The sequence below is a fragment of the Alligator mississippiensis genome, chromosome 9 (assembly GCF_030867095.1).
Source record: "Alligator mississippiensis isolate rAllMis1 chromosome 9, rAllMis1, whole genome shotgun sequence".
NCBI lineage: Eukaryota > Metazoa > Chordata > Crocodylia > Alligatoridae > Alligator > Alligator mississippiensis.
This window is the reverse complement of record NC_081832.1, coordinates 7,389,951-7,511,846: the sequence shown is the minus strand read 5'-3', so window position 1 is coordinate 7,511,846 and position 121,896 is coordinate 7,389,951. Positions and strand designations below refer to the sequence as shown.

Sequence of the window (121,896 nt, the reverse complement as noted above, 5' to 3'; positions counted from 1 at the left end):
TAGCTCAGAGTTGGATATTTATTGACAAAATTCTTCAGAAGGAAGTAAGGACCTCTAAGGCAGGGTTATTTTATGAATGATTCCCTATATTAATAATTTTTTTGGCAATCTAGAAAATGTTTAACTTCATTTCCCTAAAAAGCTACTGACAGTACTACAGCCACAATGTACAGTTTACCTGGGTTTTGTTTCAGAAGAAGAGAACATCCTTGTTACTGAGTAAATCCATAATCCATTGAGAAGTGTCTATAAAGACTTTTCCCCTAAGGTTTATAGAACATATGGCAATACAATGTAACTGAAATGAAAAGGAAAGCTATCCATCTACACATACAGGAAATGTCAGCACGCCTACAGATTTTGTGTTATTAAGTAAAAAATAGTCTTAAACTTGTACCAAGATGTACACACCTTTTGTTAATGCCTGTTTTGTCAAGATGAAAGAAAAGACCCAAAAGTGTGTGTCATGGAAAGTTTAATACATATTTGCAAAATAAGGTAAAAACACGTACGTTTTACAAATTATTTTAGTTTACAACAAACTTCTACTGAAAGCTAATAGCAGGGTTAAATAGGATGTGGCTTCCAGAAATGCCTTTCTGATCTCCTTTTAATGTGCTAAAATAATTTGCAGTCATATTCTGCACCTGACTAGGAGTCATGACATAAACATGACCTTTTCATTTCAATTGGGAATGACCACTTTTCTACATCCGTGAATAAATACATCTTTTTAAAATGATCCTTTATTATTAAACATCCTTTGCATCTTATGTGGAGATCCTTTAAAAATAGCACTTCTTTAAAAATCCAAAATTTATATATTACATCTTACTATGGTAATCAAAAGAAACCTCAAATGCTTGTAACAGAATAGAGTTTATCTACATAAAATTACAATCTTTAAAGAAAAAAAGAGATTTTTTAGCAGTGGTTTGCTTCCACTGAATATGATTGTCAAACTTCACATTACTGAGAACTAATCTGAATATAACAACATATTTTTAAAGTATTTAAATTTGACATTAGAATTTTCTTCCTTCTGACAAAAACAGGGTCTGCAATCCTCTGCGAACATTAAATAGCTCCTCTTCTTGCTGTGGTAGAAACATATTATATTATATTTATCAATACTTTAAAGAAAACTTTTAAAAAAGTATCACAATATCCAGATCCAAATCTCGCAACATGTATGCATTGCTTTTCCTATTTGTTCTAATATGAGCCATAATAAAACTCTACATAAGCAGAGAACTACAGGAATACATTTATTTACATCATTTAATGAATTCTAAGTAAAAATTAATAAAAGCATATGGTTTAAGATATTTTAATAATATTTGTAATTATTTTCATTTTATTTCAAACAAACAATAACAGAATATTAAAAATTGCAGCTTCAACTTAAGAAGTCAATGTGCAAACAGTTAAGTTCCTTTAGTAAAATGCAAAGAGTAAATAATTAGCAATCGGTACAAAATAGCTTCATTTACCATTTCCTTAAGGAGCTTCTCTTGAAGACCTTTCATGTCTTCTTTCATTAGATGCATCTATAAAATATATATAGGTATCTATACCATTTGTTTATTTTTCCATCAAGACTGACAGCAGATTTTCAGAGACATTTATGTATTTGATTTTAGTTTAAGATCAGACTTATCGCCGATAGACTTGTTAATGGTAAAATAGGTACAAGAAAAGTTGTCCACATTCTACAGCACAAGCAATTCTGTTATTTATTTTGGATATAAAATAGAGGTATTAAGATATAACATATATACCTTAATATATATATATGTTAAGGAGTACTTGTGACATTGAACATTTATCAAAAGTATCTAGGGACCTTAATAGTAGAGTGGAGGTAAAGACTTTTCCTATAAGGAATATCTACATCAGGAACTCAAGACCAACATCTGGGGATAGAAAAAATAAGCAAGAAAACAAAAACCAGAACAGGGAAACTGTCATACCTCAGAAGTTAAGATATTTTCCTCATACTCAACACTTTGGTAGATATTCTTCTCAAATGAAGTTTTAAGAATCTGAATCCTAATAAAGTAAGAAGTGAATTAAACATCTTAGCTAAATATGAAGAGTCCACACCAATCATAAATACATCCTTTTTTAAAATTCTCATGCAGTACTTAATAAGCATTCTTATTTCTGTTGTTATTGTAATTTCCCAGTGGAACTAGGGGGAAAACCCAGGAGGATAACAAAAATGCTAGTATATTGCAGGTATACAGAACTCTTCATCCACTCATTTCACTATTCTTTACACACGTGAGCAAGACTTTTGTCCCTGTTTTATTTGGCCCAAAACATACCGTAAGCAAATAGTAAAGTGACGGATCAAATCCAAGTCTCATACCAATAAAAATAAAATTTACTAACCTCTTTTGCTCATTTCTCCTGTATACACTAAAAGTATTTGTTTGCTTTTTCCAAAAACTCTAAAATGAAATATAAAAAAATAACTGAACTAAGACATCGGTTAGCACAATGCAGGTTTATTTTTAATAGTAATTTTCAGTGTCAAAATAAGCTAGAATGACAGATTTAGAATGGGCAGGCATTCTGCCATAGCCCATGTGATAGAGTCATAGAGAAGCAGAGCCAGAAGGGACCTTGAGGTGTCATTTAGTCAAAACCTCTGCCTGAGGCAGGATCATCCCTATGCAATGATCTAGCTGGTCCTGCTTTGAGCAAGGGGTTGGACTAGATGACCTGAGGTTCCTTCCAACCATAGTTTTCAATTATTCTAAACCAACCTATCCAAATCTACTGTCTAAACTCTTAGCAAAACTACAGTCAACCCTGATACAACACAAGACAACACCCTCGATTATCCTCAGGTGTTTAAAAAAAAAAATTAAGGCTCAGTGGGGCAAGGTCCGATATTTAAAGAGCTCATTCTAATTCAAGCAGCAAATTTAACATCTACTTTCCAGAAATTAAAGTATCACGTGTCTTTTCTACAATAATCAGACACTGCAAATATTTAAGTGTGGTTAAAATGAGACCAAACTGGTTTTCTTGTTAGCTTTAAACTCAATTTAAAAACTTGTCTCTGGAGTAAAGACCTAGTTCATTAATCCACTCCATGTTAAGAATGGGAAGGCCAAAACATGACCTTTAAATTAAATCTATTAGCTGACCCACCAAGTCCAATAGGTTAATGTACCATTTTGATACTAGGCAAAAATTCAGGTCTGAGTTAAATGAAGACCACTGAGGCCAGGTGATTTACCTTAGGATACATCGCATCAATGCAAAGAAGCAGAAAATCTGTAATGGGGACTGAGAAATTCTAAGGGCATAGGGATGGCCAGGACCAAGAAGATTCAAGTCAAATTATCTTAAATATAATTCTTAATTTCTTTTAATTTAAAGTTAAGTCCCAGAGAGATTTAGAGTTCATTTTTAGTTGTTTGTTTTTTTTAAGAGCTAGTTGCAAAACACACCTTTGAGCAAGAAGTGATCATCCACAATTAAAGGAGAAAATGTCAATTCTTTTTAAAATAGCTTTTTAATGAAATTCTTTAAATACAAACCAAAAATTCTTTCTCCATATTTTTCAAAGAGTGGGAATCTTTTTCGAAACTCTCCAGCTCCTCCATGATAGCGACATGAAATTTGTCCAGCTGTTTGATCCTATCAAAACAGAAATAAACTATAAATAAAAACAACCTGTAAATACAAATAGATTTTGTAAAATAAGTAACCTGCTACAGACCTGCATTCATGCAGCTCGTAAGTCATTGTTGTCAAATGCTGCTGGGCAGTTTTTAATGATTGCTTGTTAAAATGGTCCATTCTTCTTGAGCGGCTCTACAAGGATGTGTTTTAAGGTTACTTACAGTCTCTACTTATTTTCAAGTTAATTTTCACTTCAATGAGAAGTGAGAAAAAAATTATAAAATGCAAGCAGTCATAATTAATTAGCAATGAGACTACAGGTTACAATGGACAAATGTTTTAATTTTGAATTAAGATATGCAGTGTGAACAAATATGGACACTGCACATGTAGGATATTGTTTGTGAATGTAGTTACCTGTTTTGCAACTGCATATGTATTTCTTTGGTTTAACAATTATCCATTTGCATCAACTTAGGTACTTCATTTTAATCAGCCTGGTTGACAGAATCCTACACTCTAAATATTTTACTGAATGAAAAAAAATAAGCTTATACTTCAGGAGATGGAATATAAAATCCATCTGAGTGGCTGGCCTACAATCATACAGATAATTTACTTTCACCAAAAGCTCAACTAATCTCCATGTGCTGTGCTGCAGCACCTAAAGGTTTAAACACAGTAAAGTGTACGCTGCTGCAGAAGGTTGAAAGCTCACCTGCATAATGATCACTGCTTGGTCTGCTTACTTAGAAACACCAGCAACAAGTTATCTTTTCTACTGAACTGATTACTGATGAATTAGCCTTCTGTAGTGCCAAAATCTGCAATCTGCCAGGCCTTATGAGACCTGAAAGACTGGATATATTCTGTTAAAAACCTTCATCCATCAACTCTTGAAATTTGGCACTTGGCAGGAAAATCTTACTTTACAGCATCAATGAACAGCACAGCTCTTGCTTACAAACTATCAAATTATGGAACACATACTTTGCTTTTGTCAGAGGCAGAGGTGGTAAGCAAAACTTACGTTTAAGTTATATTTAACACTTTCCTTTGTAAGATCCTGTTTAATTGTTCATAATTTCGCCAAATTTCAATTGTTTGGGTTGAAATTTTCCAAACAGAGTGCCCAGCAAGAATTCTCCTCCCATTTTTGAGTGCAGTGTCAGGGAAAATGCATTTCTTAACACTGGCCAACAACTTGAATAATTTGTATCGCCCATATACTTTGGAGCAGTGACCTGAGATTTGGTTAGGATGGTCACCCTGATGTTAGGGATAAACTACAGACTGCTGAACACTGCTGTTAGCACCTGCTCAGATTAAATTTATTAGAGGCTGGTAGCTAAATTCTTCAAATACCTGGCCTCCACAGAAAGCCCAGGGCCAAGCAGATTCTTTTTCCTACAGTTGCATGTCAGGGCTGCTGAGCCCCTGACAGTAGAGCAGGTAGACTGTCCTTTTTTTCTGATACTTCTCTTGCCTGTGGCCTAGGCTCTGTAGAGAAGGAAGCGATCTGACTCGACTAAAAAGGGGAGTGATTGGAGTGAGGGAATAATTAGAAATGAAAAAAGAGCATACGGACAAGCTAAATAACAAGAACTGGGGAGACCCAGGTATAGGCTGGAAGGAAATAGGTTACAGGACAGACAGAGAAAGGTCTGTAATATGTCAGAACATGCTCCCCTGCAGAATTAGGAGTGGAACTCAGGATTCTGCAGCTCAGCATTTCTCTGCTGACAATAAATATCTGTGTAAACCACCGGCTAAATGTGCCTTAGCCTCTTTTTCTGGCTGCATATTACCACTACACTCTTAGCTCATTGAATTAAAATATATATCATAATGAATATGGAAGTTATATGAAGTTTGCATAGGCAGCCTTAACTGTAGCATTTCCCAACTCATAACTTTGTAACCACTACATTCTTTTAATCTAGTCTTTCTACATAAAACTTTATATAAGGCAGTTCTGCTAATGGTGTCGCTACCTAAACTTAGAGTATCTATATATACATGTGTGAAAACTGGCTTACCTGAATTTTCCGAGTAAATTCTTTATGGAGCTTCTGATATATCCCTACGCTTGAACACCCAGGTTCCCAGGCCTCACCATCCGTAGTAAACAAGTCATTTATAGATACAGTAGATATGCTTTCAGTCACTGAAAAACATTAAAGATTAATCTGCCATGATTCAGAAGTTAGTATGCCACATTACAGAAGTAGAACTATAAAAAGATATCTACCGATCCTGCTTTATTTTATTACCCCCTTTCTGCTTTTTTAATTTGGTATTGGTCTACTTTTTAGACATGAAATATTTTTCATATTATTTATCAGAGATTATAAAACTTCAGTTGTTAAATATGGTACTTAGATATGCCTAATTCCTGGAACATCTCAAGTGGCCTTTCAAGTATGTGTGTACTTAACAGAAGGCGTTGTTCAGGGGCTTCAGATATTTAACCCTATTTTAAATATCAATATAATATTACATCAACACTTGAAAAAGATGTACATGTAAAATGTTGGCTAGTGTAAGACTTTTCAAAAATTTGTCCCAAAACATGATATTAACATGATATTAAAAAATTTGGCATGTCCTAAATGCTTCAAGTTGCAAAACTAGACCATAAAAATTGGTGGATGTCTTGGGAGACAACATTTTATGTCAAAAGGATTTTAGTGGCATGAAGACTTCAGGATATGGCCCAAACACACATGAATTTGCACAGTACGTTAATACCAAAGGATATGAAAAATCTTTAAAATATACCAGTAAGCATAATCAGACATTTTTTTCCATTTGAGAGATGTGACTGCATCTTGCATGAAATCTGACCTTTGTTCTACAGTATAACAGCAACATCTGGTAACTTCAGGTAAAAAATGAACACAATCCTTGCTAGTCAGTAGGGCTGTGTGAAGCTTCGGTTGCTGATTTGGCCCGATTCGGTGACCGAATCTCCGAATCGAATCAGGAGACCCTTTAATCTCTCCGAATTGAATTGGAACCCTCCAAATCGATTGTGAAAGATACAATGATTCAGACACAGACACAGCTTTAAATGTTTTTTCTACATACCTCAAGGTACCAGGCAGCTTGTGAACGCTGAGATGGTGGGGTGGATGGAGCATCCCACGGGAGTGCGGGGGCGGGTCCCCAACACGCTCGGTGATGGACCCAGAAGTGGACCAGAAGCACTTCCAGTTCACTTCCAGGTCTGCCATGAAGCATGTGGGGGACCCTGCCCCCGCCCAGGCAACTGGTGCCTCCTGGAGCTGGGGGGGGTTAGGGTTAGCTCTGAATCAGCATTGAATCTTCAAATTTGGATTTGGACGAATCGAATCAGGACAGTGAACCAAATCAATGAATCGAATCACTGCCCCCTGATTTGGGCTGAATCCGAATCGAACACAGCCTGTTTCGCGCACCCTTACCAGTCAGTGTGTTATCTGCAGCACACTTTTTTCCCTACACTGGAAAAGGAATGTGTCCTTGAAGACTGCATTAAGAGTTCACTTGGTAGAATCAAACAGGCAAAAAGTGCCATGAGCCGATGTTTGGAACGTGCTCGTCTCTAACTTTAATTCTCTTTGATTCCTCCTGCTGAAGACCATGATCCAGCTCTCTCTCCTATTAATTTGGCCTCTTCTTCAGGGGAGGTGAAAGAAGGTAAGAAGAAGAAAAGAAAATGGAAAACATGGAAAAAACAGAGAACATACAGAAAAGGAGAAGCAAGGTAGTTTCATTAACTGAAGTTGACAGAATTCATGGTAAAGATGAACATTAGGGGTACAGTGATGTACCCCTAATGTTCTTTGGTATGAGACTCATTAACAGTGCAGCCCCCTGTAAGAAAAGCTGTGTCCTTGGGCTTGATCACAAGCACTCCCAAAACTAACTCTACTTTTTTCAGTAAGATCTGCAGTTACTGTGCACACCTTTCTTGCCAGGTCACCAGTGCACTACTATACTGATGTACATTGTGAAGTCTTAAGTTTTCTGTTGTTTGTTCTCCTTCCGTTTAGTCCTCCTCTCTAAGTCCAGCCTTGACTCACACCAAGGAACTGGTTGTGGAAAAGCATACACACAGGAATGAGAGACAGTTATTAATCTTTTGATTCTACTGAACCTGAATTTTTGGTCTCCTTGCTTTGCAATAGAGCAGAAAACAGTCAGCGAGAACTTGTTCCCATTTTATTAACTGAAGAAACTGTGTCAGAAAACACTTTATTCAACTCTTAACCTGATAATTTAAGTATACAAAATATAAAGAGCCAACATTCAATTTGAGAAAAATATTGGGTTTAAAGCCTTACTTCTGTGAAAATATTTTTACTGACGAGAAAAATTATGCTTTCTCACTCATCTGAAAGATAAGCAGCATACAGTATTTCTTGAATATTTATGTTACTAGGTCAGGAAAGAAAATGTTCCTGAGCACTTTCCATTGGTATCTCAGAAAAAAACAGCTGAGTCTGTTTTCTTACATATCTGCAATAAATTGAGCTTATGAAAAGATCCTGTGGATTTAATCTAGAGTTGCAATATGATCTTTATTAATATGTTTCTGGTTTATACTTCTTGTATGATGATATTTAAAGGTCAACTTGAGCTCTTGCTAACCTCTACTACTGGCAATATCTTCATCTGCTTTGAATAATTTTTTAGGGAGTAACTTTATTTTTCTCTTTCGTTTTTCATCCTCTTCTTTCCTCATTTCCATCATTTCATCAGAATCACTTTCTATGTCACTGCAATACATTCGTTTGAGATTTGAATGTATGGAAGGTCCTGTAAGCATGACAAAAGCGCATTCTATCTTAAGTTACTTAGAAAGAGGCACAGAGTAATTTATTTTCTGTATGATTTTGTGTGGAGCAATGAGATTCTGACAGATTTTTCTAATCACTAAAAAGAGTATATTCCCACATTCTGGGAGTATGTGCCTTTGCTCTACCACTTCCAGAATCATAATGGAATCTGAGTATTGCATTTGCCAATGGTCATGTGCTACCATCAAACATTTATAACTATGCAAATAAGGGTCATATAGCCCAATTGCTTTCATTATCTTTATGCTTATATACCAATGATATTGCCATAAAGACAACACCAAAGAAGCAGAAAAGTACATAGTTAGTGAGAACCTTCTGGAAAATGACCATTAAAAGGTGCTCATGTCTCTACTAGGGATTATTTCTGCAGATGCTTTGCTCCTGTAAGACTAACAAGCAGCACAAACCTCTACAGTAGGACTGGATATTTGATTAAATAAAGGCTGAGGGACTAGTTTCATATTATGAGCACTAGATTTAGCTCTTAAATGAAGTGGTAACAAAGTACAGTGGATGCAAGTCTCAAAAGTCTACGCTTGCTAGTGGATCCATGGTTATAATAAAACACTTCCTTCCAACCCTATTGGGGCAACAGTGTTCCTTGCTAATAAATTAACGTTCATATAATCTAGTCCTGGAATCCTGGGAGTGCTACTAAATCCCCCCTCCTCCTTTTAGTTGAAGGTCAGCTATTAACCTGACAACCTATGCAGGCAAAGGGATGCTTAAACTCATTGCTAATTGGTCCTTCTACAGTATAAGTAAATAAGCATTACATCCAACAGGAATGCCTTGTCAATAACAAAGATATACTAATTTTAGGAAAGTAATTAATTGGGTACAAATGAGAAAACAAATCAAGAGGTGGAGGTTGTGAAGAGTCAGGCCATATTTATGTATTTAAGAAAATATTTTCATCGCCTGTTTACAATTATTAAGATGAGTGCTTTTTCATAAATGAAGTTTACATACCAGATTCATGTATGTGACCTACAGGGTCTTTACGCCATGACTGTTCTCTGTCTCCACTAGAAGTGGTTAACTGAGATAGAGATAAGGATTCCTAAAAGAAAAATAATCATTTTACCTGTAAGACAGGGAGCCTATTTAGATCTTCAACATCTTCTTGAATTTCAAGAATTTCCATTTCAATTTTTTTTTTAAATAAGAAATATGAAAATATGAAGTAACAATAAATAACTTAGTTTGTGTATACAAGTTTTATACAAGTACCCTGACTTATAGGGGAAAATTTTAATGCTTACTTACCAATATATGTATTAGTAGCTATACTAAGTAGTAGCATATTAAGGCTACAATGATAAGAAACCACTTTCTATTTTAAAAACTTTTTCATGCAGAAGCAAAAGAATTTTTCCGTCTGTGAAAATTGATTTTTATTTTATAAAAATATCAAGATCAAAAACCAAAAGGAAAGAGATACTACATATTCTTCATGAAGACAGGAATTAAAAGGTCTTGGTACAAAATTCTTTCCTAGCTGTCTATGAAATCTATGAAATTTCTAACTTAATTACATCCCAAACATTTTAAAGAAAGGAAAATAAAATTTGCAGGCACTATTACAGGTAAACAATAGCTTCTAATGTTGATATCGTAAAGCAACAGATAGACATTATTTCCTAATGTCTTGATTACATGTAAAAATAAACAAAACATACAAAACCACAGCTTTTCAAAAGGGATAGATGACAGATACCATACCTCTCTTTTACTTTGCATGATATTTTTGGTGAGATCTTTCATTTCTTCAATGGCAAGTTTGCCAGAAAGGTAATTTTCAAGCTGGATTGCTTCATTAATATTGCTCAGTTCTACATCAGGTACGGAAACCTCTATGACTTTTCTACTTGTGACAGTTTTGTCTATGGTTACTGCAGTCAGGCTGGGCTGAACATTAATATATAATAAATCATTATTGAAAAAAAGGCATTTCAGTTTAAACAATAAATAATTATATCTCATATACACCTCTCTTCAGCAGTTCATATTGGCTTGCTCTAGCATCTCATTGTTCAGCATGCTAGCTGTTGTGAATCCCAGGCCTAGTTATCTAAATCCACTGCAGAGAAAAAACTTAAGCTTGACCTGGATTTGTAAATTCCACTCTGGAGCCTAAAGTTCCTTTGTATATTTTGGGATTAAAGCTCTTCATCACATTTTACTATGCATATATTCAGAAGACAGCTGAAGGCAGCCTTAAATTTTGTTTGGGACTTACACATGATGTTATTATTTATATCAGTAAGTTCTGATTAACTTCTCCAAAAAGTGAATGTTCTTAATTAGACCAGCTTGGTTCACTGTTTGATTAAACATGTCCCCTAATCAGGACACTGATTAAAAATGGACAACACAAGTGTATTAATTGTAAATCATAACTTTTAAATTCTTACCAAAGAGACTGGACTTAAACCTGGTGAAAAATTTTCATTTTCAAACATGGACTTTCTCACAGTATTTTCAGGAGACTGGTTTAGAGAAGTATGTTGATCATTCTTTTTTGTTGCATGCAGCATATTAATAGACATTAATTTCACAGTGTCTAAAGAGTCCTTTTCTGGTGTTGGGTCCTGAAGAGATGATGTTGATCTTTCCATTGAAATGTGCTCTTGGATGAGTGCCTCCTCTGACAGTTTCTCAGCACCTAGAGCAGGGGTTTTCAACCTTTTTTAATAAGTGTATCCCTGGCGGCCAGACGTGGAGCTGGGGGGGAAGGGGTGGCGTGCAGCTGGATGTGGAGTGGTGGGGGAAGGGGACGGCCGCAAGCAGAGCAGCGACAGCGTGGTGTGGTCCGTAGTCCTGGCAGTTGCCATGTGCAAGGTCCCTCCCCCCAGCGTCCAACCGGCTGGGCAGCGTCTGTGTGGCCTGCAGAGGGGCACCGCTGCCCTCCCCTGCTGCTCTGTCCCCATCCCACACACTCTGTCCCCACCCACCTGTGCTTACCCCCTAGGGTCTTTCTAAGTACCCCCAGGGGTACTTGTACCCCTGATTGACAACCCCTGACCTAGAGAATAAAACACTTAATTGAGGGTATTGAGTAGCCTGGGCAGGAGGCAGTAGAGCAGGGGTAGGCAACCCCTAGCACATGTGCCAGAGTGTGGCATACAAAGGTGTTTTGCTTCGCACGCACACCTCAGGGAAGGGGCCAGCGCTGCACTGCCACAACAAGGATCGGACCCTGCACAGTTCCCCTACCACCCGCCCCTGGCATGCCAACATTTTACAAGTCAAGGTTGCAGGTGTTTTTGGCACTCTGTGCAAAAACACTGCCAACCTCCACAGTAGTCTCACTTGAAAAGTGATTACAGAATAACTCTACAGGGTCTGATCTGGAAGGCAGCTACAAGGAACAGTGGAAGATGAGTACGTGAACAGAAGTCCAGATTGCAACCCTACAAATCTCAGAATAAGAATATTAATAAACAGCCTGCCCTCCCTTCTAAAGAGAACAGGACTTTTAGAGGACAAAGACCAAAATGACCACGTGGTCTCTACTAGGTGGATTTTAGCAATCCTGAAATCAGCTCAGTGACTCCTAAAGGGTACTGTAATCAACCCTGTAATCTAAGAGTTTTGGCTCACTCTAAAGATCTACCAAAACAAATACTTATGACTCAAATGGGCAGACAGGATGTCAAAAAAGGATTAAACTGAAAATCTAACAGGTTGCTGATATGCAATGGGACAAAATTATTTAGGCTTACTTATGAAATCTAAAAAGTAGTATATTTGAGCAGTTTCCTGTAAAAGGACAGAAAGAAGCTCTGTCTCAAGTCAAGAGGTGATTGAAAGGAACTTTGGAGTGGTAGGAACATTGGGTCTGAAAATGCTAAAAGCAAACGTATGACTAACACACACTTCTCACTGTTTCAATAGATGCTGGACTTTCAGTTGCTGGCACTGGTAATCCTTTTTTTTTTCTTTGTCTTGCAAGATCTTTTGATTTATTTTTGATAATCTGTTGTTTTCTTGTTACTTCCTTTTCTGAATGTGTAGAGCCAGTGGTCTTCTTTTGCTTGACTGTTTTGTTTTGTCCATTTTCATGTTCTTTCTAGAGGTAAAAAAATCTATATAAGGATTACATTTCAACACACTGGGTGCGTCTACATGTGCAGCAGACTGAGCAGTTGTTACTGTGCAGTCATTTAGTACTTGCTTAACCAAGGTTACTGTGCAGTCCCAATACCACACTGCTATTTTTAGCAACTACTGCACAGTGGCAACAAGCTACAGAGATGTAGCATCTCGTGTAGATGCACCCACTGGGAGCATGCACATGTGCTTTACCGTGGAGTTGACTAATTAGCTCTGCAGTAAAGTGTCACAGTCCACACGTGCGCCAGTATTAGGGCATAGTAAATTAATTTACTTCACCATACGATAGTACTGCTGGGGACAGGGAGGGCTGGGGCACAAGGGTGCTAAAGTGCCTAGCCACATGGCTGCACACTCTCAGCACCCTCATGCCCCAGCCAGGCCCTCCACAACCCAACACCACCACCTAGGGCCTAGGGTTGACACTTTGTGCCCCTGCAAGTCAGGGATGCTCCGCCCTGGTTCAAAGTGCAGCTGTCCCAGGCACATGTGTAGATGCTGCATCCGGGAGCAGTGAATTCCAGTTCAAACTGCTTTGAAGTTTATTGTGTCACTTACTGAATACCTATGCATACTGACAGGTGTTATAAATCTATAACACAATACAACACAACCATGCAGGCAGATATTGTGGGCCCTAATCTGCAAGTCTGCTCAGTGCCTTCTTTCTGGTTACTAAGTGGAAGTGTAAACCAAGGCTGCTTACAAACATGGGGGAAAAAAATCCAAAACACAGCGCTTTACTTTCAACTCAGAGCGCCCCCATGCCAAGTACAATGTGTGCCTAGAAGACAAATTGTGTCAGTTTGAGCCAGCTCGCCCAGCATCTGTATAGCTCATGCACTTCAGCAGGGCTTTGTGGTGCTTTTATCTAATAGCTGATTGACTGAATTGCCAAAAAGCCCTGCTGAACCTGAGTAAGCTATACAGGGAGCCAGGTCGAACTGACAGGATTTGTCTTCCAGTAAAGTGTTGGCTTTTTGTTTTTCCCATGTTTGTCAGCACCTCAAAAGTCTGTTGAAGTGAGATAGTGAAGAAAAGGCAGGGCATGATTTCAAGAGCAGCTGAGAACCCACAATTCTATCTGCTGTCTAAGGAAAGCATGGAGGCTTCCAAAAATTAATCTCAGAGAATCTAAATTAGGCAACTCAGCATTTGGAACATCTTTAAAATCAGAGGTTTGTTTTTTTTTAATTCAAGGTACCAAGCCTTAATAGGTCTTTAGGAGAACAATAGTGCAGTTTACCTGCATTTTTAGTTTAACAGGGTACTCTAAAGCTTCCTCTTCACTCTCTGACTCTGAATTTGAGAGATCTTTGTAACTTTTTTTGGATAATGCTGCTCTTCGAGGCCTTTCTGGTTTGACCGTTTGTTTTATACTCTCATTAGTCTTTGTACTTGTTTTTTTACAAGCAGGTACCTTCGGAAAAAAATAAAATCGTCAACTTTACAATCACATGCAACTACAAGAAGTATGGGTAGGGTAGCAAGGTAAAACACTTTACATACTAGGAACAAACCACTGAAAAATAAAATGACTGGAAAGTAAAAATATCTTTGCTGCATGTCAAAGATAAATTACATTATTTGTAATGCGGCTCAACTGACTTTAGCATACTAAGACCTGGGATGAATACAGCAAGTAATATTTAATGTTAGTCTAACCCTGGCTCAGACAAGACTTGGCAGGTTAATAAGCCAACAGTTAATTCCAATGATTAAAGACTGTTTTCCTCATTCTCCTGGTGAGAGGACCAGCATATATTCACAATTTTGTACAAGCTAAAAATAGTGCAGCTATCCAGTGAAACAGATGAAAATGCCCGTAGTGGTAAGTGAAGGTTAACAGACTTCTGGTAGGTGTTTTGAGAAATATAAAAGAGGAGACTAGAAAAGCAGCAGAAGTCTCCAGTGTATGGCAACTCTTAGCTAGTGTTATCAGGGAGTAAGACCTACCATATCTGACATTTTAATTGGCTCTACTGCTAAAACAGCTTAAACCACATTTTAAAAATAATTTTGAAATAACTTTGTAGAAGTTTCAGCAAATTAATAGAGATAATTAAAAAAATATTTAGCCCAGTTAAGAAGTACATAATGAAACACATATTTCAATGTGTATTAATTCAAGTTGCATTTTTACCTTTTTGTTCTTTGTTTTTTCCTCTTTAAAGATATCCATCAGATCTGCAGCTTCAGGGACTACTTCTGCTGTTAAAACAAAAAAGTTGAAAAAACTACCATAATATCTGCAATTCTAACCAACTACATTGGTTTGAAGAAGGTATCGTATTCATCTATCGATTTATTTATTCCGTAAATTGTCTATAGCTTATTTTGATAGTAATAAGATTTTTTTAAAGTTTTTTTTCTGGTCCAAATTAAGCACTTTTCAAAAATCACTTTCATAAAGGCATAGGCCTAACAAATGCGAAATGTTTTGGAAGTTAAGAGAAGAATATGATTGATATATATTGAAATATAACATACATTATCTATGGCAAATATAATTAAATTTTTGCAAATTCATTATAATGCAAGGTCATTCCGCAAACCTGTACATCAAATAGTTTCTTACTTGTTTCTACCCTTTTTGGTTTCTTTAGGTTCTGATTTCTACTATAGTCTGTTAGCTGAGGTTTATGCTTTCTACTGGACTCTTGTAGCCAACTAACGTCTGTCTTGCTGTCATCACCTCTGTATTCTGTGTCTGTGTCACTGAACAGATGCTTCTTGTTTTGATTATTTCTAGCCTATGATAAAGAAGTGTTTAGAAGTAATTTGTGTCTTTTATTTATAATATAATTCTTACTTAAATAATACTGGTACCTTTGAAAGGGGGAAATAGGCAATTTGAACTAAAAGCCAAAGTCTTAGAGTTTTCAGAATCCTTTGTATTTATTTATGGTTATTTAAAATGTTAATTTTTGGTCTCTGCAATCAATTTTCCCGGAGTTTAAAGAACTTACTTTTTTCCCTTCTTTTTTCTCAATGACAGTTTTTTTTTCATCAGGATTCCTAAAAGAGAATTAAAGTTGAAAATACCTGACTAGATTGTTTACACCTTACTACTAATGGTATATAAGTGTGTGGGAGAGGAATCAATGCACACATTCCAGATATCATAATTTTGGCAAGTCTAGAGACCTCCTTCTCCTTTAGAGCTAATATACTAGCTTCCAAGTTTTAAGCAATAAGGCACCCAATAAATAGTCTGTTTTCTTGGGGAGTGATCACAACTAATGAAAGGACAGTACAAAACTGCCATTAGGCTGTCTCCCAACAGAGTGTCTTATGAGGAAAAAACAAAGCAATCTTCATAAAGAAAAACAACATGCACTAACCTAGATAACCTGATTAAAACAGAAAAGCTATAGGCAAATTTGCCAAAAGCAAAGGAGTAAAAGTAACATGTAACCTAGAAAGCATTAGATCTGCTTTACCTACTGAAGAAAAAGAAAAGAAAAGAAAAGAAAAGAAAAATAATGAAGTTATTTCCTGGGGAAGCAAAACTACAAGATGGTTTTCCTCACTATATCTGGAGCATTTGCATATGCCATGTGGACTTGCATAGAGGAAGGCTGATGGAAGCAAATTAAAATATTCATTATGAGCATCTCTAAGAGAGAGTGCTCATAATGAATATTTTCTTATTATTTTTCTCTATTGCATTTCCCAGACATGAAAAACAATGTAATATGCTTACAGTTTTTTTGTCGGGTTTGTATTAGCTTTCAGTTTGGTGACGTGTACTTTTTGGATCTAAAAAGGTAAAACAAACAAATGAGAAAAAATACCAATGTATATTCATATTTTATACGTTAGTAATTCAGACACAGAACAAGTATATGCCTTTTTACCCAGATATTCTAGCTTTCAATTAAGTTAAAACAGTTAACTTTATACCTTAGAAATTTTCAAATCATTGTCTCGGATTTTCAAAGGTATTTATTTGCATCAGGACATATACTCAGGCATACTTGAAAATCTTCCATTTAAATCTTTAGCTGTCTAAACATCCTTAAAAATCAGGGGCTTTGGAATGCAAGTCTCACAGATTTTCAAAACATCTAAAATCCATTTAGAAACTGTGGTTTGGCTTCCAAAATCACTTAGGTACTCATGAAAACTTTACTGTATACCTATTACATTCTAGAATTTGGTTTTACAATTATAAAATCAAAGAAATAAAAAAACTTTTGTTAAACAGAACAATGCACTAACAAGAGCAGCTGTCTCAACCACATTTTTAACAGGAAACTTATCTTCTTTCTTTTTTTAGTTGATTAACTGGAACAAGAAGGATCTGCTATACTGTCCTTTAAATAAGATCTTTGTTTTAAAATTATTTAAAAATGATTCTTCTAATAATTTTTATAATGGCAGATCAGCAGAAGATCCTACTGAGTATCCAGGGGTCAATAAAACCCACACAAAAAAACCCCCAGGGCAGTGCGCCTTTGCAGCGTGGAGAATACCTAACTGTGCAGTATGTGGCGCTGCACACATTTGTAGCGCCACATACTGCACGGCCATCCTCGTCTGGACGTATCCAAAGTGTTTATCTTATTCTGGGTCATGTTGTAATTTTCAAATAGAAATACAATTTTCTATTAACAGAGTTCCTTTGTATTCTGTTCTTTTAATCCTAATTATAGTTGTAACCTTACTCCAAGCTTTATTGTAGGTTCATCAAATCCACTTGTGTTGAAATTGTAGACATCATCCCTGTTATAAGATTAAAAATAACAAAAACCTTTGGTGAACTGATGAATATTCAAGGCTAGATAACTGACATTTCCAAACAGAAGTACCAAATACTTACACATATCCTGCACTTATATTAAGAGTAGTAGCAGTTTTCAGGTTTCTATAACTTCTATTCTGAACTATTTCCTGTGAAGAAAATAAGAGTTATGTGGAGTTTATTTAGTCATCAGTAAAAAGCATGTTCTTCAGTATAAACATGGGCAATAAATCAGTTAACTAAGGGTATGACAAATGTAACATTTGTATTGCTATATTAGTCCTTTCTAGCAATACAGAAGTCAAGTGAACAGATGTGCATGCCCCCTGTAGCACTACAAAAACACTGCTGGATGAAACAGCAACTTCTCTGTGGACCTAAATGTGGACAGTGAACTGTAGTGCAAGGGGGGCAGAAAGAGTGCCTTTGGATCCACCATATCCCATAGCGCCCTACTTTTCACCCTCCACTTCTAAGGGGAAGGAAGGAGGAGTGGGGTGGACAGATAATGAGCACTGCGCCTGGGCACTCAGCTGTCAGAATTGGAGAGCAGAGCTCTCCAAAAGGCTCTCTGCCTCTAGCCTCCTGATTCTGCCAGAGGGCTGTGGAGCAGATCTGGAGCCCCAGGAGCTTCTTGTCAGCCCTGCAGGACTATGGGATATTTCAAGTATTAAAAGTGCAATGAAAAACAAGATTTTGTTATACTTTAGTACAATGTATCAATTTTTGAGATAAAGTTTTCAGGTACTTCAACAAAATACATACCTTATTGGCACTGAATCCAGACTTATTTAATGACCTAAAAAAAATCATAAAATGTATTGCAAAAACATATTCAGTATACCACTAACATAAAAAAAGAAAGACTTGGTAGCATGAAGAAATATTTGCTAATAAAGTGTGATATGGTTATTAATATTTGCTAAAACAGAATCAGAATTAACATGTGGCCAAGTTAGCATGTGTAACACAACAAAAATATATTTTAAAATTTCAGCACTTTATAAAATGGATTTTGCAAACAAACTGCACAAGTATAAATCAATTCCAATCCCCCTCAATTTTTTTCAGGATTATTCCATATCATTCAGCAAGGCAGAAAGGTTACATTTTCAAAATTTTCTAAGTGACTTCCAAGCATATGTAGTAAAATTTTCAGAATTGCACAACAGCTATATTTGGATATCTAAAAGGTACAGTGTAGGGCCAAGTGGGATTTTTGGGTGCACCTAGGAGCGTAACACTAAGATAGATGTATCCTTGTATCAATCATTCAGAAAACATGACAGACGTGGCTGATCACCCAGGTATTATGACAGCTGAATCATTTTAACTTTACCTAGTTATTTTTTTCCAGCCAGCTAACATCAAAATTATAGAGAAGAGAAAAAAATATAAACAAAAATATTAACAGCAATAAAACAGGGTAAGATAGCATCAGCTAAGAGAATACGGAGGTTGTTCTGTCTCACTGCCACAGATGGTAAAAAAGAAATAAGTAGCTATTAGGGATGGTCTACACTTATGACCTCAGGAGTGGAAGCACAAGAATGTGCAAGATGTGTATGCCGCTCTAATGGTCACAGCTGGTTAAAAGATTTTGATCTTTTATGTAAGGGGAATATGTACAGCAAGCGTGGAATCCACATGTATACGTGTCTGAAGAAGAATCACTGGTCATATTTTCTGATTCCACCGAATCCCCTTTAATGTGGATGTAGCTTCTAGTATTTGTCTATTTTTGCATGGCAGAACTGAATCAATATCAAGTAGCACAGGACACAAACTGAACCACCTGCAAACTTACGAGTAAGTCATAACTAAGACATACACAAAACGAAGCAAGAAATGGGGTTTCTTATGATGATCTCTTTTATTGAACCAACTTCATAGTTGGGATAGAGTTAGACAAGCTTTCAAATGCAAGACTTTCTTCAATTATGATGTCTTGCATTCAAAAGCTTGTCTAACTATGCAGTTGGTCCAATAAAAGAAATCACTCTAAGAAATCCTTGCCTCTCACATAATTTCTGAACCATCATGGCTCTAACACTGCTCTTACACTACAAAAAGAAAAACCTGATTCACATCATACCTGTTGTTACCTAAAGATTCTGTTACTTTTCTTGCACATTTACTGTCATTCTTTTTTTTGTATCTGTCACTAATTTTATTTATTAGTGATTCTGCTGCTTCAGCCGTTTCTTTGGATTTTGCTTTCTGTAACAAAAAACTTTATTTATAACATTTTAACTTTGTCCAGATGCCTGCTTCATAGAAAGGTCGAGCTCCAGTTGTAGTACGGGACTTTATTCAGGAAGCCCAGACTCCTATAGATCCCAGAAATTCACTAAGCTTGAAGGTATTTTTTCCCATTAAGTATGTTCAACAGGTATATTACTTGGGCAATGTAAGAACATTTCTAAAGGAAATTCTCAGAGAAATTTTCCAACTACAGCTTTTCATGCAGGAGGTATGAATCTGAACACCTTTATCAGTAGGACAGATAACAGTAATTAGCACTTGCTTACTAGTGTTTGCCGGATATGACCCTCAGTTATTTTATATTAATTTTTATCAACCAAAAAAGACCTAAACTCACATTAAGGGCAAGATTTTAAATCCTTTCACCTGGCCAAATTTTGATCCCATTTCTAAATATTTCAGAAAGAAATTTGTTTTAAATGGGACATTATGGTATAAGGTAACATTTACAAGTGCACTAAGTTCCAAGCATATACATACAAAAGAATAAGATCTGAGAACATGCAAACCCCTTTATTATTCTGCATGATTACAAGCCGAGTGGTGAGCAAATAAGTAGAATTAAAAATATGTCATAAAGCAAATACTGACATAATGAATATGTAACATAGAAAGGAAACTAAAACTTCCCTGTCTCCAAGGCAGATGAACCAAGATAAAACTCTTACCTTCTCAGAGCTTTTGCAATTTGAAGTCCCTTTTTTATCTCTGTACTCCATTAAATTAACATTCATCAAAGATTTTTCAGCCATTCTTGTTGGATGAATTGATTTAAAAGGTGTTATTTCAGGTATACTACGAGTATCTGTTGCCTCTGTACATAGTATTTTCTGTTCCAAATGCTTAGGGGTGGTTAGTGATTGCCCAGTTTGCATTCTGCAGTATTCCTCTTTCATTTTATTAGCTTCACTTTTTTGCTTCTTTTCTATATTTCTACTCTGACATTTTGGAGATGTACTTTCAAAAATTGAACAGAAAGCTCTTTGTTTGGAAGCTCTTTCACTAAGAATAGAAACTAATGCAAATAAAAAAAGAAAATTAAAAACACGTGGGAAAAATTGAGTACAAAAATAATTTGCTTTGAATAAATATTTATCAAGCTTCACCTTGATGGGATGCATATCCTGCTGATGTATTTGTTTTCTGTTTGTCACAGCTTGTTATAATGCTCTCAGGCACAGAACATGCCCTTTTTTTCCAGGTTTTATTTTCATCAGAAGAAATTTCCAAAATACCAGGCAATCTACAAAAATAATTCTACTGTATTAAAACTGAAATACAGAAATTGGGTATTTATAAGCAACTGTAATAAACATATGTCAGAAAAATATTTTCTAAATAATAACACTACTAATTAAGACGTTAAATTTTATAACAAAATGGAATTTATCATTACATAAAAAGGAAGATACGGTAAAAAGGAAAATCATCACATTAAACTAACAATTAAATATAGTGACAGTCTATTTTATTTCAATTTTAAAAATTCAAAGACTATGATTAGACTTGCTTGTGGCTGAGTCTCGATGCATGTTTAGGAGAGTCAAAGACGGGACATTTTTATTATTATTTGCTACAGGGATCACAAATACTAATAAAGAACGCATGAACAATGTGTTCTTTAATTGAAATTACTAGATCTTGCTAAAAATTCCTGATTTATTAGCTCATTCCTTTTCATGACTATTAAAACACAGAAGATTTAATTGGTAAACATGTTTTTAAAATCCAGTCTGGAAATGGTTTGGTTGAATGAATGTTTCTAAAAGTTGCATTGCAGGAATAAAACAAACCCAAAAAGTGTAATAAATGGCTAAGCCTTTAGCTAATAGTTCCAAAATACTGCTAAATAATTCAGGAAGAACTAGATATCTAAATTTTCTGTAATTCACTACAAGCACTTGTCAAATCACAATACAGGAATCTAATCAGTATATTTATGGATGTACTTACAGGTAATGTTCTTAAAACTAGTCATAAGAGATACCTTAACAGTTGTCATGTCATACTTACAGAGATTTATCATTTCTCTCTAGTGGTTGGGAATCAGGAACAATATCTAATAGTTCATCTAAATAAAACATTAATTTAGTATTAAAAATTAATTTTGCCACTTTCATAACAATATGAAAATAGAACAGTTTAAAAACAGTACTGAAAATTTGCCAAAGTACTCACCTAACATTTGTTTTTGGCTAGTCTTACTGTCTGTCTCACTTTGCATCATTTTCAAAACTTCTTCAGCTGATATTTGCTATAGACAAAGTAAGAAATTACAAAAATATATTGGCACGGAAAAATATGTTTTGTTCCTTATTAAAAAACATTTTCAAATAAAATATAAATCTTCTCATTTTATATGTTTTAAAAAGGTTTTCAAATCATCTTGCCTCATTTCTTATTCTTGACTTGCAATTAATTTGTGTTTCACAAAATGCATTGCCCAGTACACCGCCCTGCCTTCCCTAAAATTATTGAATTGTGTCTTTTAAGTAAAAAAGTAAGTTTTACAGATAATGAACTACTTTTGATAAATCTGTACTATGTCTTAAGAGTCACAAACTTCTTAGGTGCAGCTGTACATGGAAAAATGTTTTGGAATCCTACAATAAATACCATTTCAATGTATTCACTGTGCTTTAAATTACATATCAGATATGCTTAACCTGCAAGTAAAGGATGACTTCCAATCTTCCAGCCCCACAAAGTCAGCCAAGTGCTGACAGTCAAATTGCACTCTTCTCATCTTACATCTTAATAGTAGTAACGATTTTTCAAGGAAATGTGTATACCTGTGGAATCCACTGTATTCAGATTAATTATCCAGTGACACCTGTATGCCTTCAGTGAAGGCCTGATTCCAAGTTCAATTAAGTCAACAAGAGTGCTTAAAAGGATTTTTGAACAGGCCTTGGGTCTGCAAAGCTGTGTCTAGATGACGATATTATTTTTTAAATATATTTTGTAGTGTGTTTTAAAAAAAATAAATTTGAGAAATTAAATGTCTGATTTTGAAACAGCTGGATAAATAATAACAGGTATCAAATGGGCTAAATAAAACAGGCCTGTTTATAAAAAACAGGATTTCTATGAAGCTGATCATACATCTCCTTTTGATGTACCCACATATTTATGTTTAAAGTGCTCACAACATTGGAACATGTGTAAAAAAGTTGTCTAACAGCTTCTTTATAAAAATTGTTTAGTGGTGTATTTTGATGGCAATCCTGAGATAAAAGACAGGAATATTTAGTATTCCTTTGAATATGCATACTAAAATGTAATCTTTTCAATGATGTTTATAAATGTCAGCAATATTTTAGTGATTTACAAGTATCCTTTTGGTGCAAGAAAGCTAAAGAAAGCTAAGTCACTACTAATATACCGTACTGGAGTTTGAGAATGGAATGAATAAAAAACAAAAATATTGCCCAGGAGACATGATTAGATTTAGTCAATCCCATGGAATGAGTGAGTCTAAAGTTTATAGGAATCCTCCTCAATTTCAGCTGGATAAAATGTAATCTGTAACACAAAATGAGGCAGCAAAATGATTTAGAAAGAAAGTAATATGGACCTGCAAGGCTAGATTTGGTCCAACACTGGTATGGACTAAACGCTGTTATGAAAATAATCCAAAAATCTTTTCTATATAGTGAAGAACTGACTATGCACATACTTTCTAAAATAGATTTTAGCAAGAGCATAAAAATATAGGTTAGTTACTTTTTCTGCAGAATTATTCCTTTTAAGAGATTCAGACACAGAAGACATACATGCTCCAGCAGGCTCTAGAATTAAATTCTTTATTCCACCCTCAGTTAAAGAACTATTAGTTCTTTCAGAAGAATTCATCATTTGCAAAGGTAGTTTAAATCGACCCTTTCGTGGAGTTGCTGTAAACAAACCAGAGGTTTGTTAGAATGATCTTTGTCTATTAACATGATTGCGCCATCCACTGCATTAGTATAGCTAGAGGGTGTTGCATAACACCTCCCCTTTATAAAGTTTTAAACAAATGTCACCTAATTCCAGTAACAAATAAACATTTCTTTCAAACAATTTCACTGATTTTAATGAAGTTACAATGGAGAATAAGGAACAACAGGAGATTCTGTACACTAAATAAGGCATGGTTTCTTTGTGAAAAAATAGTACATGAACATTAAATTAATGATTATGCCATAATGCTTATGCACAGGAAAGAGTCATAGAAAATTAGGGTTGGAAGGGACCTCAGGAGGTCATCTAGTCCAAGCCCTTGCTCAAAGCAGTACCATCTCCAACTTATCTGATCCTAGCCAAGGTTTGTCTAGCTAGGTGTTCTTAAAAAAAAGGCAGAAGAGAATCATTTGAAGAATCCAGTTGTAACTTTAGTTTTAGAATCTCTTCTTGTGAAAGTTCTCAACTTTCAAAAATACTCTTTTAAAAAACGTTTTATGTTTATATGTAGCAGTTAGGATACCTGTGCTTTGGAGAGAGTTTCTTCTATCACCACTGAGCTCTTACTGGCTTTTCTCTTACAGGTCTCTTATGTAAAAAGGAGAAAGACCAAGCAGTGCCAACTGTTGTAGTGGATTGCCAGGAGGCATGTGAACTCTACCAGGGGCCAACTAAGAATTATTTGTGAAAGATTCTTTCATACCTCCTGCCCTACTGATTTATTCTTTTGAAGCCAGTACCAGAAGCACTGGCCTGCCTCCCAGTTCCCAGGAGGGCTGAGCTCCTTGCATCATTATCTAAGAGGACAGTCAGATCATTACAAAAGAAACTCATGGCCAAGCTGCTAGACAAGAAGTGAGGTTAAGCACCTCTCAAAGCTGGTGATGGACCATGTCAATCAAACAAGAGTGAAAACATGGTTAACAACTGTACAAATGGAGAAAAGCAAGTTTCACCAGGATTACTGTTGAGGGCACTGAGCATGCTGATTATTATGTGCTTAAGCAAATGCTACTTAGTTACATCAGAGATTCCTCAAAATAGTACGCATCTCAGAGAAGGTGAAAAAAATTCTTGGAATTTTCACATCCATATCTCTAAAGGTCCTTGATAGGTCAAGTTTGAGAGGGTGCACAGAAATTTAAGAAATTAAACATCTGATGAAGAGATACCACAAGTAACATTTTCGTCTCAATTCCAGTTTCATTATAGCTTTTGTCTGATTGTAATGAGCATAAGAAAAGTTTGGCATAAAAAAATGTAAAAACTATACATACTGCCCCAAATAAAGCAGTCTAAGTAAGTTATTTTTAAAAATCAATTAATATTTTGAACCTTGAAAATAAGCATGAACTTACAGGTACTGACAAATACCAATGGGCTCCTATCAGGCAAGCTACCAGTTCTTGGGACAACCACTGTCGCTTCGGACACTTTTCTCTTACTAGGTGTGATGATCTTGACATGCATAAAAAACCCCAATTCATTAGCACAGTTTAAGACACAAATATATTTAACACACACACGCACACAATTTAACATGTATGTGATTGCTGAAAAATCAGTTTTTTTAAATATCAAGCCCAATATCCTGGTTCTTCATGCTAATAGCAATGTAAAAGGTGTATTTCCTACAGGAGATACTGCATTTTCTAGGAGTTGTAATGTGGCATGCTAATTACATAGTCATTAAAACTAGACACTTTTAACTGAGATCATGATTTGATAAAGTTTCAATGTTGATAAGAGAGTAATTGACCCTTATTAATCTAATAAGGGCCAAATATTCTTCTCTGTATACTCCAATAACTGGGATGACTACAAAGAATTGCACAGGGATCAAACTACATCCAGTTAAGTTCTGAAGTAGACATCTGAAATTCGCTACACCTGAAATACTGAGGCTAAAAATCAACTGTGTAATTCAACAGATTTGTGTAAACAAAAGTTCTCCAATCCTCTGCTCCTCTCATGACTCTTCTAAGAGTATCATTTACACATAAGAAGATCCACATGGAGCTGTTATCTGAACATGCAGGGGATATAGACCTTCTTTACAAATATCTCAGATCCTCATACTTAGCTGTAGTCTGTGTGCGTGGATGTGCATTTACACACATGAAACACCTGTCTTTAATAAGAAATGTTAATACTGAAGCTCATTAACAGCTTAAAAATGGTTAAAAGAAACACTAGAACTCCACTGATCATAATATATACAAACATAAATAACAAAATATTCTGAAGTCACCTCTCAAAGACGCACTGGCCTCAGAAAACAAGAACTCAGAAAAACAAGTTATATAACTTAGGGACAACTAGCATCAGAACCATAACTGGTACAAGAACACTCACTGCAGTATAACTACAATGAAATTAATTCCCTACTATAAAGCACAATCAAGTATTACACTTTACTTTTATTTCTGATGTACTGTTTTTAGTTATGATAAGTTGAATTACCTTGGATTGAATATGTTCGCAGTTGTCTTGCTTAGTATTTTTATTCATATTTTTCTGTGCGTCATAACGTTGCTGCTTTATGGACTTATTGGATTTATTTTCTATTTCTGACTTTCCTTTTATGCAAGGTGACAACTGACTTTCTGGTACAAGAACCTATTCAGTATTTTGGGAAAAATAACATCTTATGTAAGCTTAATGTGTATTACCTTAAAATACAGTATTAGAAAATAAGAGTCATTGATCACAGTGGTGACTCTCTTGATTTTAGTTTTTCAAATGCATGAAGCACGTGGTTTGCAGGAAAAAGGGTGTGTTTAATTAATTTAAATGCAACACTAAACATCTTAGTGTCAGCAAACATCATTCTTTACAATACAATATATTTGATTGTACAATAAATCTATACCTTCTTACAATGCTCATCTGCCCACTTGCAATATGAGTATGTGGAAAGTGGTACATGCAGTTGGATGGAAAGAATACAAGGATGTGATCTCTGGACTACATTTGCCTCCTAATTTTTTCAAAATTTTCTAGTAGTGGTATAGATCTATTGGTAGCAGAGCAGCTGAGATGTTTTTGTAAACACGGCACTAGTGCCTGCCAGTACATTAACCACCATATTCATTTTGACCAGCTATTGAACAGTAAGGCAACACAGTGCCTAAAATTCCTGCAACCCACTGGAGCCTTGCCTATCTACTTCATAGTGCAGTCACTAACGGGGAATTCAGTAGAGGGGGTAAAACTGATGGCTCTTATTCAGAGAAGCACTTAAATACGAAAGCAACTAAATACCATATGAAATAATGAAGATGCTTTCCAGGACCATGGCCAGTGTTATTAAAGACAGTGAATTTCAGTGGCCTAGCGGCACTAGATTTTGTTTGAAAAACTTCCTGATTTGCATACTGCTGTACCTTTTTGAAAAAAAAAGACCTCTTTCAAATGCGTTTGCGTGTATATGTTAGTTATGGGATTTTAGTTCTGTAAACAAGGAGAAATATTTTATCTTCAATGATTTACTAATTGTCTTAAGAGATGTTTTCTTCTTGTGATACTTTATCATAAAAGACGAGAAGTACTAAAAGACCAGAAGTAGTATAAGCCATAGAAAAATGTCAACCTATCAGGGGAAAAAAATCATATTAAATAACTTGGTGCTTGGTTCCTCAGTGACTATAGCAGCTGGCTGTCACATTTTGCAATCCTGTAACATCTCCTAACAAGCATCATTTGATAATCTGCCCAATCAAAATACTTTCCATATCATAACTGAAAAATGTACCTGTGATCCACTTTCATCAAAAATGATGTGCACTGATGTTTTGGCAACTGATATAGCTTGCTTCCTAGTAAACCCCTACAAAATAGAAAGAATTGCCAATTTAAAATATATGCTTGCTCATCTCACAGTTCTTCTACATGAAATGCAAACAAATATTTATTGCATAATCTCCAACTACAGAGTACAGGAAATTCCATGCAGAAGAAATGAAAGGTTGCATTATATAAATGTATTTAGAATCTTTCTATTTGCCCTTGGCTCAAGGAAGAGCGGTTTGCTAATCTATACAAGCAGTGGGGAGTAGGCTGTTCAGAAGAAATGTTTTATTTACGGCTCTTTCCTAAGTCCTTTATTGACAAACTGAGTGGCATATATTAGGTCACTTGACAGAAAACAAAGAAGTTGAAAAAGGAAGAGAGTTTAAATCTTACCTTACATTTATTTGCACCATAAACCTTTCTGACCACATCTATGATTTCCAAGACCGGATCAAAATATAATAGGATTTGCCCTCCTTCTTGGTTACAGATGGTCATTGAGTTTTTTAGAATTACTGTTAATAACTTCTTTGATTCTTTTTCTACACAAAAGATGAAGCTTTCATTAGGCTTTAAAAACACCTTTTCTATGGTGTTCCAAAGATCAAACTTAACTGAAATGAAACAGTTCTATGGCTCCCACTTATTGCTGTTTAAACAAAGATAACCTGATTATATTTGTTTTCACGAAACACTTCAAAATTCAACTTTATGAAAAACCATTTTTCTAGGTATTTCAAATATCCTAATCCACAGGTGGATGAAGAGCCATGGTAAAAGATATTTAGGTTATTTAATGCTTTATATTTGTAATATAAAGGGCTGGGTTCTTCAATGTGCTGTAAATCCTTCAACTGTAGGCTGTGTCCTGCAAAAAGCCAGAACTCTAAAGTCAAGAGGTTCACCACACTGCCAGGGCCATGCCCACAGTTCCTGAGAGGGTGTTGGCCAAATCAGTTTTCTTAAAGCACAGTCCCAGCCCTCGACTAGCAGTTATAAGACTCTTAGGCTAAGCACAGTCAAAAAGCCTGAGGCTGAATTGATTCAATCTTTGCAGGTTAGTCTATGCTGCATAGATTGAACCAATAAGCAAGTGAACGGACATCTACTTTTGATTCTGGAAATGCAGCCACATGCCTGCGGTGGCTCAGGCCAGAAACTGGGGGGGGGGTGCTAGAGCACACCTCCCTGCTCGGCTGGAGTAGACAGCTTGGACCAGGGCTAGCCTGCCCACTCTGCGAGAGGGGCAGCAAGGTTTGTGTGGGAGGTACAAAGCATTCTGGGATGCTAGGGGACTGTGAATAACTTGTATCTGGAGGCGTCCTGGGATAAAAGTTCAATAAACTGATTTAACCTAAAAGAAATGAAATGGAAGGAACAGGTGTAGACAGTTGATCCTCTATGACCTGTGTACCTGGAGTCCTAGAGATACTGAAATATTTATCTTAAGTATCTATTACCAAGGATGTTTAAAGCTGTAGGACACAAGGACACTCATGGCGTATGACAAGTCACAACATACACTGGTGGTCAAGAGACTATCATATGGAGTAGAGGAATAGTAAAAATAAAATTTACACACACACACAATTAGGATCACAGGAAAGTAGGGAAAGTATATACAAATTGAAACCAAACATAGGAAATATTACACATGCATGCACAAATCATTTAAGGGAACTTTATAATAAACCAATTGTGGATAATTATCCATAATATTATGCAAATTAAGTATACATAGTGCACTTCTAACTTTAAAAATTGTGTAAATTGTGTACAATGCAACATTTAGTTTTGAAATCATTGAATGCAATGGAAAGTTTGCTTTTTTAACAACAGAGTCAAGACCTCCAGATTTTACTAAATCCCAACATTTCAGAAACCAAATTAACATATAAATACATATAACAATTCATGAATATAAGGATACATTTGTGAGTGTCAGTACCTTCAAGGCTGTACATTTCTACCTCTTCTTCAGGTATGACAACTGTTTCCCATTGATGATCCTCAAAAAAAAACAACCCAAAGTATTTTGAGAATAAAAGCTCATATTATACTAGAATTAAATTTAAATCTCTGTTATTATTATCTATAACATGTTGGTATGATTAAAGCTAATATCTTATACGTTGAAGTACTCAAAATGCAGTAATTAATTGACCAATTCAAGAAGTGATAAAAATCTAACAACAGCTTGGATAGAATGAGGTACAGAAAGATAAGAGAATAACAACTTTAAAAGTGTTCAAAATTCTAAAACTAGCACAATCAGTGATTGCTAAAACTCTGTAACAGAGCATAAATGTGCAAACAGATTTCCAGAAGGTATTAAAATGCAGATATTAATTCTCCCTCAATCAAAACACAATGCATTTGAAAAGTTGCCTGAGTCTAACCCAACTACACAGTTGGTTCAATACACTATATCACCTACAAAAATCCTTGCCTCACATATTTTCTGAACCATCATGGCTATACCATCACTCCAACACTTCTTGAATTTTCTATATTCAGAAGCTTTAAAATATAAAAAATGATCATTTTCTTCATTGTAAATAAAGTAAAACATATTGGAAGACTTCTGATGGAAAACACTACTTGAATAGCTGTTTGCATTTTCCATCAATACAAGAGCAGCATATGTATAAAGAACATCTTGTTCGCCTACAGCAAGGAAAGACATATCTGCTGAAGGGACAGAAACAGAGACCATTAGTAAGAGAATATGGTGCTCATTTATGATCTCCATTATATAACTTTCATTTGAATGTTAGGAAACTTGTGGAAGAGCACATGAAATGCCCATTCTGGCTCTAGTAGTGATCAATTTTCTGTTGATCCTTATGTTTAAAAAAAAGCTATGTAATACGTATTTCTATTTAACACCTAATCTAGGATCACTTATATTTGTTCACAATACACGCATGAAATACACTATAGTGTTGAGAAAACATTAAATTGTCAAACATTAACATCTGAATTTACCCTTTGAAAAACCAAAACATCTTCAATGAATTATGATAAACTGAACTTACTTCATCATCTGCTGCTACATAGAAGGATATACTTCTGCTGCCAACATTAAAATCAATCCAAAATTCTTCAAGATTTTCATCCAGCGGTATCTGTAGCTAAAATATATACAAAAAAAATCACCTTCAAAGGAATAGCATCTGAACACAGTCTGAACACCAGTACATTAACTGTAGTTTATAATCTAAACAAACTTAAATATACATATGCCTAAAACAGCACTACAGCTCAATAGTACAAAGGAAATGATCCAGTTAATTTGTAACATACCTCATGTTTATCAAGGACTGCTGCTAAGCAAGGATATGTAAAAACCCTATAAGAAATGATTTTTAATTAACATTTTTTTGCAAAATTAGTCACATAATTTTGTAGTTAGTTGTTAAGAAGATAAGGTTTGGGCTATTTGTCTCTATTTGTACTACAGATTTGGGCTAGTTGTCTCTTTTTATCTGCTAGTATTATTGTAGCTCAGAATTACTTTAAAAGAAAAAAAAACAGAAAAAATGTTAGGACCTAGAGGAGTAACTTTTTCTGAAATGGATTTTCACTTTCACCCATAAAACTTCTTTCCTGTAGTAACAATACTACTTTACCTTCGTTTATCTCCTAGTATGCCATTCACCTGGTTAAGAAATTTTCTACAGTCCTGTTAAAAATCAGAGAAAGATTTTAGTAACATCATATTTTGCCTCCTGGAAATAGTATTTGTAAATCACTTACTGTTTCAAATTCAGAGTCCTTAATTCCTTTAAATGCATTGGTCACAAACTCCATAGAAAACCACTGGCGTGCCAGTTCTCCTCTTTGTTTCTCTGATGTCATTCTGCATAAAGCTTCTGTAATGGCTACTTGTAAGTCATAGTCTACAACATACATTTTGTAGGAACAAAATCATTAAAAAGACTACCAACTTCAAAAATGTATATACATTTCTCAACATTATTTCTGAATTTAAATGTCTTTGAAAAAAATCAAACCTACTCAAATGTAAAAAATTAAAATGTATTTTTACAAGATGTTCTAACATCAATATTAAATCAGAATGCCCAAACATAGCATTCAGTTACATTCAGAAAAAATAAATATAAAGAGCCTGAGGTGTGCCAGAGGAATACTGTTCACAGAAACTGAAAGTGTCAAAGATGGCTTTTATACCAGCTTTCTGCTCCCTCATGCTGGAAGCTGTGGGAACCAAATCAGCTCTTGGCACAAGCTATAGTAGCCACAAAGCTGCTTTTACTAGTGCTGGCCATCCTCAAAGACTCACTCCTTTCAGATCCTTCAGTTTTGAAACCGTAGGTTGATCTCAAGGAAGGAATGGCACATAATTGGCTATAATAGCACATTTCATGTAAGTGCATAGCCTTGGGACAAATAAAAGGCTATACTCCTTACACTACAAGGAGTATGTACTTACTCCAGGGCTGTCCAACTGGCAGCCCATGAAGAGTTAAGTTGCTAACCCAGACTCCTGTCCAGCTGCTGCTCCCCCATCACTTTAGCTGCAACAGCAGCAGGAGTGTGGGGGCTCCCTGTTCCAGTGGCTGCTTTCTGCCTCCCTCTCAAAGGCAATGAGTATCACAGAGAACTGAGAGAGAGTCCAGAGCTGCATGGTAGGGAGACGGGGAAGGGGACAAGGTTTCTTGTGGGGAAATGCACCCTGTGCAGTTGTAAGGGCAGGGGGTGTAAGTTGCAGCGGGAGGTGGGTGGGATAACTGTGCCTGTGTTCTTGCATAGTTCAGAGGGGTATGGGGATCATGACTGCATAGTGCCGCAGGGGATGGGGTACCCAATGCAGTGCTGGAAGGGTGTGATGGTGCCTGTGGGGTTGTACAGTACAATGGGAAATAGGGGGAGCATCCGTACAGCCCAGTGGCCCGTGGTTTGACTGGTGTAGTCCGTGCTACATGCAGTCCCCACTGGTGCAGCCCCCCGGGGCTTAGAAGTTGGATGGCCCTGACTTAATCAGTGTGAACAATGCTCATTAAATATAGGAACCACCTGCGCTAAATTTTTTGTATGGTGTTTCTCAGAGTGCTTATACCTCTAAAGTCATGACCTAGTTTGGAGCTGTCCAACTCAGAGCAGCTGGGGGGCCACACACTTGCAGGGGCTTCTGCAAGCAGTGCCCCTGGTCTGCAAGCAGCACAAGTTCCCCCATCATTGCTGCACACGGCTCCCTACTGCCACTACACAAGGAGTGTGAGCCCTCTCTCTCCTCCTTTCCCACTGAATGAGACAACCACTCTACCCAGTACTGCCACCACGCTGGCAATCCCCTTTCTTGCCCTCACTGCCTGAGCACCCCCCACTATAATAGTGGAATACATTAAATGGTATATATTCAAGAAGCATTCCAAATGCTTTAAAGTACTCTGTGCACAGTTATATTGTGTATGTTTTTGTATGTGCTTTACTGATAATGTTATTCATGATGAATATGATGAAAAAACTATTTTTTAGCTAAACTGAGTATCATTAGACTCCTTTTCAGTTTATTTCCAACTTAAATGGTTTAATACAGAGCCTCAAAGAAAGATTCTCTGCTTACCTCCAGCATCTAAAATTCTCTTTCCCATGTCATTCCTGTAAAATAAATAACAGTCTACGTGTTTAAACAAATTAAGATGGCAATGCAGACAGAGAAAGGTTTATTTAACACCAATGACTGTAGTCTGAATATGAAGTGAAACTTAATGGTATTTTGATATCGACTTCAAAAGGGCCAGTATTTCATTCACGATACAGCAGTAGTATTTTTGACTCAGACCCATTAGCAATTTGAGAAGTAGGAATTCACAAACCAATGTTTAATAAGCTTCCTTAGCAGTACCTGAAAAATATGCAGATGCTTGTTTTATTGTAAGTCTTGTTAAGGGGAGGGCCATACAAATGAACTCTCAGTTCCCACCCCCATTATTTCTCCATCACAAATGAAGTTACTACATATTCTGTAAGTACCTGGGCTATATGAAAGAAAGAAGTAAATTGCAATTTTTCACAAACTCCACCTTTCTTCGTGGCTGATAGTTCTATCTGTTTTTTATCAGTTAGCCTGAACTCATCTTTGATTATGCATATCTTTGCAAATACTTTCCTGGATGAAGAATCTTTCCTCCAATCAGTGTATTTATATTATCACCACAGAAGCCATTACCAAAAGGTATTATTTTAGGGCAGTAAAATTGTTTTAGGACAATAAGGTAAGATGGAACCTAACTGTGGCTGAGAAACAATATATTGAACAGCATCCAAGGGAAAGAATGATCCTCATGAACTTGGTTATATTGCCATGAGATAACTGTAGGCTGAATAGGGCCCATATTTATAAAACTAAACATATGTTTAATAAAATAGCTTGCCGTTAAAATTTTCTTCCCCACTATGTGAATGATGCAATTTGATAAGAATTAAAATAAAAGCTGAATTACATGATAAGCAACATTTCCTTTGTGGAAATGATTTTTTTCCGGGCATCTCGAGGCATGGTGTCAAGCATTACATTAAGTTTTCTTACTGCCTAAAAAGGGAGTAAAGAAAAATATGTTTAAATTTGAACTCCTCTATTAAACTTCTAATACATTTTAATTGTTCTCTGGCTGGCTATGTCAGCAGGCCAGATGGATGTAGCTTTACAACATATTTATTTATTTTTACTAACAGTGACCCAAAGCAAAAATCACAGCAAGAGGGATGCCTGACTTTACTCATACTAATGTAAATCAGACTAAACTGTAGCTGACTTCAGTGAATAGCCTTAACAGACAAAGATCTACAGTTTCAGGGCTAAGGTTCTGATTCATAGGTATAATTTAGGGATCAAGATTTCCAAGTGCTAGTATTTGTGCATACAGTGATTGCTGGTACAAAAACATTTACCTGCACATTTTATGGATGCAACAAATGAAGGTAACTATTATCCAAAAAAGGCTGGGTATGAAAATTTAGCCTTTAATATGTCTTTCTTGAAAACATACAAATGGGGGGACAATCTCTAAAGAAAAAAGAAATCCACTTCATCCTTCATAGTTTTATATTCCAACAGGGAAATGATGGCCCTACTAAAGTCCATGAATAATTGTCCAATGTCTACAATAAGGGGAACAATTCATGTAAGTTATTTTATTAACATTAAAGCATATACATTACATACACATTAAAGCATAAAACATTGTATAAAAATACAGTTAAGAATCATTAACAAACTTAAAAGATATTTCTTAACTGAACAATCTTATTATTTCATGTTCTTTCATATGGTGCTTCTCTCCAGTGCCTTATTTTTACATTATAACTCAAACCAGAAATCAGATGAACAAACTGCTATAAATTAAAAAGTTAGTACATACATAATAGCAGCAACGTGCATTCTTAAAGCCAGTAGGAACATTTAATTTTTCAACAGGATTCTTTCCCTGTTCACATCTGTCTACATAATTTACTAGTCATCTTTATACCCCTCCGTTAAACACCTAATTAAAAACTTTTAAAAAAAGGATTACCTCCTGCTGAATATAAAAATTCATTCTTACATCAGCAACAAGGGCACATGTTCTCAATATAAAGCTTTCTAGTATTTGTATTTTACCTAATTAAGAAAAAAATTGAAGTTAAAAATAGTTTACCCAAGGACTGAATGAATTTTCATGACTGAAAGAATTGTCATGCATTACTTCAACAGCATTTAAAATTATAGGTTTATTATATATCCAGTAAAAGTGTTTTCATTTAAAAATTAAACAATTTGTTACCATTTCATTTTCAAAGTCATATAAAACTTCTCATATTTAATATACAAACATATTACATTTTATACATTCCAGTTAAGATACAAAAAATGGCTGTTTGTATTGTTTAGAGTAACCATATAGTAGCTTTGGCTAACAAGGACTTTGCAGGATTAGTATACTCCATCCTGACCTCATATATTGCTCTAGGAATCAAAAGGATTGGTAAAAGGCATGATATCTAAAAACTGCTTCGCCAAGATTTCAAGTTCATATGTTCCCTAAAAAAGGGACTAGGTATTGCTTTTGGTGGCACACAAGCCTATAATTGGATTCCATCCTGGGAAAAAAACACCTTGGCTTGATGATACTCTTCAAAGCCTACATGTGAATGAAGATAAGATTAGGAAGTCAGGGGAGACAGATGGCTAGTCCAAGGGATATCTCACGTTGTTGACAATAAAGAAGAAAATAAAAGTTGGGACGGTGTTTTACTTGCATCTAAATCAGAAAACCCCCCCAAAATATAAGCCAAATCTATAGGGAAACTTAAGACTACTTAGCTGATTACTGATTGAAAAAAAATCTGCTAAAGTAACGGGCAAATTCTGAAATTTCCATTTTATTGCCATAGGTGGTAAATTAAGGGATGGCTGCTGATACTTTGATTCCTTTTTATTATTTCATTAGGTGCTTCGGTAGGTTGAGTGGCTAGTCAAAAGATTTTGACATCACTTATATCAGGTCATAAAATGGGATCCTTGTGGCCAGATACTCAAACATAATAAAATAATAAAATAAAATAAAATTGCTACAGTTAGTTATTACAATACTTTTGCAAATATCGCACTTCTTGAATAAAATAGTAAGATGCACATGATTTGTAGGGCTGTGCGACGCTTCGGGTGGTGATTCGATTCGGAGGGGATTCGGCCTGATTCAGCGGCCGAATCTCTGAATCAGAATCCAATCAGGGGCCAATGAAAAGGTCTAAATCAATTCAAAGCTCTCTGAATCTTTGGAAAAGATTCGGAGAGCTTTGATGATTCGGGCCGTCCCCAGTGGCTGCAGTAGGAAACTGCATCTGATCCCAAGCTGGTAAGTACTAGGGGTGGGGGAGGGGGGCTGTGGGAGGGGACCATGGGGGGACCTCTGCCAGCCTCCCTGACCTCCACCCACTCCCCCAGCCCCGCCATGGCTGCCCCTGCCTGCCCCAGCTCGATACTTTAAAAAAAAGCCCTGGTGCTCACTGGGTGCTGCCAGGTTGGGGGGTGATCCCCACTGCCCTACAGTGGGGGGCAGTGCCACAAGCCCTCCGGCCCCTCCTGCTCCCCCAGCCCTGCCACAGGTGTCCTGCCCAGGCCAGCTCTGGCCCTTTAAGAAAAAAAAAAATGGAGAAAAGCCCCAGAACTGAACACTCCTGCAGCAGCCTCGGGACTTCAGGGGCTTGTGCAGAGCCCCCATATGGTGTGGGACAGTGGGGATCGCTCCCTGCCAACAGGAGCAGTGAGTCTGGGGGTTTTTCATTATTTTTTTTTCTTAAAGGGCCAGAGCTGGCCCACGCTGGGAGAGCGAGGGGGGGGGGGGGTTGGGGGCTTGTGCAAAGCCCCCCATGCAGCGTGGGGCAGTGGGGGGCAGCAGGGATCGCCCCCCCCCCCCCGCCTCACAGCACCTGCTGAATTGGGGCTTTTTTTTTAACAAGTGCAGAGAGCTGGGGCAGGCGGGGCAGCCATTGCCAGATTGGGAGAGCGTGTGGGGGATGGGCCTGGCCTGGCTGATTCAGAGGTTCAGAGATTCGGCAGCAACCGAATCTCTGAATCAGATTTGGCCGAATCAAATCAGGACAGTGATTTGAATCACTGAATCAAATCACTGTCCCCCGAATCAGCCGAATCTGAAGAGAACACTAGCCACTTCGCACAGGCCTACTGATTTGGTTACATTCACAGGAGAACTAGTACAACATACAACTGAATTATTTCCAGATAATTTTACACCGTTGTCAGGAAATGAGCAGTTTTAATTCTGCAAGGACTTAAAGTGCTGTAGGTTGTAGGTCTAAGGACATAGGTGTTTGTACCCAAAAGCTTGCAAAGAACAATTTTTCCAACTATTTAGTTGGTCTAAGATACCACATTTACCCAAAGACCTTTGTCTGCAAGGACTTAAAGGTTCATTTGCACAACTGCTTGTGCTTCTAGGTGAGTCTTCATTGTTTCTATATGTATAGTTCCAAATGTCACAAAATTTGGTTTGATCAGGAAACAATGTTAACAATGATCACTCCAAAAACAGATGTGATTACCGAAAGGCTTGACTAACAGTATGTAGATTTTTTTTTACATACCTTCAGTGTTTGTATCATGTACAATCTGCAATACAAATAATAATTATATATCTTACTTTTGTAATATTTGGAATAGTAACATATAAATAATTTACTTTATGTCCATATACCAAGATATTTGATCAAAAGACTTAAAGTTTTACAACTCTATCCCTCAAAACCAAACATAAGACTGGACATATTTCATGGGTCAGACAATGACATAATAATAAAAATCTATTTTAGTTTAGTATATATGATAATACTTAAATCCCTACTGATGTGTGAACATAATTTTATGAATTCAAGCAATTCCACTGCAGAAAATTAAGCAAATATAAACTGTTTGCATAATCTGAGCGTAAGAGGGATAATATACATGCACACTACAGTATTTTTTGCACTGAATACTAAGGCATTTTGTTCATGAGTTTAAACATTTTCTGCATGAGTACTTGTAATATCAAGTTTCCTATGTGTAGATACTATTGCCTATACATACTGAATAAGTATGTATAAAGTCCTAATAAATATTTTATACAAAATAAAATAGTAAAACTAGCCAAAAAAGGAAATTAAATAAAAAAATATTTGAAAGTGCCTTTTGTTGTTAAATTGCTAATCTTATTTTTATAAATCTGATACTTTATAAAATGTTTTATGAAATTATGTTTACCATTAAAACGTCAAAGAAATCTTCAATTAGACTTTCCAGTACTTCATTTTTTTCATTTCCTTTATATATCAGAATTTCTTTTGCCTTTTCAAACCAATTTACCATGTAATGGGGAAATAAAAACATTACATTCGTTAGTATCATAAAATGAAACAGAGCAAGAGGAGCAGTTTGCATTATACTTTACCAAGTAACGAGGATCATTCTCTTTAACCTGAAGACTTTGTCTCTTTTGTGTAGAGTACAACCCAAACCTCAATTTTACAGATACATTTCACCAACTACAGCTGATCTCTATCTACTGAAGTAAAAGGCAGTAAATGACCTGGCCTGATGGCCTGACTTCCAAGTACAAAAGCTGTGCATTCACTTTTGTGACTGTAATGGGTTACACCAAAATAAATAAATAAATCAATTGGAAGATGGCTTAAAACGGTCAGATAATTGTCTATAAATGTGAATGGTATAATAACATTAATCACTAATCTACTTAGAATTTTCTTTCTAAAAGCAGTTGAGAAGGCAAACCAGTAGTCATTCTCTTCTTATGCTGCCAATAATTCTATTCAGTGAAAGAGCTACAAAAGGTAATTTGGAAGCAGCCCATATTACATCAATATAAATATATAAAATCTGAGTGAAGGATGGCTGGCACATTCATTATACAGGTTGTATTTATCAAATATAATTGAAATAGTGTCCTAAACTTTGGGAAGTACAAAGTCTGGAGTTACTGTTACTAGCTGTAAAGCTATATTTATTAACAACTGCACCAAGAAATTCTAATTCTTGTTAGAAAAATTACTCTTTTTATAAGGCAGCCTCAAATATAGTTCTTTTTCTCACTTGTCTGATTTGTATTAAAATATAGATAAAACCTAATTTAGGCAAAAAGAAAGCTCTTATGAAAAAGGTGCTGTCGCCTATTAGAATAACTACTAGCATACCTACATTATTTAAACATGACATTAACATAGGAAAGCTTTATTATCTTGTTTTAGTATCTCCTTACAAGGAGCTGTTTATGACTTTGCCATATAGTACTGAGAATCAACAGTTAGCAAGATTTCCCATAATCTTGGAAACTACCATATTAAGGTATTTATAGCAGATGCATTATTTATGGTTAACTAATAGAATAATTTTTTCCCCATTTATTTATACTTATCTTTTCAACAAGACCATATTTTATCATTGCTGGAATACCATCTTCACCTTGTATGCTGATATTTTTACCAAATTTCTGAAGAGAATTTAGCAAAGTTGAAACATTTTTTACTTCTTTCTTGTCTAATTCCTAAAATTGAAAAAGCAATATAAGCTTTATTATATAGTCTGTCAGCATTATATATGCTACTCTGTTCTTACAAATCAACCCAACCACTACTAGGAGTATTTCTGTCTTTCAGCAACTGGACAGAGAAAATCCTTGTAGTTTCAAGTTGGACTGCTGCCCCAAAAGAATCAGCGGTACTCTATATTCTCACTTTCATTACTACTCTTTACCACTGGAGGTCACTACAGATCTCTATTTTAGTGTCATGGGAAGTAAAAAAAATTAAATCTAAGGGTTTCATTTGGAATTATCTATTTATTCCTGCTAGTTATTCCTGGCGAAGAATTAGATACAACTATTATGTTCACAAACATATATGAAAAGAGTTAAGAGATTTTCAGATGGGGGGAAGAGGAGAAGAGAAACAGATCACCCCAGAACAATTGTCTCAAAATGAAAAACTGAAACTTTTTTAAAAAAATGCACTTGTAAGAAATGTTACAATTGTTACAAAGCATGATAATAGTTCAAAAAGACTGTCTTCCCTCCCTTCAGTAACTTAGAAGTCTAACATTTTTCTAAATACTGTATAGCTTAATTAAAAAATAATAAGCATTGTAATAATCTCCTTCCCTTTATATAAATAGTTAACATAAATATATTTACTGAGATGTATTATTCAGAATTACTGTTTCTAATATAGTACTACTGATTAACTGTACAAGGGAAGGATTGATACCTAACAGATTCATATCAGTCTACAGAACAACACCATTGTCCACTCCCCTGAATGTCACATTAGTTCTAGAGAATCTTATATGCAGCACCAAAGGATATAGCTGCACTGCACTATTCTCTGCTTATGGAATCTATTAAATGCATCAGGCTTGTCAAGTAAAGCAAGTATTACAGAAATTCCAATAATACACTGTATATTTGAATCAATCCCAAAGCAAACTACTCCTTAGTCTTAAGGAAAAGGATTTTTAAGAAAAAAAATGCCAGTAGAACATAATAGAGAATTCCTGCTAGATGCCAGCTAGTTGCAAGCACAGCACTTCCACTTCCACTGTATTAACACTATATCCATGCTGAAGAATGGATTACATAGACCATACAGTTGTGAAACTTTTTCTTAATGACTTGAATCATTCATATAATTAACCAAAGGCAAATTGTTGGACTTTGAATTAGATCTCTTTTATTTTTCTGAAGTGCTGAATTGCAGCAATACACCATAATCAAGTGAAGCAGGAAATCTTGCTCCAATGTAGGCATTTAAACACCTGGGAAGATATGTCAAAAATACTAAGCACCCTGTTTCTCATAACAAGTGAATCCTCTGCTGGATGCTGCACACTTGAAAATCTGCTTCTAACTGTGAAAGGAGAGTACTTGAGACAAACTGGGCCAAAGTTTCCCAATAAAAGGAACTGAAAAAAATGATACCTGTGGCATTTCTGATTACAGAAGAAATGCATGTTTGTGCCCTGGAATTAGCTGATGTGGAAGAACTATATCAGGAAAAAAATATAGATAGCAAAATGATATCTACAAGCTAAATATAATTAATGACAGGGCACCAAAGGTCAATTTATTTAAATAACAGAAATCTGCCTACTAAACAAATAAAATTGTCTTCTCTGAAGGAAATATTTTCAAGAACAGTATGGAACCCACAGAATTTTTTGGCCTTCCATTGATGTGATCCAGACCATCCTACAAAATGATTTTGCAACACTGCACAAGCAACAATAGCATAGGAACTTTTGATTTTAAAAAAAGTGCATTACCCGGCATATAAGTTTGTCTAATTTGTTAAAAAACTGTTTGCTGCATTTATGAGCAATACCATCATTACTTTCTTTTTGCAGAAATTGCTCTAATGACAGGAAATTATTTTTTCTTGTGGCATCATCTAGGCATTTTTCCAACTGCCAAAACAAAAAACAATAAGATATATTATTGACCATTCAAGTCTGATGTTGCCTTAACAAGATTTTATACAATAATTTCAATACAGTCAGCCTTCAGACACTGAGCAAACAACACAGGGCTTTTCTATATTAATAGGAAAATACAGGAAGTGTAGATATGTGCAGTGTAGAACAACACCACTGAGGCCTTCATTCTGCAAATATTTATTCAATGAATCAACTTTATATATGCTGTATTTTCTTGCATACAATCTCCCTCCCTCCCCCCATAAAACACGCATCTTGCTTTTGCGAGGCAGAATCAAAAATGTTAAAAAAAAATAAATTCCAGAGCAATGGCCAACTGTGTTACATTCAATAAGTATCCCTCCTGGAAACAGTGTGTTCAGGAAATGTGGCATCAAGAACTTCCTGTTGTGGCAAACCATCTGCTGCAATGCCACACTGCCTGGACCCTCTATATCATAGTTTCTCAACCTGTGGGTACGCAAGACACAGACAGTGGGTACGTGGGTACCCCAACACTCTCTCACCCTCTTTTCCTCTCAAAACTATGGCAAAACATTTAAATTCCCCAGTAATAATTTGGCGCACCGCACTTTGTGTAGCACCGGATTCAGCCCTCCTAGCTTTGGCCAACATCACCTCTAGCCCAGGTACATACTTGAGTTATGCACCCCTGGTGTAACAGGTGGCAACCCTACCCACACCAGATCAGACATCTGTCATATCACGGCCTTATATACACAGCCCTTCTTCCAACAGAAGGCAGACATTAGTCTGTAAATATAAAATCCCCTGGAAAATTGAGTGCTGGGGTACTTACTAAAATTTTCAGAAGTTAGGGGGTGCTTGCTACTTAAAAGGTTGAGAAACACTGCTCTATATTGCCAAGAGGACGTACTGTCACACAGGGACAACAGCAAAACTGTTAGTTCTTTACTGTAAGCAGTTCTTTATATAAGTTCCTGTAAATAAAGAGTTGTTTCCAAATCACAAGCCTTAAGATACTAAGAACACTTGCTACTTCAGGTACACAGGACAACACTCAGTCAATAGCCACTGCTGTGAAAGGATTAACAGGACACTGCCCCTTCAGTCCGCTGAGCAGACACAAGTAGCAGACACCTTGGCAGCTGTACAGCATTCGCAGTGTCTCCAGGCTCACTTTTCCAGCAATGAAACCAGCTTCCCCACTTAAAACATGCACCTCAATTGAGGGGCAGGGGTGATTTTGTATAAAAGGTTTGTGTTGTATGTGAGAAAATATGGTAGCGTAAGGCCAGAAAGGTCGATTAGATTAGCATTTCTCAACCCATGGGTCACGAGAATATATGAAAGGGTTGTGAACAAACTTCAAAAATGGATTCTCCTTTAAAGAGGAAAAACATGGGAAGCCGTGGGCTTTCCCTTGCAGGCTGGCAGACTTCTAGCCTGTAAGAGGCTGCTTGGGGCTCCCCGTACCCCCCTTGCCCACACCTCCACCCCTTACCCCACACACTATAGGGCTGGGGCCAGGGGGCAGTAGGTCAGGACTTGCCATCCATGTTTACAAATGGGTCCTGGTACAAAAATGGTTGAGAACCACTGGAGTAGACCATCTGGCACCTTCGACACAGGACTTTAATGTTGCCCAAGCACCCTTGTATTGAACCTAGAATCTTGTATAGTTTGGCTAGAACGCATCTCCCATAAAAGCATTCAGTTCTGATCTGAAGATATTAAGAGCTGGAGAATCCAGCATGTCCTTAGGCAATTTGTTCTAATAGCTAATTTTCCTCATAGCCAAAAAATTATGCCTGTTTTTTATTTGAACTAGTCTTACTTCAGCTTCCAACTATTGGCTCTAGTTATGTTTTTCTCTTCTAAATTGAATTAAAAAGCTACAGTATCCAGGCAAGAACCTATAAACTGTAATTAAGCCATTTCTCAGTATCTTTCTGTTAAACTATACAGATTGAACTTTTTGAATTGCAAAATCATCTCTTATTACTCATATTGATTGCTATTCAATTCTTCTTTTTTCCTTGTTAGATATTTTTTTTTATTTCTAACTGACACCTTCACGTTACCAATGGATCATGAAGGCTTTTAATCAGAACTACCCTGGGATGTGACGTCATGGATTTTTAACCTTATAAGCACCTCTGAAAGAAGTCCCAAATACTACTCAGTTTTCTGTGTAATTTCTTTCTACCAATCAGTTTCATGTATGATTACCATCAGCTGTTGATGCACCAAGCAGAAATCTATCTGGTTGGGACTGTACTCCGCCTTGCCATTACTGAACTGAAGTCATGCTTAATAGTCTCTAGGCCAGGGGTGGGCAATAATTTTGGCTAGAGGGCCACTTAGGGAGTTTTAGTAAACTGTCACTGGCCAGGTCAGCATTGCCACTCCCCCCTGCTGGGTCAACATCCCCTTTCCCTCCACCCTGCAACAGCTTACCAAAACTCCCTAAGCAGTCCCAGCCAGGCAGCTGGAACGGGGCTATGGGTGGGTGGGGTATAGCATCTAGGAATGGGATGGGCAGGCAGGCAGGCAGGGCCAGGTCTGGGATCAGGATCGCAGGATGGTGACAGTATGGGGCCAGGGCCCAGGGCAGAGCCTCAATCCACTCCCTGCATGCCACTGTAACAGGCACGTTCTGTGGGTGGGGGCAAGCAGGGAGCAGATCACAGCTCTTGCACAGGCACCAGCCCCATACTGCTTAGCAATCCCAGGGTCTCCATAGTGACTGACCGAGACTTGTGCAGGGAGGTCATGTGGCCCAGCAGATGGGATGGGGCTGCGGGAGGACAGGGAGCTACATCTGGGAGCAGGACAGGCAGGCGGAGCTGAGGATCGGGATCACGGGATGGTGACAGAGCAAGGCTGGGACCCGATACAGAGCCACAATCTGTTCTCCGCACACATCCCTGCCTGCACAACCAGTGCCTGTCACAAGAGTGTGTGGGCAGCGGAACGTGGCTCTGCCCTGAGCCCAGCCCAACGCTGTCACTGCCCTGTAATCCCAATCCCCAGCCTTGGCCCCATCTGCCCCACTGCGTACCCCATCTGTGCAGGTCCCAGTCAGTCTCGATAGAGATTCCGCACAGCACAGCAGCAGACAAGGCAGGGAGCAGAAAGCAAAGCAGCAGATTGGGCAGGGAGCACAGGATCGGAAGCAGAAAGCAGAGCAGAGTTCAGGCAGGGGAAGAGGATCAGAGGGGGATTCGGGAAGGGTGTGGGGCTACTAACTTGACCATGTTTGCAGGATCAGATAATTATTCAATGTAATCCTGAGACTATGAAGCCAGACAATATATAATTATTGTTTGCAAAGCACCCTCAAAGGTACAGATACTTATCATAAGATGTCAAAACACTCACAAATTATGAATGTAAAATAGTGATTTCACAAAAAGAAAACCCTAAAAATAAAATTCCTGGAAACCATGAAAAATAATTTTTACACTGACATAGATGGTTTTATTGTATGTTTTGATATGTTGATTTTATATTTTGAAAAGCAAACATTAATATTCCAATGTAAGATTCTTCAACATGTAAGCTTCTGCACTGCCTAGTTTGCATGCATTCTTTGATCTCAAATCGTATCTCTATTTTGTCATGTTGCAAGATTTTTTCTAGTAATGAATTAGAACTTATGACCTAATAATCATATATTTTTGTGCATCAATAACATGACTGCAGGTACTCAATCCTTAACTGATAATTAAGCTATACCAAAATTAATTAAAAATATTTGGGACAGTTAATTAAAGTTACATATCTGAATTTCCATTTCATTCATAAGTAGAAGCCAGAAGGGCTAGTAAAATTAATTTAAAACTTATTATAAACACAGATTTTCCCATTTTATTTGTACGTACCTGTACGTCAGGCTTAGCTGGCATTTTGGCAACTTCACCTACTCAGCTGGTCAACAAAGAAACAAACGTTATTTGGGAAAAAACCTAAGTGATGCAACTGGGTTTTTCAATACAACTTGCAATAATGTCTGCTATCTTCATTCAAATATTTGGTCAGCAAGGAAGTATGCCAGAACTAATAAAAATGAGTGTTAAATCAATACAAGAACCGTTCATTTAATTAAGGACCAATCAGCACTCTTTCCTGCCTATGCAGGGGGTCGGACTCGATGATCTATTGAGGTCCCTTCCGACCCTAACATCTATGAATCTATGAATCCTAACGCTGCCTGGATATGTTTACGCTGCACACAACAGCACAGCAACGCTTGGGTACTGGAAGCAGTTTAGCCACAGCAGAATGTAACTGGGTGGGTAACTGACCCAGCGTTGGAGGGCACCAACTGCATCCAAACACTCCCACTGCCTTTAGGAGAAGTAAGACTGAGCTATGCTTAAATTAGTGCTTCTCACGCAGGGTGTCGGGGCAGTCTGGGGTCCTGCCAGGCCTTTTGAAGGGAGCAGATAAGTGCAGCTCCAGGCGCCTCCCTGCCTGGCTGCTGCCCCAGCCCTCTGCGAGGAGGTCATCAATGTAATACATAAATTAGCCTTTTAAACGGCAAGCTGGATTCATCAACAATTGGCCTCCGGTCCAAAGAGGGGTGCCTTGAGTCTCCAAAAGCTGAAAACCGCCGTCTTAACTTGTTTGGTACCTAATCCAAGACTAATTTTGACACTCAAAACATTTAGTTGCAGATTCAACCGGAGCCTCAACAGCTCCACATTCATTCAGAAGCACCGCAGTCACCACGTCTCCACGTGCGTGCAACATTTCAGCGCTGGCGAGGAAGAGCCGACCTACTTCGCCCTCGAGACCCTGCTCCACGCACGCGTGACATATGGGTCGGCAGAAACCAGCTATAAAGTCACGACGTGTTTTCCAGGTATATTTTAGTAAGCGGTTGGACCGTTTTTCAGGCGTGAGAGTTAACTGGCATGTATGGGTGGTTGCAATGCATTGCACAACTAACCCAGTCGTCGTGTGATACGTGTCGGGTGTAGAGGGGACCATAGGTGTGAAGGGGCAAGCATAATAAGGGTCCCCTCAATGGTTATGGGGCGCAGCCAAAGCAAAAGATGGTGCAAAGGAGATGGATAAGGGCAATGCCCCTGCCCCGGGCCTGGCCCGTGGATGTGGGGGAGGGGGGGATGTGGGGGCAGGCTGGGTGGGGGAGGGGGCGCGGTGTAACCAGGCCCGGCTCTAGGACCAGGATTTCTTGAGCCCATACTGACTCCCACCCGGCCCGGCTCGGCCCAGCCCCACCTCTCCGCGCTTCCCTGCCTCGTGCGGGAGTTACCCGCCGCCGCGGCCCGGTTACGAGCAGCCGCCCGCGCCTGAGGCGACACGACGGGACTAGGCCGCGCCGCGAAGGACAAACAAACAAACCGAACAACCGCTCTCTCCTCTCAGCCAATCCGAGGGGAGGAAGAGGGCGTCCAGCCAATCACCGCGCGCCTCCTTGCCTCTCTCCCACCAATCAGCGCCGGCGGGGTGCCGCCCCTCGCTCCTCAGTGCACCCCGCGTGAGGGGGCAGAGGCGTGTGAGGCCGGGCAGGACCAGGGGCAGGGGGGCGCTTCTCCTCCCCTCTCCGGCTTCGAGTGAGGGCTGAAAGCCATCAGGACTGGCAGCAGGGAGGATGTCTTGTATAAAACCGACAGGATTTTTTTGCAAAAAAAAAAAATTATAAAAATAAATAAATGTCCACACCATGCTTCCCTCCCTATAAGCGCCTGCAGACTAGGAAAAGCAGCGCCGTCGCATGTATACAAAAAATCATTGAACCTAGAGGTGTAATTCAGATGACACCAGATGTTTAATGAGCCCTGAAGCAAGTCCTGTCATCAGACGCGGCCAAAGGGTTTTCCTGTTACAAAAAAAAAGGGGTGGCTGACAAAAGAGAAACGTTTGCGATAATCCTCGGTTTTCAACGCTTATTATATCCATATGAACGGACAACGAAGAGGCAATACAGGGACAAAAATAAGCTGCAATTCCTTCAAAGGATTATACCTCCCTCCTCGAGCCTGGACGTGCGGAGCAGGCCATTTCCCAAAGGAAGCAGAAACCTCGGACCTTAAATTTACCAAGGGCCATTGTGGAGGCTGGCTGCCGTTTATAAAATAGAGAGGGAAACCGCTGGTACCTTTTAAAATTGTAATTAAATCCATCAGTCCAATTCCTAGCCTCCATCCCGAGGCTTTGACGACTGTGGTATAATTACAAATACAAGCAATAAAACGCAGCGTCTGAAGATGAGTGAATCTCTCCCGCGCGGCGCTAGACGTGTCCCCCCCACTGGATGAATTGACTGCTTAGGAAATATCAAACCGGTTTGTAACTAGAGGATGCAGCAAAGGCTGGGCTGTCAACAGGGAGGAAAGTGGGAATTTGGCAGGAGAAAATCACTTTTCACAGCAGGGAAATACAGCGGTTTGTGAGGATGACCAAATAAATAAAATAAAAAGATCAATGGCTTTCTAAAAGAATACAAAGAAAAAAAACACAACCCACAACCTGTAACATATGGCAAAAAGCAATAAAACATATTTAAAGCACCACCAGATGTCACTATAAACCAAGAAATCAATGATAACCACTATATTCTATAAGATTTGATTGCCTCCTGTGTAGATCAGACAGAGGGCCACCTTATGCATTCATTTTAGATGGCTCTTAAAGCTCTTAACCCCTGGGCTGTCCACACATCAACACCTGAAACTAGTTTTAAGCACCACTCCAGAGCAGGTTTATCTCTGATCCATGTTACCCAGTTTGTGCCCCATTAATGTGCGACTTCTTCCCACAGATGAGCCGCCCAAGTTGTAGTCCTCCAGCATCCCAGGATGCAGTGTCTCTTCCCCCACCCTCCTGTTTTGTGTAGACAAACTTTGCAGCGCCTAAACTCTACTGCCCAGGGGGCAGTTCTGACACCAAGCCAACTCCTCCTGCCCCCAGGGGAGTGATCTTTTCCACCCCTAGGGATGCAACCCCATGCAAACAGCTTGCAGAGCACATGCCAGTTAACCAGGTCTCAGGGCATGGGCAGATCCAGGAGTGGGGTCTGGGAGAGGGGGGGGGGTAGGAGGGGAACAAGGTAGCAGGCTGGATTGGGTCCCCACGAGCTGGGACTTCCTTCCCAGGGCAGAGGCAGTAGTTCCCCCAAAGCACCTTCCCTCACTGCTCCCACCCCCCAGCCACTCTGGGAAGCATGACCAGCACACCCCACACCCAAATCCCAGTTTATTAAAACATCAGACCTTTAATTTACTCCCTATTTATTACTTTAAAAAATATTTTAAATTCTTTCCTTTATGGACTGTGCAGCAAGTTTTTCCATTGAAGGGATGAAATGGCAGAAATGGTAGCTGCAAAAGATTCAAGAGAAAGATAGAACAAAAATAGCTTTGCCCTGACAAAAAGTCTTCCTTGTCTGTTCCTTTTAATTTGCATAAGTATTTGACAGTCTCTTAGAGATACCGAAAACCAATAAAAATCATATGGGTGGTATCATATGTGTGGACAGGTTTCACTATCAGTGTGAGCATCCTATGCATGCTCTCATGTAACATCCAAAAGTTATTACTACTCACAATAAGAGAACGTAGTTTAATCAGATTCATGGCCTATAGTCCTAGGAGGCAGTTACACATGAATGTATTGAAGTTGAGAGCTGTTCATCTGGCTTGCGAGTATTCCTGCTGTTGTTCCAGAATATAGCTGTCTAGATCTGAATAGACAATATAGTAGCAATGTATTACAAAAACAGAAAAGGACAGGGAAAATACCCCAATCTTCCTCTTTGTGTCAGAAAGCACTTCTGTGGGAATGGTATGTTCATCATCAAATCAACCTGACAGCTATTCACCAGCCTGAAGTCCAGAGTAACCTCCTGTCCACCTGAGAAGGAAAGGTTCCATCTTCCATGACTGGCAACAAAAGGACTTCATTTTTAATCCAGTATTTTAAGATGTGGGGAGAAGTCCTTGGGATGGATCCATTTGCTGCGGATGTCAACAAGGAATGTCCTATATTTTGCTCCTGAGGAGGCATTAAAGGCAGTTGAATGCCTCCATCCCATTAATTCCTACAGTTCTCATGAAAATATGGCACGGCTAAGTTCGATTGAATTAATAGCTCCTGGGTAAGAATTCATCAGTTCTGAGTCCCCAACATAATTCTATGTTTCAGCCACTTACCATGTCACTTTTCCAATCCTTCAGGCTATCAGCATACAACCCCAATGCCAAATAATGCACCTGAATCCAAAATCTCTGTACTCAACCAACTGCATGAGGACAGGGTGATTGGTATCACCTGAGAAGCCTGTGGCATCACTTCAGGGAATCCTGGTTAATAGTAGGAAAGCTATCTCAGTTTTTCTGAAGAATATGTTGTCCCTGATACATTCAGAACTGCCAGTCAACTCTGTTAGGTATCTATTTTATCTATATTGGGTATCTATTTCTGCATTCTGACCTCAGATCAATATTCATTCAGATGTTTCTTGGCTGTTTCCAAGTTAATATAGAATAACACATCTGTTTCCACCAGTTAGAGATCCCTTTCCTGCCTGGGATTGAATGTGTTATTAATATTTATTAACGCTCTTCTTTTGAACCTTTATCATCATGTTTCTTTAATGATATCATTTCTGTAGTTATCACTTTATACAACAGAGTGATTGAATTGTAGGCTTTGATGGCAGCACTTCCTTAGACTACATTCCATAGAGATAGAGTAGATCAAGCCTGAAATTTTAAGCAAAGATTAGTTTGGACTTTCATATTCATCTTTTTATACACTTACTTGCACTTTTTTTTCCTCCAAGCCTCATGACTCACCAACTGAGATTAAGCCTCCAATTCTTCATGTCCTTAGAGCCACATCATTCTAAAACAAAGCCATTAGAAAAACCTCACATACTTTTTTAATAGTTTTGGCAATAAATCTAAGAGATGGCCAATATTCACCTCAAAATTAGCAAAGCGTGTTTCATATTTCATCAAGATCTCTCATACTTTGCAAAGGTTTATCTTTCCCTCTCTGGTTAGCGTGCATTCTATTAGCTCTTAGGTGATGCCTGTGGCATATTTTAGCAGGGTTTCTATCTGAAAAGTTTTTGTCTAGAGTGTCTACGTGTTGTTTTGCTTACACATTTACCAAGCACAATTCATTGGTGGCATCTAGATCAGATGTCTAGTCTGACACGATTGTTTTACAGTCACTATTTAGCTTGAAAGGCAGCTGCTATATCAGCTACATACAATGGAATCAATGTGAACTAACTTCAGAGAAAAACAGGACCTGGAGTTGTTTTAGATGTCTTTGTCTATCCATGGACCTCATAACTTTCACTCATTCCCACTGATACAAAGTTTTTCTACTGGATTTCTTTCTACTGGTCAGGGGCACAGCAACCTCCTGCAGTGCCCTGGGAAGAGTGATGACCACTGGGGAGTTTGGGGGAGAGTCTTACCTCTTACATAGGTGAGGAGCCCTGACCTCCAAAGTATATGGGACTGCAGCAGAGTTGCTGCAGCTGTGGAGCTTGCTCTCAGCATGGGGCACCAGGATGCCCCTGACCTCCAGGAGCTTTTGATATGTAGGCACAGCCTTGCATGACCTAGCTATAGAAGCTGGGCAGCCCTGTGTCCTATAGCGTATGGAGGGAAGTGTTGAACTGAATGGTGGTCCTGTGTTCTGCACGCAGCATTTGCAGGGGAGAGCGAACAGGGCACCAGAGACAGTCTCTGGGGAGCCTGCATCATGGGCCTGGTACAGCGGGTGTGTGGTGAGCCAGTCCCTGAACTGCAGCACTCTTGGTGCAGCCCCATATGCTATGGAGTGCAGTGCTGTTTAACTTCTGTGGCTGGGCAGTGGGCACCACTGGGCTGTACTGACCCTAATAAAGGCCCGGGGCGGGGGCGGGATTTTGGAGCCTGAAGGCAGTACGTTTGCCCTGCCCTAGTTACACTACTGCTATTTGCATTGGTGAAGGAACTGAGCAGTGATTTGGATTGCTCCATCTTTCACACCCTCTGGGGGAGGGAGCATAAAGGCATGCTTGTTAGAGCCTTTCCCAACACTAGTGATTCTCAACCAGGGTGATGCAGAAAACCTTTTAAGGGATACCACACCACATATTAGCACTATTAGGTGTGTCAACAACTACACATGATTCACAAGACAATCACAGAGATTCAAATAGGGATCCATAGTGTCAAAACTATTCTGACCTGTTGTGGTCTTTCTGAGTTTTTTGCAAAGGAAGACTTGCTCTATTATTTTTCCAGAGTCAAAAAGCAAGTGGGAGCTAAGAGCTCGCATTTTCTGATGGGTGCCTTGAGTCTAAAAAGGTTGAAAACCACTGGACTAGAAGATGCTGGACTCATCTACATGGAACATAGTTACATGTAAAAATTTCAAAATAATTCACCCTAAACCCAGCTGAGAGATAATGAGAAATGAGCTCCTAAGTCACTTAGGTGATTTTTTAAATTTTATTAATTTAGCTGGTTAACTAAATTAATTAATTATATAAAAATCTCAACTAGATTCTACTTGCAGGTCAAAAGGTCTCAACCAAATGCATTAAAGAATTTTTAAAAAGGAACTGTATGTTTTTAGGTCCATAGACAGGACAGAAATCTGAAGATTAAGATCATAACACTGTGAAAAAAATGTGTGTTACTGTTCAGCTACATAATACCTATGCAAAACAGCGATTTACAGATCTAAGTAAGCAAATGAGTTCCAAGTATAATGTTGTGACAAAAGGATTTACAGATGTTTGTCTTTCCAAGGCTGATACCTCATGATCTTAACATTCTGTGCATGAATCAGCTATGCCTATATGGGAGGATCTGATGAAGGGTCAGGAGTGTTTATGCCAAAAAGCTCCAGTATCAAGTATCATATTGGATTACCCTTAGCAGGAACAGTTGTGGGACTTAGATCACAAGCAGAACACCTAATCAAGGAAGAAGCTAGTTTTAACATTAGATTTATGCTGACAAATGACTAATCTTTTAGTCTTGCCTTTTTTTGTCATTGTTTTAAAAAACACAAGCTGGAAAGTATGTACAGTTGACTTCAGAGGTATAAGGCAGTCATGTTCTAAACCGCATAGCGTAGTTACACTATCTCTACTAAAAGCTAACTATGTTATATTTCTCTTGTAAAGAAAGACTGATAAGGCAACTAAAAACACCAGTCTGAAACATACATGGAAAAATAACAATAAGAAAAATACTAAAACCAACTACCTTTGAAATAAAATGCCAGCGTTTAATACTGCAAAAGCAACCCTGCCAGTGTCTTGGGAACAGTTAACCACATTTTTTTCAAATAAGTTTTTAGCTGGCTACCTAACTAAAAAGAGATATTAAGTTAGATAATCAAAAGTGACTTTTCAATTTTGGAATGTTAAGGATTCTGACCTTGTTCCTTCACGGATGAAAAAAAACCCTCACCTTGTCTGCAAGTGCATTTTTTTTAAATGAAAGTGAACAAATTAGATAAAGACATCCAGAGTTCTTTATTCTCTATCCATTCCCTAGTTAATCTGCAGAGCGTTCATTAACTGGAGCTGCAGGCATGATAAATTCAACAGATCGCTTTTTCAGTAAGAGAACATGATGGGCTACAAAAGGCTTATAGTCTATTAGTGCATTATTTCAAAGCCAAAATAAAAACCAGTTATTTCCTTTCTGATGAAATACACACTGTAGTTTCATCAGGAGAGTTATGCTATTTTTTGGTCACTCCTTACCTTAAAAAATAAATGTTTTCAATTGTCGATTACTTTGCAAACACAAGAGTACATATGAATAGTGCTTTAAAAGAAATTTATGGACAAAATCTGCTCTTAAGTAACAAGTTATAAATTTGAACTAAATCCATGGGCCTTCATGATATTAGTGCAAACCTATGCCCCTGACCAGTAGAAAGATATTATTAAGGTGTAATAACCCAAAAGCTGGTCATGTGTACCAATACCTCTGTTTTATCACCACATCCATGTCCAGTTTGTTTCATCCAACAAACTTTGGAATTCAATTTAACTGTGGATTAAGAGGGACATAAGAACAGGACGTGAGTTTCAATTCAGATTCACTGCTCAGTAGCATGAAAAAAGGGAAAAGGAAAATAATAAATACATTATATGAGGCCAAATCTTTCTAAACGTGCACCAGTTTGTCAACCAACACACGTGGATAACCCCACTAACAGTCTTCACAATTTTTTATAAGAATTGAAAAATGATGTCAACAGTCTCAAACAACCTAGAGTAATATAAATATTGTCATTCATTTAATCTGCCATTGGAAATGATCATCTTTTCCCCAAGCAAATTTGACAATGCAATGTCACTGTTATTAATACTGATAAAAAATTAATTGATATTGATGATCTGCATCACTGGTAATTATATGCCATCATTTTACATTATAAAAAGCCTTACAATTGATGGCTCAAATATTTAACTGTCTCTTCATACACATTTGATATGTCTGAAGTCAGTGTTTGCTCAGTGTTGAGGGAGAGATGGATCAGATAAAGGATAAATCTGAATTTGCATTTAATAATTACTACAGTTAAAAATAATTACTGTAAGTATTAAGAGCATCTTAACGTACCTTAGGTGCAGTTATTAAAGAACCAGAGAGATAGAGAGTGAGAGAGAGAGAGAGAGAGAGAGAGAGAGAGATGAGATTTACAGCTATGAGGATGGGGAAGAACACAGAAAGATAAGAGAATAAAAAAGGATCAAGATTAAACTACAGGGACTCAAGAGTAGGGAGGTAAAATGTGATGCCGTAAAGAACAGGAAGATAAAAGGAATAGAGTTGGATGTGCCCAGCTGGTGGGGAAGACTGGGCATGATTGGGTGGATTTGTGATATACCCAGTGTAAACATATTAGTTGGGCTGTATTATTAGGCAAGCTTGAATCAACCCCTTGTCCTTAAAAATATAGTGTGCTAACCTTCCCCCACCGTCTTGTGTAATTTGACAAGACGAATGCAAAATCATGTTCACATTGTTCAAATCCTATTCATACCAGGGGCAAAACTCTCATTGGCTTCAATGGGATAGGTATTTTGGTCCACAATGTTACTTTTGTTTTGTTGTTTTTCTGTTCTGCCTTATTAGAAATTTCATTTTCTTTTTGTGCAGACAGTTTCCCCCATATTTAGAAATCCTTGGTCTGAGCCCCACATTGCAGTTAATATATGGTATTATTGGAATACATTTACAGTACATTTTTCCCTCATTCAACAATTATGAACTCGAGCAGGCAATAAAGATGACTGAGGTCTCATCTGCTTCCGTAGATAAGAAAATACTTCTGGTGATGAGAATGTCTAGAAAAAAAACATGTCTGTTTAATCTTTTAAACTTCATCCATGTTGTGAACAATCTTCCACTGCTCATTTGCAGGCTGCAACTAACAAAAAATAACCAACCAAAAGATAAATTGATGAAAAAATGGAAATATTCTTCTGCTGCCTAATACAATAAGGCAGCAGTGTTCTTAGAGCTCTGTTTTAGTGAAGGTAGGTTTAGGCCACAATATTCAAATCCAGTTTCCCTAAGAGCTCAAGAATGTTCTTAATCAGGTTTGATTGTGCACCCATCTTTCTTCATTAGTTTAAACACTTTTGTTTAGCACCAAATATTATACTGATTATTTAAATATCATCATTAGGTCAGTAACCTGACCTAATTCCCATCTGACACCTTCAGGGAAGGAATTCTACCTGATCAGCACATCAAAGAACTACTCAACACAGCTCACAAAGACACTCTCATGGACCCAGAGGGACAGACTTCCATCTTCAGCTCCCTCTGTGCAAAAATGAAGTTTATTTCCTGCCTATGGGGACTTTTTACCATCTTATATGATCTACACTTTTCCCAGAGCCTGACAAAGGGACTTTGATCCCAAAAGCTTGCAGAAAAGGACAATTTTCTTGCCATTTTCCAGTTGGTCTAATAAAAGGTATCATTTTGGAACCACGAGTTCTAGTTTTTTGTATGTTTTTGGGTCAGTAGCAATTTTTTAAAAGGTACCACGGTCCAGCTTGGGTGAAATCATGTTTGGAATTAATCTGTCCCTAGTACTTTTTTTTTTTAAATTGAATCTTGTAACACAAAAGTGAACTAAAGTCTCCAAAACTGAGAAAGTATAGGATATTCCAAGGTATAGTGAATTCCTATTGCTCGATTCTTATTTTAAAAAGGAAGGTTATTATATACCTCTGTAATTTGTAACATAATTTGGGAGAGATCTTTTGTTCTCTGGGGTAGTGCTACAAGACCTTACGCTGTGTGTGCGTGTTTATGTGCATGTAAACACAAAAACTGCCTTTCTGGAGTTAGAATCATAGAAAATTAGGGCTGGAAGGGACCTCAGGAGGTCACATCTAGCCCAACATCCTGCTCAAAGCAGGACCAGCCCCAACTACATCATCCCAGCCAAGGCTTTGTCTAGCTAGGTCTTAAAAACCTCCAAAGATGGAGATTCCACAACCTCTCTGTATATACTCTTCCAGTGTTTTATTACCCTCCAAGTGAGAAAATTCTTCCTAATATCTAACCCAAGCTTCCCTTGCTGCAATTCAAGACGATTGCTCCATGTTCTGTCACCTGCCACCACTGAGAACAGTCCATCTCCATGCTCTTTGGAACTATCTGGCAGGTGGTTGAAGGCTGCTATCAAATCCCTTTCTTCTCTTCTCCAGACTAAATAAGCCCAATTCCCTCAGCCTTTCCTTGCAAGTCATCCCCCAGCTCCCGAACTATTTTTGTTGCCCTCCGCTGGACTCTCTCCAAATTTCTGTATGTGGTGGGCAAAACTGAACATAGGACCCCAGATGTGGCCTCACCAGTGCTGAATAAAGGAGAATAATCACTTCTCTTGACCTGCTGGCAACACACCTATCAATGCAGCCTATGACCATTAGCCTTCTTGGCAACTAGGGCTCACTTTTGGCTCATATTCAGCCAGTCACCCCCAGCCTGTACTGGTGCAGGAGTTCATGGTTTTAAATAGAATGTTAGACACCTGCTTGTATTATGTATGACGAATAGATCCAAAGAGGTGATACTTCCCCTCTATCAGGCGCTGGTCAGACCGCAGTTGGAGTGCTGCGTGCAATTCTGGGCACCGCACTTCAAGAGGGATGCGGATAACCTGGAGAGGGTCCAGAGAAGGGCCACTCATATGGTTAAGGGCTTGCAGACCAAGCCCTATGAGGAGAGACTAGAGAACCTGGACCTTTTCAGCCTCCGAAAGAGAAGGTTGAGAGGCGACCTTGTGACTGCCTATAAGTTCATCATGGGGGCCTAGAAGGGAATTGGTGAGGTTTTATTCACCAAGGCACCCCCAGGGGTTACAAGAAATAATGGCCACAAGCTAGCAGAGAGCAGATTTAGATTGGACATTAGGAAGAACTTCTTCACAGTTAGTGGTCAAGGTCTGGAACGGGCTCCCAAGGGAGGTGGTGCTCTCCCCTACCCTGGGGGTCTTCAAGAGGAGGTTGGATATGCATCTAGCTGGGGTCATCTAGACCCAGCACTCTCTCCTGCCTATGCAGGGGGTCGGACTCGATGATCTACTGAGGTCCCTTCCAACCCTAACATCTGTGAATCTATGCTTAAAATCAGAGTAGCATCCAGTCTTTTAAATATCGTTCTTATAGCGGTTTTCCTGACTCTTGTGGACATGTATAGTTTTATCAGATGCAAACAAGAGAAAAAGGAACATGTAGTTCACACCATGGATTGAGGAAGTGATATCAAATGGTCTTCTCTTTATTTTAAAGAAAAATACCTTTCCCTGAATTCATATTAGAGTCAAAATAATGTTAACCTAGTTGTTGCTTTCATTCTTTAAAGTCTAATTCTATAGCTGCAGTAACTGAGAATTTTACATGTGGAGCAATTATGGAATGAGAGCTACAGAGAGGACTTAAAATGATCATATCAATTTGAGGAAAAATTGTTACGTTAGCAATGTTTGTATCTAAGATTTCCATCTTTATTTTAAATGCTTGCATCAATTATGGCATTTTTATCTGAATTGCTTGCATCACTTGTAGCACCATCTTATTTTCTAATTTGAGGCCCTTACTCCTTTAAAATAACAACACTGTTCAATTGCATATTGATGCTTCCAAGCATTGCTGTACAACAAAGGCATCATTGAGAAAAGAAACCATAAAACCCTGTAAAAGTATTCCTTTTACAAACTGCAAATTTTTATAGTAAAAGGATTATAAGCATAAGTTTATTGTTGTCGTTAAACGGATAAAGCTTTTTACATAACATGGGCTATCCACAGAGCACTATTACATGTGTCAAAACCAAAGGACATTCATTTTAGTGCAGACCAGCAAGTCTGATGGATTTATACTGTACAGTAGGATGTGACATTTGACTGATAATTAAAATCCCTTTTCTATGTTTTTTATGCTTCATTTAAAAACTGATTTTGAAACAACCGTTTGCAAGATTTGTATTTAAAATATATGTTCAATAAATAAACATCTCAATTCATTTTAATGGTTTTAAAGTGCATTATATGACAATAATTCTTTTCAAATAATGTAATCTCACAAAAATCCTTACAATGATAGTGGAGACGCTGAATTTGAAGACAGTGCAAGCAGACATTTTAATTGTCCTGAGACTTTATGAAGACAATCACAAGTTTCCCTTTAGCATGCAACTGAAGGTGCTGTGTTGAGCTTGCCATCTGAAGGCTCAATGGCTTACTGAACTCAATGGCTCAAACCTCTTTGACAAGAGAATTCTGATGGGGATCAGGATACGAGCAGGGAAAAAACAAACAGATACAAGCAAGAGTCTGTCTTCTGTCATATACAGTGACAAACTGTTACTACTAGCAATGTGCAAATATTCATCAGCTTAGCAGTACCTCAAAGAAAAGCCTCTTCACATAATGAATTAAAGCCAAAGATCACTTGTTCATTCCCATTTTATGCTGGGCCAGCTCAACCCACATACTTTACTAAGAGTTACTTTCAGCTTCTATTTATCCAGTAGTGCAAGTCACACAAACTGATAAAAAGGCATAACTGGACTAAATCAGGTTTTGCACATTAGAAATACCTTTTGATTCAGAAGAAGGAAGACAACACAAACCCCCTTGTGCTGAAAACCCATACTTGCTAAGCTAGTCAATTCTGCTTTCTACCCTGGCTCTCTGACTCAGACATTGCAATATACATGACATAACCTTTACACTGACAGTCCCAACTTTGGATAATCTGGCGACATCAACTCTATGCAAGTCTTGCACTAGGCTTTTGACATTTGCCAACATATGGCAGGAACACTACCAGAGGAAGCTAGCAATGTATTTCTACCAAGAAACCAAGGATATACAAAAGAGTTTTAGTAACATTCATGGTAAAAATGGTGTCTAATACAATACCTAAAAGGAAGTGACTCAGTGCTTTTTTGTTTTTGTTTTAAACAGACAGAAGAAATACATCTATCACCTGAAAGCAAAGCAAAAGACTTGAAAAATGGCACTTTGTTATGCCGCATCAGTGCTTATACTTAACATTAGTGCTACTCAGCATTAGTGCATGTCCACTTTCATCTGCTTACATTCCTGACAAAAAGTAAAAAGTCTTAGTTGTGTAGCCTTTACCCATATTGGGAAAAACTTCAACCAGATTCAGAAGGGTGTTTAAGCACCTCAAACCTATTTAGGCACCTGAACTCCCACTCAGTTTGGGTCTGGCCCTTACTTACACAGACTAGTCCCATTAACTTTTAGAAGACCATTTAAGTGCAAGAGCAGTCAGCAAAGTGAGTACAAGGAAAAAAAGTTTCTGGGTGATGACAAGTCTTAGTATTACATTCTGCAAAGCCATGTACAAGTTCCACTATAGAGCTAAACCCATAATACCATATAGCCACATTTGCAGGTTCCAAAAGCTGCTTCAAAACATACAAAACCCTGCTCTGCCAGCTCAGACCTAGAACATAGGGGAAGTTAAAGGTTGTCCCCTTTCAACATGCACCATAGTTACCACACGACTTGCGTCTCCGGAAGCACTACGTCTGTCTTGGATGCAATACCTCTGAAAAGTCATGGCGAGCTTCAAAAACAGAATTTAGATATAAACTTGAAACCTCACAGTGCCACTGTTGCACAATTGCTTTTCAAAGTACTATATTTCATTTTCTTCTAATGCTCTGCAGGACAATTAAAGTTCTGTTATAATAAAGATTAACATAAGTGGAATCTTGATAGTCTACTTAGCATCCACATAACTAAATAATTTACATATACAGTTTGTAGAAAATATTATTAGTAGCTTGAAGTCGTGTATAAGAGTATTTTACCTTCAGGGCCTGACTTTCAGAGGTGATGAGCACCTACAACTCCAACTCAAATCAGTGGGAGCAACAGATACCGAGTATCTCTGAAGAACAGACCTTTGCTGTGTACGGTACATGTTGTAGTGAGTAACATCATATGCTAGCAGACACATTAAGTCATATTACTCATGAACTACGTTTTGTTCATTCTTGTATAGAAATTCAAAAGGCACATAAACGGAAACGTCATTAACACTGTTTGTCAAAGCAAGCTCTCAGAGAAGACAATTTATAGTGAAAGCATAAAAATGGTATACAGGCTGTATATTTTTGTGAATTACAGTTTTTCAAAATTCTCTTTCATTTCCAATGCAACCTGTAAACACTGAACCTAGGCCTTCCTATTACCCATGTAAGACTGCCTAACACACAAGATTACTTTCAACAAAAGATAACTTAAAAACTATAAATTGAGACTGATTTTAGACCTATGCACACGGGATTGTACTTTGTAACAAGCAATAAATAAATTTGCAATTCAAAACGTAAAGAACAAGACAATCAAATACACAAGGCAAACTTAACTGGCAGAGTTGGCTCTGTCTTGCAACATGATAAACACAGGCATTCCCTATTGATTTAAAATGGGTCTGAGTTTTCTCAAGTTTACAAAAGTGTTCATCATCTCACTGAACAGGCTACCATGATGTTAGGCTGTCATTGAGCACCTGATTCTCCTACATCCCTTTGAAAAAATCTTAGCCTAGGGAGTTAAGAGGTTTTATATTAAGAGAACCCAAACTGCTAATTTTAAATCATTTGACCAATTTCAGTTAATCGGTTTCTTAGATTGTAATTAAAGGTACAACAGACAAGTTACACCAAATAAAGTAACCAGAAAGGGTTCATCTGACTGTATATATAGCAATATAGAAACTGGGTTAATGGCAAAAACAAAACCATGTTAGTCACATTCGGTCTCACTGCAAAAAATCTTAGATGTAAATAAAGGCAGATATACACTTGGGGCGATTCCATTCCACCTGCTAGGTGCATAAATGGACTGACATGCCTAAGTGCAACTCTATTCCACCCTGCTCAAATCCCTGAAAAACAGTTAGTTTGAAAGGCAGGTGGGTCCACCTCCTCCTTGCTGTTTTTTCATGCCCCAGTCCTAATAGTAAGATGGCAGTGTGCGACAAAAAACCGATGCATTAATGGATTATCAGGACTCGAATGGGGTGGAATAGAATTGCACTTGTGTATCTAAGTCCACTTAGAGGCCTGACATTTGGAACATTCTGGTCCTTGGCATATGTCATTTATAACACATGGCTGTTAACAAATTCAGGAGCAGGTTTTCAATGCCTACTACCAGTAGCTGTGCAAAGCTTTAATTTTTGGTTGTTATGCCAATGCTAACCTAGGTTTAAGATGAAGTTTGGATATTCATTTTTCCACTGATGATAATTTTCATTCTTTTTTCCCCCTCTAGTGCATTTTTTAACCAAGTAGACATATACAAGGCCCAACAATATTTAAGTCGCTGACTGCAGAAGCTAGCTGAACTGCATTCAAGCACTCCAATCCTGTCAGACCAGAAAAAGGAAACAGGAGTTGAACCTTGCCTGCAAAATGCTTAACACTACATGTACAGAACAGTACTGAGAGCCACATCTTGGTGAAGAGGCAGCCAGCAGCCCAAACACTGAACCGTCATAGTCATGGTAACACAGGCCTTGGCTGAATTTTGGCCAAAAGACTGTCAAGTTGCAACTTTTATAAAGCATCATACAGATACAACTTCAGATATGACGGCTTTATCCAAAACACCTACACGCAGTAAACTCATAATACAGATACCTCACATGGACAGTTTACACAACCCGTAATTACTGGAAATCCTGTTATTTTAGTCTTCAACTGAGATTTGTAGGCTATTCAATCCAGCATTACAGTAGTGCAGTGCACTACCAGGTCACTGGCCAGTATGGCTGTGTGAAGCTTCGGGTGCTGATTCAATTTGGAGGAGATTCATTGGCCGAATCTAATCGGGAGACCAATAAAAAGGTTTGAATCGATTTGGAAAAGATTTGGAGATTCGGGCAGTCCCTGCTCGCTGCCACAGGGAGCTGGACTCAGACTCCATGCCAGTAAGTAGGGGGCAGGAGCTGGAAGAGGGGACCATGGGGGCACCCCTGCCAGGCCCCATCCCCTGCCTGCTCTTCCAACTCCCCTGAGCACCCCCGACCCCCACCTGCTCTCCTAGCCCTGTCAATGGCTGCCCCGCCTGGCCCCAGTGTCCTGGCACTTTAAAAGGGGGAGAAAAAAAAGCCCTGCACTCACCAGCTGCTGCCAGGCAGGGGGGTGATGCCCGCTGCCCCATGCTGCGTGGCGGGGGGGCTCTGCCACAAGCCCCCAGAAGCCCCGACAGCTGGTGAGAGCAGGGCTTTTTTTTTTCCCCAAAGAGCTGGGACGCTGGAGCCGGCCAGGGATCAAGGATGCAGATGCTCAGCCTTGGCACAGCTCTGCATGGACTAGATGCAGCCAGGTTTGGGGGCAAAGGTGGGGGGGAACCAGACTGGGAAAAGCAGTGGCAACATGAGCACAGCTCCTAGCCACCTGCCTTCAACACAGGCACAGGTAAAGCCCCAGCCTGTGCTAATGCAGTGCCAAAACCACCTGGCCCACATGCTGGACTGAAGCCAAGAGGTTGAAGCGAAGTGCCAGCAGCACAAGCACAGCTGGAAGCTGCCCACCCCCAGTGTAGCCATGGACAGAGACAAAGCTCTCCAACTCCACAGGCTTGATCTGGCCTGCGGGCCATATGTTGCGGACCCCTGTTACAAGAATCATTTAATATACAACTTATATTAAGAAACAGATTACAGAGAAAATGAGTGACTTGCCCCGTCTCACAGAAAACAGCAGAATGGTAGGGAACAGAAGATAGATTTTCTGATTGCCACTCTGCAGTTTTCACCAGTTAAACCAAGTGCTAATGTATCAACTGGACAGCTCCCAATTCAGGATTTAAATGTTTTGAATACTGCTGAGAATAGGAAACATCACATATCCGTTTCAGCTTCTGGCTGACAGCTGAGACTTGCAAGTGATGATTCCCTAAAGCTACCTGCAGACTTTAAGAACTAGAAGGTACTGTTAAAAAAGAATGTTAAACTCATTGTCCCTTAAAGTTGCTGCTGCACTGTCCACTCTCTCAGTTTTCTTATGTATGCATTTTAAGAGTTATGTTTATTATTACTTTGCCATATCTTTTTAAACAAAAGTAGTAACACTTTAGGTTGCTGGATCTCTCATACTTTTTAGGTGTTTGAAGGCATGAGGCTGTACTTTGTAGCTCAAGTGTGTGGGTACTAGCATACAGTATACTATTCATGTTGCTCTTCAAAAGCCATTAGTGGTTTAGAGTGCCTGAATATCTGTTGTCCTCCTTGATAAACTGTCTAATTTTCAGGAAGTGCTAAGCATCTGCATCCTGGAAAAGTGTCATTTTAACAGATGGTTATAAAACTCTATAAAGCTCAGGCAACTGAATACTATAAAAAAAAAAACCCAACTCAGGCACTCAAGGCCACTAGTTACTTTTGAAAATTAAGGCTACCTATGCAAGGTAAATACAGCTTTTCAGGCATTTTCACTGTAGGAGGCATTGACTTCCCTTATCTGAATTTAAGCCTGTGTGTTGCCAAAACTGTATAGGACTCAATCCTCACCCCACTAGAGGCAGTGCAATAGGTTGTGTATGGGGGAGGCCATCCCCCCACTACCGCATAAGAGAGACTCTTACCAGTGGATCCACAGTGGCACCGGCCATGCCTTCATCCCTCCTAGAAGCCACCACATTGTGCTGGAGCAGGAGGAGCCAGGGCATTTTTGTTTAACTGAGTAAAAGCAGGTAATTATAGGGTTCAAGACACTACTGCCACAGAGTGAGGAGACTGCAACAGAGACATAAGCACCAGAACTCGTGGATTCGATTCTACAGCCTGGTCACTGTATGGCCTTGGCATTTAGCATCTCAAATCTGTTTCCCCACTTATAAATAGGCATAATTACTAGCCTCCCACAGGAGTTGAGAGGCTTAATTCATTAGCATTTCTCTTTTATCACCAGGTTATCTTCAGGTAGAACGGACAGCAGAAGTGCTATCTTCAGGAAGAAGTGCAACACTGCTATGGAGTTACTTAGTAAGAGCAGTTATTCAAAAAGGGAAACATCTTTTTTTTTTTTTTCCTTTTTCCAGAGACCCACATGTATTTCACATGGAAAAAAAAAAAAAAAAGAAGAGAACTTCCCCACAAAGGGCAGCCTCACAATTTAACAAACACTACGCTGTGGTTAACAATCCCTTTGACTGCATCTATAACATGCACTGCAGATAAGAAAAGGCACCAGGTTTACAACTTATTTTTTTAGGGCCACTGTCAGATAGTATCCATCTAATAGCCAGTGGTTGCTAAAAATAATGAAAACCAACAATAAAAATATTAAATGCGTTTTAAATATTAATAAAAATGGACCTAAATATAAACATTCCCTCGCAGCACCTGCATCCTAGACTTTGCATCAGTGGCACAATGCCCAAGAACCAGTGTGTAAGAAGTGGCATCCTAACAAAACTACAAAGCAAAACAGTCCATTTCCCAATGAAGTGCAAAACAGAAAGGCCGTTAAAATTATGAAACATTAGTTAAAAAAGTTCTGCCTGCGCAATCTATAGTATTTCCCAAGAGCTCTGTTTTGCTTTTAGACGTTCTAGCTTTAAATCTGGCAGCAGCGCCCCGTTGAGCCAACGCTGCCCTGCCATGCTGAGAGATCTCTTGAATCGCGTGAGACAGCAGGCAGCTTTTTAACGCCCAAGAAGTGCTTTGCAAAGAGCTCTTATTTTCTTATTTTGAAACATCTCTGAACGGCGCGACGGGCTTCAGCAGGCTTCCTGCGGTGCCACGGGAGAGGTCGCAGCCGCGTTGGTTTAGGATATCGGATTGCCCCAAAGACCCTCGTCTGCCGTCGGAGAGGGCGGCGCCGCGGCGCTTAGATGAAGTGGATCCAGCTCTCTTCGCACTCCCGAGGCATCTTGAGCGGGTGGCTCCTGCAGGTGAAGCTGTAGTTCTGGCCCTCGTTGTTATCCCAGTACTCGTGCCCGTCGACTCGGTACCGCACCGCCAGCTGGACCACGGAGCAGGGCCGCAGCAGGAAAGGAGGCACCGGGAGGAAGAACGTGAAGACGTCGGCGGGGCCCAGCCCGTCCCCTTCGGCGACGCCGCTGTGCCAGAGGGCGCACACCTCGTGCAGGCTCTGCCACCGGTCGAAGGTGTAGCGCACCGACACCTGCTTCTCGAACGCCACGTTGAGGACGCGCACGGTGCCGCCCAGCCCCAGGTCCGAGCTGCTCACGCGCTCCAGGCACACGCGCTGGCGCCGGAGCCGGGCGGTGAAATCGGCGGCGTCGGCCGGCGGCGGGAAGTCGGGCACCAGGCACTGCATGGCGAACTCCAGGTCCAAGCTGCTGCAGCACAGCGCCGAGTTGATGGAGAGGCGGGACAGCACGTGCAGGGGCACGGAGGGGTCCTCGCTGCTCTGGAAGACCTTCACTTGGGTCAGCTCCAGGCCCAAGGCGTCGGCGAACCGCACGCGGTTCATGGGGCTGCGGCAGCCCGGCACGGGGCACTGCGCCGCGGCTCGCTTCCGCCGCTCGGGGGACGTGGGCAAGGAGCGCGCTCGCCGGCGTATGATGGGCCGCAGGTCCGGGTCGCAGCTGCTCGGCGGCCGCGCCTCGCCGGCCCGCAGCCCCGACAGGTAGCTGGGGCTGCGCCGCGGGGCCCGCAGCGCCGACTCCGGCACCCACGGGCCCGCCCGCAGCGCCGCCATCGCCCGGCCCGGCCCGGCCCGGCCCGGCCCGCGGCGCTTGGCAACGCGGCGCCCGTGACGTCACGCCGCCCGCGCCACCGACGAATCAGAGCCGCGGGCCTTTCTGCGCATGCTCCGAGTAAGGAGCGTGCGCACTGGGTGTCGCGAAGCCGCTGCCCTCGGGTTGCCCTCACTAGGCACCTGCAGTCTGCGGGATGGGTAGGGGGGAGGGGAAGGGAAAGGAGGAGGGAGGAGACAGGGGGAGGAGGGCAGGAGTGTTCATTAGTAATCATCGGGGATCCTGGTTTTCTCAGAGAAAACCAGAGGATTTTTTAAAAATCAGATTAAAAAAAAAAAATCCACAATTTTTGGTTAAAAAAAAAAAAAAAAAGAACCCCAAATCTACGTTTCCGTGATTAAAATGAAATCACTCTTATCTATCTATCTATCTATCTATCTATCTATCTATCTATCTAGATAGATAGATAGATAGATAGCTATATCTATATCTATAGATAGCTCTATAGATATATATCTATACATATATATCTATCATATATTTATATATAGATAGATATATCTATGTATCTATATATCTATATCTATAGATAGCTCTATAGATATGTATCTATAGATATATATCTATCATATATTTATCTCTATACAGATAGATATATCTATGTATCTATATAGATAGATATATCTATAGATAGATATATGTATCTATAGATCTAGATAGATAGATCTAGATAGATAGATCTATAGATACCTATAGATATATATCTATCATATATATCTATAGATATATAGTGGTATGCAACAATTTTTTCTTTCATTTAAAGCTTTCGGGCACAAACAAAGCTTGAGATTAAAGAATTGTTTTGGGTTTTTTTGCAAAAATCTTGTGTGTCTAATAAAAGGGATTGTCTCTACTACGAGTCCTGATTGCCTTTTCCTTTAGACCAATATGGCTACAACCTGGATACCTGACTATATAATGGTGTTTCATTTTAGTCACTGGAAAATGTGGATTTTGGGTTCCTTTTTTTTAAACCAAAAACTGGGGATTGTTTTTTTTTCGCTAAGAGAAAGTCAGGATCCGTGGGAATCATTGACCCAAAGTCTATCATTACTAATGGATCACATTTATTAATAATTGCATCAATAGCAACTAATTATGCTCATTAATGGAATGCATCATGACATTGCCTAGCAGCACCCAGGTGAGGCCAGGGTGCCATGGGGTGAAGGCAATCGGGACTTGTGGTGGGGTCGTCCTCAAGGTACCTCAAGACAGTTGCACTAAAAGCAACTGTTCTCTATTCTTGAAGTACCTCGATGGCCACCTTACGCCTTCCACAAGTCCTGATTGCCTTCACTTCGTGGCATCCTGGCCCCACATGAGTGTTGCTAGGCAATGTCATGATGGAATCAATCAATTAGCATAATTAGTAGGTATTGATGAACATTGCGTGTCTCCCAAGGCTGGGGAGGCAGAGCAAGCTCCTGCAGGCAGCTGCTCAGCGATGTCAGCAGTGGACGGTGGTGGGCGGGGAGGAGGGAGGGCCGAGTGGTGAAAAATAGAGGACATAAAGGCATCTGGTTTCATATCAATAGAGGATAGAGGACCAGAAAACAAGACTTTCCTCTAAAACTGGACGAATGGCCACCCTTGGTAGAGGTGATATCTTTTATTAGACCAACTAGATTTTTGCAAAAAAAAATAAAAATAAAAATGGGGTGAAGAGCACAAGAACAAAAAGATGGTCCCTGCCCTCCAGGTTCCTCCTGCTACAATTTCAGAGCCATTGGCAGGCTTCCCTTTATGCCACTGCACAAGTGGAAAGGAAGGCTCAGTCCCAGCCCCACAGAGCAGGCAAGCTACGGGATGTACTTGATCTTCTATGTGCATGGAGATGCATCTCCAATTCTGCTCACAAATGAAAATAAAAGAAACTGGGTTTCAAGAATCACAAAGTCAGCATGTTGCACTGATTGCATCCGTGACAAATCACAAGCAGTTAAGTGCGTGTCCATGCTACAGACAACGTTCTTTGGGTAGACTATTCGTTTCTTCCAATCGACTATTCATTCCACCCAGGAAGAGCACGCACCAACTACAGATGCTTCCTCAGCCTGACGAAGGGTATTTGTACCTGAAAGTTTGCTAAGAAGAACTTTTCCAACTATTTGAGTTGCTCTAATAAAAGATATCACATTTACCCAAATAATCTTGTCTGCCTTTGTCCTTAGACCAACACGGCTACAACCTACACATCCGTTCTACAGGTATTTTACTATGGGTATTAAAATGAAAGGTAGGCAAAGCACGTCATGCTCTTTGCTGCCAGTACTTGTGGTCTAGGATTTAGATATGACATGAAAAGTGAGGGAGAAAACAACTGATACCGAAGCAGGTTAAATATAAATATTTTGATGACTGTGCATGGAAGCTACACAAACAGAAACTATACACTTCTTATAGCTCACCTCTTACAGCCCTTTTGGGAAAAATGCATTTGGGAGGGACTTTAGGTCAAAATTCTTCCACAGTGGATGTGTCTACACATGGAAATACTTCAGGGTGCATTTACTCTACAGCAAATTACTTTAGAGTAAACCCAGCCTGGGCAGGTGTCTACACATGCAGGGATGAGGGAGAAGATCTTTTGCTCCTGGTAGCAGTCTGCTCCCTCCTGCCCCAGCCCTGCACCAGCCCCCTGCAGCAGCCAGGAAGAGCCCTGGATGCTAGCCCAGAGGCTGGCAGGGAGCACGGGGCCAGGAGACTGCTAGGGCAGAGGTTGCCTGCTGCCTGTGTGGGCTCTGCCACTGGAGCCGAGGGGGGACAATGTCCCCCTGCCTCAGCAGCAGGGAGCTTCTGGCCCCAGCTTCCTGATCAGGGGCAGGGGACTTGGAAAGAGCTGCAGGGAAGGGGCAGGTCCCAGCCCTCTGCCCTGATCTGCCAATGGGGCAGGTAGCAGCGAGCCCATGGCTAGGTGGGGAATCTGTGTCCCCTGCAGCTTTTTTCAAGCCCTGTACCTTGATCGCCTAAAAGGGGCATGGGGCTGGGACCTTCCTCTAACTGAGACAGCTCCCAGCTGGGAAGCCTGCAGGGAAGCAATCATGGAGCTGGGCCCTGGTCTTCAATTACGGAGCTGCAGCTAGGAACAATCTCCCCAGCCCCTGCTCCACAATCACAGTCAGGGAGCAGAGGCTGGAAGCTCCCTGCTGCTGGGGCACAGGGACATTGCTCCCTGTCCCTGTGAGCTCCCTGCTGTCAGGGCATGAAAGTCCGGGTGGGGACAATCTCCCACCTGCTGCTACCTGGCTGACTGGGAGCAAGTTTGCTTCCTGGTGGCCATCTGCACATTCCTATGGTGCAGTACGTAATCGAGTAAATTTGCTACTTGTATTTACAGGTAGCAAATTTACTCATGATTTGAGCAAATTACTGTACTGTAAGCAGCTACACATGTAGACAGTGATGCTTACAGGGCAGCAATTTACTCTAATCTCAAATAAATCATCCCATGTAGATGTGCCCAATGACTACTGATTCTTGATGCCTACCTTGAAGCTGATTATTGGAAGGTGGCTACTTAGCACTCTTCAAAATCTGACTCCTGTAACATGCTGGAAATTCAACGAGCGAGTCACCCGTGTGACTAGCTGCTGACAAAAAATCTTGCCCTTGGTGACTTGGCAATTTCTTGACAGGCTCAGAGGTCAGCATAGAAGAAAGGGGCAGGAAAGTTGTGCCATAGGAGACTAAAGGGGCATGAAGGTTGCTGTGTGGGGAGGCCACAGACAGTGTGAAGCATATCGGAAAAATGAGAGAGACTAGTTGCGGGCATTATAGGTGCATCCATTAAGGAGTGTGACCTAACGGGGAAACGAACATCCAGTTAGCATTGCTATGCCAGCGGGGATGCCAGTATTCGAGGAGAGTCCCCAGATGGTGGATTTGCTTAGGATTACAGTTTTTGAAGGAGAAGCAAAAACTGAGCTGTATACAGCGTCAAAATTTGCCAGCGGGTACAAAAATGCTCCGAGAATTGATTTTTTAATAAAACATCAGCCTACAGGGACAGACCTGTGGGGGCACGGTCATCCGCTCTCATTATAAGCAGAGCACATCCCGAAGGGTATGACCATGGGACTCAGCTCCATTTAACGTACCGAATTTTGCATAAGGGAAAAATGAAGCAAAGCAAGGGGGAGCGCACTGCAAAGTAAAAAAAAAAAAAATTGCTCTTCTCCCATTGCTGGAAAACACAACCCCATGCCTTTACAACCATCGCTTTACTGGCGTGTTTGTGAACAGTGCCAAGACACGAATGTGACGGGATAATACTAGTCCAGCCTCCCCTTATCCCGAGTATGCTAGTCAGGAGTGACGGACAGGCTGAGCCTGATGACTGCAGCAGCAGCAGGGCTTCCTGCAGAAAAGTGTGCGTATCTCACTGCTGTCCTTGGCCCACAATGCTTTGCAGCATTAATGGCCAACCTATTCCCCGGGGGGGGGAGCATTGCTGCCGGTGCTGCTCTGCTCTCCATTCAGTACCTCTGGTGATGACAGCTCAACAAGGATCAGCAATAGTAAGATGAATAATGCAGCTGGCTCTTAAGCCAATGATGGGGGAGGGGGAAACTGTTGGCAGGACGATTTGGTAGATGATTGTGTTTCTCTTACTGCTAAAAATGGATTAAATCACACTGGGGAGGGGGAAGGGGGGGTGCATGGTGTCTGTTTACTGCATCCACAGGATGTGGTGATCCTTCTCCCAGAAATGCTCTGTCTTGTACGCACACAAACCGGGAATCCTTTGTTTAAGATTATGTAAGATGATGCAAAAATAAAAGGTGCAAATACTCTTTAAAGGGAGTAATAATGGGACCGGGAATTCAAGATTACTCCTTATTACTGCACAGAGGGACACAGAAAAAGGAGAACCAAACCCATGAAACCCACAAAGGAATGGTAATGTAAGGAAATTATTATTTTCTTTTTCTTTAGTTAGGGCAGTCTTAAATTAATGTAAATTAGTAGGTAACTGTTTTGTGTGTTTAAGTGCCCTAGCCAGGTTATCATTTGCTTCTTTTACCTTTTCTTTTTTTGTGGCCCCAACAACACAGGTGATCAGACAGTTTATGTGCAGGTCACAAAGTTATTCAGGTCGTTGCTTTAATACTGAAGGGACCGGGACTTGCTTTTATTAATCTATAAGCCATTAAAAATAAAAGAGTATTTTCCAACAAATAAAACAAGGAAGAACAGCAAAAAAACCCACCAAAAGAGAAAAAAAAAAAGACTTAAAAGATAAATGAATCCAAGGTACTGATAAACAAGTGCATCTGACTGCAGTTCATCTGAAAATAGACTTGCAGGATACAGTTTGCTTTCTGTTGTTTTGAAGTGACGTCTTAAAGTGCTGCCTCTTAAAACTAGGTATGCTGTTTCTTGTGTGCTGTGCAAACACACTTTCCCTAAATCCTAGCTAAGTTGCTGTTTTTAATGATAATATGTTGGTTTATGCCTGCAGAGAGAGTTCATTTGATTTATTTTTGGGTGAGGCAATACCCCCCAATTTATAATTTCAAATTGTCTAAATTTGTAGTGCATAATGCATATCATTACTTTTGAATGCATGTGAGGTTTCTGCTACTGATAAGTGCACCAACCCATGATATATAAAACTGTGGCTTTTGCTTTTTATGCTGCCGTTGTGACACAGCTACTATAAATATCATAACAAATTGCACAGTCCCTGCCAAGTTCTGCTTACAACCCTCCTAAAAATAATCCTTTAAGGGTCAGTGGGACTACGCACATGTGAAAGGTCAGCAGGATTTGCCTCGCTATACTGTTATCGTTATATGTTTTTATTTCCATAGTGCCTAATCCCAGACAGGACCCACTGTGTTAGGCTCTGTACAAAGGAATATAATACTGATAATCACTAATATTTGCAGATTGCTTTGAGAGCCTCTGATTTCAGTGCATTACTCAAAGTGCAAAAGTATTACTAATGTATGATCTATTTTTGTGCTAAACACTTACGCACTGTGTAAATTAGAAGTAACCACTAAATAGTTGATGCAATATGCCCTTTGAATCTTAAGTGTTCTTAGATTAAAGCATAGTTACAACCAACACAAGTTGACCTGCCTTGCAAACTTGTACTTCATTGATGCTGTTACTATCAAGTATATTGTTATTTGAAAGAAATATCCTGTTTAACCCTTGCTAGTTCCAATGGTGGAAAGGGCCATGCAAGTACCAAAGGACTAAAGAAACAAATCCCCCATGTGAAACCTTTTCCCAGCAGACTAGGAAAGACTGTTTCAAATGGCATCGAAAAGGTAAATCAGTCAAATTCTTTGTGCATTTACAAAGTAGGCTAAATTTTTTTATTTAATTTTTTTCTTTACTGCAATGATAGGTTCACATATTTGCTTATGATTTCTAGGGTTCCCATCACACCCAGGGTGATGATCAACCAAATTTTCTTTGCAAGGGAAGAAATAGGCTAGATGAGGATCATCAGAAAAACAGGTGAAGTTTCTTATATTGTCCTCAACTCATTTCCATAGATCTTTTTGTAATACCTTTGGCATCAAAGGGGCCATGAGTTCATCTTTCACATTCATACTCACATATTAGACATGCAAATTTAACTTACCAAAATGGAAGCTTATTATCCACCTCAAAAGGCTTCCATTAAAAACAGAGCCAGGAGGGAGAAATAAGGAAAATCATAAGGTAGTTGATGGTACAGTCCCTGAAGAATCAAAATAGGACATTTTTGTGGCAAGAGGTGGGTTTTCAGAGAGTCGTTGCAAGGGAGAGGTGGAGGGTGCTTGGCATCTGGAACAAACCCACTTCACTGTGGAGCTGTGTAAAGACTTGACAGTGGAGACTCAGTGAGAAAACAGAGAAGGATTGGGTAGATGCTTTTTGATATGTGAAAACCTTGCAGCTGAACAGAATATATTCTGGCCTGCAGCATGAACAATATGAAGACCCAACATGTTTTTCAGAGCTTGTTACAACTTCATCTGGAAAGTGAGACGGAGGGTTTTTTATGTAGTCTCCCTGGAAAAGAAAATCTGTTTTGCATATTGGTCATATGCTCAGGGTTACACCAAGTCTATGTTTATTGTGGGGTCTTGACCCTGGCCACTGCAGCTTCTCATCCATAGTCAGGGTGTTGTTTGTAGCCTCCTTTGGGCTTTTGACTGTTTACATCTGTTGTTGACCAAATATTCCACCAGTTAATTTTAGGTTAGCCTGGAGATTAGACAGCTGGTTGTGTTTAAAAGGGCAACACTTCCCAACAGGGACCACATGGCATTATTTCCAGTTTCAAGACTGGTATCTTCTGACTCATGGCAAATGGGGGCAAATACTTGCTCTGTAATGATGACCAATGAACACGAGCACTCATTTAGAACTAATGTTTTTGTTTTGAATAGTAAGCATTTAATGGCTCAGGGAGTTAGATTTTCAGCTGATATAATTCAACATAATTAAAGTCAGAGAGTTAACATCGATATATACCAGTTGTTGGCCCAGAGAACCTAGCTGTTTCATTTCTCGTATCACAAATATGAGAAATGAAATATCTCATATCTCAAATGTCCTTTCTTGTACGGGTCAGCCACTACCTTCAAGCCAAACTGAATTTCATACACTCTGCACTTCACATAAAATACATATTATAACCAGGGATCCTGGTTTTCTCTGATTTAAAAAAGTCCCCAATTTTTGGTTTAAAAAAAGTAACCCCAAATCCACATTTTTCAGAGATTAAAATGAAACACTTCATTTTAATAAAGGGGAAAATGTGGATTTGGGGTTACTTGTTTTCAAACGAAAAATTGGGAATTTTTTTTTCAATCAGAGAAAACCAGGATCACTGATTATAACTAATGCATATTTAAGGGCCCCACCCAGGACACAGGGCTGTGGCAATCTGGGCACCTGTGCATGTGCCTGATGCCTGCTTTGACTCATTCTAATTAGAACAGGGTCAATTAATTGAGTCTGCTGGAACGTGCTAATTAGCATGCTCCAGGAGCCTCAGCATCACCTGTACTCAGTGTCCCTATGTTTCAAAATGGCAGTGGGGACACTTTAATTAAAGTTTGTTGAATGAGCTTTAGTTAAAGCACCCCTGCCACCGTTTTGAAGTGTGGGTTGATGAATAGACAAGATGCTTCAGGCACTCTAATTAAAGCACCCCCCTCCCCCAGACCAGGTATAAAGACATGCTCTGATTTCGGCCAGCTTATATTTATCTCTCACGTAAAGGTTTTCATGTACAGACATATATTGCTCTTATCTTTCATTTTCTGTCTTCTACTCATGTAAGACGGCAGCTCCTATAAACTCTGGGAGAATCAAGCCCTGGTGAAGCCGGGAGCCCTAAGGAGACCAACTATTTTTATAGTAAATTGTCTTTTTCTTTCTGATATAGAGCGATGGGTGCTGGCGCATTGCTGTACAGAGTACAGGGGCCAAGGAAGAACCTCCCAGAAAAAAAGGAGAAGGAGTCTGGGCTTCAGAGGATCCCTTCCAGCTTGAAGTGCAGTTCACAGGGTGGTGGCAACAGGGCAGAAGATGCACTGATGCAAAGTTTTTATAGCAATAAAAGAAGACAGTGCAAAAGCAATCTTGAAGAGTGCATTGCTGAAGCTCTTCCCTGCACTTCTAAATATCCAGGGGCTTCTGTGAATGAGATGTTTCTTGATTTTGAAGCAGTGCAAATCATTAAAGAGGATGCCGATGAGGACAGCGCCAGTGACCTTTCTGACTCAGAAAGAATTCCCATTCCCCCATCTCCGTGCACGCCACCAGCACTCAACCTCCGAGCTGAAGAAATCGACCCCGTCTGCTTGGAACACCACTCTGAAGCAGAGTTTAAAGAATCCAAGTATTATTACCCAGATTTCCTCCCACACCCTTTCAACTCTTGGGACCTGAAGCAGTTGGCAGTGTTTATGAACACAGAGGGGAAATCCGAATCTCCACTCTGCCCAGCAGGATTTCTGGAGAAATACGTTGATCGGCTTTTGCAGCTGGAGTGGCTGCAGATGCAAACTGTGCAGAACGAGAAAGGAAAGGCAGCCAAAGCTAGGCCTCACACTGCTCCTGCTATCTCTCGGGCCCTAAAAAGCCCTGCTAAAGGCAAAGCTGTGCATAGCCCTTTGCCTAACAAGCAGCTAACTCTCCAGGAAAATGTTGCAAAGCTCCACACCACTCATTCAGGTCCCAGGAGAGATTTACACTGTGAAGAAAAGAGCCAGTTAGATGCATATCCGAATCACTTGAAAGTTGCTGAGGTGCTGGGTGGCTCATTGCCTTTTCAGAGGCAAACCTGTGAAATGAGGAGCGAGGCAAAAAAGAGGCCAACCACCAAGCAACAACTTCTTAATATGAAGCCTTGTGAGAGCAGCTCTAAGATTCAGGGCATTGGTAACATTAGACCCCCCAAGCAACCCTCCACCTTCCCTAGTTCAGCTGCCTCTACCAAGGGCCTAAAAACATACTCGTGTACAAATCCGAAGAAGAATGGTCACGTGAATAATTACGTTCCTTCCAAAAAAACGACAGGGGAAAGAAAGCTAAAGACAAATGGTACAAAGCAAGCATCGTATATATTTAAATAAAGACGAACAGTTGATTAGTGAATTAGCACTGCTGTGCTGATGGCTGGACAGTCGTGTTCTCCTTTGGAGGGGAATGGGTTTTTTTCATAGAAAAATCTTGAGGAAACTTGTTCGTACTCCATGCTTCTGAAGTCAATATTGCACATTAAAGATATTTGATCTTAAACCAGCAGGGCCAACAGGGATTTTTCTTCCCTGAAGGCAAGTGTCTTCCATTGGTTCCTTCTTCAAAGGATTCACAGTTGCTAACTTAGGATGACTCTAGCTAAGGAAAAAGTTTAGTAAAAAAAGTCTGGTTTCTCCTCACAGTTGCACCAGTGTAACTTCATCAACTGCCGTGGAGTCGCTCCCACTTATGTGGATGTGCTCAAGAAGAGAATTAGACCCGTATTTTCTCCCTTGAGCAGATGCATAATGCATACACTGTATTATGAGACAGATTTGCTTTTCTTTGTGGCGCAAAAGGGCTTTGTTACTTTTTATATAATAGAGCAGACTATACAAGACCATTCTCTCTCTGGTTCTTGAGGGAGAAGTATGAAATTGGACCCTTGTCAGGGGAACAGAGGGTGGAAGAGCAGGGAATTAGGCAGAGAAAGTTTTGAAGTCATCTTCTGTGCCACTGGGGAAAGTCATACAGTTCCTATAGGACCAATATTTTCTCTAGTGGTAACCAGCCAAGATATGAACTTACTATTTTTACATGCTATGCTTACCTTCATTGTATTTGTGGATTGCTTTCCTTGAAGTTTTTTTTTTTTGCAGGTGTTGATGGCTTATGTTATTCAGAAGAGGTGACCTAATTTTCCCACTCCCTTTGGACTGGAGTCCCAATCCTGCATGATCCAATACATTCTCAGCTTCTTGTGATGGAAACTGGAATTGAAGTTACTGGGTGGCCCCAGCCAACAGCAGTTTTAGGAAAAGAAAAAACAGATTTGCTTCCTTTTTTAGTAATGGATATACTTTTCCAGAAATCCAGTAATGGATTTGTTGTGACATGACAACCAGGCTTGAATGCAATCATCATCTCTTGCAGGTGACATAACTGCATTCAAGCAACGTCTGCAAATAAAATTGTCTTTAAATTTGGGAAGGAAAATTGATCTCAGTATGATAATTTTACTATTTCCCAGGGCTGGGAATGAATTAAATTGCCAGTAATCTAAGCTCTAAAACTGGCTATACACATGCTCCTTGGTGTTCTAATTAGAATGCATCAGCGCAGACTCAATCAAGTCTGCTGCACTTTCTAATGAGAACACTTCAATGTCACTGCAGCATCAGGTGTATTAAACCGCTGCATGTTTTAAAATGGCTGAGGGGTGCTTTATTCGATGAGGTTTAGATAAAGCATCCCACGGCCATCTTTAAATGTGGGGGCTTAATACACATGATGCTACAGCGTTTTAATTAGAGTGGCTCTCCAGGAACCACTCTAAAATGCCTCCCCCCCTTGCCCCTGAGCATGCGTATAGACACTTTTTGGTTCCCACTTGGAAAAACTTCCATCAGAGCTTAAAAATGAAGTGTGAGTGTCATGAACTGGCAGCCCTGGAGAATGAAGCTGACTCCATAAAGCTTCCTGAGCATGGTGGTTCAGTTCCTACCTCACTCTTCAGTGTGGCCAGTGAGATTGTTTTCCTTGTGGTTCCTTATAGCATTTTTTCCCCTAAATACAATTTTGCTGTTTTTTGGTTTATTTTGGCTAAAACAAATTGGTCAGTGTCCAGATGAACCGGTAGATTTTGTTTTGCCTAACATTTCTCTGGTTGGACTGAGACGCTTGCTTTGTCATTTCTCCTTCCATATCCAAAACAGCCCAGTTAAATGGGTGGGGAAAATTTAAGGCTCTCAAAAATGGCAGCTAGAATGACCTCTCAGCCTTACTGTTTAATCCTCCACCCCATAATTTATACCCTAGGCCTTTCTTCATGTTACTGGGACACATTCTGAGAAGCCTGACTTCTATGTTACTTTTTGATTACAATTTCCTCTTTCTTTCTGTAGAAATTCTTTCTAGATGACAACTTCTATAACCTTCTGATCAGTGCCAAATTGCATGTGAAGAATTGAATGAAAAGTAAGACAAAACAAAGGGTCCCATGATTTGATACATCATAGTGTTTTTTTCAAGAGTGTTGTGTTCCCATTCAAAAAATAGACCTTTGGGGATGGATTTGCATGGTGTGTTCTGTTCAAGCACTGATACACTTTGGTATAAAAGCAGTGCATTTTTATTTGTTCATATGCATTTCTACCTACATTCCACAGCACTTTCTGGTCAATCTAGTTTGGGTTCCAGTATTAGATGTTGACCAAATTACTCCATGTGGGTAGAGTTCCCAGAGCTTGCTGCAGAAAGTAGCTTGTTAGCCAAGATTGGAGTGTGTCTCTTGACCTCTTTGTTTCTGGCGAAGTGGAATTCTGTGAGAAACAGGAAGATAGGAGAGATCGGCATCATGAGGATGAAAAACCTGATGTAACACCAAGTCATCTGAATGACACAGACTGACAGCAGCTAAACTGGCCCACATTTATTTTAAAGATTGTGTGTCTGTGCTTTATAGCAAATAGTTACTTAGCAGTTATTAAATCTCTTCTCAGTTTCCTGCCCCTGTGAACCATGTCACAACAGTAAGATGAAGTCTGAGTCATTTCAGGTGCTTTCCGCCTATTGGGGTTTAAATGGAGAAGTGGTGAGTACAAAAAAGAAAGTTATGTGTATATTTGTTAAACTTGCTGTGTGACTCTTTGTGGTTCCTTATAGCATCTCCTCTGTCATTGTACACCACCTAACTCTCGGAGACAAAACCTTTTATATGTCATTTAGATGTTGTCTGTCAACAGTAATAAAACACTGCAAAGTCAAACTGAAAAGTAAATATTCTCAGGAATGCTTGTAATTCTTTTTCCAGTCAATTCTAGATCAAAGTAAATCTGTATGATGGGAATATTGAGGAAAAACATTTTAATTCAAGATGTAATTACAATGATATCATAAACCTGCTGTTGTTGCATGTACATTATACTGTTCAGTTAAAGTGAAGTTCAACCCACTGTGCTCAAAGATCAGATGATCTAGATTTATTGAAGGCATCTGGGATCTCTGGGAGAAGAAATTCAACTACCCAGACTACCAATAATTAGCAGCACATCCCTGGTAGCTGCTATTTCATGTTTTTGCAGATCAGGCCTAGAGTCTAGTTTTTTTAGCTGAAAGGGCCTTGAGTGAATCTTATCCTGAGAACTTAGTCCTGCAGACCTTCCTCACTTGAGTATTCCTTACTCCTAGGAGTAACCCCTGGGAAATCAGAGGATTGCTCTTGTTGGTATCGCTTGCTTGCATGAGCAGGGTATGCAGGATCAGGTCCATAATCATAAGCATATTGCATAATTTAAAATTAAATTAGAAACGGCAATATAATTCAATTGTGTTTTTAGTCTTGAATATCACTTGACATGAGATTTTTCTTTGAAAAGTAACCATATAAACTGCCCCTTGTTAACAGTACACATATATCAGGAATGCAAACGCATACACATTTTTGCATGATCTGATGACATCTCTTTAAAGTAAATTTCCTATTAAAGCGTCCTTAGGCTTCAGCATTGAGAAAAAAACAACCATGGCATTTTAACATGTCTCAGAAATCTTTCAGGCTACTTTTAGATAGAGCTGGGCAGATTACCTTTAGAAGGTGTTCTTCACAAACCTAAGGAGCTAGAAAGTTTTGTTTTTAATTGAAGCTTGTAGTCTGCAGAACCTGAATGTGTCATGGAAGCTAAATAAAAATATCAACTGAGCAAAGCTGTTGATGCTACTGGTGTAAATCCTAATGTTAGCCGGACACTTGACCTCTAATTTTGGCTAAACAGACCATTGTGGTTTCCTGCTATTTCTGTCTCAGTCTCCTCTTTCCACTTGTGGAAACAGAACTGTGATGTTAGTACCAGCCAACAGTTCTTACAATTTTTCCTTTTTATTCTTAATGCCAATAGGCTTTAGACTTCATCCAGCAAAGTTTACTTGAAGTTAGAATAAAATCCATTTTTGTCAACCCGGTCTACCTCCACGGTGGCTTGTACACATGCTGTGTCTACACATGGATATGTAATAATTTATGCACCGGATTAAGGGATACGCTTTATTCAACTTGTATGTATTTTCCAGGCTTCTCGTTCAGTGATCCAGTCCTAAGAAACATGTGCAAATTGAGCAGAAAAGTTGTTATTTAACTGAATGCATTGTGTTTGGGTTTTAAATCGTTCCTGTGGTGTATGGGGGGGTGTTTCTTTTTCTTTTGCCACTAGGTTTAATTATAATGGCAAGAACACTTATCATATTTCCTTGTGCAGATAATCTTAGAATTCAAGGATTTTTTTTGAAGGTTCAAATTGCTGTGGATATTTTCAATGGTGGTTTGGTATGTTTAATTTAAGGTTCTTTAGCTCTTTATTGCCTACTACAATGAATGCTCTCAGGTTGCACTGTAACTAAAGGGACAGATTCTGCTTCAGTTACATTGGGATAAACTTAGAATTCCTCCATTTTTTCAGTGGAGTTCACACAAGTTTAAAAAAAAAATCACAAAATGTTGAATAATGCTGAAACATATAACCACGTTGATTTTTTGTTTGCATGGCTGTGTTTTTTTCTGCATTGCCCACAATTCCAGACAAAGGGGAGAGAGGGGACCAACGAAGTCAAAGCTGGACCACAGTATATAAGGGTCCATTTTTGCCCTTCGTCCAGAAAGTCCAGATCGCAATCCCCCAAAAATTCAGCTCATCCTGGGTTTGGAAACACTATACTGTATGCCATAGGTTACATCACATGCAGCTGAATAGAGGTCATTAGTGGCAGCACACAGGCATTAGTACAGAGCCTGGAGATTATCTTCAAAGGAGGGAGAAAGGATGATACTGTGGGGCTAAGGAAGAGGAATTTTGTGACTGACAGTGGAACTCATAAGACTGTAAAGTTGCCCCAAAATTTGGGAGCCCCTGCCCTAGCTCACCACTGATAGCAATCACTTGTAGCGATATAACTTACATCTAGTATTAGCCATCTGGTTTGGGATCCTTTAAATATGACTGCCTCCTGCAAAGCATTGAGAGCCCACTGCTCTTGCTGGCTTCAATGAGAGCCAATGCTTGCCATCTCATCATATTGACTCCAAGGTCAAAGGGCAACTGCATAAGAGCAGGAAAGAAAATACAATAATCATTCAGACATGAACACCTCAAGAAGCCATGGTAGGGCCTAACTATACCCCGGGGATCGCCTCCTTTTGTGAACAGAGCAAGTTGGACAGCTTTACATGAGAGCCTCTCATGCTCTTTCCAGGAGCTAACACACATCATGCAGTTTAAATCCTCCCTGTTCCCTCTGCTTCCACCACATTCAGCGTGAAACTCAAAACCATGTGCAGTGGGGTTGGATAATATCACCCCCTCTCTCCCCTTTTTTTCCCTCTTTGCCCTTTGTCTAAACTATTTTTCATTGAGGGAAGAGGGCTAACGTGGTGCAGGTGGTACTGCTTTTAGAATCCATAGGTTTTCTCTGGATTTAACTTTTCTTGTGACCAGTTCAACCCACCAGCATGAATTGAAGCAACACAAACAGAATAGCCATAAAATATAACCTTGAATAACCTGTGTGTTTCTGCCGACTGAACTTCATACTTCTTTAATTATGCCTTAATCGTACCCTCGCATGCTCTCTTCGTATAGTAGAGTCATTGCTGTTTGAGGTGATTTCCATCTCGAGCCTGTTGTTTAAAAGATCTTGTACTACATTTAGAACATTTTGATGGATTTTTTTTTTCCTGAAAGGTTTGTACTATTCTGTGGACAGTACATTTGTGTGATTCTAGTTAAAATATGTCCTTTGGAAACATGGTTTAATGGCTTGATTTTCAAAGGTGCTGAACGCAAGCAACTCTCATCAGTAACAGTGGGATTCCTGGGTGTCTGCTCCCTCTGGCACCTGGGTTATGACTGCAGTATATCAGAAAAAAACTGTGTATTAGTAACTCGTAGCTTTGCTTTCCATGTTCATTAATACTGCAGTATTTCTGTGTTCTGTATCATTTATCTTATGTTATATGGTGCTTTGGGGAAGTAATTTCAATTCAAAGTGATTTTGCTAATCCAACGTACACAATCTATTCATTTAAATAAATGGTGAGACTTCCTGTTTGGGAAACATTTTGATCTGGTCGTTTCTTTAATCAGCCACAAGGTGGGGATGTCAAGTTCTCTTACACAATTTGCGCTGCTTCTCAGCAGGGCAAAGTAGCTCGCATTGAATTCCTGTGCTGCTGCTGCTGCTGCTGCTAGCTTAAATAATGCTACCCTGTGATGTGTCTACATGTGCTATTAATGCAGTATAGGCTTACTGTACAGTAAAATACTGCACAGTAAGCCTTCCCCAGGAGCATGTCTACACATGCACCCTGTTGGGAGCAACTCTGCTCCCAAAGGGAGCAGCCTGGTACAGGGCTGCTCCTGCGCTTTTCTGCCCCCCTGAAGCAGCCAGCTCCAGGCTCCCCTGGGGTACTAGCCTGGGGGCTGGCAGGGGGCACATGGCCAAGTCCTGATGTGCACCGTGCTAGGAGAGCTCTGCCGGCTGCAGTGGCAGGTGTTTCCTGACCCCGTGCACATCGGTAGGAATCCTGATATGCATGGGATGGGAGACAATTGCTGCTGGTCCCATGCACATTGGGACACACTGCTAGCAAGCCCCGCGCCCAGCAGGGCTTCCCCACCTAGCAGAGGGCTTGCTGGCAGCTGCCTCAGGAGTAGACTAATCCACTGCACAGATTAGTCTACTGTACAGTAAAGCATCTCCTATAGATGTACCCTGTGAGAAGGCTACAAACAGTAGGAAGAGATGGTTTCAGCATAATGACTGTAAGCTGATGGAACAACTGTGACCAACAGACTTTGCGTTCTCTGTGACATCTTCCGAGGTGCTTAGGTTTTGAACCTGAAAATAAGTTAGATGAGAATTTGCAGGTAGACATCTGCAAACCTGAGATTTAGAAAGTCACTCTCTACTGTTGCTGCTGTGTAAAGCACAATTGTTTTACTTTCCAACCAGTTCAAGCATAGTTTAAGAGTTTTGCCCAGGCTCTAATTCAATTACTGGGAGGAAAAGAAAGACAGAAATTATAACAAAAACCTAAATTGACGGGACCTGATTCTGTTCTCACATCACTTCACACATGTGGAGCAACGGTAATATCTCTCATTTTACTCCTGATTTACAACAGCATAATTAAAAGTAGAATTGGACCCTGCATGTGTCCCATTCCCTGGTATTTTCATTTATGAGTGCCTCAGTTGCTTTGAGGAAGGTTGCTCATACAATGTGCAGGGTTCACTTTAGATAGGAAAATATGTTTTCCTCTTTTTTTTAGAACAACGTATCATCTCCTTTCCTGATTTGTATGCCATTAAAGCTGTCAGTGCTTTCCCAACATGAAATGACAACAGTGAGCTCATGCAGTGGAAGCAGAGCAAGACAGATTTTGTATTAAGATGCAGAACTCATTACTATGAAAACTAAGGCAAGTATATGCTGATGGCTGCCCAACATCTCAGCTTGCCAAGGAGAGGACGAACTGGAGGTGAGGGACCCCAAAAGAAGACAGCATAGAAAGATCTGAATACAAATAAAGTGGAATTAATGTCTTGAATACAAATACTGGATGAAACCTGGTGAGGTTATGATGCATACAGCACTACAGAAGTCATGACAGAGTCAGTGAGGTGCAACAAATGCAAAAGTCAGCAGAAAATTGATTGTTCTGTAACTGAAAGCTCATGACTTGGTATTTTGGATGTTAACCATCTGCAGGGATAAAAGTGAAAAATATCAGACTTATGAGAGATTAAGAGACATGGGGTCTTAACTGGGTTCTCCTTTTTTATGACGTTGGAGAAAACAATTGTCATTACACTGGAGATGACAAGTGGACAAGTGACAATATCTTCTTAGGAAACAAAGTGATGCACTAAGATCTTCTTTTACTACTGCCTCAGTGTTTTATCTACACAGTACATCATTTGCAGCATCATGGCAAGTAATGTTGATTTTTTTAAAGTCTTGTTCATTCATTTAATTGCTAACTAACAAACAGGGAAATCCAGGCTTTACCAGCATTGTCGAAGAAATGCTCCTCCCAATTGAATCTGATGCTGCTCTCAGTAGAAGTAAGATCACACAAAGAAATTCATAGGACTTGGGTCAAATTCTGATCCCACTTGCACCCAAGTTAATTAATTGGCTAGTTAATTGATTAGTTCATCCACTTAACACCCAGGCATAACTGGAAGTGAAAGTTTCCCCAAAGTGATCGGTTTTCTTATCTTTTTTTTCAATAGATAAGAAAGCATTGACTCTATTTCAAATCTGTGTAACCTGGCAGGGGCCACCATAGTATTTATGCAAAATACCTCTATTTGGCTATTCAGCAATGGACTATTTGTCTGTCTTGTAATTTTAACTTCGGACAGAGGAAACACTCTTTTATGAGATTTCCTTGGAGCACCAGAGGTTGTCCCAATGTAAAGTAGATGCATTGACCATTATTCCAGGGATACACATGCATTTCCAATGTTTACCTGTTTTTTTCATTAATATTGCAGTGTTTCTCCATTCACCGCCAAGACAGTACTCCTTAAACAGGTTTGTCATAATACAATATTTCACTCAAGTGTAACACGCTAATATTGAAACTTTTACTACCCTCCACGTTCACAGCAAGCGCAGAGCTGCGGTTGCAACGCACAAAAGGAGGAAGATAAACAGAACATTTCAGCAGAACTGTGACTCTTGCAAGTCAGGACAAGCGCATGTGACCTGGATTTTCCGCAGATCTGTGACTTACAGGTCAAGACAAGTGCATGTGACCTGGATTAATAGGTAAGTGCTAATTCTTCAGAAGACCTGAAAATGCAGTTTAGGGATGAATTACGTGTTTGGAGACAGATAAGTATGTTTAAGCATGTCAGAGGTGAATATTTTATGACAATTGTTATGTTTTTATTGTTTCCTGGAACAGTCTCTACCAAGTGCCCCTTAACTGCCAACACTGATAATGTGCCAGCTAAACACTAACTGAATTAATGACCACTGCAAGGTTTCTGAGTGGGATTTCCATTAGTTGATCTTTCCATCTTAACTTAAACATGACCTGTGCCTATTGACTCTTATCTTCCACTTTTACACAATGGCAGTCTGGTCCTGCTCCTTGCTTTGCACAACTAACAGAGCTCACAGTTCTTTCTGCCGAAGTTCTTTAATTATTTACACAAAAGATTATTAAACAATGTAAAACCTACTAAGAAGAAGCTGAAATCAATATTGACCTCAAGGAAATGGTTGTGTTATTTTGTTGCAACAACTATCAGTTATGCGTTGTCCTACATACTCTTTCATCAGAAAGAGCAAAGAAATGTCTTCATTGTTGAAACTGGGAACAGCTCTTGCTCTATTGTTATTGTGGTTAACAAGGTAAGAGGTTTTCCTTTGACATCAGCAGACTAGAGGAGAGATGAATATCCAGAAATTTTAATTTACTTCTGAAGTGATGAGCAACAGCTTTCATAGGGCTCACTGCATGCAGCCGGTCAAGTTTCTAACCAAATAGATGATTGGCATGTCTCATGTCAGGACTTCTGATACCCAGAGAGCAAACGACAGACAAGTAACAACTCCATCTTCTTGAAAGGGGTTGAGTGTTTCTCATCTCATAAGGATAATCACAATGCAAATGCATATAAAGAGGGGGAGCTGCCTACAGCTAGGCAAGACAAAATGCTAAACGCAGGGGCATGTGAACTCCTACCTGTCTCTGGAGTTTTAGGGTCAGGGCACCTACCTACACTCAGGATCCATGGCCTGGATCCCACTGCTGACAGTGGGCACTTCCATGTGTCTGAGAAGTAAATAGGGCTCACCCCTTTTAAAATATGGCTTTTATGGAATGGCTTAGTGGTTAGATGACTTGCTCCGGAAATGAAAGACCTGCGTGATGTTATCCTTTCAGCCTAAGGAGATTCAAGTCCCTGTCACTCACAGCCCAGAAAAGTGCCTTAGCCACCAGACTATGAACTAGTCCTGGTGCGGCACTCCCTTTCCACGCTTGCTGAGACATTGTGCAGTAAAGCATTCAGGAATCACAGGGTCACGTTGCGAGTGGTTAGGGCATTCAACTGTGACTGGGCAGTCATGTGTTCTCTCCCTGCTATCAGGGCTGGTTATGTATTTAATGGTAAGCAGTTAGTATTATACTTCCACTCAATGCACATGTCAATAATAATTCTGAGAACAGGAACAGGAACCCAGAACTCCCTGGCCTAGTGAATCCTGCATGCTTTGGTGCACAGTGGTCCAGGCTGAATATAAGGGGTAAAGGATGCCTCAGCTCAGATTAATTAACATCCCAATGGTTACAGCATACTTTTGGGGCAGGAGTGCTGAATCAGGATGAGGTGGGTTAATGACCCAAAGGCTGCTATTTCCTGGGTGAGTGCTTTAGTTACTAGGAAGACAAACCAAATAAGTGGAGACATGGTGCATTGCAGCTCTTCTCATCTGACAGTTCTTGATCACAGTCATAGAAGAGTAAGGTTGGAAGGGACCTCAGGAGGTCATCTAGTTCAACCACCTGCTCACGGCAGGATCATCCCACAGTAAACAATCCCAGTCTAGTATTTGTCTAACCTGTGCTTAAAAACTTCCAGGGAGGAAGATTCCACAACCTCTCTGGCCAGCCTGTTTTGATGCTTAACCAACCACCCTTATAGTAAGAAGACTAACATCCAACCTAAATTTTCCCTGTTGCAATTTGAGCCCAAGTCCTGGGATTCTCCCAGTCCTGGATTCAGCGGCCCCAAAATGTGTTATCAACTTTGATATGTCTACATGACTCACCCACCTTCATTTCACTGTTTCCCTGTCCCTGAAAACAAATTAAGCCCACTGATTAATACAAAAAGGAGTGGAAGGAAACTTTTCACATATTAGACAGAAATAGTGATGTTTCCCCATGTCGTCTACAGCATTGAAAGTGCATCTTTTCATTTACCAAAGTGTGCCATGTTCTTCACACTATTCACAATTAATATAGTCTTTGATGAGACTTTTCTTCATTTTGTTTCCCCTTTGTGGTTTCATTGAACTAATTCACTATTGTGTTGGTTGCTGGGATGACTGAGCTTCACTGAACAAGTCTCAATTGTTGCTTATGCTTTCTTTGCAAGAGTTCCAAGTTAGAATGCAATACTTCTGCGGAGCAGAGTTTGAGACAGGTTTTTTACTTAGAACCATAAATGCAATACACTTTTGGCATCAAACCATGTTTATCTGGCTTTTGATAAGCACATGCAGAGTGATTTAGAGATTATTATGTTTCCAAATAACTCACCAGTGTAAACTGCATATTTCCTTTATCTATGTAATAACCATAAAACTTGTAATAAAGCAAACAAACACTTGTTTTGTTTCAAATGAAATGAGAGATGCCACTAACAAGGTCCAAAAGCTGAGTGTTGTTTTTATTCATTTTCCATAAATGGTATCTCAGCCATTGCCCATTTTTTCCTTATGTTGCAGGAACTCTGGCAAGCTAGAAATGACTGCTTCCTTCTTGGAATAGCTCTAATGACTGTGGAGCCATAGGTAACTAATTAGTGAAAAACTACACACCTGGCATATGTTATTGTGTACACTTTACAGAACAATCCACTTTCAATATGAGAAATTGGCACAAGCCTAGTTTTTGTTCCCTAGGTCAGGATCAGGAAGGATCTCAACAGGTACAAATCTCCCATCTTCTGATGGGGAAGTGGATGAGAAGCTCACCACTTTTATGGCACTATTCCTCCCATCAGTTTGTATCTCAGAGGCCTTTTAATATAATTTGATCTCCCCAATAGCAGAGAGCTGGGACAGTGGGTCCTGGACAGACAGAAGAAGGGAGCCCCTCACAGGTAGCCTCGCAGACATTCTTTGGAAGATATTATCTAACAATTTTTTTGCAAAATTCCTCCCATTGCCAAAGGAAGTCCCCCTTAATACAATTTCCCTGAAGCCAAATGGTTGTAAAGCTCTTTAATAAGACTTTTTTTTTCATCTTACAGAACAGGGATTGGAAGGACTGCCACTAGCCAGCAGCAGGCTATAATACTGAATACACAAATTTATCTCAAATAAATAAAAAAAGCCCAGCTACCAGACTTTTCTCAGCTGCACTGTTCAGATGGCCTTATGGCTCCTTGAGTTTATGGACTTCATTACCTTGGCCTTTATGCAGGGAACACAAGAGGCGCAGCAGCTCGTTGCATCTGAGCTGAGAGCACCTGATTTCTTTTATCTCATGGGATTTTTTTCCATTCATTTTGGCAGGTTGAATTTTCTTCTGGTGAAAGGCTGGGTATCAATTCCCATGTCTGAATAGAGTATGAACAGCCACACAAGTTCCATTTTCATCAGAGGGCACGCCTGGAGGAAGAAGGTAAAGTACATGACAAAAGGCTTTGGGGAAAGAGCCTGACACAGTTGGCTAATGTTAAACAAGTACAGGCATAGGTTTCACATCAGAGAACTAACATACATCAGAGAAGTTAATATAACAAGACATGCATAGGCATGAGGCACTGTAAAGATGAGGTTATCACCATCATGCCTACTTCAAGGGACAAGAAAGGAATATATAAAGATTCCTTAGAATGGCCAGATTTTGTTTTTTTTGGAAAAAAATTTGTGTTCCAGGTCAAATTAGCCAAATCAATTCTGAATCCTTTTGATTGAGCAAAACTCAATCGTTCAAACACTACATATAGTGCTACCGCCGGCAAGTATCCTCCACCCCAGACTTTTCAGCCTCTGGCTTCAGATAGTCCCAGATCCAATGGCAGGTGCCCAAGCCTGGAGACTTGGAGTTCGGATGCCCTTGAGTCTCACTAGCCCTTAACCAAAGGCCACAGGAGCAAGGTAGGGAGGAGTCCTCCATTTCCATAAAGGAGGTGCGATGCTGAGATTGTCCCATTGGAAGCTGCCCAGTGGAAAGGGAGTTACAAGACTCTCGTAGGTCACCCTGTCTGCAGTGCACTGGACAGGGGTGCATCCTCTGCTACACAATGCCATTCAAATCCATCTCGTTTCCAGTTACAGATTGAGTTTGCTAGAAAATGTTAACGTTTACTGTTATAAAGTTCAAAGTATAAAGAAATAGAAAGGACCTGAACGAGGGGCTACGTAGTAGAGGATAGAGGTAGGGAGGGGAGCACAACTAAGTTACATATAAAACATGCAGCCAATTAAGCCTGGGTTGGGGGGTGGAGGTGTGGTGTGGTGTGGTGGGGAAGGGGGGACCGCAATGCTTTACAGAGTCAGGAGTATGTTGCAGCTCCTGCACGATGATGCCGCATTTGGGTTTGGAGGTGGTTTACAGAGAGTGCACGCTCAGCCACAGGCAGCAGGATACAGGATACAATTGTGGGGGTTGGGAAGGGTCCAGGGTAGGTGAGGACGTTCAGAGAACTACCATGATCTTCACCCACAGATATACCACATTGCTCCACACGTGTTTCCTCCCAAACCAACTGCAGTGTGGTTGCAGTTACGTGGCAATGCATGCACTAACTAGCCCTGTCATTCGGCTGTGAGAGAAAGCCTATCTGCAACTCACCACAAATGTATTCAGCAGTTGAAACATATTTGAGGGAACTGCTGTCAGGCATGGTACATTTTCAGTGAAGACACAACTTATGTTACCCATAGATGCCTCCAAATAGGCTATTGGCTCAATTCTTTTGCAGTAGAAAGGTCAAAACTGAAGACTAAAGCCATATGTTATCACAGTGGGAGACTTTAGCGTTGTCAAGTGGCTTAGGGAGGCCCTGAGCACAACTCACCTGTTGACATTGCCAAATAGCTTTCAGCAAACACAACACCCCACCTCAGCATGTGAAAAGAGATTATTTCCCCCCATTCAAGATATTATTTGCCAACTGAATTCCATTGTAGGAGAGAGTTGGCAATTGCGGACACTCTCTACTGCATCTAATGAAAGCACAACGGAGCAAAGTTCAGGGTGATCTAATACCAGATGTCAACTCGTGTAAAATCCTAAGGAGAACTAAAGAAGCTTCTGAAAATGGACTGTGTATTTAACACAGTTTACTGTAAAATTTAGATAGTTATCAGCCTTTTGCATATGCATTAGTTGATCACATATTAATAAGCTGAAAAGGTTACCTGGGCTGTATGAATTAACTAAATGCCTACCTAGACTGCCCTATGAATATATTAAGCCAATGAAAGGATAATAACAGTCAATAATTAAACCCAGATAGGCCCTAACATAAAGTCTTGCATTTCATGTAAGACTGAAAGGAAAGACACTCTCTGAATTAGAAAAATGGCATTCAGCTGCCATCTTTAAACTGCAATGATACTCCTGTCTTAGCACCCTCCTATTTTAGCTCATTCTCATCCTTCAGGCAATGAAACAGCAGCAAGAAGAAAACCCACCATGAGCAACAGCCTGAATACAGCTTCAAGGAAAAGTAGCTCTCCAGGATAGCACCGCTTCTGCAAAATAGTATCACCTAAATTTCAACATCAAAGCCAAGAAAAGGTTGGCCAAAGCATTACCCAAAAATGAGAATATGCAGATTCTAAGATGTTGAAAGTGCAAAACAGTTTCTCCTGCTAAACCCCAACATGGTCTTACCTATTTGTTCTTGGATAGATGTACATCAATATTGTTAAACAGGAGAAATTAAAAAAAAAAAGCAGAGAAAGATTTAAATACAAAACGATAGCATCAACTAACCTTCTTATCACTGGTTGCTGATAAAAGAAGTCACATTGACGATATCATTAGTCATGGAAATATTTGTTCAACTTAAGTATTAACTAACTATTAGCCAGTCTCAGTCAGCTTCCTGAATTTAAAATACATTCTTTAATATTCATTAGTTTTAGGACTTTGTTATAATTGCTCACCATAGGCTTACTCATGATAAATGAAAAAGGACTCTTCTATACTTACATGAACTTCCTTTTTCTGTCTCTAAATTCTTTTTGTTATAGATGGTACACTAAAGAGGGCTCACTCCTCATTTAAAAAATAACAGATTTTGTTATTAACTTATCTCAGGGAAGTCAAGTGGCCAGTTCTCCAAAATAGAAACTCTATTAAGTTTTGTATTTTGTTTCTAATTCCTTTTAAAAATACTTCTGGTTAACAATTTGGTTGGGTTCGCTGCCATGCCATAGAGGCAACATGGGACAGATGACTGAAAGGACAGTTAAGATTTACCCTGCTGTTTCTTGTTTCTCTGGAATATACTTTTTAGTAACTAAAAAATAATGACTTGATGTTCAATGCCTTAACTCTAATTTCTAATTGAGAGAGTGCAGAGAAAAAAAATACGTTAGAATGAACATGAAGGTCATCCAGGGACTGAAAACTCTAAGAAAAGGGTGGACATTTATACCATTCTTGGGTGACATTGATGGAGCTGTCAAGGCTTGCCGCATATGCCAGAAATAGAGACCAAGTCATCAGAACAACCCCTGTTGCTGACACAGGAAAAAATCCCTCCTTGGAGCAAAGTAGGCATAGATTTCTTTGCAATGATTAGAAAAAAAGTTATGTACGTCTTGACTATTATTCTCAATTCCCTGAAATTGGTTTACTAGAAGATACTCCAACTAATTGGAGTGATTGTGAAAGTCAAATCTATTTTTCCTAGACATAGCGTACCTGACATAGTAATGTCTGACAGCCAGCCACTGTAGAGGGCATGAGTTCAAGAGGGCATGAGTTCAAGACGCTTTAAGTGATGTTTGATTTCAGACTTGCAAAAAAGCGGTAGAAAATAAAGTGCCTACTCCAGAAATCCAGGGAGGGCAGACTCTGACTCTGCATTCAGCCCCGTAAACAGACACATGGTTGTCGCGCCAGATGAAGACAGGTGAGCCATGGGACATAGCACTGCCATAATAAATGGACGTGCCACTTTCTGCACAGAACTGTCTTGAGGAGGCTTACAAATTCAAGTGACCACCCAAGCCACTTCACAGATTATATGAATATTCTTGGTGATTTTAGGCTGCTGGTTATAAGTGTTTCAGTTCTGCATTCTGCAATGCTGACTGTTCGCTGGCACCGCTGCTAGCCATAGCTGGGAAAGGAGATGTGGTAACCACACTTCTAAAGAGCTATGTACGTTACTCGGGCAGGTATAGCCCAGACACTGAAAGCGGGTATCTGTCAAGCAACCTGGCGGTACTTATCTGGCAGGGGAGGTACCATAGTATTAGTCCAGGGGGTTTTCTGCTGTGATCCCCTTCTTCCTGACCTCTGAATGACTATGTGTAGTAGAGAGTGGAGACCTCTGTCCTTGCACTGCAGGCAGGCCCCCCTAGGAGAGAGCTCAGCTTCACACCGATTTTATGAAGATGGGGGATTTGCCCCTAACTTGCTCGTTCAGACTGTTGGTTAAAGGCAAATGACATGCAGCATCCAAACCCCAAGACCTCCATACTTGGTCCTGCACGTAGGCTGCCTGCCACGGCTTTGGAAGTATCTGAAGCTTCAGGCTGAAAGGTCTGGGAAAGAGGAGACTTGCTGGTGGTAGTGCCACATGGATTTGAACAACTGAGGTCAGCTCAGTCGATAGGATTTGGAACCGATTTGGCTAATTTATCCTGGAATACAACATTCAAACAAAAAGTACCACTACCATGGACAGGAGTCCCCTGTGGTTCAGTGGTAGAATCCTTGTCGACCAGACAGGAGACCTGGGTTAATTCCCAGATGCTTATACAACTACAGCCAAACATCTGGACTCAGTCTGGTCTTCGGGCTCTGTCTGAGTGGCCTAAAGGGAGGACGGAAAGTCTGCGCAGCCTCCGCTCCTCCAAAACATTCCTGCCCAGGCGTATGCGTCGAAGGTCTGCGTGACCCTCAGGCATACACCACGATCCAGGAGGATCAGTGGTTGCCACCACCACGGACAGGCTGTCCAGAGGTAACATTTGCTTCCCTAGCACCTCAGGTTTGGATGCAATAAAGCCAGTGGTCAAGAACAAAGCCAGTGGCTGGAGAAGGTGAGGGCAGACCCCAGCCTTTACCGCGGCTCAGGGGAGACTGGAGGGGAGCCCAGGGCCAGGTTGGGTGCAAGGAGCCAAGCTCGTGCCTCGCGCAGGAGAGGCCGGTGGGCGGGCAAGGAGCGGGGCGGGCGGGGCGGCGGCGATGCGGGGGCAGGGGCAGGGGCGGGGGAGGCTCCAGCGCCGCTCCCATAAAGGGAGCCGAGCCGCGGAGAGCCGGCTGCCATGGGGCGCTGCGCCGCGATGCTGCCGCCGCCGCCGCTGCTGCTGCTGCTGGTTCTGCTGCTGGTTCTGCTGCCGCTGGCGGTAGGTGCGGGCGCGTCCCCGGGGCGTGCAAGGGCAAGTGCAAGTGCACGTGCACGGGCGTGGGCGCGTTGCGATGGGAGGGTTGCACGCGAGATGCCTTCTTGCCCGTGGATGGGGAGCCCGATCCCCTGCTCCCCTTGCACTGGCAAGAGGCAGGGGTCACCGCCGCCGGGACCTGGAGGCACCTGGGTCCCGGGGCCTCGTTTCTGAGCCTGGGATCCTGGCAGCCAGGACCCCGCGCCCTGCGCTTTCATATGATTGCCCTTGTCCCATCAACCAGTTAATTGCATGATCCTTGTAGAGGGGGCTTGGGGTGCCAGTTTCCTTTGGTCTACTTGACTTCAGACTCCCCCGGCTCACTAGTCCCTTCTCCCCATCACTACTCCCCGCTCCCCATTACTAGTCCCCGCTTCCCGTCACTAGCCCTCTCTCCCCGTCACTAGTCCCTGCTTCCTGTCACTAGTCCCCTCCCCCGTCACTAGTCCCTGCTCCCTATCACTAGTCCCCTCTCCCCGTCACTAGTTTTCTCTCCCCGTCACTAGTTTTCTCTCCCCATCACTAGTCCCCTCTCCCCATCACTAGTCCCCTCTCTCCGTCACTAGTCCCTGCTCCCTATCACTAGTCCCTGCTCCCTGTCACTAGTCTCCTCTCCCCATCGCTAGTCTCCTCTCCCCATCACTAGTCCCTGCTCCCTTTCACTAGTCCCTGCTCCCCGTCACTAGTCCCAGCTCCCTGTCACTAGTCCCCTCCCCCCGTCACTAGTCCCTGCTCCCTATCACTAGTCCCCTCTCCCTGTCACTAGTTTTCTCTCCCCATCACTAGTCCCCTCTCTCCGTCACTAGTCCCTGCTCCCTATCACTAGTCCCTGCTCCCTGTCACTAGTCTCCTCTCCCCATCGCTAGTCTCCTCTCCCCATCACTAGTCTCCTCTCCCCATCACTAGTCCCTGCTCCCTTTCACTAGTCCCTGCTCCCCGTCACTAGTCCCAGCTCCCTGTCACTAGTCTCCTCTCTGCGCTTTGGAGCTCCTGGCTGCGCAGAGGCATCAGGCTTGCTTCACCCTCTTGGAAGAGGGCTATATCCTTTATAGCCAGAGTCCCTTCCTGCCTTGTAAGGTGAATGAGCATCACGAAATTACTACCGTGGTGTGAAGGAGTCTCAGTCATGGGCTAGGGCTCCATTGTGCCTGGTGCTGCATGAACAGCAGAACAAAAGGATGCCATGGAGATCCTGTAGTCCAAATATAAAATGATGGGGAGAGGGGAATATAGACAGACCGACATGTGAGTGCAAGGAAACCAGTTAAGCTATGTTGATCAGTATGATAGGCAGTGGTCTTTGCATCTGTGGTCTAGGTATTAAAGTTGTGGTCCATCCTCACTGAGGTTTGTGCATTTGCTTCACTCAAAGTCTTTCTCCAGGATCCAGCTTCTAGACAGGTGCAGGGAGAGGCCATAAACTTGACTGTTAAATAGGCAGGTTTTGGGCGGCACGGGGGGGTGTTATTCCTTCCATTATGACCTGTTAGAGTAAAAGCTGTATCGAGTAGGAGCCTCATTTAAGGATTTGCTGGTATGCTTGTCCTGCACAGCAGATGCTTGGGACAGACTCCCATCGCGCTGTACAGCTGAAGTGGTAGTTGTGCAGCTGCCTAACTCCTGTTTTTGGCACTCCTGCACCAATTTGGACTCCACAAACCTCCATGCAGTGAACTAGATGCACCCTGCTCACCTGTACGGGCGCTTGCTAGTAAAACCGAAGGACACAGTGGGTCCTTCTGTGTTTTAGTTCAATGCCTTAAACCAGAGCTTTCCAAACTGTGTGCCGCGACACATTAGTGTGTCGGCGGCAGTGTGTAGGTGTGTCGCGCGAAATGCAGAAAATTTTGCGGAGGGGCACTGCGGAGCTCCCTTACTCGCGTCTGCTTCCCTTGGCCCCTCCCCCGGAACTGAATTACTGTGTCGCGAAATGATGCATGTCTAAAAAGTGTGTCACCAACATGAAAAGTTTGGAAAGCTCTGCCTTAAACACTGAAGTACTTGTTCAGGGAGCAGCAGATCCAGGTTTTAAGCTCCCTTCGCTCAGAGGGGGATTGAACCCTGTATTTTTTGCTTATCAGCAAGTAATTCTTATCAGCAGATCAAAGGTTTGGCATTATCCAGACCCTCCTCCAGGGAACCTCCAAAATGAATTGATCTTGATAAACAAGTCACTCGGTCTCTTGAAGTAAGGGGCTCCGTTCTGTTGGACTGGCCTCAAGTTAAGAATATATCTACCTTAGTGTCCCTGAAGCTTTGTCCAAATACAGTTTCTCCTATTATCCCAAGCATGTGCCATTTTGGCCTACTGTGCCCCCGTAAGCTATGTGCTATGGCAAAATGTTAAGCCCCTTGAAAGGGGAGCTAAGAAGTCTAAAAGACAACTTCAGTCTCTGGCAGAGTTTATCATATTGGCCTGATTGCCCTCCCCAGAGTGTAGCTGGCTTAGCAAGTGAAGAAAATAGTGGGTCAGTGTCTCCAATCCAAACTCCAGTGACATGGAGGATGATAGGAGCTGTATCTTCAGTACAAACTGCAGACTTGTCTCAGATAGACAGGACTCTCTCTGAAGCTGAAGGTACCATTCAAGTTTTGATCTGCCTCCCTCCGAACAGGTGCCAAATCCAACCTGATTTAAATAAGTACCACTGTTTCAGTGTAATTTTCATGCCATTCTCCCAGCTCTACTTACCCCCCTGTGAGTGGCTATATTTTTTACCTATTTCCTTAACTGAGTGTTTGCTCTGTAATTTAAGAAAAATTTTAAGATGGCAATCAATAGATTGCAATCTGGACCAGATCGTAAACCACTACTAAGAGCTTTACCGAAGTCATTTGAGCGATGCCAGTTTATACCAACCAGGAGTCTCGCCCTTCATTCCTGACCTGTATTTGATGCCACTTTGTTTTGAAGAATTAAAAAAGACCACTAAAATTTGTATGGGCTTATATGAGCTAGGATTTTTTATTTCAGGCTTGTTAGTCGCTAGAACTCGGGTTCTCCAGGGAATGGTTGCAATTGTGGGTTGATGAGATTAAACTGACAACTTCATGTTCCTTCTGAGTCAAAAGAATAAGCTTGGCCTGAGCAGGTTTTTTTGGCCTGAGCAGGAGGGGGTGGGGCTGATGGGGGCTGCAAGGTTGGGGGGGCTCCAATCCACGCCCCCTCCAGCTCAGGACAGGCAAACCCTAGCCAGCAGCTTGCTCCCCCTCCCCTGTCCGCCCTGCCTTCCTGCAGACAGGCCCAATCCTGCACTAGATTAACCCTAGGGAGCACAAATTCCCTACGGCACTCCAAAGTGGAGCGCCTTCATCTGATCCCTCCTTTAATGAGGCTTAATTTGTTGTAGGATCGGCCACTTTAAAAGCGCTGTGCAGCTGTGCATATGTGTCACGGCGTGGCTGTAGAGTACTTTCAGGGGGCTGATTACATGACAAACGTAATTTCTGTCTGTGCCCTGTGAGTGCTTATCCTCAAAACAATATGAATAGTCTTGCTACACACAATACTTAGGACAGTACTGATCCCTGTGCTTGCATGAATGATTGCCAGGACTATGTAGGAGTGCAAGAGGATTGTCCTGCAATTGCCATGGCAAAACTCATGAAAATAATGTCTATTCAGACACTAATTTCTATGTGTAATCAATCTTTCTGCACCCAAAAGTAAAGGTAAACATGCACCGGCTTTATATATGCATTCGTGCACTTAATGTGCACTTTAGGCAGACTTAAACATCTGCCCAGCTATACACATTTAAGTGGCTTACACTAAATATGTGTAAAATTACAAACTCTGTTAGCACTATCATGGCCAAATGACGGTTCTAGTCACATGGACGTGCAGCTGCCAAATTTGTATGTATATTGTGGTGGCTGCACACACAAATCAGCTCTGCAGTTGCCTTGAAAACTGGCTAATGCTAAAAAGTTATCACATACAAGATGAAATGAGCTTTTCTTAAATGAAAAGCTTCCTCAAATGAATCTTTCCCTTAATGCCTCGAATGATAGTAAAATATTTATAAAGGTAGTGCAATTCCTCTAGCTATTTTAGGCTCAAGCATAGCACAAAGTGTTCTTCTGGGGGGGAATAAGAGCTAGGTCTTTAAAAAACTATTTGAATGGCCCTGATCCTGGCAGAATTTATCCAGCCAAGTAATCCTCATTTAGCTTTGCTTCAATTTTTCTCTGGGGGACATTTTTGGAAAGGCAGTTGTATAAAATGGCAAAGACTCCTTAAGGGAAAAAAAAGAAGCTTGAGAAAGAAAGAGAAAAACATTTGTAAGCATCAGCGCTAGACATATCCTTGAACGGACAATCTTGCCCTGGAAGGTCATAGTCCCAAGTCAAATGCAATAACAGATGAAAGGCAGATAAGGTTCTTTGGGTCAGTCTGATATCTTTTTTAGACCAACTTAAATAGCTGGAAGAGAACACACCAACTGCAGAGACTTCCTCAGCCTGACCAAGGGGTTTTAAACCTGAAAGCTTGCTAAAAATTTCACCCCCCAGCCATTTAAGTTGGTTTAGTACAAGATATCAGTCACCCAAAGAACCTTGCGTGCCTATGTCCTTAGTTCAGCACAGCTACAACCTATGCCCCTTATAACTAATAAAACTAAGAGATAGCTGGGCTAATACAGAGGCACAGGGAAGTCAAGTGCATGCTGAGGATCTGCTAAACTGATCATATAGAAACTCTTCCTCTGGGCTCAGAATTGAATTTATGAAGTCTAAAGTCTGGATTCTTCAAATACAGTCTCCTTTTTTTTAACTCTGTTATCCTCCCTTTCATTTCCTCTATTTATTGTAATATTCTTGTAGCGCACATTGATTCTTGTTCAGCATGGAAATTAATATGTAGCAACTAAATCATTTCTCCTTTCTTTACTTACTCCCAAACCTGAGAGATGCGTATGACCTGAAGTCAACTTCTAATGCAAGGTGAGCTTAGTCAGATCTAGTTGTGTCTAGTAAGACTAGATGCCTTTCAGCCACCACTGAATTGTAATACATTTCCTCTCACCCTGCAAAAGAATAATTTACTTATTTTTAATTTCTGTATTTCCTTCTCTGCCAAATATGACTCTAAGGTTTAGCTTTTCCTTATGACAGCAATATTTCTCTAAGATTCTCGTTTTGTTGAACATCTAAGATCAAGTATTTGGCTTCTCAGCCTTTTTTTTTTTAGGCTCTGATCAAACATAGCTCCTTACTATCTCCATGCCAGCCACATTGTCAGAATTGGCTGATATAATAGGTTTCACAGCATACTGTTAGAAAATGTTTCCTGTTATGCTATGAAAAGTACTTCCAGGTTTCTGTTCACGGCGGGAGCTCTTCTTAACAGCCAGTCTGGTAATGGCAAAGTAAATGCCACTGAAGTAAGTTCCTACCTGGTACCCTATTATTGGTCAGAGCTCTGCAATTTGTTCAGCTCTCAGGTTCAGCACCATTCAGTTTTTTTCCTTAAAGCACCTTTCAGGAGAGCAGGGGGGGAGGGAGGGCATGGAAGCAGGGGAAATGGAGAGAAACGTTTTACCTCTCTGGAGTCCCGGACCAGATGCTCAGTGCACATAAATCACTATAGCTTGACTGATTCCAGCCATCATTAAAGCATCATTAAAGATTGCCTGAAAAATCCATTGAAATGCAAATACATTTCCATTCGCAAAAAGGTCCTTTTTGAACCAAATAACTTATAGAAAGAACCATTCAGGTTGGTCCTTTCTACGTGCTTTGAGAGTACGTGTTTTTTGAAGCAAGCCGGCACGTTCCAAAAGCTAGATTCTTACCTGCGTTTGCGAGCCCCTGGATGTAAAAAGGGGAACCAGAGATCGGTGACCATTTAGTTATACAGGAGTAGCTTTGCACATCCTTGTACTTGTAGGGGCTTCAGTTGTGAAAACGTTAAGGTAATAACAATCTGCAAAACAAATGCAGAGCAATAATAATACAGGAAAACAGAGAGAAGCTGACACCAAATGAGATCCGGGAGAGCAGTACTCCCTGCTCCCGGCACTCCTCACAGCCGCTTTCTAGAAACATACCTACCCTATGTCAATAGAGAACGGTATCCTTCCTTATTTAACTTAGTATGGCAAGAAAACTTTTGAAAGGATAATCTCTGTTGTATTGGCACAAGGTGTAATCACAACGCTTTATCTACACCTGAAGCGCAGTGTTAAATTGATGGCACAAGGAGTGGAGCTATTCTTGCAGGTCACTTTGTAGGTACCGAATTAGATTCCAGTTTTGTGGTTACAGCTAGTGCCTGGAAAAAAGATATTTGCTTCTTATTTGCTAAAGATATAACCCCACTGGATGCCCAACAGAAATCTTTTGTGCTACGCTGGCAATATTTTGTATTGTAGATTTTCAGTTTCTAGAGGAGCCTAAAGGATTTAGGTACTCTCTCTCATTGCAACCTTTCAGATTCCTTTCCTTTTTCAAGGAGTCAACCTCAGACCAAGTGAAGTTGAGGGATGTTAAGCTGAATAGCACCGGACTCTTTCTGTCCCCCATTATGCCAACCTCAGTTGGCAATGGTAGGCCAACATGAGTGCTTCGGAAAACTATCCTACTCAGTGGGTGCGTCTACACGAGATACTTAATGTGCAGTAGCCTCATAACACTGTGCAGTAGTGTGTCGTAGCGTGGACAGTGCTAATACACTACTGGGCAGTATTATTAGGCTATTGCACAGTAGCATCACTAAAAAGGCATTCGCCGGTGCTAGTGCGCAGTAACTGTAGTTACTACACATTTATTTAGTACTTGATTACAAGTACTAAACTGAATGTGCAGTAACTACTAAGCATTAATGAACACCCAGTGGGTGCATCTAGACATGTGCTTTACTGCAGAGCTGACTAATTAGCTCCACACTAAAGTGTCACCATTTACACGTGCACGCATATTAGGGCACAGTAAATTAATTAACTCCTCTGTAGGATGGTACTGTCCAGGAGAAGTATTATCCTACAACACAGTCATTAGTGCACCAAAATGCATGTGCACGTGTAGATGGTGACTGGGACTGGCTGGGGCATGATGGGGCTACAGTGTGGGGGCTGCCTGCCAGCTAGCCCCCATATGGTAGCACCCTTGTACCCCAGTCAGTTCTTCCTCATGGGACAAAGTGGCCCTGGGCTGGCAGGCTGACCCTCCTGGCCCTTTGCCAGCCTGGGGCTGCTCCACCCTGGCTCAATGTGCTGCAGTCTCAGGTGCACATGTAAATGCTGTGCCTGGGAGAAATAAACTCCAGAACTAACTGTGCCAAAGTTTATTTTTCCATGCTAATTGCACACTTAGATGCACCCAGTGGCCGTGTCCACATGAGCATGGACGTTTGGCTCCCTGGAGTCAGTTAGCAGTGGGACATTTTGTGCTGCTGCTGCTTGTGCTGCTCTGCTTTTTTATGCATGGGGTTTTTGACCTGTGGATATCCCAGGGTCAACACCCTCCCCCCTGCCCAACGTTACTACCTTGCAGTGCGGAGAACAGTTGAATGTGCAGTATGTGGCACCACAGACATGTCTATGGCACCATATGCCGCATGGCTGCACACTTCTGGATGTGGCCACTGATTGCTTTCAGGAACAACAGTAAAAGCAACTTAATTAACTTAGAGATAGAAAGCAGAGAAACAGTTGATCACTGAGTTGCACAAGACTGGCCTTGTGTATCAGGATCTTTGCATTTTCTAATGGTGGTTTGGGCTGGGAACGTTAGCTAAGTAAAAGCTATGTATGGAATTGGGCATGGGGCAGTAATAATGCAGAAAGACTACAATAAGCTGGCATTAACACTTCTAACTTCTGTACAGAGAAAAGCATATTTTATCAACCAGTTTTATACTCATATCTATCTGGTAAGTACTTGAGCCAGTTGTTCTTTGAACTTTTCAGGTGATAAGGGCACATGCCTTCTGTTGGGCAAGCTCAGGTCTCATTAACATTTTATAATCACTATTCTCCTAATTGTCACCATTTTGTTTTATAAGGTTACTTGTGCCAGCAGCTTGCCTTATGAGAAGGAGGATGTCACCCAAGAACTTACCAATGAGGTTTGTAATTCAAGTTATTTCGTAAATGAGATCTCTGAAGTCAGGATCGGAAAGATAGGTAAACTTCAGCTTGGTTTACTTACAAGTCACCAGTCACCAGGAAGTGAGAAGGATGAGGCAGAATTAGTTATAATGCATGTATCAAAAGCCTTTATCACTAGGGGTCTACTTAATTCACAATTTCTGTGGAAACTGCAAAAAGCTGTTTATTGCTTTGCATTGCATTGTTGTTTATTGCATTGTTGCACTGTCTGCAATTTCCTGCAAAATCAACCTAACCCGCCCCAGCATATTTTTCATATAATATTCTGTGTTCGAATGTCCCAGTGCTTACTGCAGTGCAAAGACAAAGTGATAATCACTGTAGGGATCGATCACGTGATTTAGAGTTACTGTCTGTTAGTAACATAGACTAAGCAAAGGCACCAGTCACAGTGAAGTGAAAATGTTTCAGCTCCATCTTTTCAGAAGCTAAATGCAATGCGGCAGTCTGAAGTTGAGTGAAAAGAAATAAAACTACGCTAAATACATTTCTGCTCAGGATCATGTAATGCGGTTCTCTGTAGGAACCTTGCCTTCTGATGGTGGTAAATTGTTTTGTTCATCTTGCAACATGACTCTGGATGTATCAAGGAAAAATAGTGTTGATCGCCATTTATAATATATTTAGATTTTAATTTAATACTTAGCTTTATAATAACATTATAAATTATGATATAATCTACTTTCTTCAGAATTTGCTATTAAATTATATGGTATTATTATCATTACCAACATTATTATGCCTGTGTCTGTTAATTTGTATATTTGGGGAAAGGCCAGGTCTCACTAGTGGGGGTGTTGCATAGTAAGCTGATAAATCACTTTCCTCATTTTGTCTGTTGTACTGAATATTAGGCTGGGGTAATAGGAATGGAGAGGGAGAGTGAGGAGTCAGGAAATGATCAATTCTAATCTTAGGTCTATTGATAACTTTAACTCAACACTAGGTTTATTACAATTTCACATTTGGTTATAACTAAATTTTGCTTTTCTGATTAAATCCTGTGTCAAGAGAAGTATTCTGCAGTAAGAAACTAGAGTATGTGAGTTTTGTGTCACTAATGTACTGTTCTACCTAACAGGCACCAGAGCTTTATCGGTCAGACAGTCTACGTCCTCTCCGGCGCACAAAGAGGGCATGGGTTATCACCACTATGGAGCTTCAGGAGGAGGACGAAGGACCATTTCCCAAACTTGTTGGAGAGGTAATTAAAACAAACCAGAAAACCCCATGAAACCAAAAGCAGACACCAAACACGCAACACCATCATAAAACACACATTTTAAATGAGAATTTTGCCCACTTTTCTCTGTCATATGAGGAGGTCCTTACAAAATCAGTGGCTGAAGTGGCAGAGAATTAGCACCACTATATTTGCTTACTGTGGAACATGCTCTTTTTAAAGATTCAGAGTGTCTTCTTTTCACATCGTATCAGACAGAAATACAGGCTAGATCAGGATAGCTCCAATAAGCAGTCCAGTATTTCATCCCTGACAGTTTCCCACCCCAGTTGCTTTTGGGGAAGGTTAAAAAACCCTGCAATGCACAATTCTGTAATGAACTTGTGTCCAGCTATCCTCCAAAGCAACCCTTTGGGCTCTGCCAGAGCCCCACAATCACCTAGGCTCCAGTCTTAAGCAAAAGTCTGCATATAGAAGTCACAGCCCTCTGGATAGGTCTGTGGGAGCCCACGTCTCCCAGGGCTGTCAAAGATCAAGAAGAAACAAAGATTACAAGAGCATGGCATGACTCTTTTTTTTTCTCAGAGCTTCCGGCAGGCCATGGCACAACTCAGTGCTGCCAGCAGGTTTCTAGTTTTCCATTAGGTCCTCCTGTCCCTCAAAGGGAAGCACAGGTGGGCCTAACGGCCAGTGAAGCACTTCTGCCTACCTCCCCAGGAGCCAAGGAGAGGATACCTGCCCTCCCCTGCCCTCCATTTAGGGCCTTTGCCATAGGTCTGACATGCTTCCTTACAGGTGTGGTAGGGCAGGGCTGTTTGAAGCCATAGTTGCTCCTTAATCCCGTCCTGTGTGGTGTGGGATTTGTAGTAATCACATATTTGCCCAGGAAGAAGTGTCTTCCTAACCATTAATTCCTAAGGCATTGAGGTTTATATAGGGGAGAAAATCCACAGGGAATTAAGCCTGTATTTGTATATGCCTTCTCCTATTTAACAAGAATCTTTTGTTTCTCATCTGTAATGGGACTTCACATCTGACCCAGGGCTACTTACTTTTTTAATAGCCTTGTGCGAGAGACTTTGAGCAAAGTCCAAATCAACTGTTACTTGCCTTTTACTTGCTATCTCTGGACACGTTCAAAGAATTCAAAGGGAGAGGTTTCTAACAGGAACAGGCCTAGTTTCCCTTAGTGGATTCATTTAGGCATTTGTTTTTAATTGTGGTTTTTCAATTCTGTTTTTAATTGTGGTTTCAACCAATTTCATGGGTACTGATGTGATGTTTGCGGCTCAGTAATAGTCGCTCCCAGTGCCTCTTTTAAAGACAGGTGTATTAGTCTAGCCACTGATTCTAATGAGATGCAATAGGTGGTTGATAGCAGTTCAGATACTTTTTTGTTAAGCTGGTTCAGAACGTGTGTGTGTATCACCCTGAGCTGATGACCTGTTGTTCTTTAACATATCAGTTTGTTACAACTGCTCTTCTGAACCATTTCTGTAGTAGGCCTTCATTAGAGCCCAACTGAATTGTCTTTCTATCAGTTGGTATCACGGTCTTAATATCAAGGCCTTGATCACTACTGTTAAGATTTTTCTATTCCAGGCAAAATACCTAAAAATTAACCCATACTTCATTCATTCATTCTCCAAATGGGAGGCACACAACCATGATTACAGAGTGCATCAAATCAATACATTATCTTAACATTTTGATGGTATCTCTTTAAAACCTTTGAATTTGGTGTTGAAACTTCATCCTTCTAATGTGACCAAATTTTCACTACTATTCTGTTTCTTTTGTAGCTGTTCAATAACAATACAATCCACCATTTCGCAACATATCTAATCAGTGGACCTGGAGTAGATTTGTACCCAGACATTGGGTTGTTCAGTATAAAAAATGATGCCGATGGGCGCATATATGTACATCGCAGCATTGATAGAGAGAGAAACTCCTCTTTTTTGGTAAGTATAGTTTGATAGAACAAACACATGGAACCTCTGAATTGTTCTCCTAGTGCTAAATATTTCACATGAAAGAAAAATTCCAATAATAATTTCAAGTCTATATTTGTTTCTACCTTTGAGTTGCTATAATATTTGTATAGCCAATGGTGCCTATACAGATGACTGGATTATTTAATCATCAATCAGTGTCAAAGCTTAGCTTTTTTTTTTACTCTTTCTGTAGTTACAGTGACTGCACACCTTTAGGGTGTGATCTGGTTCATAGTAGACTTGTTCAAAATATCAAGATAGTTTACCGGCATAGAAGCCAAAAAACCGCATTGTAAAAACAAAACTCTGAATATTGTCAGTACTACAGTGCTGTTGCTTTGATACTGGAGGCAAGCTTCTGCTGTGGCATATATGAAGTGTCCATGATGATTATCGAAGGAGTTGAAGACTTATGATGAGCTTGTGTTTAGGGTAGTCAAAAGGCTGCCCTATAAGGCTGCGTCCAGATGAGCGCGGCCGTGCGGTGCCACATTCTGCACGTTCCATTGTTCTCTGCATTGCAAGGCAGCAGCATGGAGGGTTTTTTTTGACTCTTGGATATCCAGGGGTCAAAAAAAAAAAAAACTGGGGAGAAAAAAAAGTGGAGTGATGCATGCAGCGGCAGTATGCGCTGCCTGAAGGCTGGCCAGAGCCACCCTCGGCTGCCAGCCAGGCTCCACGTGGCAGGAGCACTGTGGCTGCAGCTCTGGGAGGCCCACAGGCCCCCAGGTAAGGCTGCTGGGGCCAACCCAGTGCTGGTCCCAGTCTCCCCTACCCCACCCAAGGAAATTTGCCATGCGCCAGTGCGCATGTGGCACAGGCATTCCTCGGGGACAACTAGCGGCGGTGCAAGGTGAGCACCCGGTAGTTGTCTCCAGGAAACCAAATGTCCGTGCACATCTGGACGCAGCCTAAGAGGGAGCACTTTATTATTGGGCAAACTGAACAAACAGTTTGGATTATGTATCTGCTCGCAGGTGTCTTCTGTAGATTGCAGCTGCCTCGTAGCAGTTTCCCTTCTGGATGTTCAGTATTTCATGGTGCTTTCTGGACAGAATTCTGCCCTCTGGGTTAACCAGATTAAATCTTTTTCCTGATGAGATGAACATGTGAACACGTCAGGACAGAAGTTCAAGCTATTTGTTTCAGTCCACGAATGTCTGGAAATGGGAGTTCAAAACTTAATCACTCTAGTGTTCATGGAAAGGAAACCTACAAGGGCCACAAATTTAGCTAGAGCAAATTCAGTGCATCATGCAAGTCATGATTACTGATATTTTCCCACTTTTTATTGCTTGTTCCTTATTCCCATCTCTCTCATTTTAAATATGTATTAAGAGCCAGCATAAGAGCTCTTTAGACTGTACTTGCTGTTAAAGTTCTTAAAAACTCTTTGCTTGCTTTGGGTAGGTATGAACAAAATTGTTGCATGATCAAAACTGAGTCCATACGATTAGAAACTAGGGTAAAAAATCTAGCCCATGAAAGAGCTGTATTCCCTTGTCTGTGGCTTTTCTGAAGTGCACACAGCTGCATTTTCAGTTTTTACAAAATGTATGAAGCATTCACTTTTTATTCTCAGTTCAAAGGATAACTGAACCATGCTTACTTAGCCAAGTGGAGTAACTTTATTATTTGTTGGTGAAGCAAAACAAAGGCATTATCAGGTTATAATTGAAACAGGACACAGCAAAATGTGTCCTGCCTGCTTCTGAAATTTAACTTGCTGTCTTCATCGGTGTCCATTTTAGATACGTTTTGATGTTACAAACAAGAAGACTGGTGAAAAAATAGACACATCTTTATTCTTCAGAATTAAGATTAAAGATATTAATGATAATGCACCTGAGTTTCCTATGGCAGAATATAATGTTATGATAAAAGAAAATCACAGTGCAGGTAAGTAGATGTATAAGGGACATCATTGGCTTATTCCTGGCTATATTTTAAATTGCTTTTCTTCTCCCTGGATTGTAGGCAAACATAGATTGGTTTAGGGACTCAATGAACAACATCCCATTCCTGTTTGAGTCAGAAGTAATATACTGTAATATATATTCCTGGTTAGTCTTGAGGATGCTGTTTCTGTAAACAGTTGCTCCTAGGTATATTGCTTGCTACTATAAGTAATATGACTTCAATCTCATCCAAAACCTGCCAGGATGTGCAGGGATATTGTAAATCTCTCCCTCAGTCACCCCTTGTGACTTCAGTGTTGTAACATTAACCAAAGAGATAATCAGTCTGAAATTCATGCTTATATGAAAAATGCAAGAAAAGAGGGAATGACGTATTTTTGGTGGAGTTGCCTTTAATCTGACTCTGAATGGTGTTGCCAAGAATGAGTCTTAAAGTAGAGTCTCTTTCAAGTTTAGATGAGCTTTATAATGAATGCTTCCCTTAAACATCTTGGTGCAAATGCGCTTTAACCCTAAAGTTTTTGCTTACATTGACTCTAAAAGGAGACCGGACAGGGATGGTAGCTCTTCAAAGCTCTTAGGTCTTTTACCTTTCACAAGGTTCAGAAGTCAATGACAGTACAAAAAATGGAGAGGTCATAAAGAGAATAAAGAGTGAACCTATGAGATGGGAAGTAGGCAGGGTTGATTCAGGTTGGAAATAGTTGTGGGTCATATGCTCCTCAAGACTATAAGACTATAAGAAAATATGTGCAGTGGCACTGGAAAAACACCTATTGACTTCAGTGAGAATAAATAGTGCTCAAGACTACTTATAGTGAGAATAAGACCTCCATAGATGTAATCCATATCCCATTCCTTTTACAGTCCTCAGTACAGAATGATTGTCTCTCATTCTCCAGGGCTCCGCGTAGGCCCTTTAACCAGCTTTTTAAGGGGCAAACTTCAGAGCTATGAGCTGGGAGCTGTAAGGTGTATACAGCACCTTACATTTTAGAACCAGGCCTTTGTATCTTTACAGATGATGAACAAACAGAAATGTAGAGAGATGTGCTCAGCGGTAGCAGTGATGGGAGCACCCGGTGGTGGGGTTAGTTTCTTCAAGGCTGATGGACAGCACGCCTGGATTAAAAACTGATGAACCATTTATTTCCAGAAACACTGAAATCCAGTGAATACATAAGAACTGCCATTTAGTGGATCAGACCATAGGTGCACCCAGTATCCTGTGACAGAGAGTGGATACCAAAAGGGAGAGTGAACAGGGTATGAGCAGGGTTTTTTCCACTGTTCCTCCGTTTTACAGCCTCTAGCATATCCTTGTTTGGTACAGTATTAGATACAGGCCAGTCTCCCCAGAGAGGTAGTTAAGCATGATTATAGAGGTAATTAGCATGGGGGGAGAAGAGGCAGGAGCTGCAGAGGCAAATGTCAGCTCACTTGAAGAGGCACATTGTGGAGGGATAGAGAGGACGTCTCTGTCAGACAAGCGGATGGTGAGGCAGGGAAGTGGTGGAATGTGATAAGGGCCATTGTTAGGCCTGAGTAACCCACATCAGTACTGAGCACTTGTAATAAATGCCTTGATTTTTCATCTTAGACAAGCCAGTACTCCAAATGACAGCCTTTGACAAAGATGAACAACACACTGATAACTCTAGAGTGGCCTATTACCTCACTAAGCAAACGCCACTCTCAGATGAGCCCAGATTTACTATTGATCCTACCAGCGGGCTGATACATATTTCAGGATGCCTAAATTATGCGGTAAAGTACATATTGCATTCTTTTATTTATTGTGTGGGTGCTTACTTGCCACGGGCATCTTTAGTTTGTGGGGCAATGGGGCTCTCAGAGGTATGACAGGTTGAAAGGATCATCATTGTAGCAATGATCAGAAAAATGAAGTCATTGTTTCTGAACCTGAACTGTTTTGTTTTTCCAGGCTGCCAGCTCTTTCCAACTTCTGATTGAAGCCAGAGACCATGGAAGCCCACGGATGTCGTCCACAGCAATTGTTAACGTTGCTGTTGAAGATTCAGAAAACAACTACCTGCCTGTGTTTCTTAAGGAAAAAGTGAGAAGAAAGTAGAGCTACTTTACTGAGCCTCCTGCAAAGGAGCACATTCAGTTGTGCAAAGTGTTGAGGGCATGCACTGGTGAAATGAGGAGCTCTTGGTGTCTTATTAAATCAGGCCCAAACGTGTTTGAATGTGGGGTCTGGATTAAAGAGCACTGAGTCAGGAAGGGGAAAAACCCCTTTGCAGGCCAGAACAGCAGTGCCTGGGTGTTGTCAGCTGTAAATTTAGTGGCTCCTAGGAACTGAAACTGGCTTCTAAAGGGTGTTGATTAGTGCCATTTCTACATGAAAGTGCTAAAAAGCCTGGGGTAGTTCCTGGGGGAGTAGGACCACTTGGGTGGTTTGGTTTCATAGTCAGGATCGGGCCATTCCTGCCACTTTTTCCTTCTACTCCAACGTATTGGTTGAATTAGGCTGCTTATTATAACTTTTTGGAGCACAGGCTGAATGTTACTAGAGTTTTACAATGCATGTTAGAGCCTGAGCTCTTGACTGTTTGTTGAATCCTACTTTTGCCGGACCTCGTGCAGAGAGGCAAAGGAGCTCCAAGAACCAAGGAGAACCAGACCTCTCCTTGGGATGCAGCCTTCCTGACTTCTCAGGGAAACAAAGATTCTCTGTTGGAGAAAGGAGTCCTGGCTTTGACCTGAAGTGAATGCTGTTGTAACCACCCACCTATCTCTCGATCTCTAGGGAGCATGCTATCCTTCATCACAGCCTTTTCTATTTATTTATTAGTGGGACAAGAGCTTGTGAACAGGCAGAGGATTTGAAGGTTGTAGCCCAACAAATATTTTCCATTTGTGTAACAAAAGATTAAAACTGGTTTTGTAACTTGCAAGTTCAAGTGTAGAAAGGTGGGAGACTTCACTGTTAGTGTTGGCAAAAAGGACCGAAACCACAGACTATAAGAAAATTTTCCTTCTTGGCAGTATTTGACACACATTGCACAAAACAAACCTCTGGCTTAAGTTTCAAACCCGAAGGGGTATTCAGCTGTTGTCCAAGAGTTTGCTAGAGGTTGGTAGGACAAGGTTGTATGCATTTGGCCTAGCAGGTTTAAAGGCAAGGTTTGGGCTTTGGGGGGATGAAGCCCACACTAACAGCTATGCCCCTAGTAGCAGTGGTGATTCTCCAGTCTACCAGGTACCAGTGTTATCCTTTAATTAGTGTTTAAAGATTGAGGCCGAATGGAGGTGGAGGGGTTGAGGTGAGGAGGAAATGAGACTCAGGAGGCCAAATGATGGCAGTTATCTTACATAAGTTAAGACTGAAAAAGATTCTACCAGTCTCTCTGAATCCTTTAATTGAAATCTGATTGAACAGAGATCACCTAGCCTTGGGTATTCACAGCACCTCCTTTTTATTGATGAAGAGGGTCTGGCAAAGAGTGGGACACGGAGCTGCTAGAACCACTGCAGATGCCCAAGGCTTCAGTATGAAGCAGATCAGAAGGACCTGACATTGCAACCGTGATGCAGAACCTGGCCTGCCTGGTTAGATGAATGCAATGCTTCCTGATTAGACAGTGCTGAAACAATCCATTTTTTTCTTTCAGTATGAGCTGCAAATTCCAGAAGGCAAAGAACAGCCAGGTGCGCTGAGGCTCCAGGTGAAAGATCTAGATTCTCCTTATACACCTGCATGGAGGGCAAAGTACAACATAGTGCAAGGCAATGAAAAGGAAGAGTTCATGATTGAGACTGATCCTGAAACAAATGAGGGGATTTTAAGTGTTATTAAGGTAAGAGATTTGACTAAACCTGGGATGCTATAGCTACATCAATAATTTGAGCTGCTGCAATGTGGAAACATCTCTTGTTTACAGAGAGAGAAAAAAAAGTCATGATCACTAATGGAAGTTTCTGTTTGGGGTTTGCAGCCTTTGGACTATGAAGGTGCCATACAGAGGAGACTTGTCATTTCTGCTGTAAATGAGCAGCCTATTTTTACATGCAATGCAAGTAAGAAGTGGACCCATCCTGTCACACCCATCACTGCATCTGTGAGTGTCAGCATAGTAAGAAATGATGCTCCTCAGTTTGACCCTCCCATACTTATTCTTCAAAAAGATGAAGGCGTGAAGCCCGGGACGAAACTTGGAAAATACACTGCAGTGGATTCAGATGTGGTGCCAAATAAGATGAAGTGAGTGGAGACACTGTACATCTCGGCTGGGGAAGGCATTAAGAAGCACAGTGAGCTTTTTCATCATCAGCAAGAAAACCTCCTAGTGCTGCTGTTGTAAGGATGCTGGAGCTTCAGATTAACTGAATGCTTTTAGACGAGCAAAAAATGGGTGGTCCTACTTCTGCAGCAAAGGGCCTGATTTTGCCATCCTTGCTTGAATAAAGTGTCTCTTGTTTTCCAAAGGGAGTTTTGCTAAAAATGCTAAGGACATTATTTAGCCCACAGTATGGGCACAGAATTGAGCCCATAAACAAATTATGGCACCTTTTGATGACTCTCTTCTGATTCAGCTGGTATGGAAGTTAAATTACCTTCTTGCCCTAGCAGTTGTTCTTCCAGGTGAGGGATGAGGGATAAGCCATATTATTAGCAGGTGGAATACTGCCTATACAGGGTCTTCAGAAAGTCCTGGTGCACTTTTAAACTTTACTAACTTAGGTTGTAGGTATGATAGAAACAATCTGTAAATGGCATTTAAAAGCAAATTTATTAAAGTTTTAGGACAACTAGAGTACACAATGCTAGACTTAATAAGTAATAACAAATTTAGTCTTAAGTAAGATGGAGCGCTGTGCCACTAAGCTCTGAATGTACGACAGTTCCTAAATGACTTTTTCCCAGAGAAGTGGCTAGGCAGAGGTGGAGCAATTGCTTGGCCACCTTGTTCACCTGACCTGTCACCGTTGGACTTCTTTTTATGGGTGCATGTTAAAAAGTGTAGTTGACTTGTCAAAACCACGTTATTTGGTGGAACTTAGGGCTAGGATCACCAATGTAATTAGTGCAGTAACTTAAAAGCAATTGGGAAACATTTTGAAGGAGTTGGAAGATAGGATTGGGCACTGTATCATGATGGATGGTGGTTTTGTTGAAATCCAGGATTGTGTACTCTAGCTGTCCTCAAACGCTAATACATTTGCTTTTAAATGCCATTGACAGATTGTTTCTATCATACCTACAACCTCAGTTATTAAAGTTTAAAAGTGCACAAGGACTTTATGAAGACCCTGTATGGCAGCCTTTTGACTGGTAAACAAAAAAGTAGTCCCTACTGACTTCTCCATTTTTCACCAAAAATCAGCACTAACAAAAAATTGGGAACCCCCACTGTTGCATCATTTGGTGTCTTTCATAATGATATTTGACCCCCAAAGAGATTTTAATTATGGGGCTTTGGAACCTCTTTGTCTTTCTTAGATACAGAGTAGTTCATGACCCAGCCGGGTGGGTGAACGTCGATGAGAACACTGGACTTGTTACTGCTGTAAAAGAGCTTGATCGGGAATCCCCATATGTGAACAACAGTGTGTACTCCGTTATTGTTCATGCTGTTGATGATGGTAAGTTCCTGCACAAACCACAGAGAAAAATGCCACCATTCCTGAGCAAGTGCTTTAAGTTGTGACCTAAGGGGATGAAAAGTGTAAAATAGCTCCTACTATCAGGGTGAAAATGAACAAGGAGAAGAGCTCCCTCTACCCCCGCTCTTTTGGGAAGTGGAGATGCTGGAGCCAGGGTAGTGTGAGGAGGGTGTGAGCAGATCGTGGGGTCATTCATTTTTATTGTTCAGAAAGTACATTTGAGATGCCAAATGGGACAGAAATACAAAGTACTGCTCATAAACTGAAGAATTGTAGTGCAGAAAATCCTAATATCTTTACACCTTACTAACTGAATAATAATGCAATTTGGGGAGAGGAACCACACCAGACTCTTGGTTCTTGGCACTCTTTTAGTCACGCTCTTTCTTCCTGACTAGGTGTTCCACCTCAAACTGGCACCGGCACCATTCTGCTTTACCTGTCTGATATTAATGATAACACGCCAAAATTAGTTGCCCCATTCTTGGAAGTTTGTGACCAAGAAGGAATTATACCCCTTATCATAAAAGCTGAGGATAATGACTTGGATCCATACTCCGGTCCTTTCATATTTGAGCTGGCAGATAACTCTGACACTGTTAAGCATAACTGGAAATTAGGAAGGCGTTTTGGTAAGTTTTTTTTCCAAATGTTGTGAAATCCCTGCTTATGTTGTCATCCTCTGTTTCACAATGGCACAGTCATCATTAAAGCTTACAGTATGTTATCATGTAATGGGTTAAATTCTACACTTTGGTATCATTCAAGCTTGTGTTTTGAGGCCTCCAAAAAATTCTGATGGGGTGGAAACTTTTCTTTTGAACTTTTCTTCTGATTATCAACATGTACATTATTGAAATACATAGCATATATATAGACAGTACATAGAAGCATTGAACATGCTGGAAAGTGCTGCTGTTTTTTGGCTGTAGTAGCCAGAGGTTAGCACATACTAAACACATTTGTCCACATGGTTATCCAGTTTGCACCTGCAGTCTTGGTAGCTATATATCAAATCAACGCACACCTGTGCACTTATCCCAGGGGTGGGCAAAGGCAACCTACAGGCTGGAACCAGCCCGTGGAGGGGCTTTGTCCAGCCCATGGCGGGTCCTTTGGTCCCACCTGGCCCAGGCGTCACCTAGCCATGGCGCGTCCTGCTGCCCCCTGGGCACGTAGCGAGCCTGGGGTGGCTCCATGGCTGGACTGCCTTTCTAGGCAGCCCAGGCAGTGGTGGCTCCTTCCACCTGCTGCTGCCACTGGCTCCAGCCCTGCGGTACCTGTGTGCACAGCCCCGAGCCTGCACACCCTGTGCCTGCTCCGGACTCGCCTGTCCAGGCTCAGCAGTGGCAGCAGCAGTGGTATTGGGCAGAAACTGTTGGTCAGCACAAGGGAAAAGCTGATCAGCTCAGGGGGGCACATGCGGAGGGCTCCCATGTACACCACACCATACCCTCAAACCCTTCCCCACAAACCTCACAAATTCCACACCCTCCCCTACACACAATCATACACCCACCAAACACTGCACCCACCCACACCCTCCCTCACACCCCTCCACAAACCTGACACACTTGCACGCCTCCGGGGGAGCCCCACTCACTACTACACCCCCCCCACCACATGCGTGCACCCAGACAAACACCCGCAGTCACCCTCCTCCTCCCCACACCCTGCCACACCCACACATACCCCCCACCATCCCCAACTCATATCCACCCACACACACCCCACACATCTCTATAAACCTCCCATACCCACACACCCACAGCCACTCACACCTCCCCACATCCCCCACAAACCCCTTACCCTCCCATCTCTCCACACCCCTGCAATATACTAGAGTAAGACTGCATTTTGAGATATTATTCAATCACTTCTATATACACAATGCAAACACACACAAATCAGGACAAAAATATTTTTTAAAAATAAAATTAAAATATGTTATTGAGAATGTTACATTTTTAGCATATATATCTTTTTCTGATTCCAAGATGGCAAACCCCCTTCTCAGAAGAAGCACTTCTGGGGGTAAGGGGGGAGACTTCCAATGGCAAAGGTCAGGGGGCTAGGGGGAGGGACTTCCAGCCCCGAGTTGGCAATCAGGGGGTCGGGCTCTTGTCAAGGGGTGGGGTCACCCTTGTGGCCCTTGACAGCCCACCAAACCTCATTAAGCAGCCCTCCAGCTGAAATAATTGTCCACCCTTGACCTGTCCTCGGGCATTCTGCTTTTTGGTGCTTCAGATAAGTTTTCCCACTTTGCATATGTAACTTAGAAGGACTCCAAGTGGAAGAAAACCCATCTGCCTCAGCACTGTGTTTTCAGGCTGTTTGTTGCTTTTAATAGAGACATTTTTGTGTTTCTTTTTCCAGGTGACTCAGTTGAGCTTTTAATGTTGCGAAACCTCTCACCTGGTGATTATTTAGTGCCTCTCAATATTCTGGACAGACAAGGATTTTCTGAGACAGAGATCCTGAATATAAGAGTCTGCCTTTGCCAAGATGGGCATACGTGTTCAGAGCAGATTACTGAACCCATGAAAGTGGGCTTTGAAAGTGGTGCCATTGCTGCAATTTTGGCAACTCTCCTGTTGTTACTGTGTAAGTAATTGCCTAGGATTTGCAGGCAAGTGCCCATTGCCTGTTGCCCATTTTTCTGAGACTTCAGGGGCTGGTAACTGTTAGAAATGGGGTATTGAACTAGATAGACTACTGACTCAGTATCTTAGAGTATCAGTGGCAACTCTGGTGACCTCCTCTCCTATTTTCAGCGGTTACCTGTGTTCTACTTTGGTGTACTTGTGCATCAAGAAACAAGGAAAGAAAGGTCTACCCACCATTTGAAGAAGGCATTCAGACTTTGATGAACTACAATGCAGAAAGTGGAAGCTCTTGGACTCAGGTAAGGTATGGAGTTTGCATTTACCAGGTCCAATAGACATCAAATCTACTAGAGATGTGCAATTTAATTGTATTGCTCCTATTTCCTTTCATTTGTTATTGAGCAGAACACTGTCCCCTTTCTTAGCTGAACATGGTGGAAGAATGACGCATTTTATGGTGCAGGTTATGGTAGTAGACAGGACGCTTTTCCTACCTTTCCAGTGGATTTCCAGGCATTTCCTGGACATCTTAATGGTATGCATTAGTAAGGCAGGACGGTTAGGTACAGAGTAGAAATCTTAGTGGCTTTTATGTTTTTATTTGCAATGTTGTACCAGCCTGTTTATTCACTATACTCAGTACATCTAATTAATGTATCTCACCCCTGTGTAGGCTAGTCCAGATGCTGTAGATCATGCTATGCAACTCATACTGCATACAGAAATTAAAGGAGGAGAACAAATTGATCAGGTAATCACTAATTCTTGCAAAGGCAACTGTCTCTTTTTGTAAAACTGTAGTTGTGGCTGGCTTGCAGCATGGCGTAGAACAAAAGAACTTAATATAATCCAATCTGAAAATAACCATACTGTCACTAACCAGAAACATTACTGTTTTTCTCAAGCCATTACCTTCTGAGGCTGACACAGTCTAATGAGTAGTCTTTAGAATCAGTTTTTTTCCAGATTTTTAACTAAAATTTCTGAACAGATAATTATGAAATTTGAATTTTTCCCATTTTAGGTTGGAAACACAAAGTTATTACCACCCCCCCTCAAACTGAGTCAAGGACATTATGACCTGGGTTCATCTGTAAGTAAATTTTTACAAGCTAGTTTAGGGTTCGTTTCAGGTTGAGCAATTTATTTTGGTGGTGCTGGGTTTTTATTCCTTTAGTATTAACCAATAATCCCTACTTCAGTCGTGCCACCGTTTCATGTTTGTTTAAAAGCATGCCAACAGACTAATGTAAAGTTAGATAAACACGATCGGGATGGTTTAGTCAGAGGTGCTTCTGCCTTGGGTGGAGGGTTAGACTAGACCTCTTGAGGCCCCTTTTGGCTAACTTGTTCTGTTTCTCAGATTACACTTAAGTGACAATCATAATCCTCATGTAAATATAATGCCTATAATTGCATTGCATTCACTGGTAGGCCCCAAGAACAATCTGAGAGAAAGTTAGAAATAATATAAAGCATAATATCATTTTTATTTTGTGTTGGGAGGAACCCCATTCCATCATATTTGCTTAACTCGCTAGTCCTTGAAGTAAGGACAGTTTGCATGGTTGTAGCATGGCAACCTATATTTGGAGTACTTCACTAGAAAGAATACTGTGAATCGTTATTGGGAAGCTGGTTGTTGACATAACCCTAAGGACTAACCAAGGCTGGGGGCTGCATTGTGCTAAGCATAGAAACTTAGAGTAAGGGACAGTCTCTACCTAGACAAGCTTGCATTTTAAGTAGACATGAACAGCCCCCCCCCCCCCCCCCCCCCCCCCCCCCCCCGGGAAGTGGGTGTAAAGGTACAGTAAGTGCAGATTAGTTTCTTTATAACCTGAATGACAAATGTAAAGCCTTCCCTGAAGACATTCACCTTGCTGAGGCTCTGTTGCCATGCCTGTTTTTTAGGGGATCCTTTATTCCAGATCGGATGCCAGTTTTGGGAGGCTCCTCAGCAGGATTACAGAGACAGTGGATGAAATGCTGAATGAGGTAAGGAACGCTGCTTTGGAAGCCTTCCCTTGACAAATGGCTCATGGCTGTTGAGCACAGGAGTCGCCTCGGGAATTCAACAGTTCTGCTGCAGCTCCTCTCAGGACAATAACACCCTCCGAGAAAATGGTACTGGCATCGAAGGAAAGCCCAGGGAGGAAAGGACATAGCCCTTGCATACCCCACCTCCAAAATAAGAAGTGCAGGGGAAGAGATGAGATCTATACAGGCAGGTAGAGCAGGCAGGATGTTTTCAGTGACAGCGATCTGAGCCACTTGATGAGAGCAACATAGAGGAGGATGGGAGTGAGAAGAGGTGGCCATCCACCACTGCCTGTGAGCCCCTGCCAAAGAGGTCTCATCACAGCACTTCTTGCTGGGTCATGCAGGTCACCTGGCTGCTGGCATGTCTCAGATGCACACACCTCTTTCTGCATGGGCCAGCTGTGGGTGCCAGGGTGCTGCCTGCTCTAGGAAGCCAGGCAGCCTTGTGCTCCAGTCTGTGCTGGCTCTGACCTTGTATTTTGTATTCAAAGCCTCTTCTTACCACTTCGCTGTGCCATTCTGTAGAGCTGCTGCATATGCACTGGCGTTTCTTCTTCCTGGCCAGGTTCATTATCTTTGTGGGGGAAGATCAAATCGACTTTGCAGCTCCTATTTCCAGGGCAGGCTTGGGTGGATCTGATGTTTCTGTCACTGTTTGACAATAAAGCGAATGCTCAGACCACTGAGGGAGAGAGTACCCGTATTTCTGCAGTATCATCCTGGGTATCATCCTTGCTGACATGCTGCTTGTTAAGAATCCCTTTAACTTCCAAAAGGACATAATAGTTTGGGAAGCCTCCGTGGTGGTTCGTTGCCTGAATGTTTTCTTTCTCCTTTGCAGAAGCTCTTTCACATCAGTAACCTGGAGGACAATGTAATCGTGTACCAACCTCGTGTATATGTCGAAGAGGGAGAGCTAGACAGATGTAGTTCCTGCATGTCCATCCCTGTGACTGATGATGAGTTGCCAGTGGATTTCTTGAATACTCTGGGACCCAAGTTTACAGTTCTGGAAGAAATTTGCCAGAAGAGATTTCAATTGTAGCAGTGATGGAGCTGCAGGGCCTCTATCAGACTAGCTTGGATCTGAAGAGACTCATGCTGAGCACAAACATCTGCTGAACCTGGCAGGCTCTCTGCTTCAGGGAAGGTCCCGGCACAAAGCTCTGAGCACGGCTAAGCAATATCCCACAAGTGCAGCCAGACAGTGGTTTGGGTTTTATTGTTTTGTTTTCATTTTGTTTAAACCTTTGCTGGGTTTGTACCTTGAAGAGCTGACAGGCAGATGGTAGAGACTTCAAAGAGTAGTTTTTCATCTCCCTTCCCTTCTCTGCCAGGTGTACTGGGCCCTTTGGTGCCAGAGGAAGGCTTTTTTAGTGTAACTAGAGTTAATCCAGTTGTTTTAGCTGAAGAGACTGAAGTGCAATGTCTTTGACATCACATAGCACATCCCTGGCCTCCTTTGGTAACAGGTCTCTGCCTGATCAAGGACTTGGCATTTCCTGCTGACATTTTCCAGTGGCTGTGTTTCTTTTTGAATCCTCTTAAACTAATCTGACAAAGGCTGTGTATGCATGCAGCTGTCTCTGGTTAGACCTGGTGACCAACCTCAGCTGCCACCACTGAGCCACAAGCAGCTTCTCACAGTGGTCTTACAGCCACTGTGCCACCAAAGTGCCAAGTACTCCCTGGGAGAGCAGCAGGCGCTGAATGGACTGAGCTGACAACACGGAGATGCCTACATACACCTTCATCTGGGCATCAGCCTTGCTCCAGCTGGCCGAAGTGGGGTGACTCCATGCTCATAGTAGATTTGCTGGGGATTTAGGGCGATCAGCAAGTCCCAAATTCTAGTAAAGGCAAAGTTTGATTTTGGGAAGCAGCGTAGGTTGAGTTCTCGGTCATGCCCAAATGCATCCACCGTTCTTTCTGCAGCTGACTTGACTTCTCCCCCCCTGTGGTGGTGGCTCACATTTTGTTGTTTGTGTGGGTCAGAGCTCACTTCTGTCTAATTGAATGTGCAAATGTGAGCTTTGGCCTGGCAGTCTGGTCTGTTTGGCTGCAGGGAACGAAAGGACCAGCCACCACTTAGATACTACATAGTGGGAGTCTGCTTTGGTAGAGCAAAGGAAACAGATGGAAGTGCCCACAGGGCTGCATATCGGGGAATGCTAATCATTCTTCACCTGTTGCTGCAGGGGAGTGCTGGGCACCCTGGCGGGGCGGACACAGGCTTCCTCCTGGCAAAATGAACGTCGTGATCCATGCAACAGCTGGTACAGGACTGGGGGTGGGGGGAAAGAGGGAGAGCTTCTCTCTTAAAGATTATGGCACAGAACTTGCCTGTCTTATTCTATTCACTAAATACTGCACTGTTAGTCTGTAGTATACTGGCCAGCCTGCAGGAGACTTTTGCAAGTCCATATTAATGTGCTCTCTTTTTGGGAGGTCACAGAAGAGGCACCAAGTCAGTGCAGGCAGCAAGATTATCTTTGATTCTGGGGAAGGGATACTCTTGAGTTTTAGGATCAGGAGTCAATGAGCTCTAGTCTGTAGCTGGGGTCAACACACCCTGGGTGCGCAACTCATGGTTTTGTTAATGATTAATCCTGTTCAGTGTGGCAGTTGCTAAGGGCCAGCCACAAAAGGGGCTCCTTTGTGCTAGGTACTGCACAACTCAAGTTGTGTCCCAATGAGCTGCAGTGTGAAAAGGTGAAACAGGTGCGGGGCATGTGAAGGAGCAGGGAACACAAGCAGAGCAAACACGATGGCAGCAAACGTCACATTTGTTCCAGAATTTTTGGAGAGGATTAGCTGAATGGAAAGGACAGTGATGGGCAAGGGGAACCTGGAAAGCATGGGGTAAGGCAGGGAGAGGAAGTTTTACAAGCCTGGGGTGGAGCTGAAGTGCCGAAATTGTGAGGATGGACAGGGAGCCAGTGGGTACAGGTCCTGGCCTCGGCTTCTTCTGCAGCTGCTCCTACCGTCTGAAGTCTCTAACTGCTGTCCAGATTCCTTCCCCAAACCCACAGAGTTGGGGTGAGGTCCAGTTTAATTACTTGTTAATGCAGAACGTAGCCTGGTTTTAGGTATAAGGGCAAAGTGCCTCCCATGGGACCCCTACGGGATTTGCAGTGTCTTGCTGGGCTGGGGGGCTGTCACTGTTCAAGACAGGTACTTCACTGCATGTATAAGATTTTTTTTACTGATTTTATTAACTGTTATTTTACTGGCATTTCTGTTTTGCTTTGGGGAAATCTGCTTGTGCTTTTTTATACGTTTAAAATAAACAGATGTTTCAGCCTGTGAGTTGCACCTTCCTGAATAGCAGGGCCTTGTCTCTCAAGAGCCCTCTCTGCAATTCTCACCTGCTTGTGCACATCAAGCCCTGGTGTCTCTGATCACATTGTCCTATGTCCTTATATTAAAACTTCTTTAGGTAAGACTTGGTCCTGCATACCTGCTTGAAGGCTAAGCTCTCAACAAAAGGGTCACACTCCAGATTATATTGAACCAATAAGTGATAAACATCTTGCCTCCATTTGTCAGGGGCTGGCATCTTCCATTTACAAAACTGTTTTTCCGATGCCCGCTAGTTGTTGTTAGGAGCTAACATAGCAGGGGGCAGGATGGCTCTCCAGATTACAGACTCCTAGGGCCTCTCTACACATGCAGGCAGGTAGTGCATTAGATCCCATTGTGCCTTATTGCCAGTGCAGAGGAAGCCTAATCCCGGGCTCCCCCTGCACTGGCAAGAAGCAAGCACCTGGAATTAAAAGCTGAGGGGCTCTAAACTACGGGGATGCCCAATGCACCCTTGGAGCTGAGAGATGCAGCTGCTGCAGCCTCCCAGCCTTGGGGATGCATACAGCCCCTGGGGCTGAGAGATCATGGCAGCTATGGCTCCAGCTCGGAGAGGCACGGTGCAGGAACCCAATGTCTGCAGCTGCGGGATTGTGTGGGGTGCTGCTGGGGCCCAGAGTGGCAGCTGCTGGGGCTGAGTCCCCTCAATTGCAGGACTCCCACCCTGGCTGGACATGGTGCACCCCGAAGCTGGGAGCGCAGTCAGTTGACAGGGCTCCCAGCCGCAGGGGCGACCCTGCTACACATGCAAATTAAAGCTCTGTACCAACCAGCACGACATTTAGCACACTTTTCGAGGTCTAACTTTTTATACCTGGTTGGAGCTCTTTATGGCTGCTTTGCACATGTATCTGGTCTCAAGGGAATTATGCAATTAACTGGTTAATTGCTTGATACCTGTGATGTGTAGAGGGGGCCAGAGAAATGTATGGCTGAAAGGGCCCTTCAGAGGTCATTTAGTCCAACCCCCTGCCAGAGGTAGGATCATCCCTATGCTGTGAGATATGGTTTGATATCCCAGCATAGTCTGGAGGAGAATGAATTTCTGCCACACTTGGCATATCACGATGTGAAATGGTTACAGAAACAACAACCTTCACTTCAAAGGTCCCATGAACATGAAGACTCAGATTTTTTTCCCCATGCCCCCAAAGTTTATATTCTCAATTTAAGCTTTTCTATCTTCTTATCTAGTCTTAGGGGTCCAAAGATCATGGCTCAATAGGACTACTTTCTTTTTCAGATCTTCAGGCAGAACTAAAAATCCTAGCTTTAAATTGCTGCAGCATGTTAACCCCATAAATCCCAGGCCTCTGCACATTCCCTGACTAGCCATCTGCACCTCTGGTGCAAGGGAAACCATTTGGTGTCCAGAAAACCCACCTGAGAGCGAGAAACTAAAAGCGCTTCATCTCTCTGTCTTTTTAAAAAGAAAAAAAGGTTAAGAGGTCATACGTGCTTATACACAGCTCTTTAATCAAAGGCAAAACAAGATCCACTTGCTGGAACTTGAAGTCAGCAAAGTTCAAACTGGAAATAACATATGGTTTAGAACAGCACAAGCAATTATCCACCAGGAAGCTCATTGAGGAGCATAGTGAATTCCCTATCACTTGGAGTCTTTTAATTGTGAGCGGATGTCTCTTAGAGATGGTCTCTGGACTGGATGCAGGAACGGGTGGGTGGAATTCTGCAGGCCGGTGTTAGATGGGGGGCCAGCGCAGCTGGTCACTACCGTGCCCTCTGGCTTTGAAATCTATGACTCGGAGAGGCAATGCACCTCTGCTGTCAGTGCAATTATTCTTATTGAAAGCTCTTAAAATGACTTGAAAGCCTTACCATATTACCCTGCCAAGTTATATCAAACCTCTGAAGGTTACGGTGCACTCCCAGTATCAAGCTGTCGCACACCGGTTGCCACTTGGTGGCTTGTGTTACACCCTGGTGCAGAAAGCTCTAGTTTGTTCACTGCTGACAACTGGCCAGCAGCCGTAGGCAGGGCTGTCCACTTTCTCCAAACACCTGTACCTCCATGTTTCATAGCTGTTAGGGGCTGGAAGGGACTTTATTGGGCCCAGCCTCCCTGCACTTGAGCAGGAAAGGCTGCTGGGACCAGAAGACCCCAGCAAGATGAGCGTCAAGCTGGTTTTTGAAGATTGCCCATTTGTTCAGCAGACTGATTAGGACGCTCATGGGCTCTTTCAGGCATCCTTGATAAAACTTCTGCTGCTTATGACAAAGAATAGAAAGAATTGAATTTCCACATTAAAAACACGTATTGTGCAACGATATACAATCGGGTGCAGAGCATGGACCCGTGTGGACACATGCACTTGTGC

General features: G+C 40.9%; 4 protein-coding genes across 6 annotated transcripts; 2 read left to right on the top strand and 2 right to left on the bottom strand.

The window, feature by feature from the left end:
• Positions 1-458: 458 nt before the first annotated feature.
• On the bottom strand, positions 459-46,702 carry SYCP2 (synaptonemal complex protein 2). 3 transcript variants are annotated; one of them, XM_019484473.2, is made up of 44 exons: positions 46,574-46,702; positions 45,211-45,256; positions 41,192-41,332; positions 39,291-39,419; positions 38,123-38,227; positions 37,468-37,492; positions 34,896-34,981; positions 33,825-33,913; positions 32,945-32,979; positions 31,114-31,256; positions 30,987-31,039; positions 30,661-30,706; positions 30,393-30,488; positions 29,303-29,363; positions 27,748-27,896; positions 27,317-27,391; positions 26,026-26,181; positions 24,921-25,020; positions 23,347-23,516; positions 21,799-21,874; positions 21,634-21,691; positions 20,727-20,863; positions 20,289-20,635; positions 19,451-19,575; positions 18,121-18,154; positions 17,434-17,504; positions 17,279-17,336; positions 16,315-16,370; positions 15,578-15,626; positions 15,187-15,361; positions 14,752-14,819; positions 13,855-14,028; positions 12,372-12,564; positions 10,907-11,157; positions 10,215-10,400; positions 9,462-9,552; positions 8,278-8,445; positions 5,682-5,809; positions 3,740-3,834; positions 3,558-3,657; positions 2,398-2,456; positions 1,974-2,052; positions 1,494-1,550; positions 459-1,097 (listed from the first exon to the last, which is right to left on the bottom strand). In XM_019484473.2, exons 2-44 carry the CDS (start codon positions 45,232-45,234, stop codon positions 1,026-1,028), a joined length of 4,590 nt encoding a protein of 1,529 aa, XP_019340018.1. In that variant the 5' UTR covers positions 45,235-45,256; positions 46,574-46,702; the 3' UTR covers positions 459-1,025. The 3 variants fall into 3 exon arrangements, with proteins under 3 accessions (XP_019340018.1, XP_059569203.1, XP_006271806.3); XM_059713220.1 differs by lacking the exon at positions 8,278-8,445; XM_006271744.4 differs by lacking the exon at positions 46,574-46,702 and having other exon boundaries at positions 45,211-46,551.
• A 10,843-nt stretch (positions 46,703-57,545) lies between these two features.
• On the bottom strand, positions 57,546-65,578 carry PPP1R3D (protein phosphatase 1 regulatory subunit 3D). Its single transcript, XM_014609531.3, has one exon. The coding sequence runs from the start codon at positions 65,566-65,568 to the stop codon at positions 64,732-64,734; it is 837 nt and encodes a 278-aa protein (XP_014465017.3). The 5' UTR covers positions 65,569-65,578; the 3' UTR covers positions 57,546-64,731.
• An 8,453-nt stretch (positions 65,579-74,031) lies between these two features.
• Positions 74,032-81,439, top strand: FAM217B (family with sequence similarity 217 member B). The gene has a single exon (XM_059713218.1). The coding sequence runs from the start codon at positions 74,032-74,034 to the stop codon at positions 75,217-75,219; it is 1,188 nt and encodes a 395-aa protein (XP_059569201.1). The 3' UTR covers positions 75,220-81,439.
• An 11,156-nt stretch (positions 81,440-92,595) lies between these two features.
• Positions 92,596-119,500, top strand: CDH26 (cadherin 26). The gene is made up of 17 exons (XM_059713217.1): positions 92,596-92,665; positions 100,710-100,772; positions 101,897-102,019; positions 103,801-103,962; positions 105,747-105,894; positions 107,515-107,681; positions 107,860-107,991; positions 109,553-109,738; positions 109,877-110,142; positions 111,382-111,524; positions 111,944-112,177; positions 113,922-114,149; positions 114,320-114,450; positions 114,825-114,902; positions 115,176-115,244; positions 116,066-116,149; positions 117,036-119,500. The coding sequence occupies exons 1-17, from the start codon at positions 92,603-92,605 to the stop codon at positions 117,237-117,239; spliced, it is 2,481 nt and encodes an 826-aa protein (XP_059569200.1). The 5' UTR covers positions 92,596-92,602; the 3' UTR covers positions 117,240-119,500.
• Positions 119,501-121,896: the final 2,396 nt, after the last annotated feature.

What these genes read in the sequence shown, in the direction of transcription:
- FAM217B (XM_059713218.1), top strand. Translation starts at nt 74,032, where the DNA reads ATGGGTGCTGGCGCATTGCTGTACAGAGTACAGGGGCCAAGGAAGAAC.
- SYCP2 (XM_019484473.2), bottom strand. Translation starts at nt 45,234, where the DNA reads ATGCCAGCTAAGCCTGACGTACAG. An exon ending in AATATGGTCTTGTTGAAAAG is followed by an intron (nt 38,228 to 39,290) that starts ATAAGTATAAAT and finishes TTTCCCCATTAC; the next exon opens with ATGGTAAATTGGTTTGAAAA. An exon ending in AAGGAAATGTTGCTTATCAT is followed by an intron (nt 32,980 to 33,824) that starts GTAATTCAGCTT and finishes TTTATTTTACAG; the next exon opens with GAATGACATGGGAAAGAGAA.
- PPP1R3D (XM_014609531.3), bottom strand. Translation starts at nt 65,568, where the DNA reads ATGGCGGCGCTGCGGGCGGGCCCGTGGGTGCCGGAGTCGGCGCTGCGG.
- CDH26 (XM_059713217.1), top strand. Translation starts at nt 92,603, where the DNA reads ATGCTGCCGCCGCCGCCGCTGCTGCTGCTGCTGGTTCTGCTGCTGGTT. An exon ending in GTGGTGCCAAATAAGATGAA is followed by an intron (nt 110,143 to 111,381) that starts GTGAGTGGAGAC and finishes TGTCTTTCTTAG; the next exon opens with ATACAGAGTAGTTCATGACC. An exon ending in GTGGAAGCTCTTGGACTCAG is followed by an intron (nt 114,451 to 114,824) that starts GTAAGGTATGGA and finishes ACCCCTGTGTAG; the next exon opens with GCTAGTCCAGATGCTGTAGA.